The 121,896-nt window shown below is 48.0% G+C and overlaps 4 protein-coding genes and 2 pseudogenes across 10 annotated transcripts; 5 read left to right on the forward strand and 1 right to left on the reverse strand.

Moving 5' to 3' along the window:
- The first annotated feature begins 17,912 nt into the window (after window positions 1–17,912).
- LOC308235375 (calcyclin-binding protein-like) lies at window positions 17,913–18,869 on the forward strand (annotated as a pseudogene). The gene is made up of 2 exons: window positions 17,913–18,250; window positions 18,415–18,869. The product of its transcript is annotated as a calcyclin-binding protein-like (transcript).
- A 9,002-nt stretch (window positions 18,870–27,871) lies between these two features.
- Window positions 27,872–28,875, forward strand: IGFL4 (IGF like family member 4; the record flags this gene model as incomplete). Its single annotated transcript, XM_080644913.1, has 4 exons — window positions 27,872–27,890; window positions 28,217–28,267; window positions 28,379–28,638; window positions 28,789–28,875. 4 exons carry the CDS (start codon window positions 27,872–27,874, stop codon window positions 28,873–28,875), a joined length of 417 nt encoding a protein of 138 aa, XP_080501039.1.
- Window positions 28,876–39,849: 10,974 nt separating this feature from the next.
- On the forward strand, window positions 39,850–46,270 carry LOC308235376 (nascent polypeptide-associated complex subunit alpha-like; annotated as a pseudogene). The gene is made up of 2 exons: window positions 39,850–39,935; window positions 45,642–46,270. The product of its transcript is annotated as a nascent polypeptide-associated complex subunit alpha-like (transcript).
- A 2,703-nt stretch (window positions 46,271–48,973) lies between these two features.
- On the forward strand, window positions 48,974–52,492 carry PGLYRP1 (peptidoglycan recognition protein 1). Its single transcript, XM_080644189.1, has 3 exons — window positions 48,974–49,531; window positions 51,243–51,364; window positions 52,249–52,492. Exons 1-3 carry the CDS (start codon window positions 49,248–49,250, stop codon window positions 52,425–52,427), a joined length of 585 nt encoding a protein of 194 aa, XP_080500315.1. The 5' UTR covers window positions 48,974–49,247; the 3' UTR covers window positions 52,428–52,492.
- Window positions 52,493–52,989: 497 nt separating this feature from the next.
- On the reverse strand, window positions 52,990–76,804 carry CCDC61 (coiled-coil domain containing 61). 4 transcript variants are annotated; one of them, XM_080643802.1, is made up of 15 exons: window positions 76,684–76,713; window positions 70,682–70,766; window positions 69,001–69,159; window positions 68,669–68,751; window positions 65,909–66,066; window positions 64,424–64,585; window positions 56,327–56,537; window positions 56,155–56,237; window positions 55,417–55,586; window positions 55,229–55,304; window positions 54,846–54,997; window positions 54,679–54,757; window positions 54,431–54,488; window positions 53,446–53,524; window positions 52,990–53,307 (listed from the first exon to the last, which is right to left on the reverse strand). In XM_080643802.1, the coding sequence occupies exons 3-15, from the start codon at window positions 69,146–69,148 to the stop codon at window positions 53,210–53,212; spliced, it is 1,557 nt and encodes a 518-aa protein (XP_080499928.1). In that variant the 5' UTR covers window positions 69,149–69,159; window positions 70,682–70,766; window positions 76,684–76,713; the 3' UTR covers window positions 52,990–53,209. The 4 variants fall into 4 exon arrangements, with proteins under 4 accessions (XP_080499928.1, XP_080499927.1, XP_080499929.1 ...); XM_080643801.1 differs by lacking the exon at window positions 70,682–70,766 and having other exon boundaries at window positions 76,707–76,804; XM_080643803.1 differs by lacking the exons at window positions 68,669–68,751; window positions 70,682–70,766 and having other exon boundaries at window positions 76,707–76,755.
- A 16,211-nt stretch (window positions 76,805–93,015) lies between these two features.
- On the forward strand, window positions 93,016–121,644 carry NOVA2 (NOVA alternative splicing regulator 2). 2 transcript variants are annotated; one of them, XM_080645604.1, is made up of 4 exons: window positions 93,016–93,735; window positions 103,618–103,761; window positions 109,224–109,390; window positions 120,197–121,644. In XM_080645604.1, exons 1-4 carry the CDS (start codon window positions 93,459–93,461, stop codon window positions 121,277–121,279), a joined length of 1,671 nt encoding a protein of 556 aa, XP_080501730.1. In that variant the 5' UTR covers window positions 93,016–93,458; the 3' UTR covers window positions 121,280–121,644. The 2 variants fall into 2 exon arrangements, with proteins under 2 accessions (XP_080501730.1, XP_080501731.1); XM_080645605.1 differs by lacking the exons at window positions 93,016–93,735; window positions 103,618–103,761 and adding an exon at window positions 107,053–107,151.
- The last annotated feature ends 252 nt before the right edge of the window (window positions 121,645–121,896 follow it).

Genomic DNA, 121,896 nt, shown 5'->3' on the forward strand with positions numbered 1-121,896 from the left:
GCTTCCAAATCTCGGGTATTGTAAATAATGCTGCAATAAACATCAGGGTACATATATTCTTTTGAATTATTCTTTCGGGTTTCTTCAGATAAATTCCCAGAAATGGGATCACTGGGTCATAAAGCAATCCCATTTTTAATTTTTGTAGTAACTCATACTACTTTCCACAGTGGCTGCATCAGTCTGCATTCCCACCAACAGTGCATGAGGATTCCCTTTTCTCCACAACCTTCTCAACACTTGTTTGTTGATTTATTGATGATAGCCATTCTCACAGGTGTGAATTGATAACTCATTGTGGGAGGTTTTTGTTTGTTTTTATTAAATTTATTGGAGTGACATTGGTCAACATGAACACATAGTTTCAAGTGTGGGTTTCTGTGTTACAAGATCTGTATATTGCACTGTATGCCCACCACCCAATGTCAAATCTTCTCCTGTCACCATATATTAGGACCCCATTCTCCCTCCACCCTCCCCTCTGCAACCACAACACTGCTGTTTGTGTTCACGAGTTTCAGTTTTATAACCCATATATGAGTGAAATCATACGGTTCTTAGCTTTTTCATTTAGCATATTGTTCTCAAGGTCGATCCATGTTGTTGCAAATGGTGCTATTTCATCTTTTCTATGGCTGAGTAGTATTCCATTGTATATATGGGCCACATCTTCTTTATCTAGTCCTCTATTATATGACACTTTGGTTGTTTCCATGGCTTGGCCACCGTGAATAATGGTGCAATGAATATAGGGGTGCACATATCTTTGCAAATACATTATTTTGAGGTTTTCAGGTAAATACCCAAGAGAGGAATTGCTGGGTCCTATGGTAGCTCTAGTCTCAAATTTTTGAGGAATCACCAAACTGCTTTCCATAGTAGTTGTACCAGTCTACAATCTCACCAGCAGTGGATAAGGGTTCCCTTTTTCCCACAACCTCTCCAACACTTGTCATTGCTTGTCTTGTGGATAATGGCCACTCTAATAGGTGTGAGGTGGTATCTCATTGTAGCTTTGATTTGCATTGCCCTAAGTGCCAGTGAGATTGAACATCTTTTCATATATTTACTGGCTGTTCATATGTCTTCTTGGGAGAAGTGTTTTTTCAGGTCGGCTGCCCACTTTTTCATTGGGTTGTTTGTTTGGTGTTGAGTTTTATGAGTTCTTTATATATTTTGGAAATTAAACCTACCATTTGCAAATAACATCTCCCATCTAGTTGGCTGCTTCTTTGTTTTGTTGTCAGTTTATTTTGCTGTGCAGAAGCTTCTTAATTTGATATAGTCCCATTCATTTATTTTTGCCTCTACTTCCCTTGCCTTTGGGATCAAGTTCATAAAATGTTCTATGACCAAGGTCCATAAGTTTGCTACCTTATGGACCTATGTAATTTATTGTTTGGGTTCTTATATTTAGGTCTTTGATCCAATTTGAATTAATTTTTGTACAAAGGGACAAACTAATACATTTTCATTCTTTTGCATGTGGCTTTCCAGTTTTCCCAGCACCATTTATTGAAGAGACTATCCTTCCTCCATTGTGTGTTTCTGGCTCCTTTGTCAAAAATTATCTGTCCATATACATGTGGTTTTATAGCTGCGCCCTCTATTCTGTTCGATTGATCTGTGTGTCTGTTTCTTGGCCAATACCATGCTGTTTTGATTATCATAGCTCTGTGTAGAGAGTGCCTGGGAAGGCACATGGGCATTTCTTTAATTATTGTTAGCTGAATCCAGTGGCGTTGGCAGAGCCACATCCTGGAAACACACCTTGCCAGAGGCAGGAGTGTTGTCAGCTTGACCTTCAGCCCAGGCGCCAGGGGGGTGGGTTACATTATTAAATCCAGCCAAGCACCAGGAATGAATATGACTCAGGCTCACCCAACAATGCTCATAATCTCCTTTGTCTTGAACTTTAATAAAACTTCCTGGTTTTTGCTGAATAAAATAAACATACTGTATGGGCTCTGGGTCCCTGTCTCTCCATCAGAGGACAGTGGTCCCACCCAGCCCCGGCTTTTTTCTTCCATCTCTGTGTCTGTCACTTTCTTTCATTTTCTCAATCCCTAGCTGCCCCTACTCAGGAACCAGACCACTCTCTAGCCGCAGTGGACACAGAAAAGAGAAATATTTACAGCTCTGTAGTACAATTTGAAGTCAGGTAGTGTGATACCTCCAGCTCCGTTCTTTTTTCCCAGGATTGCCTTAGTTATACAGGGTCTTTTGTGAGACCATACAAATCTGATGATTTCCCATTCTATTTCTTTTAAAAATGACATTGGGATTTTTATGGGGGTTGCATTAAATCTATATATTGCTTTGAGTAATATAGCCATTTTAACTATGTTGATTCTTCCAATCCATGAACATGGGATATTTTTCCATTTTGTTGTGTCTTTTTCGATCTCTTTTATTTTTTAATCATTATTGTTGAGAGTATAACACATGTCCCTCTTTTTTCCCTTCATTGCCCCCTCCACCTGGTTCCTGCCCTGCCCCAAACCTTCACCACCCCACTGTCCATGTCCATAGGTACTTCATATATGCATACAAGACCCTTGGTTAATCTCTTCCTGTCGCCCCTTTGCCTTTCCCCCTGAGATTCATCAGTCTGTTCCATGTTTCCATGCTTCTGGATCTATTTTATTCACCATTTATTTAGTTCATTAGATTTTTTTGTTCATTTATTTTTATTTTTAGATTCAATTGTGGATAAGATATGTATTTATTGCCATTTTATTGTTTATACTTTTCTTCTTCTTCTTCTTCTTCTTCTTCTTCTTCTTCTTCTTCTTCTTCTTCTTCTTCTTCTCTTCTTAAAGAATACCCTTCCACATTTCATGTAATACTGGTTTGGTTGTGATGAACTCCTTTAGCTTTTTCTTGCCTGTGAAGCTCTTTATTGGACTTTCAATTCTAAATGACAGATTTTCTGGGTAGGGTAATCTTGGTTGTAGATTCTTGTTATATTCATCACTTTGGATATTTCTTGCACTCCCTTCTGGACTGCAAGTTTCTGTTGAGAAATCAACTGATAATCATATGGGCACTCCCGTGTAGGTGACTAACTGTTTTTCTCTTGCTGATTTTAAGATTCTCTCTTTGTCTGTTAACCTTGGCATTTAATTATGATGTATCTTAATGTGGGCCTTTTGGGGTTCCTCTTGTTTGGGACTCTCTATGCTCCCTGGACTTGTAGGTTTATTTCTTTCACCAGGTAGGGAAACTTTTCTGTCATTATTTCTTCAAATGGGTTTTCAATATTGTGCTCTCTCTCATCTCCTTCTGGCACCCCATAATGCAAATGTTGGAATTCTTCAAGTTGTCCCAGAGGCTCCTTACACTATCTGAATATTTTTGGATTCTTTTTTATTTTTGCTCTTCTGATTGGGTGTTTTTTGCTTCCTCATATTTCAAATCATTGATTTGATTCTCAGAATCCTCTACTGTTGAATCCCTGTAAATTATTCTTTATTTCAGTTAGTGTATGCTTAATTTCTGACTGGCCCTTTTTCATTTCTTTGACATTCTCACTAAGATCTTTGAAAGTCTCACTAAGTCCCTTGAAGCTCTCATGAAGAACCTTGAGTAACCTTATATCTGTGGTTTTCAACTCTGTATCCAGTAGTTTGCTTGCTTCCATTTCTTTCATTTGTGTGAACTCAGCAAGTTCTGGTAATTCTATACATATCCCATAAAATTCGTTGGTAAACTGGACATTTTCTCTTTTTTTACCTCTCATATCCCTATTCTGATCATATGTAGCTAAAAGAAACCACTGGCTACATTTAGTATTCTGTCTAGAATTCTTTTTGTTGTTGTTGTAAATCCTTACCCACGAATATTTTTTCCATTAATTTTTAGAGAAAGTGGAAAGGGTTTGAGGAAAGAAGGGAAAGAGACAGAGAGAGAAACATCAATGTGAAAGACACATTGACTGGTTTCTCCCTCACACATCCCAACCAGCTCTAGGGATTGAGCCTGCAAGGCAGGTACATGCCCTTGACAAGAATTGAACCCTAAACCCTTAATTCTGAGGATGGACGCTCTATCCACTTAGCCAAACCAGCTAAGGCAAGAAATATTCTTAAATCTAGCAGCTTACTCAGTATATGTACTGTTTTAAATATCACCTTGGGTATCAGTGCTGCCAAACTTTCTGCCACTGTATGAGTTGCTTTTTCTCAGAGTCCATAACAATTTCCCCCTGTCCTCCCAGCTTGTACCCAGAGTCTATTTGAGGCCCTTCCAGCTTCCATGAACTTTCTCTCTGATCTTCCAGTGTCTGCCCAGCTCCCATTCCCAAGTCAACACCATGTGGTTTATGTCTCTCTATTTTAGCAGCTCCAAATGGCCATATGCCAATGTCTATTCTAGTGACATGTTGCTTCATAAGAAACCACCACAAATGTAGTGGCAAAAACCACCACTTCAGGTTTTTCATGGATCCTGTGGGTCAGGAGCTTGGACAGGACACAGAGGAAAAGGAGTGTCCCTGCTCCAACATCTCTGGGCTTCAGCTGGGAAGATGTGAAGAGTGGGTGACCCCAAGGCTGGGACTGGAATCATCAGGAAGATCACTGTGCAGATGTCTGGCACCTGGGCTAAGATGACTGTGATTTGGCCAGAACACTGATACCTGGCCTCTTCCTGAGCCCTGGGCACTTACCTACTGATGGTGGGGGTCTAAGTGGGAGCGTCTCAAGGGGCAGCATCCAGAGGGCTGTTCCAAGGGAGAAAGATAAGCATGATGTGATCTTGTCACCCAGCCTGGGAAGTCATACAGCACCACTTCTGCCACATTTGCGGGGAAAGTGGGTCATTAGGGCTGACCCTGAATCAAAGGGAGGGGAGACAGATTCCATCTCTTGATGGGGGAGTGGCAAGGTCACGCTGCAGATGAGAATGTGGGGCAGTAAATACTGTGTTCGCCTTCGGAAAACACAATAATATTAAAGTTCTCCCCTCCCCCTGGCCTCACCTTGGGGCTCTCCCACGATGTGTCTATCATCTGTGTCTTCACTCAGGTTTGCTTGTGTATTTCACAGAGATTATTGAGCGCCAAGGATTCTATCAGCTTTGATGTCCCCAATATTACAAGTAGATATTAATTAAGGGAGGGAGGAATCAAGCTTCCCATGTATTTATCATTTCAGACCCTGGGACTGGGAGTGGTCACCCCCTCAAGGTAAATATGAAATTCCAGGTCAGCAGATTGGGACCTTTAGTGGCAGCTGCATGCCCATCAGGATAAACTAGTTTAATCACACCGTTGTGCTCTGCAAACTTCTCACAGGCTCTTCTACCCCCTACCCCCACCACCTTCACCATGCACTTTCCACTCAGGTGACAAATCCATCCTGGGTACGACCCGAAAGAAGGCTTGCTTCAGTTTGTCCAAGATTCTGTCTCATAGGCAGAGCTCCCTCTGAATGAGACCAATGCCCAGAACCACACCAATCAGGGCAAAAATAGCCCATAATAGAAGGAAGTCTCACCTGTCTGAATACATGGCTGCATATTCCACAGGTGAGTGAGGAGATCCAGGCGCAATGGTGAATTGCAATTTGGACTAGTTAACACAGACACCCGGGGGAACTTAGGTTTGTTTACCTCAAGAGCTGTACCAGGGCCTCTTTTTCTGAGGATTCTTCATGTTTAAAAGTAAAAAAGGCCAGCCAGGCCAGTGTGGCTCAGTGGTTGAGCATCGACCCAGGAACCAGGAGGTCACGGTTTAGATTCCCAGTCAGGGCACACGTCCGGGTTGCAGGCTGGATCCCCATTATGGGGCATGCAGGATGCAGCCAATCAATAATTCTCATCATTGATGTTTCTCTCTCTCTCCCTCTCTTAAATTAATAAAAACATAAATCACTTTTAAAAAGTAAAAAAGGCCAAATAAGTTATTAAAACATTGGTTTATTTTAAATGCCTACATTTAAAAATTGAGGTGATTAGCTATAGCTCAGAAATGCCCTGCCATATTGGGGCTGTTTGAAGGGTTTACAAAATTATGAAAATAGTGACCTTTAGGGGGAGTTGGATGGTAATGGGACAAAGTGCACAGTTGTAGGGTGGACTTGGTCCATCTGTCAGCTCTCTCCATGATGGTGGTAGTTACCTCTTAGGAGAAGAAAACCAATTGATACCTTTGAGGTCTGAGGCCGGTGCACCTCATGCCTGGATGATCTGGGACAGGTTCAGCCTCAGCTTGGAAGCAATAAACCTGGGAAGAACCAGAGGGATTGGAACCAAGAGTGAATTCTTGGAATCCAGGGCTCTCCCATGACCTGCTGACTTCAGGCCATAGCTCAGCAATGTTTTCCAGGTGAGGCGACCTTGGGGGACCCGGGGACGGTCAGCATCCTGAGGCAGCAGTGTCTCTCTCACGTGCATGGTGTCCAATATGGCACCCCCTGCACACACACTGCTTATAAGTGAATTAAACAAAATGAAAAATTCAGTGTCTCAGTTTCATGAATCACATTTCAAGTGTTTAATAGTGTCGACATAAGAAACATCCAAACATGTAGAGAATTTTATATAAAGTTTAAACTGATGACATATACTGGGGAGCAAGACCTCAAAGACTCTGGAGAATAAGTTTTGCAGCCACTTGTATGCAGCTGAAATTAAGCAGTGAATGTAAGGAAGATTACGTGGAGGTGGGAGAAAGTAAGGGGGGATGGGATGACAGGATAATTAGGAAGATGATGTGCTTTCTTAAGGGCAGTTGTACCTTCAAGTAGTGTTACTTCTGGCACCTTAAATGTTGTGGGGAAGCATGGGACTTAGTTGAAAAGTCTATGAGGAGGATTCCCCGAAAGGTCAGGGGCTGCTAGGGGAACCTTGCCAAAGGCAGCAGCCCCTGCCTTGACTTTTCCAAACAAGTCCAAGCCCCCGGGTGTTTTGCTGGAATCTCCATGTTTAGTCTTTAAACACGACCTCCTAGAACAGTGGTTGTCAACCTTCCTAATGCCGCGACGCTTTAATACAGTTCCTTGTGTTGTGGTGACCCCCAACCATAAAATTATTTTAGTTCCTACTTCATAACTGTAATTTTGCTACTGTTATGAATCGTAATGTAAATGTCTGTGTTTTCCGATGGTCTTAGGCAACCCTGTGAAAGGGTTGTTCGACCCCCAAAGGGGCCGCGACCCACAGGTTGAGAACCACTGTCCTAGAAGCATGTGCTTTCTCAAGGATACTTACCCTGCTGATTGTATCTAGAGGTTAATTTTAGTTCAAGCTATTGTTACAATGAAAGCCTAAGGAAGCAGGCAGTCAGGGCTGTTTTGGTGCCTCCTGCCAAGCAGCCCCTTAGCCTTCTCTTTCACATAAACCTGTGTCAGAGTAATCCATTCATCCATCGCTCAGGGTCTGCTGGTCAGTCCCAGCAAAAGATGTGTTAACCAGATGCACAAGAACAATGGACCAGTATAAAGAAGTTACAGGCCTGGGGTGGGACTACCCACCATGACCTGCCCAGTTAGGAATTTGTGATTTATTACAGCACCACTTTTTTGTCCACGGTAGCCTCACGTGTCTGGTGGCCACCACAGTGCAGATAAAGTGCATGCCCATCCCTGCAGGAGGATATAGTGGGCCGTCTAGGCTAGATGCCTTCAGAGGAAAATACTGAGAGTCACTCAGTGATTGAGTCAATAATGTTGACACAATGAAGAAAGGTTCAGGTTTCCCATCTTGGAGGTTCTTCTCCTATAATGACACCCTCTGTGTGGATTCATCTGGAACCCTTCCCATCACCAGGTGTAAATTGTCTCCACCCACACCACATTCCTAGGCAGTCTCATTATGTCCTTTAGAATTGTTTAATGTAGTCAGCAAAAATATCATTGAATCATATATTTTAAAGTGGTAAACATTATGGTGCGTAAATTATATCTCAATAAAAAGTACTCAGTATAAATTTTGTAAATAAAACAAAATCACTTATATGTAATATACACTGAGTGGCCAGATTATTATTATAATCTCTGAACACATAATAATCTGGCCACTCAATATGTATATACTAGAGGCCCAGTGCACAAAATTTGTGCATGGGGGGGTGCTTGGGGGGCGGTGTCCCTCAGCCCAGCCTGCACCCTCTCCAATCTGGGACCCCTAAGGGATGTCCAACTGCCCATTCAGACCCAATCCCGGTGGGATCGGGCCTAAACGGGCAGTCAGACATCCCTCTCACAATCCAGGACTGCTGGCTCCCAACTGCTTGCCTGCCTGCCTTCCTGATTGCCCCTAACCTCTTCTGCCTGCCAGCCTGATCACCACCTAATCACTCCCCTGCCAGCCTGATTGATATCTAACTGCTCCCTTGCCAGCCTGTTTGCCCCCAACTTCTCTCCTCTGCCAGCCTGGTCACCCCCTAACTGCCCTCCCCTCCTGGCCTGATTGCCCACAACTGCCCTCCCTTGCAGGCCTGGTCCCTCTCAACTGCCCTCCCCTGCTGGCCATCTTGTGGTGGCCATCTTGTGTCCACATGGGGGCAGGATCTTTGACCACATGGGGGCAGCCATCTTGTGTGTTGGAGTGATGGTCAATCTGCATATTATTCTTTTATTAGATAGGATAGAGGCCTGGTGCATGGGTGGGGGCCAGATTGTTTGCCCTGAAGGGTGTCTCGGATCAGGGTGGGGGTTCCCTTGGGGTGTGGGGTGGCCTGGGCGAGGGGCCTGTGGTGGTTTGCAGGCTGGCCATGCCCCCCGGTGACCCAAATGGAGGCCCTGGGATCTGGGGTTTATTTATCTTCTACAATTGAAACTTTGTAGCCTGGAGCGGAGCCAAGCCTCCTGCTCGCTCCGTGGTGGCAGCCATTTCTGTTGGGATTTGTTTATCTTCTATAATTGAAACTTTGTAGCCTGGAGTGGAGGCCTAGGCTGGCCAGGGCTGCAGAAGCTTGGCTTCCTCCATCACCGGGGAAACCCTAGCCTCCTGCTCTCTCCAGTTCCAAGGCTGCTGCCATTTTTGTTGGGATTTATTTATCTTCTGTAATTGAAACTTTGCAGCCTTAAGCGGAGGCCTGGGCCACCCAGGGTGTGCAGAAAGCTTGGCTTCCTCCATCACTGGGGAAACCCAAGCCTCCCTCCTGCTCTCTCTGTGGCCACAGCCATCTTGGTTGGGTTAATTTGCATACTCGCTCCTGATTGGCTGATGGGCATGGCTTGTGGGTGTGGCGGAGTGATGGTTAATTTGCATATTGCTCTTTTATTAGATAGGATTAGAGACCCGGTTGGTGCATGAATTCATGAATGGGTGAGGTCTGGCCAGCCTGGCAAGGGGGAGGGGACATGGGCAGTTGGCTGGCCTGCCTGCTGGTCGAACTCCTGGTTGAGGGGACAATTTGCACATTAGCCTTTTATTATATAGGATATACAATGAGTGGCCAGATTATTATGCATTCAGAGATCGTAATAATCTGGCCACTCAGTGTATATCAGTACAGTACCTGCAGAAATCCTTTTGGAAAGAAAAAATAAATAAAGGCAAGAAATAAACACATATTTATTTTATTTATTTTTTTAATCCTCACCTGAGGATATTTTTCCATTGATTTTTAGAGAGAGTGGAAAAGAGAGGGAAAGACAGAGAGAAATATCAATGTGAAAGAAACACATTAATTGGTTGCCTCCTGACCAGGGCCTAGGCCAGGGAGGAACCTGCAACTGAGGTATGTGCCCTTGACTGGAATCGAACTTGGGACCCTTCGGTCCACAGGCTGACACTCTATCCACTGAACTAAACTGGCTAGGGTGAAATAAAAACATATTTAAATGATCTGTCAGAAACTGGGAAGGGACTTCGATATTAACTCCACTCTACCCTGCTGTAGTTTCATTGGCTTCTCCCAGAAGACACAAGAATTCTGGGTCAGAGACAAAGGACAGTGTCCTATCACAGCAACAGAGAGTAACCAGAGTGTCCAAATTTGCACCTGTCCTCCAAGTCCAAGTTCCCACAGGATGAGGGAAGAGGTCCAGGGGATGCCAGCACAGACAGCAGGTTGCATTACAGGAGACCATCCACAAAGTTAGGAAATGTGAATGTTTCACATTGGGCAGCAAGTCCGCCTGGCCTTGTCCTGGAGGAAGATCTTGTCACTATTATACAGGACACTAAACGAATCTACCCTGTGCTCTGGAGGGGCACACTCTCTACCTGCCGTGGTTGTTCACCATACAACAAGCATGTCAAACTCACGCAACGAATATTTTTATGGCCCAGCCAATATAATGGTAGGTAAGAAACGTTTTAATAAAAATTTCATAACTTAATTTTTACAATATCCTGCTATATATTTTATATATATATATATATATATATATATATATATATATATATATGCCTAAGCAATCATTACGACCGAACAACCAGAACAACCAAAATGACTGGTTGCTATGACACGCACTGACCACCAGGAGGCAGACGCTCAACACAGGAGTTTCTCCTGGTCCGCAGGCCCCAATCACCTGGGTATGGGTGGTGGCAGACACAACCCCTTTTCCAGGGGGGCCAAGGGCCAGGTCCCTCCTCGGGGCCAGTGGCCAACCTCCCGGGTCCCTCCCCCAGTCCCTCCCCTGGGCCAGCAGGCCCTAATCGGCCCACTGCCCACCCACCGAGGTGGTGGATGGCCCTTCCCACCAGTCGGTAGGCCCCCATTGCCCAATCAGGGCCGGGCCCTGGGCTGAAATGGGGAACCAGGGGGTGGGTGGTGGCAGACATGGGCAACGAGAAAAGGAGGAGGTGGGAAGGTGGGGAGGTGGGGAGGCGGGAACCTGATCGGCCCTGATTGCTGGCCAGGCCTAGGGACCCCACCCAAGCAGGAATTTCATGCACTGGGCCTCTAGTTATTAATAACAAACTACAGGTTTGCTAATGACTGACTACTATAATCGTGTTGCATTCATTTCCCTTACACACCTTACTAGCAGGTGCAACATTTCTCTCCACTAATACTAGCAGTGAATATTTTAGCAGGCGATTTGTGCAGTTGTTCAGTGTCTGGTAAGTTAATGTCCAAGAAATAATATTAATTTTTATTAAAATGTTCTATTATTTTATGTTAACGATTACTCATTTGTTTCAGCCCTTTGTATTCAACATGCCTCTATCGAAATCAAGTGTAGTAAAAATAAACGAAAAATTGCTAATGAACATCAAAAGTTCCAAAAAAGTGGGAATTGGGATGTAAGGAGAGGAAGATGACTGCCAACAGGAAGGCAGACTGCAACATAGTGTGTGAATGAGAGAACCAAAGGAGAGTGTGTGGAAGTACAGGGAGTGTATATTTGTGGGTGAGGGACAGCTATACTCCAAGGGACTGTTGGGGGCTGCCAGACCAGGTTCCCCTGAACAGGCAGCCTCCACTGCTGCTGAAATCTCTCCCAGTGCTACCAGCTCTGCCGTGGAGACTGCGCCATCTTGAAGGGGAGAGTGGCTGTTATTGGAAGCCTATACATCCCGGGACTCTACAACCACAACACCCAGCAACCAGCTGCGAATCCAGGAACACTGGATCTCAAGCAGTGCAAATACGTGGACTCAGATAAGCTCTGCACCTTCTCATGAAAAGGTCAGATTTCACCTTGGGAAAAGAGAGAGAGAGTTACATAACCAGACACCCGGAGAAGAGAGATCATTGGGAGACAAAGAAACAGCCCACATATGAAAGAAAAGCAGGCATCACCAGAAAAGGAAGTAAAAAAAAATGGAAGCAAACAATATGTCAGAGAAAGAATTCAGAGAAATGGTCATAAGGTCACTGAAAACAGTGGAACACAAATTCAACAATATGTGTAAGAACCAAGAGGAAATGAAGAAGAACCAGTAAGAAATGAAAAATTACATCGCTGCTATAAAGAACTCAATAGAAAGCATCAAGAGTAGACTAGAAGAAGCAGAGGACCGCATCAGTGAGCTAGAATACAAGGTAGGAAAAAATACCCAAGCAGAGCAGCATCTAGAAAAAAAAAAAAAACTTAAAAAAAGGAGGAGAGCCTAAGGGAACTTTGGGACAACATGAAACAAAACAACATCTGCATAATAGGGGTGCCAGAAGAAGAGGAAACTGAGCAAGGAATACAAAACCTGTTTGAAGAAATAATGACAGAAAACTTCCCTGATATAGGCAAGAAAAAACTCACACAAGTACAAGAAGCTCACAGAGTCCCAAGCACAATGAACCCCAAAAGACCGATGCTAAGGCACATTATAATTAAATTGTCAAACACCAATGACAAAGGAAGAATATTAAAAGCAGCCAGAGAGAGACAGAAAGTTACCTACAAAGGAACCCCCATCAGACTAGTGACTGATTTCTAAACAGAAACACATCAGGCCAAAAGGGAATGGAATTAAATATACAAAGTCATGCAAAGGAAGGGTCTGAATCCAAGAATACTGTACCCAGCAAGGCTATCAATCAAAATTGAAGGTGAAATCAGGAGCTTCACAGACAAAAAATGACTAAGGGAGTTTATTACCACCAAACCAGCAATGCAAGAAATGCTAAAGGGTCTGCTGTAAAAAGAAGAAATAGGAAGTGAAGAAGGAACACAGGCATAAAGAATAAAAATGGCAACAAACAACTACCTATCAATAATAATTTTAAATGTAAATGGATTAAATGCCCCAATCAAAAGACATAGGGTAGCCCTGACCGGTTTGGCTCAGTGGATAGAGCGTCGGCCTGCAGACTGAAAGGTCCCAGGTTCGATTCCGGTCAAGGGCATGTACCTTGGTTGCAGGCACATCCCCAGTAGGGAGTGTGCAAGGAGGCAGCTGATTGATGTTTCTCTCTCATCGATGTTTCTAACTCTCTATCCCTATCCCTTCCTCTCTGTAAAAAACCAATAAAATATGTTTTAAAAAAAAAGATATAGGGTAGCTGAGTGGATAAGAAAATATGACCCATATATCTGCTGTCTACAGGAAACCCACCTCAGAAAAAAGGACTCACACAGACTGATAGTGAAGGGATGGAAAAAGGTTTTTCAGGCGAATGGAAATGAAAAAAAAAAAAAAGCTAGGGTAGCAATACTTATATCTGACAAATTAGATCTCAAAGTGAAGGACATAATAAGAGATAAGGAAGGCCACTTCATACTATTAAAGGGATTGATATAACAAGAGGATATAACTCTGGTAAACATATATGCACCCAATGCAGGAGCACCCAAATACATAAAAAAAACTTCTGGAAGATATCAGGGGAGAGATTGACAGCAATACAGTCATAGCAATAGACTTTAATACCCCATTAACATCGCTGGATAAATCCTCTAGACAAAAAATCAGCAAAGAAACAGCAATCCTAAATGACTCACTAGATCAGATGGACGTAATCAACATCTTCAGAACATGCCACCCAAAGCTACAGAATATACATTCTTCGCAAGCACACATGATACACAGGCAAAGTCTCTCCAAATTTAAGAAGATAGAAATCATATCAAGCATCTTCTCAGGTCACAGTGGCATAAAATTAGAAATCAACTACAATAAAAACAATCCAAAAAAATCAAACACATGGAGACTAAACAGCATGCTATTAAACAATGACTGGGTTACCAGAGAGATTGAAAAAAGAAATAAAAAACATCATGGCAACAAATGACATTGAAAACACAACAATCCAGAATCTATGGGACACAGTGAAAGCAGTCTTGAGAGGGAAGTTCATAGCTCTACAAGCCTACCACAAAAAAAAAGAAAGAAAGAAAAAGAAATAATGGTAATAAATTACCTAAACCTACAACTCAAAGAGTTAGAAAGAGAGCAACAAGAAAAGCCCAGCGTAAGCAGAAGGAAGGAAATAATAAAGATCAGAGTGGAGATAAATGAAATAGAGGGAAAAAAATACAAAAGATCAACAAAACCAAGAGCTGGTTCTTTGAAAGGATAAACAAGATTGATGAACCTCTAGCCAGGCTCCCCAAGAAGCAAAGAGAGAGGACCCAAATAAACAAAATCAGAAATAAAAGAGGTGAAATAACGACCAATCCCATAGAAATACAAATGATTATGAAAAAATACTATGAACAACTCTATTCCAACAAAAAGGACATCCTAGACCAAATGGACATATTCTTAGAAAAATACAATCTCACAAAACTCAACCAAGAAGAATCAAAAAACTTGAATAGGCTGATAACTTCTGAAGAAATTGAAACAGTGATCAAAAATTTTCCAGCAAACAAAAGCCCTGGTCCAGATGGCTTTACAGGAGAGTTCTACCAAACTTTCAAAGAAGAACTAAAACCTATCCTCCTCAGACAATTCCAAAAAATTCAAGTGAAAGGCACATTTCCAATCTCTTTCTCTGAAGCCAGCATTATCCTAATCCCAAAACCAGATAAAGACACCACAAAAAAAAAAAAAAAAAAAAAGAGAACTACAGGGCAATATCCTTGATGAACATAGATGCTAAAATCCTCAACAAAATTCTAGCAAATCAGATTCAGCAATACATTAGAAAGACCATACACCATGACCAAGTGGGATTTATTCCAGGGATGCAAGGATGGTACAATATCTGCAAATCAATAAATGTGATACATAAACAAACTGAGAGACAAAAATCACATAATCACATCAATTGATGCAGAAAAAGCATTTGACAAAATCCAACAGCCTTTCTTGATAAAGACTCTCAGCAAAGTGGGAATAGAGGGATCATACCTCAACATAATAAAAGCCCTATATGACAAACCTACAGCCAACATCATACTCAGTAGGCAAAAACTAAACCCTTTTACCCCTAAGAACAGGAACAAGACAAGGATGCCCACTTTCACCACTCCTGTTCGACACAGTAATAGAAGTACTAGCCATAGTGATCAGACAAAAGAAGAAATAAAAGGCATCCAAATTGGAAAAGAAGAAGTAAACTGTCCTTATTTGCAGATGACATGATACTATACATAGAAAACTCCAAAGACTCCATCAAAAAATACTAGACCTAATAAATGAATTTGACAATGTAGCAGGATACAAAATTAACACCCAGAAATCTATGGCCTTTTTATACACCAATAATGAACTCACAGAAAGAGAAATGAAAAAAACAATTTTATTTACCATTGCACCAAAAAAAATAAGATACCTAGGAATAAACTTAACCAAGGACGTAAAAGATCAGTACTCAGAAAACTACAGGACATTGAAAAAAGAGATAGAGGAAGACATAAACAAATGGAAGAACATACCATGTTCATGGATTGGTAGAATCAACATCATTAAAATGTTGATACTACCTAAAGCAATCTATAGATTCAATGCAATACCTATTAAAATACCAATGGCATATTTCAAAGATCTAGAACAAACACTCCAAAAATTCATCTGGAATAAAAAAAAAGACCCCGAATAGCCACAGCTGTTCTGAGAAAGAAGAACAAAGTTGGAGGAATCACAATACCAGACATCAAACTATATTACCAAGCCACAGTTCTCAAAACTGCCTGGTACTGACACAAGAACAGACATATAGACCAATGGAATAGAATAGAATAGAGGACCCAGAAATTTACCCAAGCAATAATACTCAATTAATATTTGACAAAGGAGGTAAGAGCATACAGTGGAGTCAAAACAGCCTCTTTAATAAATGGTGCTGGGAAATTTGGTCAGATACATGCAAAAAAATGAAACTAGATCACCAACTTACACCATACACAAAAACAAATTCAAAATGGCTAAAGGGCTTAAACATAAGATGGGAAACCATAAAAATCCTACAAGACTCCATAGGCAGCAAAATTGTAGACATATGTCGTAGCAATATCTTTACAGAAACAGATCCTAGGGCAAGAGAGATTAAGGAGAAAATTAAAAAATGGGACTACATCAAAATAAAAAGCTTCTGCTCTGCAAAAGAAACCATCAACAAAACAACAAGAAAGCCCACTGCATGGGAGAACATATTTGCCAATGTTATCTCAGATAAGGGTTTAATCTCCAACATTTACAGGGAACTCATACAACTAATAAAAGGAAAATAAACAATCCAATTAAAAAAAATGGGCAAAGAACCTAAATAGACAATTTTGAAAGAGGACATTCAGAAAGCCAAGAGACATATGAAAACATGTTCAAAGTCACTAATCATCTGAGAGATGCAAATCAAAACGACAATGAGGTACCACCTCACACCTGTCAGAATGGCTATCATCAACAAATCAATAAATGACAAGTGCTGGAGAGGATTCTAAGAAAAAGGAACCCTCTTGCACTGCTGGTGGGAATGCAGAGTGGTGCAGCCATTGTGGAAAACAGTATGGCGTTTCCTCAAAAATTTAAAAATGGAACTGCCATTTGACCCAGTAATTCCACTTCTAGGAATATATCCCAAGAAAACAGAAACACCAGTGAGAAAGGATATATGCACCCCTATGTTCATAGCAGCACAATTTACAATAGCTAAGATTTGAAAACAGCCTATTAGTAAGTGCCCATCAGCAAATGAGTGGATTAGAAAACTATGGTACATCTACACAATAGAATATTATGCTGCTATAAAAAGAAGGAATTCTTACCATTTGCAGCAGCGTGGATGGAACTAGAGAGCATTATGCTAAGTGAAATAAGCCAGGCAGTGAAAGAAAAATACCACATGATTTCACTCATCTACACTAATAAAAGAGTAACATGCAAATTAACCATCACTCCACTACACCCACAAGCCACGCCCACCAATCAGGAGCGAGTATGCAAATTAACCAAACCAAGATGGCAGCCAGCCATGGAGCAAGCAGGAGGCTTGGGTTTCTCCAGTGATGGAGGAAGCCAAGCTTTCCGCCTGCTCTGGCCAGCTCTGGGCTCTGCTCAAGGCTACAAAGTTTCAATTATAGAAGATAAATAAATCCCAGATCCCAGGGCCTCCGCTTGGGTCGCTGGGGGTGTGGCCAGCCTGCAAACCACCACAGGCCCCTTGCTCAGGCTGCCCTATGCCCCAAAGGAACCCCCACCCTGATCCAGGGCACCCTTCAGGGCAAAGCAGCCGGCCCCCATCCGTGCACCAGGCCTCTACCCTATCTAATAAAAGAATAATATGCAAATTGACCATCACTCCAACACACAAGATGGCTGCCCCCATGTGGACACAAGATGGCCACCACAAGATGGCCGGCAGGGGAGGGCGGTTGGGGAGGGACCAGGCCTGTAGGGGAGGGCAGTTAGGGGTGACCAGGCCTGCAGGGGAGGGCAGTTAGGGGTGACCAGGCCTGCAGGGGAGGGCAGTTAGGGGCAAACAGGCTGGCAGGCAGGCGAGCAGTTGGGAGCCAGCAAACCTGGATTGTGAGAGGGATGTCCGACTGCCCGTTTAGGCCCGATCCCAGTAGGATTGGGCCTAAATGGGCAGTCGGACATCCCTCGAGGAGTCCCAGATCAGAGAGGGTGCAGGCTGGGCTGAGAGACACACACACCCGTGCATGAATTTTGTGCACCAGACCTCTAGTTTATGGATAATAAAGAACATTATAACCTGATGAACAAAAAGGTAGATACAGAGGCAGAGAAGCATCGAACAGACTGTCAAATTACAGCAGGAAGGCTGGTGAGTGTTGGGGGGGCGGGGTAAGAGATCAACCGAAGGACTTGTATGCATGCATATAAGCATAACCAATGGACACAAGACACTGGGGGAGTGGGGTGAGGTGGGTAGGGGAGGCCAGGGGAAGGTCAATTGGGGAAAAAAAGAGACATATGTACTACTACCTGTAATACTTTAAACAATAAAATAAAATTTTTAAAAAACAAAAGAAGAGGCGGGTCGCGGTGTGGTGCAGGGTCAGGGTCGTCGCAGGGCTGCCGGCGCTGCGAGTCGCGTGGGTGCGGCGTTTCCTGTTCTTTCCCCCGCGGGGCTGCAGCTCGTGCCTTGCCTTCCCAGCCCGACCATGGCTCCAGCTGTGGAGGAGCTACAGACAGATCTTGAAGAGGTGAAGGTGCTGCTGGAAAAGGCCACTAGAAAGAGAGTACGTGATGCTCTTATGGATGAAAAATCCAAGATTGAGACCGAAGTCAAGAACAGGCGCAGCAGAAATCACCAAGGAAAGCGGGACTTCTTGACAGTGAAAAACCAGCTGCAGTGGTTGCTCCCATTACAACGGGACATACAGTGAAAATCAGTAATTACGGATGGGATCAATCAGATAAGTTTGTGAAAATCTGTATTACCTTAACGGGAGTCCAGCAAGTCCCCATGGAGAATGTGCAGGTGCACTTCACAGAGAGGTCATTTGATCTTTTTTTTTTTTTTTTTTTAAGGAAATATTTATTTATTTATTTATTTTTAATATATTTTATTGATTTTTACAGAGAAGAAGGGAGAGGGATAGAGAGTTACAAACATTTATGAGAGAGAAACATCGATCAGCTTCTTCCTGCACACCTCCCACTGGGGATGTGCCCGCAACCAAGGTACATGCCCTTGACCGGAATCGAACCTGGGACCCTTCAGTCCGCAGGCTGACGCTCTATCCACTGAGCCAAACCGGTTTCGGCTCATTTGATCTTTTGGTAAAGAATCTAAATGGGAAGAATTACTCCATGATTGTGAACAATCTCTTGAAACCCATCTCTGTGGAAGGTCGTTCAAAAAAAGTCAAGACAGACACAGTCATTATCTTATGAAGAAAGAAAGCGGAAAACACATAGTGGGACTACCTGACGGGTTGAAAAAGAGTGCAGAGAGAAAGAAAGCCTCCTATGACACTGAAACAGATCCTAGTGAGGGACGGATGAATGTTCTCCAGGAAATTTATGAAGATGGAGATGACGATATGAAGCGAACCATGAATAAAGCCTGGGTACAATGAAGAGAGAAGCAAGCCAAAGGAGAGACAGAATGCTGAGACTTTAAAGTTCTTTCGGGAATTGTGATGTGGAAATAGTGATGTTTCCAATAAGGACAGGTTGGTGAGCTGCAGATAAGTTTAAGAGATAATTTTACAGAGCCTTCTTCTAAGTAAAGGCAATGAATTCTCCTACTGGAGGATTTATTTAGATAAAATATGCTTATTAAACAGTTCCTCTAAAGATGGTTTCCTTAGTAAACTGGTCATTTTGTTCAAGAAAGATTAATATTTGCATTCTCGTGTGAAATGTAAAGAAGCAAGGCTTGCCTAATGAAAATGCCATGTTGTGTGTATTTTTGTTCAGCTAAGAGGTAGGGGAAAAAATGTTACTGCTTGTGAAGTTCTTGACATCAGTTCTCACCAATATAAGAATAAGTATATAAAACTTGAATTTTTTTCAGAAAATGCAAAAATAAATAAATAAATAAATAAATAAAACGTGAAAATGGGAGTATTTTTGCTGTGAAGTAAAAAATAAAATAATCTGCTTGATATGTAATAATGCTATTAGTGTACCAAAGTTATACAACATTAATCGTCACTATGAACAACATAAATCAAAATATGATCATTACGAGGGATTTATGAGACAAGAAAAGTTGGAAGAGCTCAAGCTGGGACTGAATAAACAACAGTTCCTGGTTACTAACGTATCACAAGAAAGTGAAGCAGAGGTGCATGCAAGCTAGGTCTTGTCAGAGTTGATAGCTGAACCCCCGAAGCCTTTTACTGAAGATGATTTCATCAGGAATGTCTAATGAAAGCTGCAGAAATGGTTGGTCCTGAAAATGTGAAGTCTTTTCCAACAATCTTTGTCTCGAAATACAGTTGCGGAAAGAGTTACTGGTTTGGCCAACAATGTAAGTATTCAGATCAAAGCAGAACATCTAGTTTCGAAGCTTTTCCCATTGCCTGTGACGAGAGCACCGACATGGGAGGCGTAGCTCAGTTAGCTGTGTTCCTTCGTGCTTGGAACACAGATTTCAACATGTTTGAGGAATTATTGGAACTAGTACCGATGCATAACACTAGCACAGGACAAGATATATCTAATTGTGTTTTTAAACTTCTGCAAAAATACAATCTACCTCTCTCACCATTAACTTCTGTAGCCACAGATGGAGCTCCTTCGATGACCGGAAAAAACAATGGTTTTGTGGCATTACTGCAAAAAAACCAAGTGAAATTTATGACGGATCCAAGATTTATCATACGCCTTGCATTATACATCAAAAAGTATTATGCACAAAGGTAATAAACATGGAAAATGTGTTGACACCTATCAAAAAAATATCAATTTCATAAGATCTCGAAGTTTAAATCAGCGACAGTTCTCTACTTTCTTAAGTGAGTTAGAGAATATTCCGACTTGTCCTACTATGCCAAGGTACAGTGGCTATCCTGCTCCAAGGTTCTTAAACAATTCTGGGACTTGAAAGAAGAAATACGTCATTTCTTAATAACTAAAATTCAAGACACAAGCCTGTTTTTTTACACAATATGGTTGTAAGATTTAACAAAACACTCGTGGTTGATATAACAAAACACTTATATGACTTAAACTTAAAACTACAAGAAAAAGGTCAGATTATTACACGCATGTGTGACCAAGTCAAAGCATTCAAATGTAAGCTAGTTCTTTGGGGAAAGTCATTAAAAAATGAAGATTTAATGCACTTTCCGACATGCAACATAAACAAATCAAGTTTAGCTGAAACTGCATCGTATCAAAAATATGCAGGAAAAAAAATGTAAGCCTTACTAGTAGAACTGAATTTGAAACAAGGTTTGCAGATTTTAAATTTCGGGAAGACAAGTTTTTTTTTTGTTTTCTTCGATATGTTCAATGAATATAGAATCAGTACCTAATCACGTGCAAATAGAGGTAATTGAGATCCAGTGCGATTCAGATTTGAAGGCAAAATTCAGTGAAGTTGGTGTGCCTGAATTTTACAAATAATTACCTGCCAGTTTTGGAAATACTCAAAAATTCGCATATGAAATTATTTCCGTGTTTGGAAGTACTTGTCATGTGAGCAGTTATTTACAACTATGAAAAGAAATACGTCTCCTGTCAGATCCAGAATTACTGACACTCACCTTGGGTCAGTTTTGAAATTGATCTTCATCAGGGTTACTTCATCAGGGTTCAGCTCAGGCGGCTCCTCCTCCCACCTTCCCATCCTGCTTCCTCTCCCCACCCCACCCCCCGCCCCCGTGATAGAGAATCAGGACCCACTCTATCTGCCCACAGCACTCCTGCTCACCACTGTCATCCTGCTGATCATGCCAGGCGGTGACTCTCCTGGTTACTGGCCCAACCTGGATTCTTTCTAAAATTTCAGAAACATGCATATAGAAGGCAAAACTTCCAGCACACTTTTTTTAAGGAAAAATAAAATTCTCCCTTTCCTCTTCCACCTCCATCCCACTTGCACTTGTAACTCCAATGCTGTTACCAGTTTCTAGCTGTGGCCCCTTCATAGTTTTAAGTGTCCGACTGTCCGGGTAATGACGTCCAGTAGCAACACCTGGCTTCCTCTCCCTAGCGATGACTAGCCTCACGTGGAAGCACTTCACACTGTAACCAAATGTCTGTGAAGCGTTTTCCCGTGCCTCATCTCATTTGATCCTCACAGAAGTCCTGGAGCAGGTAGATAGGAGACTCGGTGGAATTCTATTTTCTTTTCATCAGCCAGAAAATGGAGATTTAGAAAGCTTAGAAACTTGACCCGACTGAAAAAAGGTAAGAAATGGTGGGCCTTGAAAATGACCTCAGGTTTTCTCACTGTGCAGAATATAGTCAAACACTGCTGCAGTTAAATATTTCACCCTTTGTTCTCCCTGTGTGATCCACAATAATAATCTGCTTCGTGTTGATATTTACTGCTGTGTTGCTGACAATTCCCTGAAAGAGAAGTTGGGGTGCTTCACTGGGCTGGAAAACGTTTAGCTACATCAGAAAGCAGGTCTGATTAAGCAAGTTTGTTCTATATCTATAAAAGGCTAAGTTGACTCGCGCATGCACGAGCTTTCGATGGCACCAATCGCACACATGTGTTTCGATCCGTCATTGTCGATCGTGAATTTGGTTGTTTTTGTTGACATTCTGAAGCTGAAAGAAAGCGGCAGCGTTGCACAGAAGTAACAATGGCGATTAAATATGATCGTAATAGTGATCCGAGTAGATATAATTATCCCTGTGCCAGATCCCCATCATCTGAATGCCACTAAAATGAAACACATCAGTATCCTGTTTCCTACATTAGATGCAATGACATATCCTATTCTTTTCCCCCATGCTGAAAAAGGCTGGGGAACGGATATTGCATTAAGACTCAGAGACCACTGTATAATCCACAATAATACTAGATGCAATGGATGATGCCAAAAAGGAAAAATTTCCCATCGAATTTCTTAAAAGTGTTACTCCTTCGGGAATGCCGTGTCATAAATTAGAATTGAAAGTAGGTGCAATCATCATGCTACTGAGAAATCTGAATAGTAAATGGGGTCTCTGGAATGGTACTGATTTATTATCAAAGGATTGTGACCTAACATAATCGAAGCTGAAGTATTAACAGGATCTGTGGAGGAGAGGTTGTTCCGATTTGTCCCCATCTGACACTGGCCTCAGTGTTAGAAGAAGTTTAATCAATTTATCAGTCATTGTTTTTATCAATGTTGTTTTTATATCATGTCTTTGTTATTATTATATTATGTTTTCATTCTTTTTATAGCATGTCTTTGCTGTTGTTATATCATGTTGTTATTATTTATTAATCAATTTATATATTATTTTCATATACATTTTACTAATTTTCTTTCATCTCTGACACTTGTATTACAGAGAAAGGGCAAATAGTGATATTAAAATATTTCTTCTAATTAATTTCCTTCCGATGTGCACAAATTCGTGCACCAGGCCACTCGTATGCTTATAATTTCCTTCCATGACATCAGGGGTCTGACTCCACCACTTATAAGTAGGATTTTGTCCAATGACTGAACCTCCCAGAGCTCAGTGTCCTCTTCAAGCTCAGTGATATAACATCCCTCCTGATGTTAGGACTGTAAGTATCCAATAAAGAAAACACATTCACAGATCCTATGGAAACTGGGGGCTGCAGGCATGTTCCTTATGATCCAAATGGAATCCATTTCTGGAAACACGTTGCATAGAAATGTTTCCAAACACAGGAACTTGGTTCCTATTTTTTACATATATTTTTATTGATTTCAGAGAGGAAGGGAAAGAGAGATAGAAACATCAATGATGACAGAGAATCATTGAGCGGCTCCCTCCTGTATACCCCACACTGGGGATTGAGCCTGCAACCCGGGCATGTGCCCTGACTGGGAATTGAACCTGTGACCTCCTGGTTCATAGGTTGACACTCAACCATTGAGCCATACCAGCCAGGTAATGCTCACCAGGTACAAAAAAGCACCAGACACAAATCCAGTATTCACATTTCCAAAAGTCACATTTCCTAACTTTGCGGATCCTATTAATTGGAAAAATAATAATAATTCATATCTAGCTGATTTAACAATCTCAAGTAATTGTCTCCAAATATCACCAAAAATGCTCTTTAAAAGTCTAAGAGTCCATCAAGGGTTGCACATGGTGTAAGCATGGGGAACAGCCACTGTACTTCTATGTCAACATGTAACTCCATATTGACTACGGGCACCTGACGTAAGAACAACACTGTGAGAGGGGAAACACATGGCCTTTCCTTTCCCAAAGAAGCGACATGGGAGAGAGAGATCTGCATACTCTACACTGCTGCTTTGAAGATGGAGGAAGCCAAAGGGTGCAGCCTAGAAGCTGGAGAGGCTAAGAGCACGCTTCTCCCCTGGAGCCTCCAGAAGGACCTGGCCCTGCGGACACCTGGCTTTTGCCCAGTGAGACTGATCCCAAGACTTGGGCCTGCAGAGCTGGGAGATAGTGTGTGTGTGTGTGTGTGTGTGTGTGTGTGTGTGCGCGCACGCGCTGTGCTCAGGAACTGAGTGGGTGGAGATATGTCGCAGCAGTCACATAGCCAACCTTGGAAAAGAAAATAACCAATGTAGGCGGTAATGTAAACTACATGCAAATGAAATGCATCACAGTCACTAAAGATGTCCTCTAAATTGGGTCTGAGTAATCAGAGCACCAGTGGAACCCACAAAGGGCTCAGCCCTCAGGCAGGTACAGGCAAGATGAGACGGAAAGCTCACCGGGTACAAGCACCAGGCACAATCCAGTCAGAGAACAGCTGAGGGAGGACTCACCGTCCTGCAGTCCCAACTCCTGCCCCGCCTCAGATATTCGCACGCTGCACATTTCAACAGTTTTGATTGACGTATCTTTTGGCTTGATCTTCTCAAATCTGCCTGACAAATACATTCATAGTACAAATGACATGGTGAAGAATAATCTGCAAAAGCAGAGGGGATTTTATCTAACCTCATAAATGAACTGGTTGTGTGAGGTTTCCAGGTAGAAGGTAGGCAGTGACCACTCCCAGCAATAATAACAGGCCCCCTTTCCACAGCCCTTCTGACATGTCAACACAGCAGATATTGTCTCATCTCAGGACAGTTTCTTCCCCTCTCCCTCCAACACCCCCCCAAAAAAAAAACTCTCAAGAAGTCTCTTTGTGGTCACACCTTCCACCCATACTTAACTGCTGGCAACCACTTCCTGTTCTCAATCTTTATAGTTTTGCCCAGCTGTTACATAAATGGAATTACTCTGTCTGTAATCTCTGAGACTGGCTTCTTTCCTGGCACAATGCCTTTGCCATCTGTCCAACTTGTTGTGTATAGCAATAGTTCCTTGCTTACATTGCTGAGTAGTGTCCATTTTAAGGATATTTCTACAACCTGTCTATTAACTCATCTGTTGATGGACATTAGGGTTGTTTCCAGTTTGGGGCTATTACAAATAAAACTGCTATAAACACTCACAGAATGTTTATGTGGGACCATAAGGTTTTGTTTCTCTGGGGTAAATGCCCAAGAGTGTGCGTGTACACCTGAAAAGCTAATGGATATTCTGTTAAGACCCACCCGAGACCTCTCTCGGACTCCAACCAGCCCAAGGAAGATAAAAAGCTACAAGGCAGCCCTGGCCAGTATTTCTCAGTGGTTAGAGCCTCAGCCCAAAGAGTTGAGGGTTCGATTCCCAATCAAGGGCACATACCTGGATTGCAAGTTTGGTCCCCAGTCCCAGTCAGGGTGAGTGCGGGAGGCAACCAATTCATGTGTCTTTCTCACATCGATGTTTCTCCCTCTTTCTGTCTCTATCTGCCCCCCACCCCTCTCTAAAAATCAATGGGAAAAATATCTTCAGGTGAGGATTTAAATTTTTTAAAGCTTCAAGACAAAGGGTCCAGGGTTCACTCTCCCTCCTGGGAGCACACCGGCACCTTTCCCTTCCTCACTTCTTCCCCCACAGGCATGCATCTTCTGAACTCCAGAGGACCCAGGACGTGTGCAGCCAGGGGAGCGGTGGGCAGAGGCAGCTTGACCTGGGCCAACCCCCTGACCCTGTCTCCAAGGCCCCCTTTTCTCTGACTTTTCCTCTCCTGTTGCTTCTTCTGCCTTAAGCCCTCCCTTCGTTTCACTGTCTCCAGCTTTAATAAACATACTCTCAAAAGCCACCTGGCCTCCTGTTGTGAAATCTCTCCTACACGAAGTCAAGAGCACCTACACGACCACCGAGCCCTAGGCAGACCCGTCCCAGGCCCAGACCCCTGTCCGGGAACAAACTGACATCTTAACTATATTTACACTGCATCTTCCAAATCACAATGTAAATGTCTCCCCATTTATTTAGTTCATCTTTTATTTCTTTCATTCATTATTTATAGTTTCCTCATATACATTGTGTACATGTTTTATTAGACTCATCCCTAAGTATTTCGATGGAGGGATAGCTGGTACTGTTTTTTTACATTTCAATTTCCCATTGTTAATGCTAGTGAATAGAAACATAACTTTTTGTGTGTTGACTTGGTATTCTACAACCTTTCCAATTTCAATGATTACTTACGGTGGCTTTTTTTGTAGGTTTAGGGAGATGGTTTCCGCATGGGACTTTCATGTTTCCGCATGGGACACGTAAGCCAGGATTAGGTGCAGCTAACCTTAACCTTGGCAGGACACCATTCCTCCTGGGACAGGAGAGCCTGGGAGGCTTAGGAAGGGCTGCCACAAAACGCTGTTCTCACTGCTCCTCTGTCCTTCAGGGAAGCTGTCCTAACAGGTCCCTCCTTGCCGTCTCCCAGTGATGACAGGTCTGAGGCTTCTACCTCGGGCCTGTGGGGTCGAGCTGCAGGCTCCAAAGCTGCTCAGACACAGCATGGCATTCTCTCCTCAGCAACAGGCTCCCGTCATCCTTGCTGCGGTCACCTGACCCCTTTGTTGGATTGTCACCCTGGGCAAGGGGCAGGGCAGCTGGCACCCTGGGTTAGTCTTACTCTCATTGTCTATGTAAATATTAAACTGTCTGAATCTAAAGGGGCTTGATGGGCCTGCCCCGTGTAGCTCCGTTGCTTGAGCATCGTCCATGCACCAGGAGGTTGCTAGTACGATTCCTGGTCAGGGCATATGCAGGGCTGCAGGCTCCATCCCCATTACAGGGGCCTTTCCGTTGACGTAGCGCTCTCACATTGATGTTTCTCTCTCTCTCTCCCCCTTCCTCTTACTCTAAAAATTCAATAAACTATTCTTTAAAAAAATAAAAAATAATCAAAAAAATTGAAGGGCTCCTTGTCTTGCGACTGACTGGCTGAATCTATCAGCTTTGCCTCTGGCTCTACAGTAGCGTCGGTGGGATTTCTAGGTAGATAATTTCAGTGTACAGACATGAAGCCCTCTGGTGATACCTTGTGATTTTGCTTCAAGGTCAGTTGTGCTGTTTACCGAGAGCTTTCTATGTTTTTAGTCAGGAATTCCTCGCCTGTAGGTTGGGAATAGAAATGAAGCACCAAGCGCGTTCATTTAGGAAAGAGGAACATAGCTCCCCCAGGTCTGGGGCCCCAGCAGCTGTGCTGTGTAAACGGGAGGGGAGTCTCCACAGGCGGGACTCCTGTCAGGTGCCCGGGCAGGAGGACACACTAAGGAAACCTGCCAACGTAGATACCAACCCACACAGACACCTGCCAGATTAAGAGAGGAGGGCTAATATACGTGAATGCCTGGACCTCTCATACGGAAGTACTGCACAGACACTTAATAAGAGGAGGGAGTCCCTCCACTAACCATGAGCTTTACCAGGTCTGAAAGTCTCTGCCTCATCTCTCTTTCACCTTCCCAACCTACTCACGGTGACCTGGGGGAGGGGAACCAGCAGAGAACAGAGGGGCCATGGAATAACCCACTTATCTCGTGGCAACAACAGTGATGATGACAATACAATAACAGTGAGAAACGTGGGTGGGGCCTCTCTTTGGACCAGGCACTCTACAAGGTGCTCTTTCCGTCGGTTTTGTGAATCCCAGAGGGTCTATCCTACATCTATCTGTTCCTTTTTTATTCTCCCTACCAGGGTTTCTGAAGCCCTGCTCTCCTTCTAGATCATGCTGCAACATCATAATTTCCCCTAAAAAAACTCAGAAGAATTATAGACAGTGCAGGTCTGGAGGTGGATTATGTGCAAGAAGTGTGGGAAATCCAGGATGAGCCAGCATGTGGTGGGTGACGTGCCAATGAGTCTTTGCTAACTGGGTTTCCCCTATAACAAAGAAACACGTCACAACTTGCAAAGACTCCTAAGTAGTATCCCCCTGAGGCTTGGAGACATCTGGAAGATGGAAATCAGTTGGAACTGGTTCAGGAATAATTTATTAAAATGATGCGGTGTTTTCTCCCACGCAGCTATGACTCTTGGTGCCCCTCCCTTTCTGGCAGCCCCGACCCCTGTTTATATAAGTCAGAGTGTACGGTCCCACACCCGGTCCTCCTGCTGCTCTGCCATCAACTACGCTGGAGGGTCATCCAGAACCATGGTGCCCAGAATCTTTGGTAAGAGGGCACCAGCCCCAAGTCTAGCGTATGTGTTATCACACCCGTAATGTACCTCTGAGCCTCAAACTTACTTCTCTCTCCTACTCTATTATTGGTTTCCCACCCCCTAAACCTCGCCCCCAGAACATGTCTGACTGCATTACAATCTCTCCCCCAACCTGCAAATTTCAGAATCTTAGCTTTTCCCAGAGCCCTTCCTGCCACCCAGAGTCTGTCTCGAAATCCCCTCTGAGCTGTTAGCAATGAAAGAAGCTCATTGGCCCCATGAGAGTAACCAGAAGGCTATGCTCCAGGATTATTCTCATTCCCCTTCTGCCTCTCAGCGGCCGTCTTCATTTTTGAACTCCTGTTCTCAGACTCAGAAGGACTCACAGGTGAGAATGGTGCAGGGAGGAGGGAGGAGGGAGGAAGTGGCACTTTACATGGGAGGAGGCTTCCAAGGTCTAAGACCGGCCCTGGAGCCCATTCTGCTCTGGCTTGTTCAGATACTGGGCTGTGGATGTGCCACCCAGCACCCAGGTGTGGGGACAAGATCTACAACCCCTGGGAGCAGTGCTGTGATGACGGCAGCATCCTGCCCTTGAACCACACCCGCCTCTGTGGCCCCAACTGCACCTTCTGGCCCTGCTTCCAGCACTGCTGCCTTGAGTCCTTGGGCTCTCGGAATCAGGCCGTTGTCAGGTTTAAGGTCCCAGGCACAAAGTCCAGCTGCATTGCCGCCCCCCTCGGCAGGATCTGTGGCCAGGTAAGAGTCCAGATCTGGCTGTGGGCAGGGCAGCGGGTGGCATTTGTTGCATCAGTCTCTGCTGAGTTTCCCATCACCCATCTCTGGGTCAATATGTGATCTGTTCTCTCTCTTTCTCTCTCTCTGATCCTCTCTCATCTCTCTCTCAAGGAATACTTGCCCAGCAAGCCCTCTACCAGAACTGAATTTATCTGGACCATCCTGAGGAGCATAGACACAGGACACTCAAGACTGTAATATTTGCTGGTCAGCAGTCCTATGATAAAATATAAGGTCTCTAATCCTGGCTGGATAGCTCAGCTGATTAGAGCATCGTCCTGATACACCAAGGTTGTGGGTTCAATCTCCAGTCAGGGCACATGCCAGAAACAATGTATAAATAACTGGAATCCTATATAATAAAAGGGTAATACGCAAATGACCCTAATGGTGGAACCAGGAAGGACTGGTCGCTATGATGTGCACTGACCACCAGGGGGCAGACGCTCAACACAGAAGCTGCCCCCTGGTGGTCAGTGCACTCCCACAGGGGGAGCTCCACTCAGCCACAAGCTGGGCTGAAGGCTGCAAGCACAGCGGCAGTGGCGGGAGCCTCTCCCACCTCCTCAGCAGCGCTAAGGATGTCCAACTGATGGCTCAGGCCCGCCCTGGGGAGCGAGCCTAAGCCTTCAGTCAGACATCCCCCAAGGGTTCCCAGGCTGCCAGAGGAATGTCTGACTGCCAGTTTAGGCCCAATCCCCCGGGAAGCGGGCCTAAACCGGCAGGTGGACATCCCCCAAGGGTCCCAGACTGAGAGAGGGTGCAGGCCGGGCTGAGGGATCTCCCCACCCCAGTGCACAAATTTTTGTGCATCGGGCCTCTAGTGTATAAATAAACTAGAACAACAAAGTGGTGTTTCTCTCTCTCCATCACCCTTCCTCTCTATCTCAGACCAATGAATAAAATTTTTAAAAAGGTTAAATACTTTATTGTATTTAACAGTGCTAGATAAATAGTGGTATACAGGCAGTCCTTGGGTTATGTCGAACTCAACGTATGTCGTTTCATGGTTACATCGCCATCTCCCATATATTTATTTTTAAAAAAAGTTCCATCATTTTGATGTATGTACATATGTGCTTTATGTTTTTTATTATTTACTGTATTTACCACAAGTAAAGGTCAGGAATTGTTATCTTTCTTTTAAATTTTTTTTACTGTTTCACTTCATTGCTGCTGTGTATGTGCTCCATGTGAGTGACGTAGGTGCTTATGTGGGTTCCAACTTACGGCGAAAATGCATTATGTCACATCATAGGAATGGATCTCCGATGTAACCCGAGGACCTACTGTACTTGTTAATTTAGACAGTCCTGCCTTAACCAGAGAAAGTGGTAGTAGATTTAATTATATTTCTTTCTTTCTCTAGACTCCAAACAATTTTTGTACATATGTATGTATCCCAGTCTTTTTATTTAATTTACTAGAGGCCCGGTGCATGAAATTCATGCATGGGGGGTATCCCTTAGCCCAGCCTGCACCCTCTCCAATCTGGGACCCCTTGAATAATGTCCGACCACCCGTTTAGGCCCAATCTCAGTGGGTGGTCGGACATACCTCTCACAATCAAGGACTGCTGGCTCCCAACTGCCCTCCCCTGCAGGCCTGGTCCCCCCAACTGCCCTCCCCTGCTGGCCTGGTCCCCCCAACTGCCCTCCCCTGCAGGCCTGGGTCCCCGCCAACTGTCCTCCCCTGCAGGCCTTGTCCCCTCCCACCCAACTGCCCTGCCCTGCAGGCCTGGTCACATCACGCAGACTGCTGTTCAGTCATTTGGTTGTCCCTCACTAACCCCCCTGCTGGCCTTGTCGCCCTATGCAGCCTGCTGTTCGGTCGTTACTGTTACTGTGATGGCATCCCGGACAATTTGCATATTCCTCTATTATTAGTATAGATTAACCAAGATCACCCCAATAAAGTCAATAAAGAATAATTAATTAATTAGTTAATTAATTAAAAAGTCTTGGCCTACTAAGTGTACAAAGTACTTTTTTTCCACAAGAAGTTATTTTATTTGCTTGTTTGTTTTTATTATTGACACTATTACAGATTTCAGATGTCCCCCAATTCTCCCTTTACCCTCCACCCAGCCCCCAGCCCCAGACCTTCACCACATTATTGTCTGTGTCCATGAGCTATGCATATATGCATATATGTTCTTTGGTTAATATCTTCCAGTCCCTCAACCTGCCTCCCCTCTGCAGAGCACTCTAATCAACTGAGCTATCCAACCAAGGCTTAGCATCATCTTTTATACCTGTGATCCATTCCAAGTTAACTTTTGGTATGGCAAGAGGCTTAAAAGTTGAGGTTTAATTTTATCTTAATGGATATGGCAATTCCTCCAGCATCATTTGTTGAAAAGATCATCTTGCCCTAGCCAGTTTGGATCCGTGGATAGAGCATTGGCCTGTGGACTGACGGGTCCCAATTTCGATTCCAGTCAGGGACACATGCCCAGGTTGCGGGCTCAATCCCCAGTGGGGCCATGCAGTGGGCAACCAATCAATGATTCTCTCTCATCGTTGAGGTTTCTATCTCTCTCTCCCTCTCCCTTCCTCTCTGAAATCAATAAAAATATATTTTAAAAAGAAAGAAAAGATTATCTTTTCTCCATCAAACAACCTTGACAACTTTGTCAAAATCAATTGACCATAACTTAGAAAATGAAAGATGAGAAAATCTATTTCATTTACTCTGTGTTGTTCTTTCTTCCTTTTTGATGTTTTAAGATTTCTTTTATCGTTTCTTTTCTGTTTCAAGACTTCCTTTTATCCATCTTTTTAAGGAAGATCTGTGGGAAACAAATTTTTTTAGGTTTCCTTCATCTAGAATGTTTTTTTTCACCCTTTATTTCTGAGGAATATTTTTTATGGATATAAGATTCTGATTGACAGTTTTTCACTCTCAGTGACTTAAAAATACTAGGCCCCCTTCCTTCTGACCTCCATGGTTTCTGATGAGAAATCTGCTGTCATTTGAATTGTTTTTCCCTTACAGGTAAGGTGTTTCTTCTCTTCCTTGTTGCTATCAAGACATTTTCTTTCATCTTTAGTTGTCAGAACTTTGAGTATGATGTATCTTGAGTGAATTCCTTTGGGTTTATTCGTGTGGATTCCATATACCTTCTTGAATGCCTAGGCTTCTGTTTTGCCAAATTGGAAATTCTTTCATCCATTATTTATTTGAATAATTTTTCCGTTCTACTCTCCTTCTCTCCTTCTGGGACATATAAGTTAGATCTTTTGTTATAGTCCCACAGTTTTTAGGGTTTTGTTCTCTTTTTTTCTATTTTTCTCTCTTTTTCTCAGATTGGGTAATTTCTATTTTTCTTTCCCTCATGACTGTTTCCTCTGTCATATCCAGTCTGCTGTTGAGTCCACCATTAAGTTTTTCTTTTAGTCGTTGTATTTTTTAGTTCTAAAATGTTCATTTGTTTAATCTTTATATCTTTTTCTTCCTTGCTAAGGCTATCTATTTTTTCATTTGTTTCAGGCATTTCATAATGGCTTGTTGAAGTGTTTTTTAAATATTTTTATTTATTTTTAGGGAGAGAGCAAAACATCGATTAGCTGTCCCAATGCTCCTCACTGGGGATCAAGTGTGCAACTCGGGCATGTGCCCTGACCTGGAATCGAACCAGCAACCTTTTGTGCACAGGACACACCCACTCAACTGAGCCTCACCAGCCAGGGCTGTTGATGCATCTATATATATAAAAGCCTAAGCGACCGAATGACCAAACGACTGGTCGACCGGTCACTATGATGCACATTGACCACCAGGGGGCAGACGCTCAATGCAGGAGCTGCCCCCTGGTGGTCAGTGTGATCCCACAGCAGGAGCGCCGCTCAGCTGACTGGGATGAGCACGGCCAGGATGAGAGGGAGTGGCTCCTCCCCGGATACCCACAGGCCATGCCGAGGGACCCCACCGGTGCACGAATCTGTGCACCGGGCCTCTAGTTTTTAATAAGATGGCTGCTTGAGAATCCTAATCAGATAATTCTGACATCTGTACCATGTTGGTGATTGTCTTTTCCCATCCAGGCTGTGACTTTGCCAGCTTCTTAATATGACGAGTGATTGCTGATTTGTCCAGGATATTTTCTCCTACTTTATTGGGCTCCTCTGACTCCATGGCACCTGCTTATTCCTTGGGTTCTGAGTCCCCCAGCCAGTGTGCCTCTTACCTTCATGTTTCAGCCTTCTGTTATGTTTGCTTATATGTAATTTCCAGGTACTTATGTGCCTGGAAGAAATATGTGTGTACTTAATGGGAGAAATAGGGATAAGTTGGTCCATTCTCTCTTGTCTCCGAACAGGAAGGCCTGTGCACACTTCCATTTGGTAACAATTACTAGTGCAGAATACGGCCTGGGTACTAGCCGTTGCTCCTGCCCCTCAGGCCAAAGCATTACTCTTTGTGTGGACGCCACAGGGATGTGCTCCAGGGGTGTGTGGGTGAGCCGGCCTCTCATCAGAGGTCCCAGTGCCGCCTATGACGTGCCCTCTTCTCTCCCGTGACTGTGATACTGTGACCACCACTGTTGCCACAACTGCTGCTTCTGTTGCTGCTATCACCATCACCACCTGGCCTGGGTACCCCCTGAGGGCCCCTGCAGCACCCAGCCGGCCATAGGCATGAATATGGGTGCTGGGCAGCCAGGCCAACCGTTCAGTGTGCACACTGCCCACTCTCTGCCACGCCCATGCAGGCGAGCACGTCTGTCCACCACGTCTCCTCTACGTATGCCCACAACCCATTGTCTCACTTTCTTTTTGCCTAAAATATCCCAGACTTAGAGCTGAAGAAGCCACAACTGGGAAACACCAACAGATGCAGATATTTTAATGGAGGCTTTTGTAAATTTTATGATGCAGTCTTGATAACTTTACATTTTAATTTTTTGCACGAAAATATGACGGCTTTAGGTTCTTTGCATGTTCAGGAATTTTACCGTGAGATGAACTACCAATAGAAATTTTAGTTACCACTTTAGGAACAGCTTTTTGTCCAGTACAGTTAAATTTTCTTGAATATTCACTTATTTCAATTAGCCTATTTAAATTAATCTGAAAACTTGATTATTATTTTACTGTCAAATTTAATACTCTACCAACAATCTTAGTTTACCCTGTAAATATTAGTGGAAAGGATTATTTGCGTTCTTGAGTAGGCCCCGAGCATTCCTGGTGCTAGGCTGGATTTAGATATAGGGATGCAGATATTTTAAATGCTCCAAAAGATCGGCAAAGGCACAGACTAGCAAGACAGGAAATGTTCAGACAATAATGTCTCTACTCCAGCCAAACACAACAAAAATAAAACTGTGACGCCACCTCCACACACTTTGGCAAAAGATAAAGAGCTGGGATTTCCACCCTTACCAGACTGTGAGGTGGAGTCTCCACAACACCCCCAGACGGTGTTAGAAAGTGCCAAAAAAAACCCCACAAAACATAGGGTTAGGGAACCTGGATTTTCAAACCCATCCAGCAGCAGCCAGGCTGCTATTCAACAGTGTATAGGAAGCTCTAGCCAGAAAAGTTAGGCAAGTCCAAGCAATAAAAGGCATCCAAACTGCATGAAGTAAAACTATCTCTACAAGAAGATCTTGCAGATAGCTGACCCTTTAAAAATCCACAAACTACTAGACCTAATAAAAGAGCTCAACAAAGTTGAAGGATTCAAGATTAACACACAAAAATCAGTTGTATTTCTATGCACTATCAATGAAGAATCCTAAAATCAAATTAAGAAAACAATTCCAGAGAAACCAAGATGGCGGCATAGGTAAGCACCTAAACTGCTGCCTCGCACAACAGTTTCAAAACTACAACTAAAAGACAGAACGGACACCATCCAGAACCACAGGAAAGCTGGCTGAGTGGAAATTCTACAACTAGAAGGAAAGAGAAAAGCTCACAGAGAATTGGAGGTACGGCAAAGGGTCTTTGTGCGCGCAGAGAGGAAGGGCGGCTGAGAGCCTCGCTGACTTTCTCTGGCGGAAGGGGGAAGGAAGCCCCCGACTGCACTGAACCCCAGTTCTGACTGCACTGAACCCCAGTTCCAGGCGAGCCCCTGGGGACCCATGCTCTTAACGGGGGGAATCTGGACTCTCGGGCGGAGACTCGGGAGCCGGGGAAGGCAGAGGTCTGAAGGTGCGTGCGTGCACGCAAGGGCAAGGCTGACAGGAAGCCAAGACTGTCTGCTCCATCCTGAGACTCCACCCCATCCAAGCTAAGCACAGAGGCTATTGCAATTTGGCAAGTCTAATCCTATAAGGCTGTCTCCAGCACCGAACTTCTCCCAGCATAGACATAGCTGATCCTTACAGCCACCTGGCCTGGAGGTCAATTCCTCCCAGTGATACCAACAACAATCAAGACTTAACTACAACAAGGCTGTACACACAGTCCACAAAGGGGTGCACCAAGAGTGTCCACCTCAGGTTAACTGGGGAGGCAGACCCACTGGGCCATATAGGAAACCTAGCACACAAACCTACCCTACCAACTCAGGGAAGCAGCGAAAATGCGGCGTCAAAGAAACAGATCACAAACGAAAGAAATGGAGGAAAACAAACGACTGGATATAGAATTCAAAACCACGGTTATAAGACTTTTCAAGAATATCCTAGAAAAGGCCGATAAATATAATGAGACCCTCGAAGATATGAAAAAGGACCAACTAGAAATTAAACATACACTGACTGAAATAAAAAATATTATACAGAGACCCAAAAACAGACTAGAGGAACACAAGAATCAAGTCAAAGAATTAAAATACAAAGAAGCAAAAAACACTCAACCGAAAAAGCAAAAAGAAAAAAAAAATCCAAAAAGTTGAAGATAGTGTAAGAAGACTCTGGGACAACTTCAAGCATACCAACATCAGAATTATGGGGGTGCCAGAAGAAGAGAGAGAGCAAGATACTGAAAACCTATTGGAAGAAATAATGACAGAAAACTTCCCCCACATGGTGAAAGAAATAGACTTACAAGTCCAGGAAGCACACAGAACCCCAAACAAAAGGAACCCAAAGAGGACCACACCAAGACACATCATAATTAAAATGCCAAAAGCAAAAGACAAAGAGAGAATATTAAAAGCAGCAAGAGAAAAACAGTTAATTACCTACAAGGGAGCACCCATACGACTGTCAGCTGATTTCTCAACAGAAACTATGCAGGCCAGACGGGAGTGGCAAGAAATTTTCAATGTGATGAATAGCAAGAACCTACAACCAAGATTACTCTACCCAGCAAAGCTATCATTCAGAATTGAAGGGCAGATAAAGAGCTTCACAGATAAGAAAAAGCTAAAGGAGTTCATCACCACCAAATCAGTATTATATGAAATGCTGAAAGGTATTCTTAAAGAAGAGGAAGAAGAAGAAAAAGGTAAAGATAAAAATTATGAACAACAAATACATATCTATCAACAAGTGAACCTAAAAATCAAGTGAATTAAAAACCTGAGGAACAGCCCTGGCCTGTTTGGCTCAGTGGATAGAGCTTTGGCCTGCGGACTGAAAGGTCCCGGGTTCGATTCCGGTCAAGGGCATATACCTTTGTTGTGGGCACATCCCCAGTAGGAGGTGTGCAGGAGGCAGCTGATCGATGTTTCTCTCTCATCGATGTTTCTAACTCTCTATCCCTCTCCTTTCCTCTCTGTAAAAAATCAATAAAATATATTTTTAAAAAAAAAACCAAAAAAAAAAAACCTGAGGAACAGAATAATCTGGTGAATATAATAGAATCAGGGGCATAGAAAGGGAGTGGACTGATAATTCTCAGGGGGAAAGGGGTATGGGGGGTTCAGGAAGAGACTGGACAAAAATCATACACCTATGGATGAGGACAGTGGGGGGGAGGTAAGGGCAGAAGGTGGGGTGGGAACCGGGTGGAGGGGAGCTATGGGGGGAAAAAGGAGAAACAATTGTAATAATCTGAATAAAGATTTATTTAAAAAAAAAGAAAACAATTTCACTTACACACTTAGGAATAAATTTAACAAAATGTGTGGAAGAACAATACACTGCAAAGCACATAACATTGTTGAAAGACATTAAAGCCACGTTCATGGATTGGAAGACTTAATAGTGTGAAGATGGTGATATTCGCCAAAGTGACCTGCAGGTTCACTATAATCTCTATCCAAATACCAACAGCCTTTTGCAAAAATGGACAAACTGATTCTGAAATTCATATGGAACTACGAGAGACTAAAAAAAAAAAAAAAAAAAAAAAAAAAAAAAAAATCTTGAAAAACAAGACCAACGTTAGAGGGCTCACACACACCTTGATTTCAAAACTTAATTTTATCTTACAAAATTGTTTCCAGTGATAAACTTCGATTTTCCTTAATGTAGACATAACTTTAGGTTTTGGGGTTTTTTATATTTTTTATTGATTTTTTACAGAGAGGAAGGGAAAGAGATAGAGAGTTAGAAACATCAATCAGCTGCCTCCTGCACACCCCCTACTGGGGATGGTCCACAACCAAGGTACATGCCCTTGACCGGAATCGAACCTGGGACCCTTCAGTCCACAAGCTGACGCTCTATCCACTGAGCCAAACCAGCTAGGGCCATAACTTCAGGTTTTAGTCTCTATACTTTTTGATATTTTGGATCCCGAAATGAATTAAATTTGTATCTAGTGCAACAACCACATGGGCATTTCTTGAATTCAAATGCTGAGCTTTATTTTTTAAAGGGAGGAGCAAGAATGGTGAGTGAGATAACAGTGTGGTACTGGCATAAAAATAGATATAAAGACCAATGGGGCAGACTTGAGAGTCCAGAAATAAACCCATTAATCTATGGCCAACTGATGGTGTATAAGGCGTCACCATCATTCAACACGACAAGAGTAGGTCTCTCCCACAAATGGTGCTGAGACAATTGCAAAAGAATGAAGTTGGACTCTCACCTCACGCCGCATAAAAAAGTTACATATTTACATTATGTCACTTGCCAAATACATGTGGGTGCACTTCTTTTCTTTTTAACCCAGCCTGACATTGTTTAGTCTTAAGCTTGCAGTTTTTTAATATATTTTATTGATTTTTTACAGAGGGAAGGGAGAGGGAGAGAGAGCTAGAAACATCGATGAGAGAGAAACATCCATCAGCTGCCTCCTGAACACCCCCCACTGGGGATGTGCCCACAACCAAGGTACATGCCCTTGACCGGAATCGAACCTGGGACCTTTCAGTCCACAGGCCGATGCTCTATCCACTGAGCCAAACCGGTCAGGGCAGCTTGCAGCATTTTCATTGGATTACCACAACCTTAGTGGTTTAAAAACAACAGAAATTTGCAGTTGGAGGCCGGGAGTCTGAAGTCGAGGTGCCAGCAGAGCCAAGTGCTCGCCGAAGGCTCTGGGGGAGAATTCCTTCCAAGCCTCTTCCAGGTTCCGGGGATGCTGGTCTCTAGCCTGTGGTTGCATCCCTCCAACCTCGGCCTCTGCCTTCACGTCACCCTCTCTTCTGTCTGTAGTCTAATGTCCCTCTGCTTTCCTCTTATAAGGACACATATAGGACTGTACTTAGGGCCCACCTAGACAATCCAAGATAATCTCCCTATATCAAGATCCTTAACTTCATCACATCTACAAAGACCCTGTCAGGGGATGATGGTGGTCGCGGTGGTGGTGGTGGTGGTGGTGTTTGCTATATAAAGTAACATTCACAGGTTCCAGAGATTATCTTTGGGGGAACCCACCACAACCATTATATTACACAGCCTTTCAAAGATAACAGTAAATACAACCTCCTAATCAATTGGGAGGTTGAAACAAGAAACTAGTAAAAAAAAAAAATCAGTCTAATTTACGAAGCGTCCAAGGGCAGAAGAATTTGGTAAGAGGGCTGGTCTTAGGAGCGGCTACCTCCAGGGGCTCGGCAATACTGTCATAGACTTGGTTTCTTTCCGCATCTTCTCTGCCTCTGGGGCCTTGACCACACTAATCGAGACTTCCCTCCTGGTTGAAAACTGGCTTCCAGAGCTTTCATAGTCATAGGTGCCCTCCCAGAGTGTCTATCTCCCACTCCACCGCCCTCCGCTCCCCAGAATGAGCTCTCAAAAATGCAAAGTGGTGCCTGGCCAGCGTGGCTCAGAGATTGAGCGTTGACCTATGAACCAGAAGGTCACGGTTCTCTTCCCGCTCAGGGCACATGCCCGGGTTGCAGGCTCAATCCCCAGTGTGGGGCGTGCAGGAGCAGCCGGTCAACGATTCTCCCTCATCATTGATGTTTCCATCCTCTCTCCCTCTCTTCCTCTCCGAAATCAATAAAAATAATATATTTTTAAAATGCAAAGTGGCTCACATCACTCCCATCCTTATATGCTCTTCCATGGCTCCCCAGTGCCCACAGCATGAAGTTGAGACCCTCAGTGTGCCAGACAAGTCCCAGGAATTCTGCAGACCTGGCTTCCCACACACCCTGGTCCTTCACGCCCCAGCAACATCAAGTTTCTTATGGTTCCACAGCACTACCCTGCCTCTTCTCTCCTCCATACCTGCTCACCCTGATCCCTCTGCCTGCAACAGCCTCTCCCTCTCTCCCCCCCACCCTCGGGCTAATGGTGCTATAGACCTCAGACAGCTCTGAGGGACCAAAGTGCTGCTTGATCGTCCATACTCTTGTCTCCAAGTTGCTTCAGACTGTTATTAGAGAGCAACCCGCCGCTCGCCCTCTGGCGGCCAAAGGAGGCAACAGCAAGGAGGGATGCTGCAACCTTTCCCCAGCGCAAGGACAATCCCAAGGTCACAGCTGATGATGCTCCCTGCTCATGTTACCTGCCAGGCACCAGGCTAATAGGCAACCACAAATAGTAGGTATTATTTTCCTTATTTACTGTCTGTCTTCCCCACTAGAATGTGGATGCAAGAACTTCTGTTTTGTTCACAGCTACATTGCCAGCACCTTCAACAGGTAGGCGGAGCACACAGTAGGTGGTCAGTAAGTTGTGTGGAAAGGAATTAGCATCCATCCTGCCCTTAGACTCAGGCCTGAGTCTCCCCCACAGGACGAGGGATCCCCAGAAGCAAGATGGGTCCCTTGCTCTGGACATGCTCTGGGCCTCAAGACCCCAGAATTCCCAGAGCAGGCAGCCCCTAGCCTTCTCCCAGAACCTGCGTCAGTGATGCAAGGGGGACAGGCATGCACCCTAAAGCCAAGGGGGCCCCTATTTCAGGGGCTGTAGACAGATCTGGGGCAGGCAAGAAGGGTGCACAGGAGGACCCATGGTAAGATGGGGAAGGGGGTTTGAAAAAGAAGAGGGGTGGGCTGCAAGTTGGGAGCCAGGAGACTGCTCTCCAGAAGCCTCCGGGAATTCTACCCTGGCCAGTTTGCACAGTGGTTAGAGCATCGGCCCGTGGACCAAAGGGTCAGGGGTTTGATTCCTGGTCAAGGGCACGTAGCTGGGTTGCAGGCTCAATCCCCAGCTTCCTTGCAGAAGGCAACCAATTGATATGTCTCTCTCACATTAATGTTTCTCTCTCCCTCTTCCTCTCTCCTTTCCACTCTCTCTAAAAGTCAGTGGGGAAATATCCTCCAGTGAGGGTTAACAAAACAAAAAAATTCCAAGGAATTCCAGTCTCCCGCCTCCTTTCCGCTGAGGAACTTCATAGGACGCGGCCTGCAGGGTGGCTGAGCGCACCTTGTGAACAGAGGCATTAGCCCGGGGGAAGGGAGGAGACCCCAGACAGGAGCAAAAGGGAGCAGTCCCCTCCCCGATAGAGAGCAGTCCCCTCCCCCCATAGAGAGCAGTCCCCTCCCCCCATAGAGAGCAGTCCCCTCCCCCATAGAGAGCAGTCCCCTCCCCCCATAGAGAGCAGTCCCCTCCCCCCATAGAGAGCAGTCCCCTCCCCCATAGAGAGCAGTCCCCTCCCCCCATAGAGAGCAGTCCCCTCCCCGATAGAGAGCAGTCCCCTCCCCCCATAGAGAGCAGTCCCCTCCCCCCATAGAGAGCAGTCCCCTCCCCCCATAGAGAGCAGTCCCCTCCCCCCATAGAGAGCAGTCCCCTCCCCCCATAGAGAGCAGTCCCCTCCCCCCATAGAGAGCAGTCCCCTCCCCCATAGAGAGCAGTCCCCTCCCCCCATAGAGAGCAGTCCCCTCCCCCCATAGAGAGCAGTCCCTTCCCCCCATAGAGAGCAGTCCCCTCCCCCATAGAGAGCAGTCCCCTCCCCCCATAGAGAGCAGTCCCCTCCCCCATAGAGAAGAAGGAAAAATGGGTATTTACCATGTGAGTTTCCCAAATGACCAAAAGAGGGGCCGATTCAACAAATGTGGGAGAAGGCTGCTGCTCTCCTCCTCCCAGGCAGCTCCCCAGAGTGAAAGGAGATCCCTTTTGAAGGGCCTGACCCACAGTCACTGGGTGGGGACTGTTGCTTTGCACACATCTTTCTGCTTTGCCTTTTTGCAGGTGCTTCTGTGAAGAGGGGAACGCATCGCGTTCAGCCGCTGTTGGCTTGATTCTAACTTTTACCTACTGAGCCATAGGGTGCGGAGGCCTCCATCCGTACTCTTGTCCAGGAACACGCTTACGAGGGCCGCCCAAAGCCTACAACCGCCCTGTGCGGGCCGGGCTGTCCTTAAGTCCATTTCACAGATGGAGAAACTAAGGGCGGCTTCATGTGTGATACCCACAGGTATTTGTCTCCAACTATGTGCTAGCAACGGAGGTGTAATGAGGAGGGAGAGGGGACATGATCGCCCCTTCTTCGTCTTTAAACGGGGAAATTGCCCATCCTGGGTTAGTGGGGACGGTCCACGTACACCTACTGACACAGAATAAGTAATAGCTCCTCCCTCTTTTACTCTCAAGTGTCACTGTTTGGACAATAAAGTATACCATGACCCTACGTGCCGAGAACCAATTCCAGCATGTAATAATTAGAAGAGTTTTACCAAAAGGTTGGTGAAGCCTGGGAGGCTCAACAAGGGTGATATGTAGTTTACCTGTTGGAAACGGCTAAAAGGCACTTCCCCCAAACCTGAATGGGATTGTTAGCTGCCAGACAGCTCAGGGCATTTTATTGCCTCCTGTTGGCCAAACACCTGAACAGCTGTAGGCTATTCCCCAGACTGACAATGTTTCTGTAAACCCTTTGATACCGTATTACCCTTTGACGTGTATATTTCCACCTTGCCTTGGGACAACTTGTACGAATAAAAGCAGGTTCCTTGGTCAAGGTGAGAGCCTTTAGCTCCTTCAGCTGGAAGCTCTTCTGACCCCCAATGCCTTTCAGAAATATCTTCTTACTCATCTACGGGCAGCCCTTTCTCCAGAACGCTGAACCCTTTGTAAGGCTGGGAAAAAGAACCCCGGCACTACGTATGGACCTCACTGTGCAGCAGAGACAGAAATGAATCAAAAGATTGCACAGCTAGTTAATAACCACAGTTGTGATCAATATGAAGGAGCAGAAACCATGCAGGGAAAGCAAATAAGGGGGTTTGTCACCTCCTCAGAGGTGACGGGAAGGAATCGTCGGTGACAATTAGGATGGGGAAAGGAAAGTGAGCAGGGAGAGCATTCCAGGCTTGGGAATGTCAAGGAAAAAAATAAAAATGCGGCATTGCATTTTGCACTTGCCCTTGTTATAATCACCATTTAATCTTATTCCTACCATTGTCGATACAACAAGGAACACACGTGCTGTTTACTAACTGCAAGAGAACCTGGTGAGTCTTTATACTGGCTGAATTAACTGTAACACGACCAAATAAAGGCAGTAGATAAGTTAAATATTTAAAACGTTAACTTCCTAATGCAGGGGTCCTCAAACTACGGCCCGCGGGCCACATGCGGCCCACCGAGGACATTTATCCGGCCCGCCGGGTGCCGCTGCCTGTCCTGCTTAGCAGCCGACTCGTCCCGGGCCCGCAGTGCGCATAGGAATTTGTTCATAGTTTTTTTTTAAAACTATAGTCTGACCCTCCAACGGTCTGAGGGACAGTGAACTGGCCCCCTGTTTAAAAAGTTTGAGGACCCCTGGACCTAAAGCATTCGGGGCATAAATCTAATTTAATTTCCTGTTAGAAAATCCCAAGATTAAAGGCAATAGAACAACTGCCCAATGACTAACGTTTCAGTAAATGCTCACAAGTGCACGTCACAATTTCAGGCTGATAAGATGCAGACTAGATAAAATTCTAACAAGGGAAGACCTCACCGCCACCCCCCACCCCCTTCCCCCCACCCCCCACCCCCCACCCTGCTAATAATTATCGTCTTATTATCATGAAGGAACCTGACGTGCAAATAGTTACAAAAGGCTAGCTGAGTGTTTTGTAACCTTAAGGCTAAGGTACAGAGTTCCTGGGTTCCACAAGCTTCCTCTGTTTAGAGCTGTGCACAGTGTATACAGAAGTCCCCTCAGGAGGAGGGCAGTCAAAGCATCTTCAAGGGCAGCCAGGAGGGCAGGTGCTGGTGGATGCAGGAAGAGGGAGTGAGCGAGGTTGGGGACCCAGGAAGAGGGAGTGAGCGAGGTTGGGGACCCAGGAAGAGGGAGTGAGGGAGGTTGGGGACCCAGGAAGAGGGAGTGAGCGAGGTTGGGGACCCAGGAAGAGGGAGTGATCGAGGTTGGAGACGCAGGAAGAGGGAGTGAGCGAGGTGAGGCGGGTGAAGGCAGCCCTGGTGAGGAGCTTGGGACTCTTTTTGAGAGTCATGAGAAGCCACAGAAAAATGTGACTCGTTTTTGAAGGTGACCCTTCAGGAAAGACCTGATCAGATCTGAGCTGTGGCCTCCCATGGACCAGGGTGCATGCTGGGAGGTCACTGAGCGGGGGCGGGAGGGGGGAGCAAACTCCAGGTGCTGGGAGATGGTGACAAGACCAGGGTGAAGACAGTGGAAACAGACAAAAGAGGGCTAATTCCTAAAAGATTTAGGAGGCAACAGCAACATGACTTAGGGGTGAACTGAATATTCATTAATCATTTGGTATTTATTGAGCACCTGCTACGTGCTGGCCATTGTTTTGGGTGCATGTAATAAGAGGGAAGAGAATAGAGGTTGGTCAAGGATGGTGCTCAGATGTGGCTTTTATTTTTAAATATATTTTTATTGATTTCAGAGAGGAAGGGAGAGGGAGAGAGAGATAGAAACATCAATGATGAGAGAATCATTGGTTGGCTGCCTCCTGCACGCCCCACACTGGGGATCAAGCCTGCAACCCAGGCATGTGCCCTTGCCCGGAATCAAACCTGGGACCCTTCAGTCCGCAGGCTGATGCTCTATCCACTGAGCAAAACCAGCTGGGCCAGATGTGGCTTTTGTAACTGGAAGGTGATCTTATAATTCCCTTGGACAGGGACCCCTGGAAGAGGATTCATTTCGGAAGAATAACTCATGAGCCATTGGGGGAATCTTGCATTTGAAGTCCCTCTGGGACGTCCAAGTGGAGATGTCAAGTACGTGGGTGAACACACCAATCCAGAATTCAGTTGCAATTTCTAGGATGGACATAAAAACCTGGAGGTTATCTGCATTTCAGTGGGAGCTGAAGCCATTACCTGGATAAGATCACCTGGCAGGAGAAGTATAACAAACAGGGAAGAATGAGTGAAAGGGAGAACAAAGGACCAGCCACAGAAGCAGAAGGAAAATCAAGGCAGTCTTATGACACAGAAGCTAAGGGCAGAGAGTATTGCGAGAAGGAAGTGGCCAGTTATGTCAAATGCTGCCCAATTGCCTGCAATCATCCAGCTAATAAGTGGTAGAGCTAAAATTTAAAACCAGGTCTGCCCTAGCCGGTTTGGCTCAGTGGCTAGAGCGTCGGCCTGCAGACTGAAGGGCCCCAGGTTCAATTCAGGTTAAGGGCACATGCCCAGTTTGTGGGCTCAATCCCCAGTAGGGGACGTGCAGGAGGCAGCCAATCAATGATTCTTGATTCTCTCTCATCATTGATGTTTCTCTCTCTCTCTCTCTCTCTCTCTCTCTCCCTTTCCCTTCCTCTCTGAAATAAATAAAAATATTTTTAAAAGATTAACAGTTTGCAGAAGATAGCTGCAGTCATAAATATGTAAAAAGATGAAACCCTCTCTGATGTTCAAGAAGTTGCAGATAAAACACTAATAAGATACCATTCCCTTGGTTGGTGAAGCATTTTAAAACTGACCACATTGCTGTGGTGACAGGGAAGGAATGAAATGGTATTTGGCAATATGTTTTTTGAAATGGTATTTGGCAATATCTATTAATGTTTTAAATGTAGCTCTGGGTGCTGGATACATGGTGTTTTCATGATGTGAAAATTAATAGAGCTCTCCACTCCACTAATTCTATTAGGTCTATAAAAAGTACATCTGAACACTGTTCTGTATGTACGTTAGTCTTTCATGCTTTTAAAAAGAACTGAGACACAAAATGTACATATCCAACAACTCAGCAATACCAGTTACGACATTCTTTTCTCCACTTTCCAAATTGATAACAGAACAGCAAACACCCCAATTTATTTTTAAAATGGACAAGGGAGATGAACAGGCAATTGACAAATCTAAATGGACAGCAAACATAGAAAAATACTCATTCTCCTGAGTGGTCATTAAAATGCCAATTAAAGCCAAAACCGGTTTGGCTCAGTGGATAGAGCGTCGGCCTGCGGACTGGGAGGTCCTGGGTTCGATTCCGGTCAAGGGCATGTAACTTGGTTGCGGGCACATCCCCAGTAGGGGGTGTGCAAGAGGCAGCTGATCGATGTTTCTCTCTCATCGATGTTTCTGACTATCTATCCCTCTTCCTTCCTCTCTGTAAAAAATCAATAAAATATATTTTTTTAAAAAAATGCCAATTAAAGTTACAAAGAGCTATCACTTGACCAGTCGCTATGACAGGCACTGACCACCAGGGGGGCAGACTCTCTGACCGGTAGGTTAGCTTGCTGCTGGGGTCCTGCCAATGGGACTGGGCTAGAGGGGCAGGACACGCCCTGGAACCCTCCCGCAGTCTCTCCCCCACCTGCCAGCCCCCATTGGCCCTATCTGGTGAAGCCACAGAAACCGTCCCTGCTACAGAGCAGGAGCTGCCACAGCCCCAGGCTGAGACAGGGTCTGGAACAGAATCTGACAGTGATGGATCAGTACCAGAGCTCGAGGAACAAGATTCCACACAGGCCGCCACACAGCAAGCCCGGCTGGCGGCAGCAGCTGAAATCGATGAAGAACCAGTCAGTAAAGCAAAACAGAGCCCGAGTGAAAAGAAGGCACGGGAGGCTATGTCCAAACTGGGTCTTCGACAGGTTACAGGGGTTACCGGGGTCACCATACGGAAATCTAAGAATATCCTCTTTGTCGTCACAAAACCAGAGGTCTACAAGGGCCCTGCTTCCGATACCTACGTCGTTTTGGGGGAAGCCAAGATTGAGGATTTATCTCAGCAAGCACAGCTGGCCGCCGCTGAGAAATCCAAAGTTCAAGGTGAAGCTGTCTCAGACACTCAAGAAAACACACAGGCTCCAACTGTACAAGAGGGGAGTGGAGTGGACGAGGCTGATGAAACAGATGTGGACGTCAAGGACATAGAATTGGTCATGTCGCAAGCAAATGTGTCAAGAGCAAAGGCAGCCGGAGCCCTGAAGAACAGCAGTAATGATCCTGTAAATGCTGTTATGGAATTACCAATGGAGCCATCTAAAAAGGAGGGCCCTTTTCCGTGTGTTTCAAAAGAGTTACTGCAGCTTGGTTTGAATTTGTACTGTTTCTACCATTAATAAAGTTATGGCTTCTTGTGGGATGAACTCAGTGGGTGCTTGATCTCTCCCCCGACCTGTGTTCAAATATTCAGTAGACCCATGGTGGGCAAACTGCGGCTCGCGAGCCACATGCGGCTCTTTGGCCCCTTGAGTGTGGCTCTTCCACAAAATACCACGGCCTGGGCGAGTCTATTTTGAGGAAATGGCGTTAGAAGAAGTTTACATTTAAAAAAAATTGGCTCTCCAAAGAAATTTCAATCGTTGTACTGTTGATATTTGGCTCTGTTGACGAATAAGTTTGCCGACCACTGCAATAGACCATTTAACAATGATATCTTAACATCTAGCTTCATCTGTAAAAATAGACCTACTACAAAATGTCTAGGATTGTTGAACGTATTTGCCAAGAATCTGAAACTGGCACAGGTTTTCTAAAAGACCCTTATTTTTTAGGGGGGAAAAATGTAGTGGACCAGTTTAGTTCCTCAGCTGTACTCTCACCACGTTTCTACCATTCACTTAAAAATTGATTTTTTAAATTAGTAAGTACTTGAAAGGATGTAGATAGAAGGCTATGTGTATACCTGGTTTTTAAGGAAATAAGCATTACCCCCCCAAAAAAAAAAATAGAAAATAAGCATTACAGTTGGGGACCCCCATATACCCTTTCTCAGTCCTATTTCCCTCCATCAAAGGTAACCACTATCATAAATTGGTTGTTTAATTTCTGACCATGAGTTGATGCTCTTAGTACCTATTTTATGTACCCCAAAAAAGGTAGCATTCTGCACGTTTGAAAACTTTAAATAAAATTGTATATTATACAGTAAAAGAAAAAAAGAATAAACTAGATGTAGTAACCTGGAGCGATGTGCATGAAATCCTAGGTGACAAAAGGCAAAGGGATACGCATGGTTTTTATTTTTTAATATTTGTCCTTATATTTGTTTGCAGGTAGTGGAATATATGGTTTAGAACTTCATCTCTGGAGCTAGGAAGCCTGTGGCTAAACCCTGGTGTCGCCATCTTCAAAGGGAGGTAATGCCCCTGGGCTGGTGTCCTGGGCTGTCAAAGGGGGTTACTAACATCTACGTCACAAACCTGCTGGGAGCAGATGACGAGGTAATTCAGGAAAAATGCTTCGAGATGCCTAGTGTGCCATTCTGTGATATTGTGGCTATAAGCATGATCTACCTGAGCATGGAAAATATGGTGGAAGAAAACATACCACATGTTCTCATTGGTGACCTCAGGTGGGCAGAGCTGGAGAAAGTAGGACACAGGTGATGGACATTTTGAATCAATTCAACTTCTTTCAGCTAGCATGTGTTATTTTTGTCATTTTTTTATTTCATGGTGTTTTCTTTCTTTTTTATGTATTGGTTTTGGGTGTACAGCTTAGTGGTTAGACAATCATATACTTTACATAGTGTTCCTACATAGTTATGACAGCATTATTGATTATATTCCCTATGCTTTACTTACGTCCCCCTGACTATTTTGTAACCAATTCATGCTTCTTAGTCCCTTCACCTCTTTCACCCAGTGCCCCAACCCTTTTGTCATTTTTTGCAAAATTTTTTTTTATCGATTTCAGAGAGGAAGAGAGAGAGAAACATCAATGATGAAAATCATTGATTGGCTACCTCCTGCACACCTCCCTCCGGAGAATGAGCCCATAAGGGCATGTGCCCTGACCAGGAATGGAATCAAACCATGACCTACTGGTTCATAGGTCGATGCTCAACCACTGAGCCATGCCGGCCAGACTGTCTTCCCCCACCCACCCACCCACCAGCCCCTCTAAAGTAGCAGGAAAGGAGGATGAGCAAACGAGACAGTCTGCTCTGAGTTCACCGGGTCTCTAGGGGGGAGTGGGAAAGGGGTCCTGGCAGAGCAGAAGCCCCAGGAAAGCCTTCTGCCCCAACAGGTGGCCCCAAGCCATTGACAGGCGCAGGGCAGACGACTGTTCCTCTGCGGACTCCAGATCCCCTCCTGGGCAGCATGGAGCCGGGAGGGGCACCCACATAAAGCATGCTGCTTACTACCAGGACAGACATGCATTCAAGTCCCCGTGGAGCTTGCATGGCGCTATGGGTCAGGCATCCTCGGAGGGCTCAACGCTGTCAACCCATTTAATCCCACACTGACCCGGTTTTTAAATACCATCCCCATTTTGCAGGTGGGGGAAACTGAGGCCCAGAAAGGTTGGGTCACTTGCCTGAGCCCACACACTGGGATGTGGCCAGAATTCAGCTGCAGGCAGCCTGGCTCTGAATCCAGGCTCTGGGCCACCAGGCTCTATTATGTACCATGTCTCCGCAACATGACTTCCCTTCTCCCAGCCTCAGTGCACTCAACTGTGAAATGGGCTTCTCAATACTCACCTCTTCGGTTTGCTGAGAGGGTTAAATGACCTCGGGCTTGGGGTTGGGAATGGGAGAACTAGAACACAGGGCGGCCTGTTGCCCTCTCTGCAGGAAGAAGGAAGCGGCCTGGGGCCTCTCTCTGGAGAGGTGTGCAATGCCCCACTGGGAGGAGACAAAGCGGGCAAGGAGCCAGGCCCCTAGAGTCTTCCAGAAACCACAGGGCTAAGTGCCCAGGGGCCGGTGCGCCTCTCCCCGCCCCCACTCTCAGCTGGGTGAGGGGCCCCTTGACTTTCTCCTGGGTTCCCCTTCCCCGCTTCCCTCAGACCCAACCACTTGCATCCTGTTGCAGCCGGGCCAGAGAAGGAAGCGGAGTCTGGGGTCCCACGTAACCTGCCAGGATGTGAAGCAAGGCTTTCCCGTCCTTCGGCCCCAGCATATACAGGCGCTCCGGGCAGCCTGCGCTCCTAGCCAACCCTGCGCGCCCTGCTCGCCATGTCCCGGCTCTGCACGCTGCTCGCCTGGGCCCTGCTCGCCCTCCAAGGACTCGGGGAGAAGGCGATAGAAAACGAGGCCTGCTGCGGCCCCATTGTGCCCCGGAGAGAATGGAGGGCCCTGGCGTCCGAGTGCGCCCAGGAATTGACGCTGCCGGTGCGCTACGTGGTGGTGTCGCACACGGCGGGCAGCCCCTGTGACACCCCGGCCTTGTGCCTGCAGCAGGCGCAGAACGTGCAGCACTACCACGCGCGGACTCTGGGCTTCTGCGACGTGGGCTACAAGTAAGTGCGGGGAGCGGGAGGTGGGGGGGCCTGGGAGACAGCGGGACCCGCCGGTCTTGGAGCCGCCCCGCTGGCACCCGCGCAGCTTCCTCAGCCGCCTCTCCCCAGTCACCACAGAGGGCTGGGTGCGCGCAGGCAGCACGGGATGCCCGGAGGCGCGGAAGGGCTGAAGTCCAAGTTCTGCTCCCTGCCTGGTGCCTTTGTTAGGAGGCTGGTCCCGGTCCCCAGCTCTGCTAGGGCTGCCCGGCCTCCTCTGCCGTCAGTGGGACTGGTCCACCTGATCATTAAACCCACACACGCAAAGCACTTCGGACACCCCCTGGCATGTAGCGGGAGCCCCAAATCCGTGGGCTATGCCGTTAGGCACCTGCCACACGCGGGGCCGTGCGGAATGCTGGGATGGGAATCTAGCCCGACTGGATCTAAAGGCCGCAGGGAGACAAAGGCAGGACGGTGAACTCCGATGGTGAAAGAGGTGATGAACGCCCTAACCCGTTTGGCTCAGTGGATAGAGCGTCGGCCTGTGGACTCAAGGGTCCCAGGTTCGATTCGGGTCAAGGGCATGTACCCTGGTTGCAGGCACATCCCCAGTAGGGGGTGTGCAGGAAGCGGGTGTGCAGGAGGCAGCTGATCGATGTTTCTCTCTCATCGATGTTTCTAACTCTCTATCCCTCTCCCTTCCTCTCTGTGAAAAAATCAATAAAATATATTAAAAAAAAAAAAAGAGGTGATGAACAAGAGTGACTGAGGGGCCTCAGAAGCTGAAGCCAGACCCACGTGGGCTCCTTCGGAAGGGCAGGCTGAGGGACCGGCTTCCGGGGATGGTGGCTCTGAGGTGGCCTGGGGTGCGGGGGCTGAGGAAGTAAGCTAGGGGTACCGCAGAGGGGAAGGCTGGGGCGGGGGGAGGGGGGTGAGCCCCTCCTGCCTGAAGGCCAGAGCGCAGGGCGTGGAGGTAGCAGGGAGGAGTGAGCAGCAGGTTCTGCTTCTCCAAAGACGCGGACCTTCTGGTTAATTCCAACATGCCAGGTCAGGCTCGCTCAATCAAGACATGTTGAATGAGAGTCTTAAAGACCTGCCAGGGTTGGGAACCTGTGGCAGGTGCTAGGGCTCCGGGGTCCGTGTCTGGTGGAGCCCAGCCCTTCAGTCCCTGGTACTGACCCCCAGCAGACAACAGGAAGCAGGAGGCAGGCTGGGGTGAGGACATTAGAGCTTCTCAGTGGAGGTATCTGAGGCAGGGGCTCTGGGGCATGACCTTGGGCAATCACCTCTCTTTCTAAGTCTGCTTCCTCAGCTTCAAGGGGGGTGTCAGCAGTGCCTGCCTCAGAGGACATCACGCGAGGACTCAGCAGATCAAGAGCTCAACACATCCTCCAGGAGGCAGGAGAGAGCGAGGCATCAGATCCTGGGGGTGGGAAGACCTGGGTGAAAATCCTGCCTCTGCCCCTGACTGGCTGTGTGAATGTGGGCAGGGGTCTCTAGCTCTGATTATCTACAGAATGGGGCAACAGTGACTCAGGGGTTGCTGTGAGGATGAAAAAAGGTGCATCCAGAGCTGTGCTTGGCATTTTAGGGGCCACTATCACCAGGGCGAAGAAGAGGGGTGTAGGGGAAATTGTGAGTGGCAGGAGCAGGGGCAGGGCAAGCGGAGGAAGGAGGGAGTCCTCTCCCAGGAAGCCCTCTCTCATTCATCAGTCTCCCTCACGCCCCCCAGCTTCCTGATTGGAGAAGACGGGCTCGTGTATGAGGGCCGGGGCTGGAAGATCAAGGGTGACCACTCCGGTCCCACCTGGAACACCAGATCCATTGGCATCACCTTCATGGGCAACTACATGGGTGAGTGACTGTTCCACCGGTCAGGACAGGGGCCGCCATGGCCGGGCGGGGCGGGGCGGGGCGGGGCGGGGCGGGGCGGGGCGGGGCGGGGGAGGAAGGGGAAACAACATGGTGTGTAGTTGTGGAGAGGCTCTGCCACCCACAAGCTCTGTGACTTTGGACAAGTGACTGCTTTTCTGAGTCTCATTTTCTCCTTTTTGTTTTTTTTTTGTTTGTTTGTTTTTAGTATATTTTATTGATTTTTCACAGAGAGGAAGGGAGAGGGAGAGAGAGTTAGAAACATCAATGGGAGAGAAACATCAATCAGCTGCCTCCTGCACACCCCCTACTGGGGACGGCCCGCAACCAAGGTACATGCCCTTGACCGGAATCGAACCTGGGACCCTTCAGTCCGCAGGCCGACGCTCTATCCACTGAGCCAAACCAGTTAGGGCTCATTTCTTCCTTTTTGGATAATGAGAACTTTCAACCACTTGGTTCGGATGAGGATGAGTTAATCTATGTAGAAGTTCTTAGGCCAGGCCCTGCCACCTAAGAAGTGCTTGACAATATCACTATTGTGGGCAGGACCCGAAGGCCGAGGGACAGAGGGGGAGAATGACAATGATCCTGACAGCCCGCACCTGCTGTGCCAGGCACCATTCCGAGGGCTTTACATACACTAACTCGTCTTACGGTCCCATAGCTCTGTGGCAGGTGCCACTATTCTCTCCTTTCACAGATGAGGAAACTGAGGCACAGAGAGGCTAAGTCACTGAGGGGAGTGGCAGACCGGGTTCTGGGTTCTAGTGGGCAAAGCTGGGAGGGCACAAGTGTAACCACTACCCACACTACCTCTGCCCTTTGAGGAGACCCCAGCTTAAATCCTGCCTCTGCCCCCACAGAGCGGTCACCCCCGCCCCGGGCCATCCGGGCGGCCAAGAATCTGCTGGCTTGCGGAGTGGCTCAGAGAGCTCTGATTCAAAACTATGAGGTCAAAGGGCACCGGGACGTGCAGCAGACGCTCTCTCCAGGCGACCGGCTCTACGAAATCATCCAGGAGTGGCCACACTACAGAGAGTGAGGCCCTGACTGTCTCCACCCCCCAGTAAGAAACCCCCCTCCAATAAAAGTGCAACTCAAACTGTGCTCCCGTGCCCGCCACACACCTCCTTCCCCACCTCCCTCCCACAAAGACCTCAGTCACTCTCACCCACCTCCTAGCACTCTGTCCTCGCTGGTACTCGGAACCCAGAGGACCCAACCCTGAACCAACACCCGAGAGATGCCAACTCAGAGCAGTGTCACAGTTGAGAACCCCGAGTTCTCAGGTCAGCGTGCAGGGATCAGCACAGGCCGCCCAGATGTCACTGGCAGCAGCTCGGAGGCCTCCCAGGCAGCTCCCCTCCCCACCACACAGCCAAAGACATCCTGTGCAGGACCTCTGCTGGGACCCCATGGGGATGGGCTGCTCACCATCACCCCGCAGGTCCCCCAACTTTCACTGCTTTAGAGCGCAAGGTTTTTCCTGAGCCTGAACCCCAATCTGCCTCCCAGTCACAGACAGGCCCAGAAATGCACAAAGGTCCCCTCAATCCTGATATCTCCCCCCTACACCCCTACCCTTCAGTCATAAGCTTAGGGATCCCAAGGGTAAATATGTTTATTTACAAAATACACAGACCCTCCCTCCCAGCATGCAATGCCTGGGTGAGTGAGAGGGGTAGGGGCCTCACACACCTGAGACCCCAAGAGCACCAGGAGAGGAGGGGCGGGGCCTGGGCGGGGCTGGAAGGACACAGCAGCCACGCCCCCATCCAATCCATTGGTGGGTAAGGGATGGAGGGGCAGTGCTCCTTCTCAAGGTCATGACCGTGTGTCCAGTCTGTTCATGTATTCCTGCAAGGCCTTCAAACGGGCGTCTATTTCTGCTATGTCCGTTGTCTGGTAGTCAGAGCTGTATTCTGTGAGAACAGACGTGGGTTTGGGGGACTGTGAGGGGCCTGAAGCCACAGGGAGCTCTGGGGCCCAATAAATGCCCTCAGTACCACCCCAGCAGGCTCTGGGGCATGTGAGGGGGAGATGTGGAGTCCCAGGCTCACCTTTGATGGGGACCCAGCCCCCAGAATTGGCCAGATGCTTCGGACGGCGGCCACGTTCCATGGGAGTGAACTTCTGCAACTGGGGAGACATGAAAGGAGTCAGGTATTCGCCCTCTACTCCTGCCCCCCAAATCCCACCAGAAATTCTGCACCTAAGGACCTCAGGGAAAATAAGAGCTGGCACGTATTAGGCACCTATAACTTTCTATCTTCACCAAAATCCTCTAAAGTGAATACTATTACCATCCCCGTTTAACTGATAGAGAAACTGAGGCCCGGCTGGTGTGGCCTATGAACCAGGAGGTCACCACTGGATTCTGGTCAGGGCACATGCCCAGGTTTCAGTCGGGATCCCCAGTAGGGATCGTGCAGGAGGCAGCTGATCACTGATTCGCTCTCATCATTGATGTTTCTCTCTCTCTCTCCCTCTCCCTTCCTCTCTGAAATCAATAAAAATATATTTTAAAAAAAAAAAGAGCCGAAACCGGTTTGGCTCAGTGGATAGAGCGTCGGCCTGTGGACTCAAGGGTCCCGGGTTCGATTCCGGTCAAGGGCATGTGCCTGGGTTGCGGGCACATCCCCAGTGGGGGGTGTGCAGGAGGCGGCTGATTGATGTTTCTCTCTCATCGATGTTTCTAGCTCTCTATCCCTCTCCCTTCCTCTCTGTAAAAAATCAATAAAATATATTTAAAAAAAAAAAAGAAAAAAAAAGAAACAGGCACAGAGACTGAGAATCTATCTTGGAGTCACACAGGTGGTAGGAGGCAATTTGTGGCCAGAGCTGGTGCTCTTGACCAGTGTCCTCTGCCCCTACGCGGCCCCCTCCTCCCCTCCAATCCAGTGGTCGCAGAACACTGTGTCCAGAAGCACTTCCCAGGCGCCTCTGCAACCCGATCCCCACATTGGAAGTGGGGAGAAGGGAGCATTGGCTTCTGGTGGTTTCATGCTGCCCTCCCTTCTCCGAGGCCTGAGGAAAGACACTCACCGTATTGGACCCACTCAAGGTTGTGGAGCTGGGCCGCTTCCCACCGTGGCTGCGAATACTAAAGAGGGAGGAATGGAGACCAATGGGAGGGATCTTTGGCATCTCCCACCTTAACCTCCCCTCGGTTTAAAGGCTCCATCGCTCAGTTTCCCAGCAAGGCTGTTCCCAGTCTCCCCAGCCACCTGTACGGAGATGGTCCTTCCTCCCCCTCCCTCCCACCCCCTCTCCCACCCCTGCCCAAGTGTTACCCTCTAGAGAGGGATTCCGAGAAATCCTCGAACTCGCTGCAGGAGCTGGCGGACGAGCATCGGCTGCGGAAACTGTCCACTAGAGGGAGGAGATGGTGAGCCTCCAGCATTCCCCAGTCCGTCCCGCCCAGCCCGCCTGCTGGCCTGGCGGCCTCCAGCCTGATTACCCGAGGAGCTGCGGTTTCGGGAGCGGTTAGCCGCATCCCCTCGGCCCGTCACGGCAGCAGGGGGACGAGTCTGGCGAGCCCAAGAGATGGACGGCCCGTCCCCGCTTCCTCCGCTGCCCAGTCGGTTCCGCTGCCGCTGCTGCTGCTGCTGCCTGGGGAATCGCAAGCAGAAGCCCGCCTGTGCGCCCAACCAATGCGGGGGAGGGCGTCGCTGCGCCCCTGCGGGTCACAGCCAGAGCAGGTGACGCGCCTGAGGTCACTTGAGGCAAGGGGAGAGGTGGAGCAGGTGACAGGTGATGGAGACAGATGGGAGACAGGGACAGACCAGAGGAGCAGGTGAAGGGGCAGAGATATGGGCGGGTGAGGAGGAAATGGATGCTAACTTCATCTTGATCTCCCGCAGCTTCTTCTCCTTGGCTTTCACAAAGGCTGTGGGGTCAAAACGGGGCAAGCGACCACCTAGGATGGGGTGGGGAGGTGTGGAGAGAAGAGGCTGGGGTCACAGGATCATGCCTCCACCACTCTAGTCCATTCCACCCCCTCCCACGGGCAGGACAGGGCTGGCACAGACCTGAGGGCGAGGGCGACATACGGGCAGGGTGGCCTCGACCCCGGCCCCCGCGGCCACTCTCCCGGGAGGAAGAGCGGGCGGCGCCGCGGCCACGCGAAGTGGACCGCTCCCTGGACGACGAAGCCCGGTCCTCCCGGGCTGGGTGCGGCACCACTGGCGAAGCCCGTCTCCTGGGAGCACAGGACCCCATGGTCAGTTTCCCACCGGCCATGCCCACTCCTCTCCCAGGCCTCTTCCCGGACTTCCCTATCTGCGAACCTTCAGGTCCACCAATTTCTAGACATTCGTGCCCTCGCATATGTATACGACCCCCACAGAACCTTCTCCCAGGCTCTGCCCCTCTCGGAGCCCCACTACCCCTTCCAAAAAACACCATGTGTCACTTTCCTACAGCCTGACGGCCCCCTTCACCTGACCCTTCTTCCTGAGGTCTCCCACAGCTCCCTGCTTTTCCCTCACTAATTATCCACCCCCAATAAAAACCTGCAGAAATCACCCAGATTCCCACCTGCAGGGCAGCGTCCCATCCTCAGGCCCCGCCCTTTCCCTGGTCCCTTCGAGCAGCCCAACCTCAAGAATGCCGCCTCAAGCCCTGCCCATCTCTCCAGACCCCACTCACCTTTTCCAACAATTGGAGCCCCGTATGCCACGTGCAATCCAGTAGGCCCCTCCTAACCCTCCATCCAACCTCGGCCCCGCAGGCTCCGCCCCCCGAGCCCCGCCCCGCCCCGCCCTCACCCCCTCCGGTACGCGGCCAGCTCGCTGTTTAGCGTCTTCAGCCGGACGCGCAGGCTCCGCTCTGACGCCTTCACCTCCTCGAGCTGCAAGGAGTGGACAAGAGCGCAAAGGTCCAGTCCGAGGCCCAGCTCTGCGCCCCCGGCTGCCCCCGCCTGCCGCAGCGCTTCCTCACCTCCTTGGCCAGGCGGCGGCAGTCCTGGCTGCGGCGGCCGGACCCGCGGTGCCCGAGACCGCGCTCTTGCCGCAGCTCCAGCTCCAGGCTGCGCACGAGCCCGCGCAGCGACTCGGCCTCCTGGCGCGCCGCCCGCCCGGCCAGCGCCTCCTCGCGTGATCGGCCCAGCTGGGCCTCCAGCTCTCGCTTCTCAGAAGCTAGGCGCGACACCCTGGGTGGAGGGGATAGAGGAAGAAGAGCTGGGGGGGAGCCGAGAGGCACGGTCCCTTCGTCCCCATTCCTCCAGGTCCCTTCATCCCCATTCCTCCACGGGGGTGGGCACGCACCACTATTTCACCTTCCCCACAAATATGGTGCCTTCACCTCCCCTCCTCCATTTGCCCCACGTGACAAGGAACTTGGCCACATCACCCCATCTCTCCCACCGGAGGACACAGCTGTGATGAGTTCTGATTCCAAAATAGAGCACTGATCTGTCTCCATACCCTCCAAGCCTAACCCTGAGGCCCCAGCCTCCCTCTGGCCCCTTAGCTGGGTCTCACTGCTTCCTCACCAGAGGACTCTTTCTAAAATGCAAATACAATCAGGCACTACAGTGCTCAAAATCCTCCTCTGAGAAAAAGATGTACACACAGGCTACTACTTGCAGCACTTTTTGTAATAGCAAAAGAGTGGAAATAACCAAAATGTACATCAACAGGAACTAGTTGAATTTCTATGGCACATCCACTAAAATGTGTACCACACACCCCTAAGAAGGAACTGGAAGATCTCTATCCTGTCAGGATATAAGTTTAGAAACAGTAGAAAAAAAATGTTTCGCATGTCTCTGTGTGTAAAAGAAAAAGGAAAATTATAAATTATAATGTTCATATTTTCAAAAATATATAAGGATAAATCAAAAACTTTAAAAAGGGAGGAACAGAGTTGGCAACAGGGATAAGAGCTGGACCCCTCTGAATACCCTTGTTAGTTTTGAATTTGGAACTATGAAAATATTTTATGGAAATAAGTTTTAATAAAAGCAATCACTAAAATTTTTAAAAGAAACTGTCTCAAACAGATCTAACTATATCAAAGTTAGTGGCATATTGGAGAATTATGTCAAGTGACAAAACACACACACTTTATTTTAGCAAGTAGGAAATAGTCTAGACACAAAGAACTGCAAAGGAATCTTAAACTTCATTCAGTGCTCTTCTTAGTAGTTATATTGGTGTCATTAGGACAAAGAAAATAAATAATTATGTTACCATAACTAGAAACTAAGACTTTCAGTATGAGAAAAGACATACAAATCAAAGAGGTTAACGTGGACATCATTTTTCTCTTTCTAAAAATGTAAAAGGCCTAAAAGTAATGTCAACCCAATGGCAGTTAGCACCCCTACTAACCAGACTGTGATCTCTAAAAACCATTTCCCACTAAAAGAAACCACAGCTCCTTGGAAAAATTATACCAGTCCTGAGGCTGGAAAAGCAGAAGAAAGTCCAGGACATCTTGACATGCCAGGAAATAGCCTCCCAAAACATACTCATGCCCAGACCCCTAGGACCTATGCATGTCACCTTATGTTGGGTCCAATAAATCAAGGACCTTGCCCAGCCAGAGCGCCTCAGCTGATTGCAGCAGCATCCTGTGCACCAAAAGGTTGCCAGCTCCTTCCCGGTCAGGGCATGTGCCTGGGTTTTGTGTTCAATCCCCAGTCGGGGAGCACACGGAAGGCAACCAATTGATGTTTCTGCTTCTCTCTCTCTCTCTCTCTCTCTCTCTCTCTCTCTCTCTCCCCCCCCCCCCCCCTTCTCTCTAAGCATGTCCTTGTGTGAGGATTTAAAAAAAAAAAAATCAAGGACCTTAACATGAGGAGATTATGAAGTGGGCCTAAATATAACCAACAAGTATCCTTATAAGAGAGAAGCCGAGGAGATAAGACACAGAAGAGAAGGCAGCCCTAACCAGTCTGGCCTGTGGACTGAAGGGTCCCGGGTTCGGTTCCGGTCAAGGGCATGTACCTTGGTTGTGGGCACCTCCCCAGTGGCGGGTGTGCAAGAGGCAGCTGATGGATGTTTCTCTCTCCCTCTCCCTTCCTCTCTGTGAAAAATCAATAAAACATATTTAAAAAAAAAAAAAAAAAAAAGAAGAGGAGGAGAAGGCAATGCCACCCACACAGGCAGAGATTGACTGGCATGAAGTGGTTACAAGCCCAAGGATGATGGCAGCCACCAGCTGGAAGAGGCAAGAACTGGGTTCTCCTGTAGAGCACTGCCCAGCCAACTCCTTCACCTCATCCCAATGAAAGTGACTTCAGACTTCTGTCTCCAGAACTGCAGCGGAAGAGATTCCTGTTGTCTCAAACCACAAAGTTTTTGGTCATTTGCCAGAAAGCCATAGGAAACCAACATAGCATCAATTCAGTTTAAAGTCATGCGTTCATAAGGATAGTAAAAACCAGACAAAACTCTTCAGTCTCCATGGAGGATGTAAGGGAAACAACTAATTCTTCTGACAAAAGTTAAATAAAGTAAAAAAAAAAAAAAAAAAAAAAAATCAAGCATTAATCATGCCTTTCCCATAGGAAATGTATCTCAGGGAAACAAAGTAGTTGATGCGAGAATGCTTTTCTTTATTGATGAATTTCAGCTAACAAAAGTGTTAGAGAATTAGATCATTGCCCTTTAAAACCCCTAATGAAAAATCCATCTAGCCACTGATTGTCAATAGCTGCCAAAACTATATATTAACTCAATGGTTATCACCTGGCTTGAAGATCAAACTCAAAGATCTGAAATATATAGAAAGATGCCTATATCTGGGGCAAAATACTGAATTTCCCCTTTGCAATCAAGACCAAGACAAGGATGCCACCTGCCAGTATCTCTACTTCTCAGCATACTGCAGGTCCTCGCCAGTGCCATGAGGCAAGAAATAGAAACGAAAGATAAGGATTGAGAGGGAATTAGCAAAGCTCATTTGTAAACATTGAAAACCAAAAAGAATCTACTGACAAGACATTTGACTGAAGTTAATATATAAATATCAGTTATACAAAAAGCAATATGATTTTCATTTAAAGTAAAGAAACCATTAACAAGGGCATCTAAAGTGTGATGGAACAACATTATTGAGACATTAAATGAGACAAACAGGGAGAGAGAAACTGTTTATACACTGGAATACAAACTACAGTATTTATAAAGATCTCAGCTCTCTCCCTAAACAGTCTATTGATTCAGTGCAATGCCAATCAGATTTCCAACAAGTTTTTTGTGCTTGTACTGAAAAACCTATTGATTCTGAAATTTATATGGAAATGCAAATTGCCAAAAATATATTGAGCCCTGGCCAGTGTGTTCAGGGCGTTGGCCTGTGAAACAAAGGGTCTCAGGTTCGATTCCAGTCAAGGGCATGTACCTGGGTTGCAGGTTTGATCCCCGGCCCCAGTCAGGGCAAGTGCGGGAGGCAACCAATCGATGTGTCTCACTCACATTGATATTTCTCCCCCCACTTCCTTCCACACTCTAAAAATCAATGGGAGGGAAATATGCTCAGGTGATGATTAACAACAACAAACCTATCTTGAAAATTAAAAAAGGGAAAAACTTGCTATACCCATATCATTATAAAGCTACAGTAATTAACACAGGGTGGTACTAGAACTAAGACAGACAAACCAATGATCTGCAGAGCACAGAACCTCACCTTGTATAAACATGACCTGTGAGAAAGGTGACAGTGGCTGAACAGTAGGGAAAGGTCACTTTTCAATACACGGCTCTGGGAAAGTCCCTCTACCTCACCAAAAATCAATTCCAGGTGGACATGAATGTGAAAAGCAAAACACAAAGAATCACAGATGATGATGTAGGACAGTGGTCGGCAAACTCATTAGTCAACAGAGCCAAATATCAACAGTACAACGATTGAAATTTCTTTTGAGAGCCAAATTTTTTAAATTTAAACTTCTTCTAACGCCACTTCTTCAAAATAGACTCGCCCAGGCCGTGGTATTTTGTGGAAGAGCCACACTCAAGGGGCCAAAGAGCCGCATGTGGCTCGCGAGCCGCAGTTTGCCCACCACGGATATAGGAGAATGTCTTCATGACACTGAGAGAAAAGGATTTTAAGACAAGACATAAAAATTACTAGCTGGGAAGAAAAATTTATAAATGAGTTTACATAAAAATGAAGAACCCCTGTGTATCAAAAGACATTATTAAGACAGTGAAAAGGTCAGGGGAAGGAGGGTTTTGAAACACACAAAGTTAACTAAGGGCTATGTCCACACTATATTAAGAACTCCTGGAAAGCAATGAGAAATAGAGGACCAGGAGAAAACCAGACATGATAGGTGAACAGGCAACTCACACAAGAGGAAACCCAAGTGGCTACTAAACAGGGAAAAATGCTCAACCTCCTGGGAAGCTAGGGAAATGCAAATGAAAACCACCAAGAAGCCCTAACCGGTTTGGCTCAGTGGCTAGAGCATCGGCCTGCGGACAGAAGGGTCCTGGGTTTGATTCTGGTCAAGGCTCGATCCCCAGTAGGGGGCGTGCAGGAGGCAGCTGATCAATGATTCTCTCTCACATTGATGTTTTTAACTCTGTCCCTCTCCCTTCCTCTCTGTAAAATCAATAAAACATATTTTAGAAAAAAAGAAAACCACCAAGAGATGCTGGGCTGATGGGAACTTCATAGGAGAGGAACCCAGCTCTCAACATCAGAACTCATCAGTCCCAGCATCCCTGACAGGAGGCAGGTACGCAGCACCAAGGTGTCTTTCAAAAACCTCCATCTGATTAGCTGACAGGTTTGATAACCACGTCACCAGAAATGTGAAAAACAGAGCAATACATTAACTGTGGAGATAAAATCAACAAAATCCAGACCAGACTGTAGGAAACTCTACAGGACAAATACCCTGGCTTCTTCCATTAATATGTCACATGAAAAAGGGGGGGGGGGGGACGGACTAATAAATTAAAAGATTTAAGAAACACATCAACAATTGCAATGTGTACCTATATTTTGATATTAATTCACACAAGCCAATTACAAAAGACATTTGTGAGACAATGCTTCTGTTTTTTATTTTAAATGTCCTGTATGTTAAAGAAACATATTGAACTGTTTACGGAGGAATTTTTTTCTCAGGGGAGAGGGGAGAACACAGACCAAACAAAGATGGGCAAAATGTCGTGACCACTGAGGCCGGGGCACAAGTACATGCGCATTATACTACTGCCTACTTCCGTGTGTGCTTGAATGTTTCCTAATAAAATGTTTTTCAAAATCTGTGGCTCCCCCAAACCCTCCAAGGAGTTTTCCGTTCAGCCCCTTCCAGCAGCTATCCCCTCCCCCACTCCTCCCACCTTCCCCTTCCCGGTGCTCCAGCCAAGCTTCTCTTCGCAAATATAGCTCCCTCCCCCTGGAACTCCTTCTCCAGGTGGAAGGACTCCACTCATCCTTCAAACATCACCTCCCAGGGACGCTGCCGCCCCAGCCAGGCTAGGTCGTGTCCCTGCTCTCTGCTCTCCTGGCTCTCTGTACATTTCCTTCCTGGCTTCCTAGCTGGTGTTTATCAGTATGATCATCTGTTTTCTGTCTGGATCCTCCCCCCAGGAGGACAGTCACTGCTGTCTGGCCAGTGGGAAGGAGCCTGGGCTCTGTGATCCGGCTGCCTACATCCAACTCTGCTACACTTATTACAAGCTGGGTGACCTTGGGCACTTTCACTTCACTCTGTGAAGTGGGACACTAATAATAAAATACCTATAAAGTTGTAGGAATCTAGGAAGAGTGCTTAGACCAGGTCTGGCACTGATTAAGGGCCCCAAAGAAAACATTAACAGTGCTGGGTGATGTGTCTGACACACAGTGTGAACTCGTTAAATATTGGATGAATGAACGAATAAATCTTGGAGTCTTCCCAAACTCCCTAACTCCAAATTGGAAAGCAGCAGCCACTGTCAAGCTGTGGATCTCAGTGCAGAGGGCGCCACCTTGTGGCCATCCTGAGAAACACGCTGGCAGGCACACATCAGGCCTGGGGGTAGCTCCTGAGGAACTGAAGGTAAAGCTCCTCCTGCTTCCAGCACTGCACAGCCCCGCTCCTCCTGGAAGAACCACAAGGTTCTCCAGCCCCCTGAGCTCTCACACCCGGGGAGGGAGAGGCCTGGTCCTCCCTGTCGGCACTGAGGACTCAGTCCTGGGCTATTAGCTGCCAAGAGGGCACAGTGGCGCCCTTGCCGGTTTTGCTCAGTGGTTAGACCATAGGCCTACGGACTGAAGGGTGGAGGGTTCATTTCCGGTCAAGGGCATTATTCCTGTCAAGGGCATATACCTCGGTTGCAGGTTCGTGGGGACACGTTTGGGAGACAACCAATGGATGTCTCTTTCACAAGAATGTTTCTCTCTGTCTCTCCCCCTCCCTTGCACTCACTCTGAAAATCAAGGGAAGAAAAAATGTCCTCAGGTGAGGATTACCAAAAAAAAAGTGCACAGTGGCTGGGGAATCCAAAGGGACTTGATGCTGGCTGCCTGGATTCAAGATCTAGCCTGGCCATATTAATCACTGTGACCCGGGGCAAGTTCTATAACCTCCTGGGCCTCAGTCTCCTCCTCTGTAAAATAGGAATGACAGCAATGCCTCCTTTGTGAGGATCGAATCATAAAGCACTGAGCAGGGTCCCTAGCACCCTGTTAAATGCTCAACAACATTTGCTACTGGTATTACTATAGGAGCCCTGCACACAAATCCATGCGCCAGTAGCTCACTGCCACCCTCCAGTAGCTCTCCGCCCGCTGCCCCACCCTCCTGTAGCTCCCCTTGCCCCCCCTCCTCCCCACCCTACTCAGAGTTTGCTGTCCTGCCCCCTCCTGTAGCTCTCCGCAGCCCGCTTGTAGCTCGCTGCCCCACCCTCCTGCTGATCCGTCATCGGGTCATTATGCAGTTGGTGGTTATTCTTCATGGTGTAACAACCATTTGCATATTACATCTTTATTATATAAGACTAGAGGCCCATTGCAGGAAGATTCCTGCAAGAACAAGGCTTCTGGTGGGCTTCCCTCCCACCACCACCACCCCTCCCGCCCCCGCGCTTTCGCACTGCCCCCTCCCCCCCGGCTGCCACCACCGCCACCGCCACCTGGCTTTCCGCTTTCCCTCCCTCTTCCTTCTATGCTTTCTTTGGTCTTCACTCCCCGTCTGCATATGCAAATTAACCGCCATCTTTATTGGGTTAATTTGCATACTCACTCTGATTGGCTGGTGGGAGAAGCGGAGTGATGGTTAATTTGCATGTTTCTCTTTTATTAGTGTAGATTATTATTACTACTACTGTTAGCTCCCCGCCCCCCCAATGTGTGGGGCCTCCTCCAGGTAGAGACCAAGTCCCCAGTTCAGCTCCCCCTCAGCCTACAGCATGCAGCAGGCACACAATATGGCCAAAGCTTTTGCTCACTTCACTCTTTCAGTCCCCTGTTCTCACCACATTCCCACCTAACACAAGGCCTTTGCACATGCTGTTGCCTCTGCCCAAAACGCTCTTCCCCAGCCCCTTCTCTGACCCACCCCAAGACCCTATCAGGTTCCTGTGACAGCCTTCCATAGCACAGGCTCCCTTTCCTAACTCCTCTCCCTTCACAATGATGCACTCGGTGCTTATGTATCAACATCCATCTGCCCCTGTGGTGTTCACTCACGTGAGGGACAGGGAGGGGACCAGCACAAAAGAGGCACTGGATAGAGCACTTCCTCCCACCTGTCTTTGCACATGTTGTTTCCTTTGCCTGAAATACCACCTCTTACCAGGCCGGGTCAGGTCCGCTTTCTGGGATCCCCCACCCTGCCCACACTGAGTCTTCACAGATCTGTCTCCCCCACAGGCCTGGGAGTCCCAGGAGGGCAGGGCCAAGACTGTCTTCTCACCACTGTGACCCCAGCACCACCCAGCATAAGGCGGCCAGGAGAGCTCAGAATAAATATTTGGTGAATGATGGACCGCCTTCCTCCCAACAGTGCTGAGCACAGGGCCCCACAGTGCATGATGGGATGTGCCCCCGCCCACAGCCCCAACTGCCCACCCCTCCCAGACTCACTGCTCCCGCAGGTGCCAGATCTCAGAATCCCGGGTGTCCCGAGGGTCCTGGCCTTCCAGCCCTCGAAGGCGGCCCAGCTCCTCCTTCAGTGAGCGGATGATGCCCTGAAGGAACACGGGGTCCGGCTTGCCCTGGTACGGGAGGGGCAGCGGGTAGTGAATCCTGAGGATTAGAACCGTGGCATCTCAGAATCCCGAGGGTATCTACCAGACCCTGAGAGCCTTGGGGTACAAAACACACAATTCCAACAACTTCACCTTCCCAGAGGCTTAAGTTCCAAACACAGCTTCCAGCCCCTCCCTGCCCCCTTTGCACCAGTCAGCGCTCTCCCCTCCCCACCCCCCGCCCCAAGACCCTCTTATATAGCAACTGTGGAACCACTGGGTCGTGTCACTTGCAGCCAAGCACAATCCTAACTGAGATTCCATAGTAGGAGACTCTGGGACCCTGACCTGGGTCCCCCTGGCTGGAGAAAGGTAGGGCACCTTGATGAACTGCCCCACCAAACGCTACTCATAGAAGATTGATAACTTCCCACTGCAAAATCCAGGAGCTATTAATTACCGGAGCAGACACTGTGCCCAGCTACCCAACTGCCATTCCCAACTCCCTTCTCCCTTGCTGCCTCCGCTATAAAGACAGATAGCCACTCATTTTCTCAGCATCCCTTTCATGTGACCACTTAGGGCCAAATACTACGGGAAAGGTCATATGACCATTTCTGGCCAAATATTATAAGAAGTCTGTTGGGAGTCTTCTGGAAACACTTTGTTTTCCTGATAAACAGTAGATGCATTTAGCAAGCGCAGCCCTGTTCCCCTTCCTCTTGCTTGGATACGTTTGCGATGCCTAAAGTTCCAGCAGCCCCTTTGTGACCATGAAGAGATACAGACGAAATCAAAATGCCAACGTGTTGCCCTGGCCGGTTTGGTTCAGTGGTTAGAGAATCTGCCCTTGGACCAAAGGGTCACGGGTTTGATTCCCGGTCAAGGACGCGTTCCTTGATTGCAGGTTCCATCCCCAGCCCAGGTCTGGGGTGAGAACAGGAGGCAACCAACTGATGTGACTCTCTCGCATCGATGTTTCTCTCTCTCCCCCTCCTCCCTCCCTTCCACTCACTCTAAAAATATCAATGGAAAAAATATCCTCGGGTGAGGATTAAAAAAAAAAATGCCAACGTTTTAAGGATGACACAAGAAAACAAACAAAAAACCATAAGGAGCTCAAGTCTCTAATGAAATTGTTGATTTCGACCACCTGCCTAGACATCTTGTTAAGTGATAACTACTGTTTGTTTAAGGCACCGGTGCTTATAGCCAAACACAATACTAAATGACACAAACCTCAACAATGAAGATTCCAAAGGCAAGCTCAAAGCAACATCCCTACCTACCCTGGGTACCAGGGTTCCTGAGGTCTAACCACATCCTCTCCCATCTGCCCACCTAAAGCCAGCCTGGACCTAAAGCCAGTCCTTTGTCCCACCTGTCAAACTCCACGGAGTAAATGAGAATCAGGTAGCGCTTGGAGTTGAGCTGGGCCGACCTCGAGGCTGAGGGACCCGGGCGGCCCCCCATCTTGCGGTTCCGCAGGGACTCCAGATCTGTGTAGGTCAACAGGTCAAGGGTGACTGATTCACTGCTCTGTTGGGAGAAGGTGGGAGGAGCTACCACAAGATTCAACATGGCCATACCCAGAGCACCCAACCCACTCACTGGACCACGCCCTGACCTGTTCTGGGAGTATTTGGGCTTTCCTAGGCTGCTCTTGATGAACAAGGTGGCCCTGTCCAAGGTGCTGGCACAAGGACATCGTCAGAGGGAGAAACTAGAAAGAACTAAATGCTCAACCATGGGGGACAGCTTGGGACTGTGGCTATCCAAGTACTGCCCGCCAACCCCTGGGGATCCCTGAGACCCTTCCAGGGAGTCCAAGAGGTCAAATCAATTTGCATTATAATGTTAAAATCATTTTGCCCTTGTGCTGTGTGTGTTACACTAATGGTGCAAAAGTAATGGTGGGTAAATATGCTGGCGCCCATTAGCAGAAATTCAGCCCGTGGCATCAAATGTTCTAGTACTCACTACATGCCATGCTGAATCAGTGGGGGACCAGGAAGGCGAAATAAGCAGACAGACAGATAAAACACAGGAAATGAAACCTGGGAATATTCTTGATGATGCTGTGAAATTTATTAATTTTATTGCATCTCATCCCTTACGTGCACAGCTTTGTACTGTGTGACAAAACGGGCAGCCGCATCCCGCTGCACACCAGTGACAGCTGTCTCAGGAAAGCACTGTGCCATCGAGTTTTGAGCTAAGTTGGCCACTTTTTCACAAAACGCTATTTTTACTTGGAAGAACCACTGACAGACAAAACCAGGGTTATTCAGCCTTGGGTGTCTGGCAGGCATTTTCTCAAAAATGAACAGAGTGAGGCTGTCACGTCCAGAAAAACAGCTGACAGTGTTTGTTGCCAATGATAAAACTCAAATGTCAAAGCGAAAATGGGAATTTGGGAAACCTTGTATCTGCCACCTTGCGCTGCACAGCCTCGGAATGCTGAAAGACTTTCCTGGTGAGATCAGTGAGGACATTAACAAATGTGACTTCCTGGTGTTGTATAAAGACATGTGACAACATTTGGAAGAGCTACACAACTCAATGAACCAGTATTTCCAAATGACCAATAAGTGAAGTTACAAAATGGGTAATAATAGGTCCAGGCAAAATGCAAAATACACCAGTAGATTTCAGTGTAACAGAATACAAAAAGTTCATTGCTATGGTTTCAGATTCCACAATGCAACCAACCTTAAAGGAACTTCCACCTGGTGGGGAGGGAGGGTGGGTGGGAGGAGATCAACCAAAGAACTTGTATGCATATATGCATAACCCATGGACACAGACGATGGGGGGGTGAAGGCCTGGGGTGGAGGTTTGGGGTGGGCTAGAAGAGGCCAATGGGGGGGAAAGGAGACATATGTGATACTTTCAACAATAAAAAAATTTTTAAAAGAAGAAAAGCAAGCACCACCTGTCCAGTGTTAATGTGTTAGCTAAGAAAGACATGCACAATTATCTGAAAAAACTATGAAAGGTCTCCCTTCGAACCACATATCTAGGTGAGGCAGATTTTTCTCCATATACTGAACACGGGATCAGAGAGGAGACCCCACCAGCTTCCTGTTAGCAGTTTTAAAATGACACCTAAGTCGCATTCCCTTGTCGCTCTAAGTCTCATCCAGCGCTTTCTTTCCTAGTACTACTTTTAACTACTTGACATTATATATATTTTTCAATTGTCTGTCTCTCCCACTAGAATGTCAGCTTCATGAAGACAGGGCCTTTTTCTCTTTGTTCACTGTTGTGTCCCCATGCCAACGACAGTTCAATGAAATGAATGATTAGCTATATTCACTAATGTAACTAAATTTTTATGAAATATTGTTGAATCTTTCAAAAGCAGGTTACAGAATACCTTGGGAAATATATCAACTAGCCCTAGCGGTTTGGCTCAGTGGATAGAGCGTCAGCCTGAGGACCAAAGAGTCCCGAGTTCAATTCCAGTCAAGGGCACATACCTCAGTTGCAGGCTCCTCCCTGACCGGGGCCCTGCTCGGGGCTCATGCAGGAGGCAACCAATCGATGGGTTTCTCTCACATCGATGTTTCTCTCTGTCTTTCCCTCTCTCTCCCACCCTCCCTAAAAATCAATGGAAAAATACCCTTGGACGAGGATTAACTATATACAGGGCAAAAGTATCAACTATATACAGGACAAAAGTAGATTTACAGTTGTTTGTATGAAAAATAATACAATAATTAATAATAATACAAGAATAAACTCTGTGTTTTGCATACTCACAACTGTAAACCTACTTTTGCCCCACCCTATATAATCATAGATTGTAAATGCGCGCGCACACACACACACACACACAGATTGACAAAGGAATAGAGAAATGAAGAAATGACCAGGTTTTCACCAAAATATTACCAGGAGCATTAGGAGTGATTTTTTTCTTTCTTCTTTACATTTCACTGTGACCTGAATATTCTACATGAGAATAATTCTCATTAGAATCAAAATAAGCCATTTACATTTGGGAAAGAAGAAGAGAAAGCCATAGCCCTGCCCCTTCGATGAAAGAGAAGAGAGAAGGTCTGCATACATCAGATGGGCTTCTACCCCCAGGAATCCAGGGGACAGAGACCTCCCCAGCCCCCAGCCTGGTCCCTACCTGGGTAAGGGCCGACTCCAGCATGTTACAGAAGATGCTGAACTGTTTGAAGTTCCCTGTCTTGTGAGTCAAATCTTCGATGACTGGGTGGGGAGAAAAGTCCTTCCTGAGGTCTGACACTTGCCCCATCCCAGGGCAATGCATCCAAGCTTTCTGACTTTCCCTGACAACAGTGCCTCCGGCCTAAGGGATGAGCCCTACACCCCTCCCCACGTTAGAGCTTCTGGTCAGGTACAAGGGGCAGGTGGGCAGGACCCCAGCTGGCCTCATCTTCTAGGAGAAGCTGATCCCAGGGAAGAACAGGCAAGCCCACCCCAGGCAGGCACACTCACAGCTGGCATCGAACTCGCCCCGCCACTGGTCAGCCGTCATCCGGTCCTCCACCTCCAGCTCCAGCACCTGTCCCGACACCAGCACCCGCACGGCATGCTCCACACCCCGGAAGACGTAGTCCACCTGCAGGCCGGCCGGCTGGTCCATGGTCAATGTCACTGAAGAAGGGAATGAGACAGAGACCCAGAGGGGCTGAGAGCCCAGGCTCAGGACCTGGAAGGTCAGCATTCATTTCCTGGTTCTACCATTTACCAGCTGTGGCACCTTAGGAAGGAGACGTTGCCTCCATTTCCTCATCTGGAAAATGGGTATAAAATGGCACCAACCTCATAGAGCTGACGTGAGGATTAAATTGGACAATACACATAAAAGCGCTTAGACTACCCTAGCCGGTTTGGCTCAATGGATAGAGCATCGGCCTGTGGACTGAAGGGTCCCAGGTTCGATTCCGGCCAAGGGCACATGCCCGGGTTGTGGGCTTGATCCCCAGTAGGGGGCGTGCAGGAGGCAGCCGATCAATGATTCTCTCTCATCATTGATGTTTCTATCTCTCTCTCCCACTCCCTTCCTCTCTGAAATTAATAAAGAAATATTTTTTTTAAATGCGCACACACACACAGACTGTGCCCTGCATGATTACTATGCCCAAAACATGCTGGCTGATAGAATATATGATTTCCAACAAGAGAATCATGATTAATACTATCATAATTATTTATTAATCCTTATGCTCACTTTATATTTTTCATTATTCACTCATTCATTCAGCTAACATTTCCAGAGAAAAATCCAGCTGGAAAGGGGACGGAGAGGACTGAGGTCGGGCGGGGCAGAGATTTCAAACAGGGATGAGGGAAGGCCTCCGTGAGAGGCTGACATTTGAGCAGAGAACTGGAGGGCAGGGAGTGGCCATGTGACTCCCCAGGGAGAGAGGTCCACGGGGAGAGAACAGCCAGTGCTATATATTATCAGTGAAGCACTAAGGCGTTCACATTGAATTAAAACTTGATTTTATGAATTAGTCTGTTGTAAGCATAAGCACCTTCTCTTAGCCGTAGAGCTACTACTCACGGTTGGCTCCACGCGGAGCTAGAAGAGAGAGCCAGGCCTCCGCCTCAGCCTGGGTCCTAGGGGCTGGTTCACAATGGCAGCCCCGGCTGCCTGGGTTCACATCCAGGTTGAGCCACATGCAGGGACATGAGCAAGTTACTTAGCTCCCCTGGAGCCAGATTCCTTATCTTTAAAGCAGGCGCCACCCTGGGTGCTGGGGATCTAGGGATCAGATTATGGCCCTACTGTCAGGGAGGCTGGCAACAGTCAGAGGTAAAAAAAGGTCAGATAGTGAGGAAAGGGAATGCTGGGGGGTGGGGTTGCTCTTTTGGCTAAGGTGACCAGGGAAGGCCCCTCTGAGCAGGGCCTGGAGCAGCCGTGGGCAAACTACGGCCCGCAGGCTGGATCCGGCCCATTCGGCTGTTCTATCCGGCCCGCGGAGCCCAAAGAGCGGAGGGTTCTCTTGCTCTCCCCTCCACTCCTTTACTTTGAATTTATATTAGTTCACACAAACACTCCATCCATGCTTTTGTTCCGGCCCTCCGGTCCAGTTTAAGAACCCATTGTGGCCCTCGAGTCAAAAAGTTTGCCCACCCCTGGCCTGGAGGGAGGGAGGAGACAGGTGAATACCTGGGGAAGTGTCCTGGGAACAGCCAAGTAAAGGCCCCAAGGTGAGTAGTTCCTAGTTTGTTCTAAGAACAGCGAGGAGGGCAACCTGAGGGAGGGAGAGGGTAAGTGATGAGAGCAGGGGTGAACGCGCCAGATGACGGTCATGCAGGACAACTAGGCGGGATAACAGTGCCCATAACCTTAGACTGGTGAAGGTTGAAATGAATGAATCACGTTAAAATCCTTGGAGAAACTGAGCCGTGCCTGACACACAGCAAACACTCAATACAAACTGGCATCGTCATCATTATTGCTTTGTTGTTTCTGAGCTTGAAAGGGACTATAGAGACAAGGCAAGTGCATTCCCTCCCCAGGGTACCAATAGGGAAACTGAGGCTCAGCGAGAAAAAGGGCCCTGTCCAGAGTCCCAAAGCTGCTCCAAAGACAGAGCCACCCAGGGCTGTCCTCAACCCCACTCATGCAGACCCCTCATGACTGATCTTCTCTCCCCATCACCTCCTTTAGCCCTCACACTTTCCCCAGCAGACCCTTTCTAAAGTCTGATATCGGGAGATGTCGTATTGTGAGGGAGGAAGAGATGAGCCCTGAAACTCTAGGTCAGTGATTTTTAACTTTTTATAGTCCTGGAATCTAATGAGATCTCTGAACACCGCCCCCCCCCCCCCAAATAAATGAACAGGCCCATAACTTTTGCAATTAATTTCAGGGGCTCCCAGAACATCGCTTCCAGGCTCTCATCTACAGATCCCATTTCTCAAAGGCCCAATGACCACTGTCTCAGCCCCACATGTCCTGACAGGCACCTGTCCTTAGACTCAAGCAAGCTCTTGACTTTATCGGCAGAGGGGTCTCTGGTCTTGGAGGGGCTCCTAAAATCTGGAGACCTCTTTCCCCGGAAAATTCACTCTTGCAATTGTGCTTTCATCCTCTGGGCAGTTCAGAGGTCCCCACAACTACACATTTCAACGTATCACTCATCCCCTGGACCCCAAAGTGGGTGCCGTGCAGTGCTGGACCTGTCCCCCCTCCCGCCTAGCCACCCCTGCCCTAGACCCCGCCCATCCTGAACATACCCCACCCCATTCTGGGATGCCCTGGGCCCAGAGCCCCTCCCTCCCTTCTCCTTCCCCCTAGCCCCCACGTTGACCCTGTGCTTCTACCTGCATCCTCCATCCATGCTCTGTGACCAGGGGCCCATCCTGGTGGCTGGTTTTGTTCCAGTCCCAAGTCTCTCCTAGCTCCTCTTCCCCTCCTCAGCTTCTAGACCTCGCATCCCAGCCAAGCTTCAAGGGTTCACTCTTGCCAACCCTCAATGTCAACACTTGAATGTTGTGCTCGGTGTGGACACCCCAGAGCCGCACTCGGGCCCACACACAGCAGTCAGACAAGAAGAAGAAATAAAAGGCATCCAAATTGGGAAGGAAGAAGTAAAACTGTCATTATTTGCAGATGACATGATACTGTATACAGAGAACTCTAAAGATTCCACCAAAACACTACAGAACTGATAAATGAATCCAACAGGTAGCAGGATACAAAATAAATATCCAGAAATCAGTGAATTTTTATACACCAGTAACGAACTATCAGAAAAGAAAATTAAGAAAACAATCCCATTTACAACTGCATCAAGAAATAAAACACCTAGGAATAAACGTAACCAAGGATATAAAAGATCTGTACTCGGAAAATAATAAGACACTGAAGAAAGAAATTAAAGATACAAGTAAGTGGAAACAGATACCATGTTCATGGATAGGAAGAATGAACACCATGAAAATGGCCATACTACCTAAAGGAATCTATCAATTCAATGCAATTCCTGTCAGGATACCAATGGCATATTTCACAGAACTAGAACAAATATTCCAAAAATTTATATGGAACACAAAAGACCCAGAAGAGCCACAGCAATCTTGAGAAAGAAGAACAAAGTTGGAGGACTCACACTACCTGATATCAAACTATATTATAAAGCCACAGTAATCAAAACAACATGGTACTGACATGAAAACAGACATAGAGCCCTAGCCGGTTTGGCTCAGTGGATAAGAGCATCAGCCTGCGGACTGAAGGGTCCGGGTTCCTTTCTAGTCAAGGGCACATGCCCAGAGTGTGAGCTCAATCCCCAGCAGGGGCCATGCAAGAGGCAGCCGATCAATGATTCTCTCTCATCACTGATGTTTCTATCTCTCTCTCCTCTCCCTTCCTCTCTGCAATCAATAAAAAAAAAAAAAAAAAAAAAAAAGATCAATGGAACAGAATAGTTAGCCCAGAAATCAACCCACGCCTTTATGGTCAATTAATATTTGACAAAGGAGGCAAGAATATACAATGGGGAAAAGGTAGTCTACTCAATAAATGGTGCTTGGAAAATTGGACAGATATGTGCAGTAAAAGTTAAACTAAACCACCTTCTTACACCATATACAAGAATAAACTCAAAATGTACTAAAGACTTAAATGTGAGACCTAAAGCCATAAAACTCCTAGAAGAAAACATAGACAGTAAAATCTCAGACATTTCTCATAGCAATATTTTTTCTGATATATCTCCTATGGCAAGGGAACCAAAAGAAAAAACTCAACACCAAAAAAACACACAAACAATCCAGTTAAAAAATGGACAAAGGACCTGAATAGACACTTCTCCAAAGAGGACATACAGATGGCCAACAGACAAATGAAAAGATGTTCAGTGTCACTAATCATCAGAGAAATGCAAATTAAAACTACAATGAGATATCACCTTCCACCTGTCAGAATAGCTATCATTAAATCAACAAACAACAAGTGCTGGTGAGGATGCAGAGAAAACGGAACCCTCCTATTTGGTGGGAATGCAGACTGGTACAGCCACTGTGGAAAGCAGTATGGAGTTACCTCAAAAAATCAAAAATGGAACTGCCTTATGACCCAGCAATTCTACTTCTGGGACTATATCCGAAGAAACCTGAAACAGTGATTCAAAAGAATATATGCACCTTGATTAAATTTAGTCCTAGGTATTTCACTTTATTCATTGCAGTGATATTATAGCCAAGATTTGGAAGCAGCCCAAGTGTCCAAAAATAGATGAGTGGAGCCCAGCCTGCATGACCTGTGAACCAGGAGGTCGTGGTTCAATTCTGGTCAGGGTATGTGCCCGGGTGCCAGTGTGGGGCGTGTGGGAGGAGAGATTGGTGGTTCTCTCCCATCATTAGTGATTCTGTCTCTATCTCCATCTCCTTTCCTCTCTGAAATCCATATATATATATATATATATATATATATATATATATATATATATATATATTTTTTTTTTTTTTTTTTTTTTTTTTAATAGATGAGTATAGCCATAACCAGTTTGGCTCAGTGGATAGAGCGTTGGCCTGCGGACTCAAGGGTCCCAGGTTCGATTCCGGTCAAGGGCATGTACCTTGGTTGCAGGCATATCCCCAGTAGGGAGTGTGCAGGAGGCGGCTGATCGATGTTTCTAACTCTCTCTCCCTCTCCCTTCCTCTCTGTAAAAAATCAATAAAATATATTTTTAAAAAATAGATGAGTGGCCAAAACCGGTTTGGCTCAGTGGATAGAGCGTCGGCCTGGGGACTGAAGGGTCCCAGGTTCGGTTCCGGTCAAGGGCATGTACCTTGGTTGAGGGCACATCCCCAGTGGGGAGTGTGCAGGAGGCAGCTGACCGATGTTTCTCTCTCATCGATGTTTCTAACTCTCTATCCCTCTCCCTTCCTCTCTGTAAAAAATCAATAAAATATATTTAAAAAAAAAATAGATGAGTGTATAGCCTGGTCAGTGTTTCTCAGTGGTTGAGCATCGGCCTAGGAACCAGGACGTCACGGTTCAATTCCTGGTCAGGGCATAGGCCTAGGTTGCAGGCTTGATTCCCAGTGTGGGGCGTGCAGGAGGCAGCCCATCACCGATTCTCTCTCATCTTGATGTTTCTGTCTCTCTCCCTCTCCCTTCCTTTCTGAAATAAATAAAAAATACATTAAAATTAAAAAATAATAAATGATAAAAAAGCTGTGGTACATTTACACAATGGAATACTACTCAGCCATAAAAAGAAAGAAATCCTACCCTTTATGATTGGATGGACCTGGAGAGCATTATCCTAAGTGAAATAAATCAATCAGAGAAAGACAAATACCATATGATTTCACTTATATGTGGGATCTAACGAACAAAATAAACAAAATAGGAACAGACTCATATAGATACAGAGAACAAACTGACAGCTGTCAGAGGGAAGCGGGTACAGGGGCTGGGTGGAAAAGGTGAAGGGATTAAGAAAAGAAAAACCTCATAGACAATAGTATGGTGATTCCCAGAGGGAAAGGGGGTGGGAGAGGTAGAAGAGGGTAACAGGGGTATAAATGGTGATGGAGACTTGACTTTGGGTGGTGACTACACAATACAATATACAGATGATGTATTATAGAACTGTACATCTGGAACCTATATAATTTTATTAACCAATGCCACCTCAATAAATTCAATTTTAAAAGGGGAATAAATAACTAAAAAAAAAAAAAAGAATCCCAGTGGATATTAAAAAAACAACAACACACTAACATATGTCAGGTGGAGATGTTATAAAGAAAACTCAAACCAAGTGGTGAAGGGCCAGGGAGTGACAGAGACTGTTTTAGCTTGGCTGCTCAGCGAGGGCCTGGTGACATTTGCAAAGAGACCTGAAGAAGGTGAGGGAGAAGCCATCTAGCTGGACATCTGGAGAGAACACGATCCAGAGGGGACAGCAAGCACATCCTCCAAGTGGGACGGTAGTTGCCATGTTTGAGGGACCATGAGGAGGCCAGGGTGGCTGAAGCAGGGTGAGCAAGAGGGAGTAGGAGGAGCTGAGGGCAGGGAGGAGGGGAGCTGGGTCCGGTGGGGCCTTGTGGGCTTGGCAAGGACTCCTGCGAGAGGTGGGAGACTGGGGAGGATCTGAACAGGGGAGCAACCTGAACGTGGGGTCAAGGGCAGAGGCAGGGATCCCAGTGAGTTCACTGCACCAGCCCAAGTAGGAACAGGTGAGGGCTTAGGCATATGTGGGTGCTTTGAGAAAAAGGAGTGACGGGAAATTCCCAGGTTTTTGTCCCCGAGTTCCTGGGAAAACGGAAATGCCATAAACTGGGTTTGGAGGTTGAAGGGGGGAAACCATGAGTTTGGTTTGGGACAAGTTTTTCAGGTCTGCTTGTCATTTGCACTTGCAAGTAGAAAAGAGTCGGCCATTGGATCTCTGGATTTCACCGCGGAGAGCCAGACTGGAAATATCCTATCACCATAAAGACTATCTGAAGCCCAAAAACTGCGTGAGGCCAGGTACAGTCACAGAAGAGGTCATTCTACCCATGATGGAGCTGAGGCACAACGGGTTAAATCACTCGCCCAAGCCACCCTATTGTTCAAGGGCAGGGCCAGTGGCAAAGCCAGGATTCAAACGCAAGCCACCCAAGGCCAAAGCCTTAACCACAACAGGGCTGTTAGAAAGTTTAAGGAGTTAATTCACATGACACACTCGATGGGTACTTGGCACATGCTCAGTCCTCAGTAAAGGCTGCGCCTTCCACCTCACTAAAGCACACCCTCATCTCTGGAGGCCTCGCTCCCTCTTCTCAATATTGCTTCTGCACATGCCCTCCACCCGAATCAAAGCCTGTAACTCATCGCAGGGGCCTCCGCCCCTCCATGCTGCGCTATAATAGCCCTCTGCCTTAAAACCGCCATGAGATCGCAAGGCTATTATTACAAGGGCATTTCTATATTTTACCATCTGCGGTCTCCTGCTTTACACACTTCCCTCAATAAAGATCCTCCTGAGAAATACCAAACATCCTCCGACTCACAATCTGCCCTCTGCCTCAGAGCCCTCATTAAAGCGCCCACCCGTGTTAAAGGGCACCCCCTCCCGATTCCCACATAGCGGGGTCAGCTGCCTGCCGCAGCCCACTCTCCCCAAGAGCACCCCCTCCCCCCCAGGATCGCCAACCCGGCCCGCGCACCCGCCACTCTCAGCGCCTCTCACCTTCTCCACCGCCACCCCTCCGCGCGAGCGGTTCAACCGCCGACGCTCCAGCCCCGCCCCAGGCTCAGGCTTTTTCACTTATGATTGGCTCTGGCTTCTTCACAACCAAGTCCCCATTAGTCAAACAGACGCCCATCACTCTGTCCCGCCCCAGAGAAGAACCCGCCCCTCCAAAGCTTGCAATTGGCCAACTCGGAAAAGAGGCTCGAAATGGGTGGGGTTGTTGGTCCCCTTTCCGATCTCCACTGGCTAATCCTTACTGCCGGTCATACAAAGAGGTTTTGTTATTTTGAGAGGGAAATCCCGGAAGTAGTCCCTTGACCCCGCCCATCACCCCCTGCGATAGAGTAGGCCGCGCCCACTGGAATAAAAGGCCGGGGGGAGCCGAGGACCCGGCTGGCGGGGGAGTCGGACGCGCATGCGCAAGCGGAGGTCTCGGCGGTAGTCTGAAAGCTGCGGAAGTGCTCTTAGCATAAAAAAGACTGGTTGAGATTTGTCATCGCTCAGTGCGTCCCAAGCCTGCACTAAGTACTTAGTAGGCCTTGGCTTATTTAAAGTTAGCAACGCTGCAAGGTAGGCGCTATTGTAATCCCCATTGTGCCACTAAAGAAACAGGCTCAAAGAAGTAAGGCCGCTGGCTGGGGACCACACAGCTTGAGAACACCTATTTTAAGCCAATAAGCCATCATGGGCGGGTACAGCTGATAGAATGGGGTGAAGGAGCAGGGGAGGGGATTGTTCTTTAAGGAATACAAAAATCACAAACACAAAATGTGTATGATCATGAAAATTTACTTCGAACATGAAATAATAACAAATTACATATTTAAAAGAGCTGTCCTGGCTGATAGGGCTCAGGTGGTTGGAGCGTGATCCCGTACCCGGAAAGGTGGCCCTGGTCGGGAACCTAGGGGAGGCAACGATCGATGTTTCTATCTCACACGTGTCTCTCTCTCTCTCTCTTCCTCTCTCCCTTCCCCTTCCTCTCTCTACAGTCCTTTTTTCTTTAAGCTGACAAATACCACAAACATTGCTAAATCCCAAAAGATGATAGCGTAATGTTTTTATTAATTTACTGCCTGACACACCTCTGTGATATGTTTCCTACTTTTTTGGCTTCATATACTTATTTCACAATATCCTTATCTCCAGAGAGAAAAGTACATTTTCCTTCCTCTAGCATATTTGATGGAACTTTTTTTAGTCATTAGAATTTTTTTTAAATATATATATATTTTTAAATATATTTTATTGATATTCTACAGAGAGGAAGGGAGAGGGATAGAGAGTTAGAAACATCGATGAGAGAGAAACATCGATCAGCTGCCTCCTGCACACCTCCCACTGGGGATGTGCCCGCAACCAAGGTACGTGCCCTTGACCGGAATCCAACCCGGGACCTTTCAGTCCGCAGGCCGATGCTCTATCCACTGAGCCAAACCGGTTTCGGCTTAAATATATTTTTATTGATTTCAGAGAGGAAGGGAGAGGGAGAGAGAGATAGAAACATCAATGAGAGAGAATCATTGATGGGTTGCCTCCTGCATGCCCCCCACTGGGGATCAAGCCTGTGACCCGGGCATATGCCCTTGACCAGAATCAAACCCAGGTCCCTTCAGTCGGCAGCCAATGCTCTATCCACTGAACCAACCGGGTAGGGCAGAATTTTTTTTTTTTTTTTAAGCTTTAACTTCACAAGTCAGTATTGGTGATGTCATCTAAATTTGCAGGAAATTCATGAAAACTTTCATGAAGTTTAACTCATCTGTTAGCTGGAAATTCTGGAAAATGTTTCCACAGACTGGCTTCTGGCTCATTCCGTTATTTATTTATTTATTTATTTATTTATTTATTTATTTTTAATCCTCACCTGAGGATATTTTTCCATTGATTTTTAGAGAGTGGAAGAGAGAGGGAAAGACAGAGAGAATATCGATGTGAGAGAAATACATTAACCAGGGCCCGGGCAGGGGAGGAGCCTGCAACTGAGGTACCTGTCCTTGACCAGAATCAAACCCAGAACCCTTCGGTCCACAGGCCGAAGCTCTATCCACTGAGCCAAACCGGCTAGGGCTTGGCGCATTCCTTTTAATTATTCACTCAACTCCCTTGTGCAGGTGCTCTGGACTGAGACACTATAGGACAGTTCATGCCACAATAGACGGTGGCCTTGCATCCAGGGAGCTAGCACCCTGGACAATAGGAGCATTCCTGGAAGCCATTCCTACACCATGAAACTAGGTAGGTCATTTAAGTCTACCTGGAAGTGTCTATGAACCCCACCAAATAACCCACAAAACTCAACCTCAGTGTACCCTCAAATCCCATTCCCCCCAGCTAGGTCCCATAAATGCCTGACTACTCCATCACCACCAAGGTAAAGAGAAGTGCAACAGGGGTAAGGGAATTGGAAAAAGACAGTGGTAGCAACCAATTGCATTTTAAATATCCTCCTGTAAATGAGACCATAAGAGCACATTGGTAGGGCCTTGGAAGGGTCTATATGCAAATCCTGGGCCGTGAAGCTTACATGAGCTTTCTTATAAACCCACCCTGAACCAGTCATTATGCACTTACTGAGTGGCCAGTGAGTGCCAGAGGCCAGTACCAGAAATCCTACCCTGAGGCAAAATAGCCAGTCGTGCCATTTCCACCAACTGGTTGAGGGGCCCCCTTTCCTCTCTGGGTATGAATTGTCCTGAATGTGAACTGAGTATTGCTGACAGACTAACATTTAGGGTTGTGATGAGACCTAAATATAAAAGTCACAAAATAGTCCAGTTAAAAACTTGAGCTTTGGCCCTGGCCGGTGTGGCTCAGTTGGTTGAGCATTGTCCCATACATCAAGAAGATGCTGGTTTGATTCTGGGTCAGGGCACATGCCTGGGTTTTGGGCTTGATCCCCAGTAGGAAGTCACTCGATGTTTTTCTCTCCCTTTCTCTGTCTCTCTAAAAAAAAAAAAAAAAAAAAAAAAAAAAATCAATATAAACATTTTTTAAAAAACACACACATATCCCAATTAAAAAAAAAAAAAGAAGAGCTTGACCTTTGCAGTCAGAGAGACCTGGAATAGAGCCCAGTGCTTCCTATTACCAGCTGGGGGCACTCGCACCAATCATGCATTTTCTGTGGGCTTCACTTTTCTCTATCAATAAATAGAGTTCAATTCATTCATTCATTCGTTCATCAAACATTACTGAGCACCTGCTAAGTTCCAGGAACTTTCCAGGGTGCGGGGTGTATCAATGAACAAATAGAAAAAGCTCATGTCCTGGTGGAAGGGAGATAAACCATAAAAAATAAATAAATAGCCCTAACCGGTTTGGCTCAGTGGATAGAGCATCAGCCTGCAGACTGAAGGGTCCCAGGTTTGATTCCAGTCGAGGGCATGTACCTTGGTTGTGGGCACATCCCCAGTAGGGGGTGTGCAGGAGGCAGCTGATTGATGTTTCTCTCTCATCGATGTTCCTAACTCTCTATCCCTCTCCCTTACGCTCTATAAAAAAAATAAAAAAATAAAAAAATCAATAAAATATATTTAAAGTAAATTAAAAAATGAGATGTCAGATGAGGATAAGTGTTGGGGGAGAAGATAAAGCAGACAGGGTGGTCAGCAAAGGTATCTCAGAGAAGGTGACTTAGAGCAGAGACCTGCAGTAAGTGAAGGAGCCAGCCTCCTGGGTACAGGGGTAGAGCCTTCCAGAAAAAGGAAACAATTCAAAGGCTCTGAGGTGGGAACATGCTGATGCATTTAAAGAACAATGAGGCCCTAGCTGGTTTGGCTCAGTGGATAGAGTGTCGGCCTGCAGACTGAAGGAAGAGTCCCAGGTTCCATTCTGGTCAAGGGCACCTGCCCCAGTTGCAGGCTCGATCCCCAATAGGGGGTGTGCAAGAGGCAGCCAATCAATGATTCTCTCGCATCATTGATGTTTCTATCTCTCTCTCCCTCTCATTTCCTCTCTGAAATCAATAAAAATATATTTAAAAAAAAAAAAAAAAAGAACAGTGAGGAGGCTAATCTGAGTGAATGGAAGTGTGGTAGAAGGTATCTGGGAGGGAGTCAGAAGCCAAGTCATGTATGCCATTGTGAATGAGATCTTCGGGTTTTGCTCTGAATAAGATGGGACCCACTGAAGGTGGAGGGCAGCAGGAACATAACTTTACTCATGCCTTAAGTGGTCCTGCTGGTGGTTGTGTCAAAAATAGGCTGTTATGCCCTGGCCCGTTTGGCTCAGTGGATGGAGCGTTGGCCTGTGGATCGGGGGCTCCCGGGTTTGATTCCGGTCGGGGGCACGTGCCTGAGTTGTGGGCTCGATCCAACGTGCAGAAAGCAGCCGGTCAATGATTCCTTCTCGTCACTGATGTTTCTATCTCTTCCTCTCCCTCTCTGAGATCAATAAAAATATATTTTAAAAAATAGGCTGTTAAAATAATTGAAATGAGACAACATTTTGGCAATTCCTCAAAAAATTAAACATAAAATTACCATATGACCCAGTGATTCCATTCCTACGTAAACACCCAGGAGAATTGAAAACTGATGTTTAAACAAATACTTGTACATAAATAGTCATAGCAGCACCATTCAGAATTGCCAAAAGGTGGCAACAACCCAAATGTCTATTAATGGATGAATGGATAAACAAAATGTGATATAGCCATACAATGGAATATTATTCAGCCATAAAAAAACATAAAGTTCTGATCTATGCTACAATATAGATGAACTTTAAGAACATTATGCTAAGCCCTAACCGGTTTGGCTCAGTGGATAGAGCGTCGGCCTACGGACTCAAGGGTCCCAGGTTCGATTCCGGTCAAGGGCATGTACCTTGGTTGCAGGCACATACCCGGTGGGGAGTGTGCAGGAGGCAGCTGATCGATGTTTCTCTCTCATCGATGTTTCTAACTCTCTATCCCTCTCCCTTCCTCTCTGTAAAAAATCAATAAAATATATTTTAAAAAAAAAAGAACATTATGCTAAGTGAAAGAAGCCAGATACAAAAGGTCAGATATTGTATGATTCCACTCATATGAAATGTCCAAAGTAGGCAGATCCACAGGGGCAGAAAGCAGATTAGTGGTTCCAGGGACTGGGGGATGGATGTAAGGATGGAGAGTCACCGTTCAATGGGTGTGGGGTCTCCTTTGGGGATGATGAAATGTTTTGGAACTAAATAGAGATGATGCTTTCATAATATTGCAAATGTACTAAATATCTCTGGGTTGTGCCATTTAAAATGGTTAATTTTATATGTGGCTTTCACCTCAATAAAAAAATTTTAAGCAAAAGATTTTTTTTTAATGATTCAAAAGAGAGATGGTAGCTTTTATGAGGGTGGTAGCAGTGGGGGTGGTGGGACATGTTTAGAATCTGCATATATTCTGAAGTTAGAGCTGACAGAATTTGCTGATGGATTGGGTGTTGGGAGGGAGAAGTCAAAAATGATTGCAAGATTTTTTGATCTGAGAATCTGCCAAGATGAAGTTTTCCTTTATTGAGATTACATGGGGGTGGGGAGATCAGGAGTTTGTTTTTGGACATGTTGAGGTACCTAATGGACTTCCAAATGGACGTGTTGACAGGACAGATGAATATATGAATCTGAACTCAGGGTGGGGGGCAGGTCCAACAAGAGAGATATGTAAACTTGGGAGACCATCACCAAAGGAGTGATGAAGAGAGAAAGGAGAAGGGGACCAAAGACCCAGCCCAAAGACCCTCCAATGTTTAAAAAAAACAAAATGAGAAAGAAACAGCAGAGGAGGCTGAGACGAACAGCTACTAAGAAAGGAGGGAAATCGTGAGCGTGGGATGTCTTGGAGGCCACTGGAAGAAAACAAACCTAGGCAGAGGGTGTGACTATCAGTGAGAGGCTCTAGTCACATGAGGGGGGAGGGTCACTGGACTATTGGATTGAGCCACATGGAGGTCACTGAGATCCTCAAGAGTTGATTTGGCCACGTGATGGAGCCAAACCCGGGCTGGAGCGATTCGAGAATGCTTGGAGGAAAGGCATTGGATACCTGAATATGGATCCAAATGCTTTTTTTGAGGGGTTTCTTGTAAAAGAACGTTGGAGCCAGTTTGGCTCAGTGCATAGAGCGTTGGTCCACAGACTAAAGGTCCCAGGTTCGGTTCCAGTCAAGGGTACGTACCTCGGTTGCAGGCTCGATCCCTGGCCCTGGTTGGGGTGTGTGTGGGAGGCAACCAATGTGTCTCTCTCACATTGATGTTTCTCTCTCTCTGTATCTCCCCCTCCCTTCCATTCACTCTAAAATCATTGGAAAAATATCCTCGGGTGAGGATCAACAAGAAATAAAAGAAGCCCTAACCGGTTTGGCTCAGTGGATAGCAGGGGTCCTCAAACTTTTTAAACAGGGGGCCAGTTCACTGTCCCTCAGACCGTTGGAGGGCCGGACTATAGTTTAAAAAAAAAAAAAAACTGAACAAATTCCTATGTGCACTGCGGGCCCGGGACGAGTTGGCTGCTAAGCAGGACAGGCAGCGGCACCCGGCAGGCTGGATAAATGTCCTCGGTGGGCTGCATGTGGCCCGCAGGCTGTAGTTTGAGGACCCCTGGCCGATAGAGCATCGGCCTGTGGACTGAAGGGTCCCAGGTTCAATTCTGGTCAAGGGCATGTACCTTGGTTGCGGGCACATCCCCAGTAGGAGGTGTGCAGGAGGCAGCTGATCGATGTTTCTCTCTCATTGTTTCTAACTCTCTATCCCTCTCCCTTCCTCTCTGTTAAAAATCAATAAAATATATTTTTTAAAAAGAAATAAAAGAATGTTAGAGCTGTAGCCTGACAAGGGAATAAAGCATGTTTGTCTCAGAGCATGTTTTTTTTTTGTTTGTTTGTGTTTTTTTTTAATATATTTTATTGATATTTTACAGAGAGGAAGGGAGAGGGATAGAGAGCTAGAAACATCGATGAGAGAGAAACATCGATCAGCTGCCTCCTGCACACCTCCCACTGGGGATGTGCCCGCAACCAATGTACGTGCCCTTGACCGGAATCCAACCCGGGACCCTTGAGTCCGCAGGCCGACGCTCTATCCACTGAGCCAAACCGGTTTTGGCTCAGAGCATGTTTTTATACCAATGGGAATGATCGAGAAGAGAGAGGAGAACTGATGATGCAGGAGAGAGAAAGAGATCTGCTTGACTTACCTCCCTGGGTAGAGGAGAAAGGGTGGGATGTAGTGTGCACGTGCGGAAGTGGCCTTCGCCAGGAGTGTTTGTGTCTTTGACAGGAGGAAAGGCAGAGAACAGGATCTCGGGTGCAGGCAGCAGGGTAGATATCCTGGGAACCGGCGGAAGTTCTCTCTGACGGCCTCGCCTCTCACTGTGAAATGGGAGTGGGGTCAAGGGTGAGAGCGAGGACCGTGAGGAGGTGGTAGAGGTCAAAGGAGGGATGAGAAAGTGCTTCCAGGAGCATGGGAGAGTGAATGGACATGAGTGACCTTGAACTTACGGTGAGCCCAGCCTCCTTGTAGCGTGTTTTTGTCCAGCCATGTTTGGCGGGTGCAGGCATAGAGTAGGCGGACAGCTGAGGGACACCTGCCCACCAGGCTCATTCACACAGGACGTGTTTCCCGGTGGGTGCTGGAAAGGAAGCCAACTGTGATAGTTACAAGTGCTTTGATTCAGGAAACGGAAGGGCTGTGAAAAGGATGGGGACTGCAGGTGGGGACACAGAGGCCCAGGTGAGTCCCTTCCAAGTTTCACGCGTGATTTTTTCAAATATGAGATGCTATATTATTATGCCTATAAAATGGTCCAAAAGCCAAATCCATTATCTACTTTGCTGAAGCAGTAAACACTGCCCAAGCCCCTCCAGGCTGTCCTGTCTGGTTATTAGAGCTGTGATAATACAGAGGATTCTTTCAGCCCTTGGTGCTCTTCCTGTGTCACCTCAAGGACAGGCAGTGAGGTGGTTAAGGAGCCTGTCTGCCTGGGTTTGAATCCCAGCTCTGATTCTTACAGTCAACGTCTCCACGTCTCAGTTGTCTCATCTGTGAAATGGGAATGATGACAGCAGCATGTGCCCCAGAGTGTTTGGGGGGTGAATAGATGGATGAATGCATGTAAAGTGCTTAGCACAGTAAACACTCAATAAGCAGGCACCATTGTCATTTCATTAAATCATCTTAACAACATGGGAGAGAGGTACTATTATGACCCCTGGTTTACTGTGACAGGGGCTAAACTATTAAAGTGTTAGCATTCAAAGCCTCACACACACACACACACACACACACACACACACACACACACACACAGAGGCATGTGTTTGTTTTTAGAAATTCTGGGTGGAGATGAAGACAGTCCTGCTAAATTACTAAACTGATCTACATAAGAAAGTAAAGCAATGCTTTCACATGCATTAGTCTGGCCAAACTTAGTCAGTCTAAGAACACCAAGTTCTAGAGAAGAGTGTGGAAGGAGGGACCATCCAGCACTGAGGGTAGGGGTACAGTTGGGTGCATCCTTTCTGAAGAGCAATCTGCAGAAAGAAATTTACATTTAATTCAAAGAAAGAAATTTAATTTTTTGGGAAATTAAATGTGAAGATGGCTGACAACCCAATTTCCCCTCTCTCCAGCAGGCTCATAAACGAGGTACGTATGCAAATGAGAATGAGGGCAGTTTAGGTGGCAGAGAGTTGGAAGGAATTTTATGTCCATTATTAGGACTTCAGAAGTAGAATGGGGAATACATGAGGGAATATCACACAGTAATATAGGAGCCAATGCAATGCTTAGTAAGTGCCTGGTGCTCAATGCTTGAAGATGCCAGCTTGCAACGACCTTCTAAGAAAGGTACCATTATTTAACACCCTCTATTTTTTAAAAATAATTCTTTACTGTTGAAAGTATTACATATGTCCCCTTTCCCCCCCGCCATTGACCCCCTCCAGCCCGCCCCTGCCCCCCCCCTCCGCCCCAGACCCTCACTGCCCCATTATCTGTGTCCATGGACCATGCATTTATGCATACAAGGTCTTTGGTTGATCACCTCCCACCCACCCACCCTCCCCTGACTTCCCTCCGAGATTCCACACTCTGTTCCATGCTTCCATGTCTCTGGATCCACTCCGTTCATCAGTTTATTTTGTTACTTAGATTCTACATATGATAACAGTCTCTTTTTTAGAGAGAGGGAGAGAGAGAGAGAGAGAGAGAGAGAGAGAGAGAGAGAGAGAGAGAGAGACATCGAAACATGGAGGGAAACATTGATTGGCTGCCTCCTGCACGCCCCCTACCAGGGATCGAGTCCACAACCCATGCATAAGACCTGGCCAGGAATCTAACTGGCACCCCTCAGTGCACACCCAACAAACTGAGCCACACCAGCCAGGACAACGGCCTCTATTTTACAAACGGAGAAACTGGAGCCCAGAGAGGTTAAGTAACCTGCCCCAGGCCATCCAGCTTGTGAGCAGCCAGGCTGAGACTTAGGCCAGGCAGCCTCTCCTGAGCCCTCTTCAGACTCGCTCATCATGAGCTAGAAATAAGCAGAACCACGCAGAGAGCTCTCAGAAAGCACAACGAAAGAAAGGGAGGTTTGTGGCTCAAAGGCGTCTTTGCAAATTTAAGAAATATATAACACAAAATGACCTTGAAGGCTATACATGGATTTTCATGAAAGAATAGAAGAGGGATTGGGGTCCAAAAGTTCAGCACCCTAGAGAGGGTACCTATGGGAGGGGGGTGGAGATGAAGGGGAGCAATTACTAAAATTATATTCAACCAGAAATGATTGCATAGAATCAGCTTAATCCTATGCACTGTGATGAGCTAGAGAAGCAGCTAGATTGGGTGGCGGGGGGCGGGGGGGGGGGGGCGGGGGAGGCGGTGCATACCTGGAGAAAGTTGGCTGAAAAGAGAGAGACATGTGAGAAAGAGGCAGGGAGGTAGAATGGTTAAGGAGGTAGCTTCTGCAGCCAGGTGGCCAGGGTTCAAGTCCCAGGTCTGCTACAAGGGATTTAGCCTCCTGTGCCTCAGTTTCCCCATCCATAATATTTGTAAATGCCCACGCTGTGGGAGAGATGCCCAGAAAGTTCCTTCTCCTGCTACAAACCTGAGGCCAGAAATCTACACTGTTCCTCAAAGTTCTCACAGAAATCCTTTTTTTTCTTTTTTCTTTCTTAATTTTCTCTTGCCTACAGTGCCGTGTATGATCTGACTTGCTTTTTAAAAGAGTGACTCTGGAAGTGCACGTTCCCTTCCCAGGGAAGACTGAAGACCGCCTGGCTGAGCGGAAAGCCGGAAGATGTCCTGCCAGCACAGAGCAGCGCAGGACAGAGCAGAGTGGCACAGGGTGGAGCGGACGGGAGCAAGGTGGGGCCGACCAGGACAGCTCCGCAGGCCAGTCTGGAGCAGAGCAGAGCGAGCTGTCTGCAGAGTGGGGCCTGGGCCAGGGCTGGCCCGAGGCTGCCTCCCAGCCATGCTGTTTTCACAGGCCTGCTGTATCACAATTGAGCTGTGTGCCGAATCAAGTTTCCTTCTTCACCACACCCCAAACTGGGGATTCCTGTGGGCAATGATTTGGCACGAAGGACCATTGATTGACAAAAGATCGAAATACTGTCATATATAGTGTATATATAATCAATCGATTGTCTTATAATATAGATGGTTTTGCCTTTAGCATGAAGAGTTTTAAAATTATACTGTTGCCCCAGCCGGTTTGGCTCAGTGGATAGAGCGTCCTGTGGACTAAAGGGACCTGGGTTTGATTGTGACCAAGAGTACATGCCCAGGTTGCAGGCTCAGTCCCCAGTAGGGGGCGTGCAGGAGGCAGCCGATCAATGATTCTCTTTCATCATTGATGTTTCTCTCTCTCCCTCTTCCTTCCTCTCTGAAATCAATAAAAATATATTTTTCAAAAATAAAAATAATTGTACTGTTGAATCTAGTAATTTTAATTTTAAAATGTTTATTGTACTTCAAAACTTTAAAATGTATGCCTTCTCCAAAATTTTCCTAAAACTCTGTTTTTCTAGGTATAATAACATATTCAAATATATTGTGAGTTACATATTTTTGCTGTAATTTTACAGTCTAAGTTAAAGATCTAAATTTTTTTTCAAGTTGCTGACTTGTTTGTCCCAATACCACACGTTGAAAGAAATATAAATTTTAAATCAAAACTAATGCTGTAGTTTTAAAAAAAAAAAAAAGGAGAACTCTGTCTGTTGAAATGATGGGCACAGGTGGGAGTGGGGAGCGCAGGAAAGATCCTATGAGTCCGGGGGAGCTGCTGGGCCTTGGTGGTGTTGATAGAGGCGGCGACATGAGGTCAGATTTGGAATCTAAAGGTGCAGCAGAGAGCGTTTGCTGATGGATTGGTTGTGGGTGTGAGGCAAAGAGGGGGTGTCAAGGGCAAATGCAAGGTTTTTGGCCTGAACAACTGGGAGAGTTTGGAATTGATCCCAGAGGCAGTAGGAAGTCATAGGAAGATATTAAGGCTGGGGGGGAGGGGACGTGGTCAGATGCCATAATCACCAAGGAGGCAGCCAGGACTGGGATGGATTCGAGCCCTGGCTCAGCCCCCAGCTCACTGTGGGCTCCTGGGCACGGTGAAACCATTCTGGACCTCCATCTCCCCACTCTACAAAGAGGCTGTGAGGAACAAAGGACCCCTCAAGACCTTTGCAGCACAAAGACTTTTGCTCCAAGATTCTCTGACTCAGATATCCCGGGATCAGATATACACATACTCATTATGCAAAGTCAAACCCCTTTTCCTCATCCTCCCTGAAGGCCTCCTTGCCCCACTGGACAGGACACAGAAGTTCCCTGCTCTGGGAGCCTGGGGGATAACGGTGACAATGGCAGGCAATATTTGCTGAGCACACATTCGGTGCCAAGGGCTCTGTCTCAGCTCTGTCACACTGACACCACACAGGAGCGCTGAGAGGTAGGTGTTTTATTATCACTCCCGTCTGGTAACAGGGAAACTGAGGCTCAGGAGAGGTGAAATGATTTGCCCAAAGTCACCTGGGAGAACCAGGACTCCAGTGATGTCTTCCCACCTGTCACCCAGGCCCAACCACCAGCACTTCCCACCTGCATGGTCAGGATCACCTCCGTACTTCTACCCACCCACCCCCACCCACCGGCAGTATTGTTCACACGCAGCCAAAAGGATCTTGTGATAAAACCTAAATCAACTCACCTCCTTCCTCAAAACTCTCCCACAGTCCCATTTCCCTCTGAGTCAAAGCTAAGTCGTTACTGTGGCCCTCAGAGCAGACACAGCCAGCTCCCTGCCTAACTCTCTGGCCTCATCCCTCCCACTCTCCGACTTTCCTGGGCTCCTCCTTCTTCCTCCAACATGCCAGCTACACTCATGCCTCAGGGCCTTTGCACCTGCCCTTCCCTCTGCCTGGACCGCTCTCTCCCCAGAGAGCCACATGACCTCACCTCTTTCGTGTCTCTGCTCAAATGTCACCTCCTCAGTGAGGTCTTCCCTGTCCATTCTATTTTTTCTTAAATGTTTTTATATTTTTTATATGTTTTTATTGATTTCAGAGAGAGCAAGGGAGAGGGAGAGATAGAAACATCAATGATGAAAGAGAATCATCCATCAGCTACCTCCTGCACGCCCCCTACTGGAGATGGAGCCCACAACCCAGGCATGTGCCCTGACAGGAATCAAACAGTGACCTCCTGGTTCATGGGTCTACGCTCAACCACTGAGCCATACCAGTGGACTGACTAAGTGTATTTCTTACTGTAGGTCAAAAAGTTTGCAGAACCCTGCATGGAACAGTCCTACCGCTCCTAAATCCCATGTACAGACTGGATAGATGATACTAGTATCAGCTCTTCACTGGGACCCATGCTAAGTGGTTTTACCTCCTTTGGCTCCTGGATTTCTCACCACCCAATTGACAGATAGGAAGACTGAGGCTCAGACTAGAGAAAGTTCATACCTGAGGTCACCAGGCTGGGAAAGAGAGAAGCAGGGTTTGAGCCCCAGCCACCTCCCTCTCTCCTGCACCTACCCAATTGCCCGCCTGCCCTACCCCTCCCCATTTGCTCCCCACCTACACAAAGCACTCAGGTGCGCCAGCCTGTCCTCGAAACCCCTGGGTGCAAGCTGCCTCATAGATCCTCCAACAGTGCAGCCAGCAGGATCCTTTTGACTCCCATTTTGCAGGCTAGCAAACTGAGGCTAGAAAGCATTTCCAAGAATCAGCCATTCTATAGCACCTCTCCAAACGCCCCTCTTGGAGAAGCAGGAGACAGCAATGGCTAAACATGTGTCTTTCACCCCTTCGGTTCAAATCCCACGCTTCAAAACGTGGTAGCTGTGTTATCCCAGGCAAGCTCTCCAAGCCTCGGTTTCCTTTTCTGCAGAACAGGAATAATAATAATATCTGCCCCCAAGACCATGTTTAAGACTTAAATATGTTAGAATACGTGCGAAATTATTAGGTCAGCAACCACACCCCTTTGTTGGAAATCTTACCCGCACCCCTGTGTAATTGGGCTACTATTGGCCCCTGAACTTTATCAAGGAAGCCCTTTCTTTTCTTTTGTTCTTTTCCTTATTTATTTATTTATTTATTTTTGGCTGCCTCCTGCACACCCCGATCAGTAATTGAACCTGCAACCGAGGTACGTGCCCTTGACCAGAACTGAACCCGGGACCCTTCAGTCGGAAGGCCGGCGCTCTATCCACTGAACCAAACCAGCCAGGACAAGGGAGGCCCTTTCTTGAGTTAATAGAGCTAGAAAGCGTGAGGGTCAGAATTTGGATGCAGGTCTGCCTGGCTTTTCACCACCGAGTCACAATAGTCCTTTAAGATGTTAGTTTCGACAGCAACAGCAGCAGGAGTTTCCAAATTAAGGAACGTCAGACTCAGAAAGAGTTAAGGATATGCCCAAGTCACACAGCACGTGAATGGCAGACCCAGGTTTCGAACCCAGGCTGTGTGTCCAGATGCAGGCTGACGTTTGTCCCACGGTCCCCTCCAGAAAGCTCTGATCGGCCGGAGGAAAAAGCAAGTTGAGGGCTGCCCTTGTCCCAGCTCAGTCTGATGGTCTTTTATTTCTGGCTCCAGCCTCTGCCCAGCCTCCAGTGGCCGCTTCCCTAAAGACTCTAGGATGAGGGTACTGGGGTGGCACGGATGATGGCAGAGGGTGCAGCAACCCCCTCCACTGGCCTCTGATTGGGGCCCTGCAGTCCCCCAGGATTCGGTGCTTGGAAAGCTGACGTTGGGTTGCTATGGCAATAGGTTTGGGGCGGTTACCATAGCAGCAGAACTAGCCTGGGTTTAAAAATATCTAGGAGGAGGTTTGTGTTTGTGTGTGAGTGTGAGTGCGTGACCGACCATGCTGTTGTGTGTGTCCAAATGGGAGGGCTTGGGGGGACTGTAGAGCTGGGGCTGCAGGCATGACGAGGGGGTGGGGGCTGAGCAGCACACGGGACTCCATGTGTGTTGTGTATGCTGCTGAGTGATCTGTGAGGTCTCCTGTATTGTGTGCATTAGACTATGTGGGACATGTATCTAAATGTGTGTGATTACCCACTTTGCGTGGAAGACACACTTGAGTCTGTGTGTCCGTGTATTTCACATGTCACTAACATGTATGCCTTATGTAACATAGGTTGTGCTTATTTTGTGGCTGCAATCATGTACTCATAACTTCTCAGGGCGTGTGTGGCCAAGTGTGGAGTAGTTTTGGCTCTGAATGTGTGCACCTGGGAAATACTCAGATATCAGATGTGCATGTGTCTATTTGTGTGTGAGTGCCTGTGGTATGGCTTTGGGTCTGCATGACTGAATGTGCATTATGTATTATTAAAGAGTGTGTGTGTGTGTGTATGTGTGTGTGTGCACCCGTGTACCTATCCCCCATGAGTCTTTTTCATACATGAAAGTGTGCCTATGTGAAACTGTTGACAGTGTGTACCTGTGTGTCTGCAAGAGGGCTTGTGTGATGGGGACTGGCGGGACTTCACACCCAGTTCCATGGATGTTGAAATATGTACCTGTGTGGTGTGAGTATATGTGACTCAAAGGGTCTAAGGTGTGGATCTCCTCTCCGCCTGACCCCAGTATCTCCCTGCATCCCTCTGCCTCTTCTCCGTCTCCATGGCAACCAATTCCTCAGCTTCCTTCTGGAAGATGGAGGGGGAGGATCCAGACTGCAGTGGACCACAACCCCCTACTATCCCCCTTGGCTCTGGGGACAATAGGGGGAGGGGACAGATGGGTGGCCACCCCATCCACCTCAGGCCATCTGCTACCCTCTCCATCCTGGGGACCTGAGAGCATGGCAAGGGAGGGGCAGCAGAGGGAGGAGCCCCCCAGCTGCCACAATCACCCTCACCCAGGCCTCTTCTGAGCCTAATCTTGCCTCTGGCTGACCTAGGAAGGAAAGAATCCTTGGAGACCAGGAATCTAAGGAGAAGAAAATTCATGTATCAGTGAATATTGACTATTAGCAATGATCAATTCCAAGGAAATACCCCATACTTTCAATGATTTTAGGCTCTGAAATTAAACTTGTCCTTCATTTAAATCCAGTTTCCCCTCTGTCTATCTGTGTGCCCTTGGACAAGACACACTCCACACTCCTGGGCCTCCACTTTGTCATCTGAAAATTTGTTTTTCTTAATGACATGAATAGTAATACTTTACAAGGGACGACTGCTTTGTTCCCCAGCGTTGTAAGGGACAGTGCCTGGCACTTAACATGTTGATTGAATTGAACACCAGTTGTGTGCTAGGCTCAGAGCTACATGCTTTAACTCGTATTCACTGAATGAATACCCAGGGGCCTTGCAGTAACCCTGTGTTAATTCTTCCAGGAAGAGATGAAAGATTTCGAGGAGGACCGTCCCAGCTGGGGTGGGAGACATGTGACGTGGGATTTCTTATCTCGACCAAGTGAGGTCAAGTTGCTGAGGCTAAGTTTCTTCATCTGTAAAATGGGAATAATAAGAGTACCTAAAGGAGTACCTAAAGGGGCCTGGTTGCTCTGAGGATTCAATGTGATGCTTGTGAAGCGCTTACTTAGAACCGGACCGGGCACATAATAAGTGCTCAGTAAACGTTCTTTACTGCTGAGGGGTGGAGAAGTTTTGCCTGAGTCCGGGGTCCTACTGTAGCCTGGGGGAGCCGGGTCCCTCAGGCAGCTGTGGGAGGGGCGTGGCTAACGCATAGGGCGTGGTCTACGCTTCAAGGGTAGGCCAATGGGGCGCTGAGGGGCGTGGCCTTGACCGGCATGGGTGTGGCCTTGCGTGGGTGGGCGGGGCCAGGCCGCTGTGGGAGCCTCCGGGAAAGAAGATGCTCGGTCCAGCAGCCACCGCCAGCCCTGCCGCCGCTGCCACCCGTGCCCGCCGACCCCCACGTCCCCACTAGCGGCTGCTTCCGCCTCCCAGCTCCGGCCCCCCGCCCCGAGCAGGGTCTGGGGGGCTCGGCCCTCCTCCCGGGGTAGCAAAGAAGGGAGTCCCATCCCTCCAGTGGCGCGGCCAGTCCTCGGGCTCCCTGATTTCGAGAGAGACCCCACCTCTGAGTTTTCTCCGGACCCCATCGGAGACCCCCTTGGCCCTCCCATACTGCTCACATCCGTTCTCTTGTCTCTGTCAGCCCCCCAGAACCAGCTCCCTCCCTCCTTCCCTCTCTGGGGTTCCCCCTCCCCCATCCCTCCGCCGCCGCCCCCTCCTCCTCCCACATCCCCTTCCCTCCCCCTCCCCTCTCCCCTCTGCCCCCCCCCCCCCACCATGAGGATGATGGCCGCCGGCGCGGTGCACGGCCTCTTCACGGCCTCCGCGGCCCCGCAGCCGCCGCCGCCCCCGCCGCCGCCGCCGCAACCCCAGCCTCCCCAGCAGCCGTCGCCGCCGCCACAGCAGCCGCCGCCGCCGCCGCCGCAGCCGCAGCAGCAGCAGCAGCAGCCGCCGCCCCAGGCCCCCCCCATGGAGCCCGAGGCCCCGGATTCCCGCAAGAGGCCCCTCGAAACGCCCCCCGAGGTGGTCTGCACCAAGCGCAGCAACACGGGAGGTGAGAGAGGGCTGCGCTCGGGGCGGGGGAGCGGGCAGGGGCCTCGCCTTTCTCCATCCTCCTCTCTCCCAGTTGGCAGGTGCAAGGGCTCTAGGGAGGGGAAAGGCGCCCCTCCCTAGACCCGGAACCGAGAGGGGAGTTGGGGAGAGTCCGGACCCCCTCCCTTTCTGGCCGCGGCCCGGGGCTGGGAGCTTTGTCTGCGACCAGAGGAGTTGGGGGGGGAGGGGGTGGTATGTGTCCTTGGGGGGGCGCAAAGGATGGGGGCGTGGGTCCCTGTGAGCCGGTGTCCGTGTCCTTGAGGGGTGTGTGATGTGACCCTTTGGGGCAGGGGTGTTCCCGGCTGGCGTGTCCTGGCGGGGGGAGGGGAAGGAGGAGAGGAGGCCTGTGGACTCGGAGCTTTCCAGTCTCCTCCCTGGGGATGTCCTGAGCCGGGGTTGTCCTGGAGGGAGGCATGTGCGGGCCACGGGCGGGCGGGATTGTGTGTGGGCACAAGCTGGGTGGGTGTGTTGGTGAGATGGAGGAAAGGGTGGGTGTGTAGAGCTAGGTGGGAGAATGTGTGGCTGGGACAGGTGTGTGTGTGTGTGTGTGTTCGTGTGTATTCATGTGTGCGTGTGGGCCCTGTAAGGCCTGAATGTGTGGCATTAGGCATCATGGATATGGCAGGAAAGAGGGTGTGTGTGTGTCTGTGTAAGAGAGAGGGCAGATGAGAGGGGCTGGGATCCATGTTTGAGACCCTGGTATGTGTAACAAGGAAAAGTGTGTGCATGTCACCCCAAAAGTGGCAGTGGTATAAGAGTGAGGGTGTGTGTGACATGCAAGCGGGTGTGTGGGGGACGCTGAATGGGCTGGCTCTGGGTGTGAGCCATGAGAGGCTGTGCGGATCAGGGGGAGGCAGTTCAGTATGTGACACAGGCGTGTCTGGGGTGGGGTGGGACCAGGAGAAGCTAGTGAGGATATGTGACAAGAAAATGGTGTGGGTGTGACTCCAGAGAGGCTGTGGCTGGGTGTGATACATGGAGGTGTGCAACAATGACATCAGAGGGGGTGTGTGCCACAAGCAGAGGTGGGTGTATGACGAGGGAGAGGTTGGGGCTCCGTGGGTGAACCAGGAGCAGGGAACATGTGCATATGACACCCAAGGGGTATGAAAAGGGGAGGGTGTGTGTGACACCCAGCGTGTGTATATTTGTAACAAGGGGAGAGGTGTGTGTGTGTGTAAAATGGTTGAGTGTGTGACACCGGGGAGGTGGGGATGATTGTGTGTGGTTGTCAAGGGAGTGTGTGTGTGACACCACAGAAGAGGGGCCGTCCCTGTGTGTGACCTGAAGAGGAATGTGTACGGGAGAATAAAAGACATGCTGGGGACGCTAGGTGTGTGTCTCAGGAGTAGGCAATTTGTCGGGGGTCCTCCGAGCCCAGCCCATCAGCCCTGGAAGGAGGGAGACCCCAGAGCAGACAGGCCCCTCCTGGCGGTCACCTTGGCCAAAATCTCGGCTTCCTCGGATGGGAGCGGGATGGCCTCAGGCAGAGTGCACCTTCCCACTGCCAGGCTGCCAGGCGCTGGAGTGGGTCGGGTGGGGACCTCCCGCATCCTCCCCCCCAGACTAACACAGCTGAGTCTCTTCCTTCTATCCCAGTGCTCCCCCCACCCCTGTCCAGGTGGGACAGGAATCGGGACCCCCTGGCCGCCTATGAGGGTGTGCAGCAGAAATTGGAGGAAAGGGAAGTGGGGGAGGGGTTGGGAGTGAGTTTCCTGTCCTTCTTCCTGCTCCCCCACCCCCGACACACACATGAATATGGCCCCTCCGACTTCCTTCCCTCCTTCCTGTCCCATTGCCATTCCCAGTCGCTGAGAGGGTCAGGGACCCAGGTGGCCCCAGAGCCCAGCCGGCAGCCCAGCCCCGCCCCCGCTGGTGGGGAGGGGGAATCCCACTCTTCTTTTAAAGGGGCTGAGATGCTCTAAATCAGTGCCCTCAGAGTAGCACAACCTCTCTGCCAAGGATGGTCAGGCCCAAGCCCTTGGCACCCTACTCTGAGTCAGACTCTGAGATCGGGATTAATTTCCCAGTAAATTCCTCCAGGGAAATGATTTGAGCTGCTCTTTCAGATGAGTAGAACTGAGGCTCAGGGAAATGAAGCCACGGGCCCAGTCACACAGCTCATCGTGGTGGAGCTGGGATCTGGTCAACCCCGGTGCCCGGTTTCAGAGCCCATGTGCTTACTTTCAGCAGCAGGGAAACTAGGATGAGCCCTTAGGGACCGCTGCTCCAGGCTCCCGCCTCTCCTCCCCTCCCACTGACCCACGGGTAAACTGAGGCCCAGCAATGCAAAGGGCAATCCTCCATTTAGAGAAACACTTGGGGGCAGGGATGGGCAAGGGTCCGGGACTTTCATCTCAGAAGTGAAGGCTCTTTCTGATACTTTCATGACTGTGGGTGTTGGGTCAACATCCCTTTTCTGAGCCTCGGTGTTACTACCATCTGCCAAATCGGGAAATAACAGTGACCACAACGATAATAATAATAAAAGCTACCAGTATAGTTGCTTAATGCCTTACGTGCAGTATTTCATTCATTTCATTCATTTCATTCTTCCAGTATCTAGGATGTAACATTAATAATAATAATAATAATAATAAATTACAATGATGGCTCGCACTGATGGTCTACAGTGTGCCAAGAATAATTATGGAAAACATTTGGTACCAACCAATCACTGAATCCTTACCATTCTATTATGTTATCCATCTTACAGACGGCACAGTGCGGCCTAGAGTGGTTAAGTAACTTGGCCGAAGTCAGTCAGCTAATCAGAGGCAGAGCCGTGATTCGAACTCGGGAGGCTGCCTCCACGGTGTGGGCAGACACTGTAGGGAACCTCATCTGCAGGTGAGGATAGGCTCAGCGAGCTGAGGAACTCCTCGGAGTGTCACAGCAAGTTGTGGCCGACTGGGCAGACCGAGTTCTTGCCCATGGCACCTGCCCCGTTCTTGGGGGCTGACAGAGGAGATGGGGGCTGTTAAACTGCTCTGGGTGCTGTGGCTGGCAGGCAGAGGCGGTTGGGAGGGAGATGAAGCTGTAAGGACAGGTGGCGTTAGGTGAAGAGGAGGATGGAAACTCCAGTTAGGAAGAACAAATGACCCCAGTCTGAGGGCCAGTAAGAAAGAGCGTCCCCCCTGAGTACAGATGATAACCCTGAAGGTCCAATAGAATGGCCCCCCTACTTCTGGCTGTGTTCCCACCTCTGTCACCCCCACATATACACAGAAACGCACACCTCACCCCCCAAAGGTAGCTTACACCAGCCAGGTTCTTGCTCCCAGCATCCCTCACTCTTTAACACAGAGACCACAGCACCGGGGTTAAGGGCGCTCGGGTGGGACCTTCCAGGGCCCATCGCCTCCCTGTCCGTGCTGGGTGTGGGGCCTTCGGGCGGCACGTTGTTTCGCTGCTCTGAGTCTCAGTCTCCTCGTCTGAAAAATGGGGACCGTAGTCCTCCCTCTGCCTCTCCAGGCTGTTGTGTGGGTTAAATGAGGTTGCGTATGTGAAGGACATAGCACAAGGCCTGGCAGATGGTAAGCACTCAATAACCAATATCTGTCACTTATTATTACTATTATTACTATTATTATTATTATTATTGTTATTGTTACTATTATTGTTGTTGCCATGAGAATGTCATAGTCCTGTTTCGCCACTCCATGGTGAATTCCCCCAAGGGAGTCATACCCCACCCACCCTGCTCTCACTCAGAGACCGTGTCACCACACAAAGTCAGCATCACACCTTCCGGCGTGCATCCCTCCCGAGGCACGCGCCAGTAGTGTTACACTTCTCACACGAGCGGGCCACACCATCATTCACAGAAAGGCCTGACGCTCCCCACTCCCCCCGCCCTCGTTGGCACCATCCAGCATCCTCACGCGCCCCTATGACAAGATCAGCATCACACCTCCGACTCCGCATACCTCCACAGAACACGGGACACTGCCACCCGGACCCCAGACAGGAGCAGGTGCCGTGAGCACAGCACCCAGCTTTGGCTTCCCCAGACACCTGTCACAGAAAACAGCACCTCTACAACATACACCCTCAGCCCTACCTTTGCATGAGTGGCCTCCCTTTCAGATCAAAGCCACCTTTCAGGGCCCACTCTGACAGTACTCCTTCCCAGCACCCCAGATCTTGGTGCAGGTAAACATTGTTTAGAGGGGCAGGGGAGTTTGGTCGCTCTTTTCAGAAACACTCCTGGGGCGGGGGGTGGGGGAACCGAGGGGGGGCGGAGACCAGAGACTCATAAAGACTAGGAGAGGAAAGACAGCCCCTTCCCAAGGTGGAAATTCTTTCACCTGTAGCCGAGGGACACAGATTAATCAGGAGCGCCAAATCTGGCATCTCTTCAGTCCCTGGCATGAGTAAGGGAGCTACCTGAATCCAAGGAAAGAGCTAAGAGGGGGGTGGAAAGTTCTGGCATCTCGGTTCTGCTTCAGTAGAAGGAAGAGCTTTTTCACAGGCAGAGTCCTGAGTATTCAAACAGGGGGGGATGTGTGAGGCTTGGGGGCTCCAGGTTCAGCAGAGGTCATGTGCCTCCCCTTGCTGCAAGGCAGGCTGGGAAATAGAGGCCTGGCTTCTTCCCAGGGGAAGTGGGACTCGCCTGGTGAGAAGTGCCCTCAAATAGGAAGGACATGCAGACTGGAGAGAGGACCAGATGGGTGGCCGGGATGGGGACGCCTGGGACCTAGAGTTCTGAGCTTGAACAGGTGGGAGGTCTCCGCTGCTGAGACTGGCTGAGGAGGGGGCTCCAGATTTCCACTAGTCTGATACAGCGACCACCTGGCACCCCTAGATGGTTTAAGGGGTCCTTGGAGAGACTTTTTTTTTTTTTTACCATTGTATGCTTATATGAATGAGCTTTGTGGGGGAGACATGACATAAATGTTAAAAGTGATTTGATTTAAAGTAAAGGGACTGCTTGTCTTGTTTCATGATCTATCCCCAGGACCTAAACAAGGCCTGGCCCTGGCCGGGTGGCTCAGGTGGTTGGGCGCTGTCCCATGCACCAAAGGGTTGTGGTTTGATTCCTGGTCAGAGCACATACCTAGGTTATGGGTTTGATCCCCCGTCAGGGCGCATAGGGGAGGCAGCCAATTGATGTTTCTCTCTGACATCGATGTTTCTCTCTCTCTCTCTCTCTCTCTCTCTCTCTCTCCCTCTCCTTCTCTCCCTTCTTCTCTCTCTGAAGATCAATAGGAACATATATTCAGGTGAGGATTTAGAAGAAAAAAAAAAAAAACATTGTAAACTAAGGCCTGGCACATAGTGCGTGCCCAGGAAGGCTTTGTTGGAGGAAGGAGGGGAGAGGGGGAGAAGAAGGAAGGAAGTAGAGTGCAGAGGGATGGAAGAAGGCGGCAGGAGGACGAAGACTATCGCAGAGGTGCTGAGGCAGGAGAATGGGAGCAGGGTCTCATTCTACCCGTGAGAAGACATTTCTCCTCCACGAAGCAGGGAAAAGCCAGGGCAGCCCCTAGGGGGTAAGTGATGGAGGGAGAGGGGTCTCCCCTCCTTTTCATATTTTCCAACAAAACCCCAAATCTTACAGGCTCATCTCCCCACTTAGAGAACACTTCCATGTGTCAGACACTGTGATAAGAACTTATATTCATGAAGCAGGTAATAATGATAAAAAAAATAATTGCCCTGGCTGGGTGGCTCAGTTCGTTGGAGCATCACCCATATTCCCAAAGGTTGCGGGTTCCATTCCCAGTCAGGGCACCTACAGGAGGCAACCAATAGATGTTCCTCTCTCACCTCGATGTTTCTATCTCTCTAAAAATCAATAAAAATATATCCTCAGGTGAGGATTATAAAAATAATACAATGATGATGATAGCTAACATTTTTCAAGGGCTCCATGTGCCTGAAACCATCCTCAGTACTTTACAGTTTATCATTTTCTTACTGACAATAGTCCTGTGAGGTAGCACTATCATGTCCCCATTTTACAGATGAGAAAACTGAGGCCCCAGGGCACACGGGCTATCAGTGACAAAATTCACACTCAGTCTAGGGCTGTTTCTGCCATTTCCTGTGGGAATTCTGACAAAACCTGGGAAGTGTGAGAAAGGGCACCGGAAATGGGGTGGGGACCAGTTTTCTTCAGAGCAGATGAATATCTTCTGTCTTCAAGAGGGATGCTGGCTGGAGGGAAGATGGGGAATGGGAGTCAGAGAACGAAAGAGAACTGAGCCCTAGTGAGAGGGGCAGGATCTCCCTGTAACTGAACCCTCTTTCTGAGCCTTCCAGGAGACAGAGAACTAGCCCCTCATCTGTGTCAGGTTTAGGGGCAGGGCAGACAAGGGGCCACCTCTGGGAACCCAGGGAAGAAAGTGAATTGGGGGGAGGGCCAGGATGATTGATGGGAAGGCACCCTGGGGGGAGCTAATTACCTAATAGGCTTAATGGTCTGATTAGGCAAGTTTAAGAGGATTGCCTTGGGCTCAGGGAAACCCCTTAATTCTGGACCCCCTCCCCATGCAGGCACAGCCACATTCAACCCCTTGCCCTCAGACCCCCACCTTAGCACATCAGGGAACCCAGAACCTTTCATCTTAAAGGACCAGGTAGAGATGGGCAGGGCTCCCAGGCCCCGGCCCTGCTCCCATTTTTCCCAGCAGCTTCTCCTTATCTGCTCTGAATGCTGGAACGTTGGAGTTTCATGGGAGAACATTGGAAATAGGTTTCCTTTGCTTAACAGAAGCAGTTGAAAACCACTGGGAGGTGTTTTACAACCTTAAGCTTTGGAGACAGAAACCACTCCCCCCGCCCCCCCCCCCCCCCCGCCACCCCCAGTGTTTATTGCATGCCTACTGCTGCTGGGCACCGGTGAGTCCCTGGGACACCGGGCTGAGCTGTAGTGCATGCCCCCCAATGGGCTCCGGTGACACATTGCTCCGAATACATCCCCTCCTCAGAGTGTAAGGAAAGCTTCCAAGAATAAGAGGCATTTGAGTGGGGATCTGAAGGACAAAAGGAATTCACGGGGGCAGGGGAGTTGCAGGCACAGAGAATGTGCAAAGGCCCTGAGGTGGGACGGAGGAAGAAATGCTGGAGGAACCAAAAGGAAAGTATGGCCCTAACCGGTGTGGCTCAGTGGCTAGAGCATCGGCCTGGGGACTGAGGGGTCCTGGGTTCGATTCCGGTCAAGGGCATGTGCCTTGGTTGCGGGCACATCCCCAGTGGGGGGGGTGCAGGAGGCAGCTGATCGATGTCTCTCTCTCATCGATGTTTCTAACTCTCTATCCCTCTCCCTTCCTCTCTGTGAAAAATCAATAAAATATATTTTAAAAAAGGAAAGTATGTCTAGTGCCCACAGAGAAAGACCAGGACCTGAAGCTGGAAAGGTGGGCGAGCCCGATCACCAAGGGACTTAGGTTGAGAAGGCTCCAGAATGTGTACCCTGGGGGGACTTAGGGGCAACAGTTTGGTTAGAAGGTAGGCGAGGCGAGGCACTTGCCTTGAGACTGCGTTAACTAAGTGCTTTATCCATGACCAAGAAAACTGGCCATTACAAAGGATGGCACAAACACCCTTGGCACCACCTTGGCGTCTCTTGAGACTGACTGTCCTTGAACGCATTGGCCTTTGGCCACGGGCAGTGGAGGGTGTTAAACAAGGGAGGGCCCAGAATGAAGCAGAATCGCATTTGAATCTCAGCCCAGCAACTAACTGCCTTGGCGCCCTTGGGCTGGTGACCTGGAGCGGGTGCCTTTCCTTCTCTGAGCCCCTCTGTGCCTCAGTTTCCTCTCTTGTAAAAACGGAGCTCGTCTCCCCGCCTCACTGGTAGGTTGTGAGGAATGGACAAGATCCATCTTGCCCAGCAGCACAGCGCCAGGGCCGTAGTGAGTGCTGAGAACATCTCTGGAATCCGCCTCCTCCCTCTGCCTCTCGCTGCGCTCACCAGTCAGACTGCCATCACCTCCTGCCCAGGCCTTGCAGTCCCCTCTCACTGGGCCCCCAGCTCTTCACCCTGGCTTCTCTCAGTCTGCTCCCCTCCTGGGTGCCAGCGGAACCTTACAACCTACATCAGATCGCATCCCTCCTCTGCTCAGAGCCCTCCGTGGCTCCCATCTTCTTTGGAGTAGAAACCAAAGACCTCACTGTGAGCCACAAGCCTGAACACACCCCCCCACCACCCCTCTGAGCCCTCATCTCCTCCCACTCGCCTCTCTCACTCAGCCCCAACCACTGGCCACCGCACCCCCTGAAACAACCCAGGCACAACCCCACTCCAGGGCCTTGGTACTTGCTGCCTCCCAATAGCCACAGCCTGGGGACAGGATAGCAATGGTTCAGAGCAAGGACCCTGGAGGCGGCTTGGCTTCAAATCTCAGCCCTGCTGCCTGTGCAGACTGGGGCGCTTTCTTCACCTTTGTTTCTCATCTGTAGAATGTGTGTGTGTGTGTGTGTGTGTGTGTGTGTGTGTGTGTGTGTGTCTGTGTGTGTTAGGTGTGTGTGTGTGGGGGGGGTGTTGTTGTTGTCAGTCCGCACCAGAGGACATTTTTTCATTGATTTTTAGAGAGAGTGGAAGAGTGGGAGGGAGGGGGAGAGAGAGATACATCAATTGGTTGCCTCCCACACACACCCCGACTAACCGTCGGGGCTGGGATCAGGGATCAAACCTGCAGCCCCGATACTTGCCCTTGACTGGGAATCGAACCCGCAACCCTTCAGTGCGTGGGCCAACGCTCTAACCCAGTGGTTCTCAACCTTTCTAATGCCATGACCCTTTAATACAGTTCCTCATGTTGTGAGTCGCGACCCACAGGTTGAGAACCGCTGCTGTAGAGCCTAAGAGCTTCGGAAAACACAGATATTTACATTACGATTCATAACAGTAGCAAAATTACAGTTATGAAGGAGCAACGAAAATAATTTTATGGTTGGTGGTCACCACAACATGAGGAACTGTATTAAAGGGTCACGGCAAACCAAAACCGGTTTGGCTCAGTGGATAGAGCGTCGGCCTGCAGACTGAAGGGTCCCAGGTTCGATTCCGGTCAAGGGCATGTACCTTGGTTGCGGGCACATCCCCAGTGGGAGGTGTGCAGGAGGCAGCTGATCGATGTTTCTCTCTCATCGATGTTTCTAGCTCTCTATCTCTCTCCCTTCCTCTCTGTAAAATATCAATAAAATATGTTTTTTTTAAATAAAAAAATAAAGGGTCGTGGCATTAGAAAGGTTGAGAATCACTGCTCTAACCATCTAGCAACACTGGCCAAAACGAGAATGGGTTTTTTAAAGTACCTCCCTCACCGCGTCAGTGTGAAAAATAAAGGAACTGGTATTTGTAAGTACTTGGGAGAGAGTCTAGCACATAGTAGGTGCTGTGGAGTGTTTGATAGAGAAAGCCACGGTCTCGGGAGGGCTTTCCTGGCTACCGGATCTGACAGTGCAGCCCCTACACGCCCCATCTCTTTCTTGCCTCTTTTTTTCCTAGCACCTACCACAGTCTGACCGCCATACTGGCTGTCCCCGCTCTAGAAGAACGTCACTGTGCGTGCTCTTGGCTTAACCACTAAAACGCTTTCGGCCTCATTTTATGCACGAAATCAGGGAGTTTGCTTTTTCCGTGGCTGTTTCGCCAGAACAGTGCTCAGCATGTAGCAGGTGCTCAGTAACTATTTGTGAATGAATGAATGAATGAATGATCATTATTATTATTTTCCTGTCTGCTGTTCTCATGGTCATTGCACCTGGTGATCCCAGTGGTTTCCTAGGGCACCCCATGCTGGCACCTGAAGAAGGGGTACCCTCCCTCTCAAGGTGAAGACCCCTCCGCCACTCCCCTCCCCTCTGACTCTCCTCCCATCATGTGCCCCTGCAGAGGAGGGTGAATACTTCCTGAAGGTGCTGATCCCTAGCTACGCGGCGGGCTCCATCATTGGCAAGGGCGGGCAAACCATCGTGCAGCTACAGAAGGAGACAGGAGCCACCATCAAGCTCTCCAAGTCCAAAGACTTCTATCCGGGTAAGCCCCTGCCAGGACTCTGCCCCGCGCCTCCCATCCCTCCCACCTGGACCCCGATGAGGGGGAGCAGCTGCCCCAGGGACTGTGAGAGTGGTGGGGGACCTTCCCTCCCCCTAAGTAGGGTGGGGGGAGAGACAGAGCTGCTCTCAGCCCCTGGGGCCAGGCCCAGAGCAGATGGGGGTGGGGGCAGGGCAAGACAATGGGCCTGCTGCATATTCATGAGTTCATTTGCATGATGTGCTGGCAGATGTGCCCCTTCCCACACACCTGCCCCTTTGGGTCAGTTGGAGGAGCTTGTGAGGAGGGGCAGGGAGGCAGGTGTTAGGATGCTCCTTGGGGCTTGTGGGCCAGCCATCCTTGTCACACACACACTCTGTTTCCCCTCCTCTCTCCCTTTGCATTTCTCTGTCACCCCATCTTGCCCAATCTGAGTCTCACTGGTTTTCTGCCTGTTATGTCTCTTTCTCATTCTATCTCTGACTTTCCCACTTTTTGTTCCCTTAGACTCCCGTCCCATCGGCCCCTCTCTGTCTCCCTGGCTCTGTTGGATATCCCTCACATCTTGTTCTCAGTCGCTCATCCGGTCTGTCTGTCGTCTGTCTCTGCTTTTCCCTCTCCCTCCCCTCTGCGTTCCCTCCCTCTCTATCTTCCCATCTCTACTCCCCATCTTTTCCTTTCCCTCCAGCTCTCATACCCTCTCCTTTTCTTCCTCCTGCTCTCCCAGCTCTATCTGTTCAATCACCCATTCACCCAGTATTCGGTAGCACCCCTCAATGAGGTCTTCCTCCGCTGGGATCGCCCCTGCTTTCTCCTCCCTCAGCTTGCCCATCTCTGCCTTTATGTTTCTCTCCTTTTCCGACGCCTCAGCTCCCTCCTGTGTGGCTTCGTTTTTAACTTTTCCTCTCTCCAAACCCCAGGCTTTTTTCTGCCTCTCCTCCATGCCTATCTTCTTTCCCACAACCATACATGTTCAACGCCCCTCCACTCTCTCTAATCCCCCTCAGCCCCTCTGACCCTGCATGTCTCCCTCCCAAGACCAATGCCTGAGCTGGACATCTAGGATTCCAGGGAAGCCCCCAAATTATTGCACCTTTGGCCCAGCTGGTTCTAGTTCATCCTTAATCCCCTTGGATTTTTTTAGGTCAAACAGCAGAGATGGAGCCCAGGGTCAGGACACATTTATTCTCTCTCTCTCTCTCTCTCTCTCTCTCTCTCTCTCTCTCTCTGCCCCTCCCCCTCAGTAAGCAGCTTTGGCAAGAGGTTTAGAGAACAGTCCAGGGAACCAGGAAAGCCCCCCTTTTGTCTTCTCCCCTGGCCCAGTTGCCCCCAGGCCCCTCCAGCCCACAAGAGACAGATAAGACCTCTGCTTGGGACATGCATCCGAGGACACTGGGTTTCTGGCCCCTGAATCACATTCTGAGACATGAGACACATCATCCCCTCCCAGCTCAGTGACACACCCCACAGACCAGGCAGCTGGGAACCCCAGAGGATGGGACAGTCATTGACTCTCCGGGGATAAATACAATTCAAACAAACAACATAAGCCAGCGTCTGTCCCCAACCCTTGGACGTGCGACCAGCCTCCCTCCCTGCTCCAGATCATATGGCCTGTGCCAGCTCCTGACTCATACACAGTACCCAGCCTACTCTACCCTAGTCCTGCCCCTAGGTCTTCCCAGGGCCCACGGGAACACAAGAAATAAGATGCTTCTGCTCGAGACACATAGCTATTTCCCTCTGCTTCTGGCCGACATCCTTTCAATCATTCATTCAGCACTCATTCTCTGAGCAGCTCCTCTATGCCACCCTGTGCTGGACAGAGATGGGGACACAGCAATGACCGAGATGTCCAGCCTGGCCCTCTCGATTCTCACATCCCAGTATGGAAGACAGACCCAACACGAGGGGTGCTCCAGAGTGGTCAGGGCGAGGTGAGGAAGCCCAGAGGATGGTGAGAGCCCAGAGGGGGCACTCGACTCAGCCTGGGGAGGTCAGGAAGGGCTTCCTGGAGGAGGAGCCCAGAACGATAAGTAAAAGTGAGCGAGGTAAAGAGTAGTAGGGTGTTCCGGGAAGATGAAATAACATGTTCAAAGGCTTGGGGGACCTTCCCTCCCCCTAAGTGGGGGGGGAGGGAGAGACAGAGCTGGCTCATTCAGTTTGGCTGAAGCATAGAGAGCAGGAGAGAAGTGGAAAGGGTCTGCCAGGCCTAGTAGGTTCACACATAAACACACACACTGCACTTGTGTGTCTACTATAAAACCTACCTGGCCCCTAACCTCCAGGGAGGGGCAGAACACAAAGAGGGGTCCCTCCTGGGTACAGGAAACTCCAAACCCCAGATGTAATCCTTTCGGGTCATCCATGGAGACACTGAGACCCCGAAAGAGTCAGGTCCCTGCCCGAAGCCACACAGACTCCTGCCCACACACCCAGACACCCTCGTGATTCTCAACTCCTTCTGAATTTGAGCGTCCATCTGAAGCCCTGGCCCCCATCCCAGAAGGAAAACAGACACACATGCTTTTTAAAAATTGATTTATAGTATATTTGCACCAAGGGACAAAACCCTAAGTGACTACTTAATAAATTCACACATAGTCTTTTTTACTGTTAAAAATACAAAAGCAGCCCTGGCCTGTGTTGCTAAGTGGTTAGAGCATCAGCCCGCGCACCCAAGGCTCCCGGATTTGATTCCCAGTCAAGGTTTGCTCCCCACCCCCGATTCGGAGGCAACCAGTCGATACGTCTCTCTCACATAGATGCTTCTGTCTCTCTCTTTTTCTTCCCCCCGCCTCTCTCTTCCTCTCTCTCTTTCTCCCCCTCCCTCCCTTCCACTCTCTCTGAAAAGCAATGGAAAAAATATCCTCAGGAGAGGATTAACAACAACAAAAAAGAAGAAGCAAAACTGCAATCCTGTTACGCCTCCCTTTCCCCCCCGCCCCCCGCCACACACATACACATATTTCACACACCACAAATTTAGTACATGTGGCTCAGTGGTTAAAAGCTCAGACTCTACCCTGGCCGGTTTTCTCAATGGTTAGAGCTTTGGCCTGTGGACTGAAGGGGCCTGGGCTCAATTCCTGGTAAAGGGAACATACCTCGGTTGCAAGTTCCACGTGCGGGTGTGTGTGTGTGGGGGAGGGGGGGCAGCCAATCGATGTGTCTCTCTCACATCGATGTTTCTCTCTCTTTTTCTCTGCCCCCCTCCTCCCTCCCTTCCACTCTCTCTAGAAATCAATGGAAAAAGTATCCTCGAGTGAGGATTAAAAAAAAAAAAATCAGACTCTGAGCCAGACACCTGGGTTCACAGCCCTGATCTTTCACTACTGGCTGAGTGAACGTGGACAGACCCCAAAGCTCCTCTGTGCCTCAGTGTCCTTAGCAGTAAGTCAGGAATAATAATGTTGCCTGTCTTATATATTCGAGTGAAAAAATATATATAAAGTGCTTAAAACGGCGCCTGGTGCCGGGTGTTATGTAAGCACCAGCTGTTATTATTGGCCAGTCTCTCAGAGTTTAACTGAGCCCCGTAAAAGCCCTGTGGACCCGGGTTAAGAACTACAAGGTGAGGGGGGAGGAGATCACAGACTCTCTGAGCTGGAGAGAAACCCCACAGTGATGGAGAACCTGGCCGCTTCATCCAGGCTCTCCCTGGGGCCACCCCGAATCTCCCCAGGTCCCACCCTGACCCACACCCTTTCCTATTTACATCCAGACGGAGGCAGCCTGCACGCTGACTCACCCTTGGCTCAGACCAAGCCATTGTTCTGGGGTGGGGGGGAGTCAGAGTGAGGAACAGCGGCCCAAAGGAGATGGAGGATGTCAACTACACAAGTGACCCAAGACAGGGACACCCACACATGGCGAGACTGGCCTGCGAGGCTGAGAGATGGCAAGCGAGGGGTCAGAGCAGTAGCACCAGCATGCTGCGTGAGAACGCCCCCAGGACACTGGACACGCACCCCAGTGTCCCAGACAGGCAGTCACGTGAAGCCTGGCACACACTCAAGACTTTTCACAGAACCAGGGAGCTAACTGGTCCTGCAGACGGAGTCCCACCAGAGAGACACACACAGCCCCACGCACAGGGCCAGCTCACCCAGGCACTCACATTCTCAGACCAGCCAGTTCATAGTAGAGCCTTCTTTGGCTGTAATACATACACTTGACACACACACAAACACATCAGTCCTCCACACAGTCTTACATCCTGACACCTGGGTCTGCCTGTAGGTCTCTTTCTTAGGTTTACACACACATCAGTCATAGTCTTGTCTCTATCCTGTCTCACACACATATACATTCATACCACGTAACCATCATTCAAACAGTTTTTTGAACACCTAGGGTGTCTAGCTGTTTCTTTCCCTTACACACCTGTACACACATATAGGCAACACACATACTGTCATACAGTTAAAGTGATACACATTCATTGTATAGCCTCAGTGTTGTTTCGTGAGATTCTTTATTTCTTTCAAATTCACAATATACTTAACCTTGAACATCACAGCGACACCCAACGACTTTCCCACATACAAGAGTACACACAAACTTCTTTCCTGGAATCACTGTGTCATGTGGTCTGTTTATATCTCATCTCTCCTGCTCTTTCTCTGATACACACATACGCAGATAAAGATCATTTAACCAGTCCTGCCCCCAGGTGAACACACACATGTGTGTGCACTCGCGCGCGCGCGCGCACACACACACACACACACACACACACACACACACACACAATGATGCCTGGGTCAGACCAGAGCCAATATGTGGAGAATTTCCAGCAAAGACACCCAATCCCCCATTGCCTACTCTCCCATGAGTTGCCTTTGACCCCCTTTGCCCTCCCCTGTGTCCACACCCGTGCCCTCCCCCACCTCTTAGCCCTCCATCTGGTGGGTCCAGGCAGGCACTCAGGCCTCTCTTCTGTCTCCCCATCCCCCAACCCTTCCCCATCCTCTCCAAAAGCCCAGAGGCCCTCGCTGCAGGCTTTCAGGGGTTGTCATGGCAACAGGGCCTCATCCCTCGTCCCCCTGGGGGTGGGCTGAGGACCCGGCCAGCCAGACCGATAAGGGGGTTCCAGTTACTGTGGCAACCGTTGCAGGCCTGAGCTCTCCCGCTTCTGGAAGGGGGGAGTGAGTGAATGGTTGCCAAAGCAACCGGGAGCCAGCAAGGACTGGGAAGAGGCAGCTGAGCCCTGTCTCCCCTGCCCAGGGCTGCTGTGGGCATCGCCAAGCACTTAAGCATCATTCTTCCATCCCCTCGGGTTGTTTTAGGGGAGGGCAGTGAAGTGCAGATTATAAAACAGGGATTCCACTCTCTCTCCCAGCTACCCACGATGGCCTGGGAGCCTATGCCAGCTTGCCCCGGCTTACCATGTGACCACACACTCTCAGGTCCTCAGTTTTCTCTTGCCATTAAATGGGGCCTGTCTCTTCCTTGCTCAACAGGAACCACAGAGCGAGTATGCCTGGTTCAGGGCACAGCAGAGGCCTTGAATGCTGTGCACAGCTTTATTGCCGAGAAGGTCCGAGAAATCCCACAAGCGATGACCAAACCTGAGGTGGTCAACATCCTTCAACCCCAAACCACAATGAACCCCGACAGAGCCAAGCAGGTCAGCAGGGGCAGATGGGGTTTCTGTAAAGCTCGTGAGGTTCGGGAAATGACAAATTCTCCCATCACTGGATTATTAGGGAGGTTCAAAGGGTGAATGTTGATAAAATGTTTGGCAATTAAACACACGGCAGTGGTATCACTATTAGGGAGTCCGCCTAGGGACTCCAGACTTGCTGACTAAGGGAGAGTGTAAAAGTCTAGGAGAATTTGGCCCACAACCCCCTACTTACCCCTCCTTCCTGGGACCCTCTACCTCCTCTCCGCCCTCCATCTCATCCCATTGTCTCTCCGAGCAACCTGCCTCCCACTTCCTGTTCTCACCGGAAGTAACCTCAGCGACAGCCCATCCACAACCCGAGGAGCTTAGCCTCTCACACTCCCTCTCTCCATGAATTATTGTATGGGTGTAGCCACCATTTTGGTGATGTTTCGTTAGCGAGAGAGGGGCGGGGCCCCCTCCTACTGAGCCATCTCTAGAAAAGTCGGAAGGAGGAGGGCAGCGCCTCTCCGCTGTCTCAGTTACGGGGCAGCGGCGGTCAGGGGCGCGGCAGGGAGCGGACCAATGGCTTCCCAGGCCTCTCCGGTTGCCATGACCACGGTGCGGCAGGTGGGCTGCTGTGGAGCCCCCCGGCGGCGGCGGCGGCGGCAGCGTTGTCCTGGGCGTAGGGACCCAGGCGGAGGGGAGCGCGGGGCGAGCTGCGCACTCTCCCGTTTTCTCTCCCGGCTCCCGCTCCCAGAGCCCTGCACACGAGGTGTAAGAGGGGCGAGAAGCCCTGGGCGGCGGACAGGCCACCTGTGAGGGGTCCTGAATGTCTGCCTTGAAACAAATGGGGGACTTGGCAAAAGACATCTGGAATTCTTGGTCATTCTTGTTGCTCTGAGTTGGGGGAAACCACGGACCGAGTTCCCCCAAGCTCCTGGGGGTAACGGTGGTGGGAAAGCCTTGGAAACATGCTGCCCAGCAGGTCGTCCCCAAAAAAGGACGGCGGGCTTGGAGCGCGGCCGCTGTCCTTGGTGCTGAATCCGCTCCGCTCCTTTCGCCCTGCCGGCCTCTCCCACCAGCAGCTTACCCACCGTTTACAGGAAAGCGAGGGTATTGCCTCTTCCCTCCACCTTGGTCGCTGCCACGAGGGACCTGGGTCCACCAAGAGTTTGTTCATGTTGCAGGGGAAATGGGGTCAGCACCATCTGTGCCTGAGCCTCCCACCCCCACCCCCTAATCCACAGGAACTCTGAGACAGCGGAGTCAGAGGTTTATAGAACCAGGATTTTTCCTCTGCCTGATTACTCCAGGACTCCACAGAATGAGGGAGATAATGACTGAAGGCTCAGGCCCTGGAGTCAGATGTTGAGTTGAATCTTACTCTGATACTTCTTACCTGTGTGACCTTGAGCAAGTGACTTGATTTCTCCATGCCTCATTTTCTCATCTATAAAATGGGCTTTATTATGGTACCTGCTTAAGGTGATAGTTCATGTTCACTGATGTTTGAAAATCACTTAGCATGTATGCCTAATACATAGAAAGTTCTCAAAAAAATGTTAGCTGTTGTTATTGTTATTATGGGATTTTTTAGTCAGGAGACAGGTCGGGCCATTCCCTTTTTCCTTGGACTTGCTGTATTATTCTGAGTCTTCTTCCTTTCTATAAGCCTCAGTTTCCCTTTCTTTACAGTGTGGAAGCTGGGCCAAACCAGGGATTATAAATTGAAATGCCTCCAGGATTCAGAAAGGGAACGTGAAGGATTGAGGACCAAGGCTTCATCATAGAGATATAATACCACCCTTTAAGGGGGCAGCTGCTGCTCAACTACACTTGATGCTTGCCCTTTGGGAATGTGGACATGGCGCCCTAGCTGGTTTGGCTCAGTAGATAGAGCGCCGGCCTGCGGACTGAAGGGTCCCAGGTTCGATTCCAGTCAAGAGCACATGCCTGGTTGCTGGCTCGATCCCCAGTAGGGGGCGTGCAGGAGGCAGCCAGTCAATAATTCTCTCTCATCATTGATGTTTCTATCTCTCTCTCCCTTCCTCTCTGAAATCAATAAAAATATTTTTAAAAAAACAAAAACACTGTGTGGCTATAGGCTGGCTATGGCCTAAGGACCACCAGTTTGCCACCAGTTTTGCTAAACCAGTGATGCTCAGCCCTGGCTAGTATCTGAATTACCTAGGTAGCTTACAATATATACTCCAAGGTCCCCACCCTGACTCAGAATTTCTGGGGCTAAGGCCTTGGAATCTGAATGTGGACTCTGGCCTGGGATCAGATCCTAGCTCTGTTGTTCACTATCTGGTACCTGTAACCTTGAGTAAGTTACTGAACCTCTCTGTGCCTTTATTTTCCAATCCGTATAAAGTGATAATAATAGTACATCCCTTGTTGGGTTGTTGCCAGGATTAAGTTAGTTACTGTATGAAAGTTTAGAAAAGTGTGTCACATGGTAAGCACCATTTGCTGCTGCTGCTACTGCTGCTGCTGCTACCATGGTTATTGCTATTGTTGTTGTTATTACTGTTAGTTTAAAATCTCCAGACTTGCAAATCACGGGACAGATGGTCTCTGAGGTCCTTCTGGCTCTCAAATGCCTACAATTCAATGACTCTATGATTCCAGGATTCTACGCATCTATTATTCTAAGATTCTACTGTTCTAACATCCTGAGACTCCAGGGTTCCATGGGGCTGCCCCTGTGACTCACTCTAAGATGCTGTGGTTCTCCATTCTGGGGCTATTGTGAAGGCAGCCACTGTTTTCTGAGGGCTTCCCGTGTGCCAGGCACCAGGCAGTCACTTTAGTCGTTGAATATCCCCAATCATTGTGTGCGTAGCTATGACCATGTCAGAGTGGGAGATGAGGAAACGGAAGCACAGAGAGGTGAAGCCATTTGCTTTCACCATTTCTTAGTGATCGGTTTTGGGGTGAAATGATTCCATCCTTCCCCCATTGCTCTGAAATGCTGTATCACATACTAAACACCTCTTTGCTGTCACGTCTGGTTTTGTACATTCTTTTGTTCTATCCCTTTCACTTGTCAGACTTCTTATTTTCTAATGACTTTTTTTGAAATGACAGTTGTATTGAGATATAATTCACATACAGTAAGTTCACCATTTTAAAGTATATAATTCAGTGGTTTTAGTATATTCACAAAAGTGTGCATTGATCACCACTATCTAATTCCAAAAAATTTTTCACCACCTCAAAAAGAAGCTCTATAACCATTAACGGCCACTCTCCATTCCCTCTGGCCCCCCTCCCAGCCCCTTCCCACCACTGATTATTTTGGTGTCTAGGAATTTGCCTGTTCTGGATATTTTATATAAATTAAATTATAATTATGTGGGGTTTTATGCCTAGCTTCTTTCCCATAACATAATGTTTTCAAGATTCATCCATATTGTAGCACAAGCATGTCAAACTCAAAGGCTAACACGAGCCAAATAAACAAGGTGTAAGTGTATGTGGGCCCAAAAAACTGAAAGCTTCAATTTTCATAGAAATGTAGGTTTATTTCAATAGAGACATGCTGAATACAAAGGGCTGAAATAAATGAGTCATCGTTAACATAAAATAATAGAACATTTTAATAAAAATTAATATTTTTTCTTGAACATGAACTTACCAGACACTGAATAACTGCACAAATTAATAAGCGTCACACAAATAAACCTGTTTTTCTTGTTCTCCGAAAGCGAAATATTTCCTGTTGCACACACCAAACAAGTCAGTCCAAGACTAATGACCTGGCCATCGGCTGCTAAAATATTTGCTGCTAGTATTAGTGGAGAGAAATAGTGCACCTGCACATAAGGCAGATAAGGGAAATGAATGTAACACGATTATAGTAATCAGTCATTAGCAAACGTTGTAGTTCATTATTGGTAATTATGTATAACAGGATGTTGTAAAAATTAAGTTATGAAATTTTTATTAAAACGTTTCTTACATACCGTTATACTGGCTGGTCCGCATGCAGCCCGGGGGCACAAGTTTGACGTGCTTGTTGTAGCACGTATCAAAATTTCATTTCTTTTTATGGCCAAGTAATATTTCATTGTATGGATATACCACATTTTTTCATTCTCACCTGATGATATGTTTATTGATTTGAGAGAGAGAGGGAGAGAGAAACATCGATCAGTTGCCTCCTGTACACTCCCCAACCAGAGATGGAACCCACAATCTAGGTATGTGCCCTGACGGGAATTGAACCCACAACCTTTTGGTGTACAGGATGACGCTCCAACCAACAGAGCCACCCGGCTGGGGCTGAACATACCACATTTTTTCTATTCATCAATGGACAGAAATTTGGGTGGTTCCTACTTTTTTAGCTACTATAAATAATGCTGTTAGTGAACATGTGTGTGAACATATGTTTCAGTTCTCTTGGGTATATACCTAGGGGTGAAATTGCTGGGTCACAAGATAAATCTGTTTAACCTTTTGAAAAATTGCCAGACTGTTTTCTAAAGTGGCTGTAACACAGACATGAGATTTAAATTCAAGTCTGTCTAGGAGGTAACAATGACAGCAATCATTTTTTTTTTTTTTTGGTACCTACTATGAGCACATACTAACTGCACACTCACGTGGCACCCTATGCTTGACACATAGTATGTGCTCAGCAAATGTTGTTTGTTTGAATGAATGTATGACGACATGCCCACAGGGGCCAAGCAGAAACATGACTACGGGGAGGTAGCCAGGTGTATTCTGGCAGTGGTAGGCTCTGTGAGTTACCTGAAGGGCAGCCATACTACGTTCTGGCTAATTGTGACCATGCTTGAATTTCAAGTTCATCATTTTATAATGATCTCAATTGTGCCTCACAATAATCCTACAGAGGAGGTCTGAACATCAGATGAGAACACTGAGTCTCAAAGAGATTAAATCTCTTGCTCAGCATCAATGATGGAACCAAGATTTGAACCTGAGCAGGTGTCTCCAGAGTCTAAGGCAGCTTTTCAGTGATGTGGTACACAGACTACAAACTGGTGGCCTGGCTACTACACATTGGTCCTTAGACATTTTTAAGAGGTTGCCAACATTTAAAAACTTGATAATATTTCGCTTCACATATGATAAGTCAGAATGTCAAGTTAATCTTAGAAAACTTAGATGGGCCTGAGTTTGATAACCCAAATGCACAGCATCCTACCATACACACACACACACACACACACACACACACACCACCAAGTGATACACACCAGGTTGCCTCCACCCAGTAAATCTCCTGCTTAGTCCTGTCATCATTCATTCTTTCATTTATTCATTCATTCACCCACCCTTTGCTGTGTGTGTACCAGTCATGCCTCTAGGCACTGAGAGCCCAGGAGTAAACATATCTACCCTTGTGGATCTTAAATTCTTCCAACAGAAGATGAAAAACCTTCTACCGGAAACAGAAAACAAGTAAAATATATAGGGAGACTTAACTTGGGGTGGTGAAGAACACACAGCACAATATATAGATGATGTGTTATAGAATTGTACACCTGGCCCTAACCGGTTTGTCTCAGTGGATAGAGCGTCGGCCTGCGGACTCAAGGGTCCCAGGTTCGATTCCAGTCAAGGGCATGTACCTTGGTTGCAGGCACATCCCCAGTAGGGGGTGTGCAGGAAGCAGCTGATTGATGTTTCTCTCTCATCGATGTTTCTAACTCTCCCTCTCTGTAAAAAAATCAATAAAATGTATTTTTTTAAAAGAATTGTACACCTGAAACCTATATAATTTTATTAACCAATGTCACCCCAATAAATTCAATAAAAAAGAAAATATTTTTTACAATTTAAAAATCAAAACTGGTTAGATGAAAAAAATTTTAATAAATATACATAAAACATAATATATATAGGATATCAGAGAGTGAAAAATGCTATGAAAAAAAATCAAGCAGAGAAGAGGGAAAGGGAGTATAGGGTTACATATATTTTTTTCTCCTGACTTTTTATTTTGAAAATGTTTAAAGAACTGTACAATGAACTCCCTATACACTGCACTTAGATTCACCAGTTGTTAACATTTGCTTTATCTCTACACACACACACACACACACACACACACACACACACACAGAGATTGGTGTTTTTTTTTTTTTGTTTGTTTGTTTGTTTGTTACTGATCCATTTGAAAATAAGATGCAGATCTCATGACTCTTCACCCCTAAATATATCAGCATTTATCTCTCAAGAACAAGGACAGGCTCCTATATTATTATTATACCTATAAAATCTATAATAATAAAAGTGTAATATGCTAATTAGACCAGACATCCATCCTTCCGGACGACCTTCCGGACTAAGCCGGGGCTGCAAGGGAAGCCCGGGTCCCGGGTGCAGGAGGGAAGCCAGTGCCAGCAGCCGGCAGAAGGAAGGCCTACTCTTGCATGAATTTCGTGCATCAGCTTCTAGTTAATAATAATTCCATACTATTACTTAACAAAAAGTCTATATTCTAATTGCCCCAAATTACCTTTTATATCTATAGAGTATGTATTTTTCTATTCAAGATTCAATCAGTGTCCATTCGTTTCATTTGGTTGTTATACCTGATTAGTCCCTTTTGATCTAGAATCCTAGGATAGTTTTTTTTTTTTTAATATATTTTATTGATATTTTACAGAGAGGAAGGGAGAGGGATAGAGAGCTAGAAACATCGATCAGCTGCCTCCTGCACACCTCCCACTGGGGATGTGCCCACAACCAAGGTACATGCCCTTGACCGGAATCGAACCCGGGACCCTTCAGTCCTCAGGCCGACGCTCTATCCACTGAGCCAAACCGGTTTCGGCCCTAGGATAGTTTTGAAGGTAGAACCAGCAGCATTGCTGATTGGATGTTGAGTGTGAGGGAAATAGAGGGTGCCTCGTCTTGGGTCTGAGTAATGGAAGGATGCATTTTCCATGGACGGAAATGAGGAACATGATGGCAGAAACACATTTGAGGAGAAAGATGAGAAGTTCCAATTTGGACTTGAAGTTTGGGGTGTCCATTCTACATCATACTAGAGCTGTGAGGTTAACAGCTGAATCTGCGTCTTGAGGTGTCCATGCTGGGGACATAAAATAGGCAAATAAACAGGTTTTAATAATTGGTTGGTCAGGGAAGGCCTCTCTGAGGAGGTGCATTTGTGCGAAGACCTGAATGAAGGGAGGGGTGAGCCTCTTTTTCAGAGAAAGGGTTCCAGATGAGGGAACAGCAGGTACAGAGGCCCGGAATCTGAACTGAGCTTGGCAAGTTAGAGGAACAGCAGGAAGTCTGGGGTGTCTGCAGTGGAGTCAGCAAGGGGGAGGGAAGGAAGAGGTGAAGTCAGAGAGATCAACAGGGAATGGAGCCAGTGGAATAGTGAGCGGTTCTCAGCCTTGTCAGACCCAATGTCCTCTTTCTCCTACAAATACTTCCTATGCCCACTGACTCTCTGAAATTATACAGAAAATACAGATGTGAAACATAACTAGATATGTAAATTTTTTAGTATTTTGATTCATTTTTTTAGAAAGACGGGAAGGGAAAGTGAGAGAAACATCGATTTGTTGTTCTACTTATTTATGCGTTCATTGGTTGATTCTTGTATGTGCCCTGATGTGGGGGTCAAACCCGCAACCTTGGTGTATCGGGACGACACTCCAACCAACTGAACCACCAGGCCATGGCTAGATCTATAAGATTTTTTAAAATATATTTTTACTGATTCCAGAGAGGAAGGGAGAGGGAGAGATAGAAACATTAATAATGAGAGAGAGCCGAAACCGGTTTGGCTCAGTGGATAGAGTGTCAGCCTGCGGACTGAAAGGTCCCAGGTTAGATTCCGGTCAAGGGCATGTACCTTGGTTGCAGGCACGTCCCCAGTGGGGGGTGTGCAGGAGGCAGCTGATCAATGTTTCTAACTCTCTATCCCTCTCCCTTCCTCTCTGTAAAAAATCAATAAAATATATTTTTAAAAAAAAATAATGAAGGAGAATCACTGATGGCCACCTCCTGCATGCCCCCAACTGGGGATGGAGCCCACAACCCGGGCATGTGCCCTGATGGGGAATCGAAATGTGATCTCAACCACTGAATCACACTGGTTGGGCTGTAAGGTTTTTAACAGTAAAGTACAGTTCAGTGGTTTTATGATACGGAGTTGTGCATCCATCACCACGACCGATTTTAGAACATTTTATTTCCTCAAAAAGAAATCTTGATCCCCTTAGCTATCACCCCTTAATCTGCAGGTCACCTCCCCCACCCCCTCCCCCCAGCTCTAAGCCACCACTAATCTACTTTCTTTTCTATAGATTTGCCTATTCTGAACATCCTTATAAATAGAATCATACAATACGTGGTCTTTTGTGCCTGGCTTCGTTCAAGTAGCATGTGTTCTAGTTCCATCCATGCTGTGGCACATATCAATGCTTCCTTCCCTGAAATTGATTGCCAAATAACAATCTGTTGTACGGGTGGGCATTTTCTTTTCCCATTAGACTTTTTAACTAAAGAAAAAAGTGAAAATAAGGTGATTGGTCATAACATTGGATCAATTTTAATATGTAGGTGCTCAGCCAGGACCACAGTAGAAAAGTTAATGAAAGGCAGCTGCTCATACCTAACATCGCCTGAGTGAGACAGCGACAAACACAGGGATCTGGAGGGTTGTGTTGGAAATATAAATGACACAAGTGGCATTACTGCTGATGTCACGGTTTTCTAAACGGATGAGAGACGCTTGGTCAAGTTCAGAACAAAACAAAGTACCATCTTCCCTTCGTTTACTAAGAGTTGCATTCCTGGACATTTCAGTAGATCTTAAAACCGTGCAAAAAAAAAAAAAAATCAATCAATAAACACTTGGCCCTTTACATGGATCGTGGTGTTCAGAGATTTCTAAACAGACTTTTCACAACACCAATGTCAGGGGGACATTCAAAGGTCATCGAGGATCTGGGATGATTATTCCTTGTGAGGAGCTGCCTCTCATGTTGTGGGTGCAAACATCCGTGGCCCTGCCCACTGAGTGCCCATATCTGCCCCTAGTCATTGCAACAAGCAAAACTGCTCCCACAAATTCCCAAATACCCCCAGGGTCTGGCTTGGGGGTGGAGAGGAGAGGTAGAGGTGAGAGAGAGCTTCAGGAGCTAGCATGCACTTAGGGGGTGCTAGCATGATAAGCATGCACTTAAGGGGGTCTCCCTAAGTAGGGTGAGTTCTGAGGGGGGCGTGGGAAAGATTGGGAAGAAAGAATTTCTGTGTAGAAATCCTCTTGGAGATGGAAAGGAGACATTGAGTTGTCAAATATCCCCACTGGAATTCAGATTGATCCATTTCATGGCTGCAAAGGATGGGGTGCTTTGCCACCGAGGAGAGGGACCGCCATGTTCAAGTGACCAGTTCTCTCCCTGCCTTCTCAGGAGTAAGGTTTTGCTCTCTTCATGTTACAGATAAGACACCTGTGTTAGATTGCTAGGGCTGCCATAGCAAAGCACCACAGACCCGATGGCTTAAACAACAGAAATTCATTTTCTTACAGTCCTGGAGGCCAGTTCAAGATCAAGGTGTCGGCATGTCTGGTTTCTGCTGAGGCCTCTCTCCCTGACCTGTAGACGGCTGTCTTCTTTCTGTGTTCTTCACGCGGTCTTTCCTCTGTGTGTGTGTGTGTCCTAACCTCCTCTTCTTATAAGGACGCCAGTCTTATTGGATCAGCGCCCCCATGACCCTGCTTAGCCTTAATCACCTTTTTAAAGGCCCTATCTCCAAATACACTGAGGTAGTGAGGGTGAGAACGTCACATATGAATAGGGGGGGAGAGGGGGGAGGACAGTGAGGCCCATAACAACAACAAAGAGGTTAAGCAGGTGACCATGTCTTAGTGGGGGAGGCACATGGAGCGGGAATCCATGAGGCTGGAGTGCAGCTCCTCACTGTCTGGGTGACCTGGGGACCAGGCCCTTCACCTCTTGGGCCTCAAGTGGCCCCTCTGTAAAGTGAGACTAATGATGCCTTTTCTGGGGCTCCGGAGCCTTTTTTTTTTTTTTAATTGATTTCAGAGAGGAAGGGAGAGAGAGATTGAAACATCAATGATGAGAGAGAATCATTGGTCGGTTGCCTCTTGCACGTCCCCTACTGGGGATGGAGCCCGCAACCAGGGCACGTGCCCTTGACCGGAATCAAACCCGAGACCCTTCTTCAGTCCGCAGGCCAACGTTCTATCCATTGAGCCAAACCAGCTTGAGCTCAGGAGACTTTTAATGATAGAGAAGGGCATGGGCACCATGGCAAGCTTGGAGCGGAGTCCTGGGGGGCCCCCACGGGGTCAGCCACGAAGCCTTCAAGGTGCTGGATGGGAAGGAGGGCCCAGCGGACCTAGGGCATGGGACAGGGTGGCCGAGAGGCTACCGAGGGGACTTGGGTTACCAGCTCTTTTTTAATTAACAGGGAAGCATTCTGATATATTTCCTCTGACTTCCAGAGAGAGTGGAAGGGAGGAGGGGGAAAGAGAGAAGGAAACATCGATGTGAGAGAAACACATCGATTGGTTGCCTCCCGCACGCACCCCTACCGGAGCTGGGATGGAACCTGCAACCCAGGTACACACCCTTGACCGGGAATCAAACCCTCACCCTGAAGTCCACAGGCCGGTGCTCTATCCACTGAGCCACACTGGCCAGGGCCCGGTATTTTTTAACAGCCAGTAGGACCTAGCGGTGCATATTAAGGGGGCCTGATTTGGGACCTTGAGAGCAGAGGTGGGAATGACACTACTGTTACTGTTCAGGCTCCAATGACCACCCTAACGATCCTCCCACTCGCTCCTCACAGGCCAAGCTGATCGTCCCCAACAGCACGGCGGGCCTGATCATCGGCAAGGGCGGCGCAACAGTGAAAGCTGTGATGGAACAGTCGGGGGCCTGGGTGCAGCTGTCCCAGAAGCCAGAGGGCATCAACCTGCAGGAGCGTGTGGTGACGGTCAGCGGCGAACCCGAGCAGGTGCACAAGGCCGTGAGCGCCATCGTGCAGAAGGTACAGGAAGACCCCCAGAGCAGCAGCTGCCTCAACATCAGCTACGCCAACGTGGCTGGCCCCGTGGCCAACTCCAACCCCACCGGTTCACCGTATGCCAGCCCTGCCGATGTGCTGCCTGCTGCGGCCGCCGCCTCGGCTGCTGCCGCCTCCGGCCTGCTGGGCCCTGCGGGGCTGGCCAGCGTGGGCGCCTTTCCTGCCGCCCTGCCTGCCTTCTCGGGCACTGACCTGCTGGCCATCAGCACCGCCCTTAACACGCTGGCCAGTTATGGCTACAACACCAACTCCCTTGGCCTGGGCCTCAACTCGGCCGCAGCCTCCGGGGTCCTGGCCGCAGTGGCCGCCGGTGCCAACCCTGCTGCTGCTGCCGCTGCCAACCTCCTGGCATCCTACGCGGGTGAGGCAGGGGCCGGGCCAGCTGGAGGGGCTGCCCCACCTCCACCCCCGCCACCCGGAGCCTTGGGGTCCTTTGCATTGGCCGCAGCTGCCAATGGCTACCTTGGGGCCGGGGCAGGTGGTGGGGCAGGCGGAGGGGGTGGCCCACTGGTGGCCGCTGCAGCGGCCGCAGGGGCGGCTGGTGGCTTCCTGACGGCAGAGAAGTTGGCAGCTGAGAGTGCCAAGGAGCTGGTGGAGATTGCGGTGCCTGAGAACCTGGTGGGAGCCATCCTGGGCAAGGGGGGCAAGACGTTGGTGGAGTACCAGGAGCTGACAGGTGCCCGAATCCAGATCTCTAAGAAGGGCGAGTTCCTGCCAGGCACACGGAACCGGCGGGTCACCATCACTGGCAGCCCCGCGGCCACGCAAGCCGCTCAATACCTCATCAGCCAGCGGGTCACCTACGAGCAGGGAGTGAGGGCCTCAAACCCCCAGAAAGTGGGATGAGGCCTGTGGTGTGTGCTCCCACCCTCCTCCCTATGCCTCCTCCTCCTCCTCCTCCTCCTCCTCCTCCTCCTCCTCCTCCTTCTTCTCCTCCCCAACTCTTGACCTCAGCTCAGCGTGGTCCTGCTCCTGGGATTGGGGCTGGGGTTGGTCTGACTGCACCCCCCTCCCTTCTGGTAGTTCATAGGCAGGATTGAGAGATGGCTGGGGATGGAGCCCAAAGCTCCCTCCCTGGCCCTGAACTGACCCCTCCTTCCTTCCTTCCTCCGCTTGGCTGGGCCTGACTCTCCTCCCCCAGGGCCCAGGTCTGTGTGATATCTGTATATATTGCATTTTGTTGATTTTAATAGAAAACAAAGCGTTATTTTCTCTTTCTTTCCCTCCTTTTTTTTCCGGTAAGGATTTTATTTTTCCCCTTTATATGTTTTTGTTTCCATATGGGAAGAGGGGAGGGAGCCTCTGGGTGACCTAGAATGAAGGGCCTCCCCAAAACAACACCCACCTCTCCTGCTTTCAGTTCCAGCTCGAGGGATGTAGTGGGAGGAGAGGTAGCTGAAATGGGGCATTTGCAGCAGGAACCCCAGCGTTCTCAGCTACTTTCCCCCCACTGCAGTCACCCC

Source organism: Plecotus auritus (assembly GCF_963455305.1).
Source record: "Plecotus auritus genome assembly, chromosome: 10".
Lineage (NCBI taxonomy): Eukaryota > Metazoa > Chordata > Mammalia > Chiroptera > Vespertilionidae > Plecotus > Plecotus auritus.

Bases quoted from the DNA above. Each gene is read 5' to 3' on its own strand.
- NOVA2 (XM_080645604.1), top strand. From the start codon at position 93,459: ATGAGGATGATGGCCGCCGGCGCGGTGCACGGCCTCTTCACGGCCTCC. The intron at 103,762-109,223 runs GTAAGCCCCTGC...CTTGCTCAACAG, and splicing joins GTCCAAAGACTTCTATCCGG to GAACCACAGAGCGAGTATGC. The intron at 109,391-120,196 runs GTCAGCAGGGGC...CGCTCCTCACAG, and splicing joins ACCCCGACAGAGCCAAGCAG to GCCAAGCTGATCGTCCCCAA.
- PGLYRP1 (XM_080644189.1), top strand. From the start codon at position 49,248: ATGTCCCGGCTCTGCACGCTGCTCGCCTGGGCCCTGCTCGCCCTCCAA. The intron at 49,532-51,242 runs GTAAGTGCGGGG...CACGCCCCCCAG, and splicing joins TTCTGCGACGTGGGCTACAA to CTTCCTGATTGGAGAAGACG. The intron at 51,365-52,248 runs GTGAGTGACTGT...CTGCCCCCACAG, and splicing joins CTTCATGGGCAACTACATGG to AGCGGTCACCCCCGCCCCGG.
- CCDC61 (XM_080643801.1), bottom strand. From the start codon at position 69,148: ATGGACCAGCCGGCCGGCCTGCAGGTGGACTACGTCTTCCGGGGTGTG. The intron at 54,758-54,845 runs GTAATCAGGCTG...TCCTCCCTCTAG, and splicing joins CCGAAACCGCAGCTCCTCGG to TGGACAGTTTCCGCAGCCGA. The intron at 54,489-54,678 runs GTAACACTTGGG...CTCCCTCTTTAG, and splicing joins TCGGAATCCCTCTCTAGAGG to TATTCGCAGCCACGGTGGGA.